The sequence below is a fragment of the Sander lucioperca genome, chromosome 11 (assembly GCF_008315115.2).
Source record: "Sander lucioperca isolate FBNREF2018 chromosome 11, SLUC_FBN_1.2, whole genome shotgun sequence".
In the NCBI taxonomy this organism is placed as follows: domain Eukaryota; kingdom Metazoa; phylum Chordata; class Actinopteri; order Perciformes; family Percidae; genus Sander; species Sander lucioperca.
Genome location: NC_050183.1, coordinates 10,308,490 through 10,424,667, shown reverse-complemented (window position 1 = coordinate 10,424,667; position 116,178 = coordinate 10,308,490). Strand labels below are relative to the sequence as shown.

Here is a 116,178-nt window from a genome sequence, read left to right as displayed (position 1 = left end):
TTTGTGTTGCCTAGACATCTGTGATGGAGAATCTCTAATTTAGAATTAGAAAAGTATTACTATCCTATATATTAATAATATTAACAATAATAATAATGTAAGAAAGATAGGAAAATAAATCCATTACGATAATACAATTCTATAAAAAATAGAAAATGAAATAACAAAATACATTAAATAAATTAATTTGCTCAATAAAAACAATAGTGTGTTATATTTCCTTACTTTAGATGAATGTTATGTTCACTATACTGCAGGACCCCCGATAGAGCCAGTCCTATACTGCGCTGTGATTGGCCAGCTTGCGTCTTCGGGGTAAGCGAAGGGTCAGTTGACAATTGATTATTCTTTTTGCTAGCCCACTAGCATCATTTTGACTAACTAAGAGCTAAACAACTTCTAAACACAAAATGCATCTCTTTTGCTGATTCTGTGAGCGTCCTCAGACTCATTAATCAATAAAACCTGAAATAACCACCTTCAACAAAGAGACAAAGTTAGCACCTAAGTTAGCTGGTGAAGAAAGTCAAGCTACAAGGCAGTTTCCTTGTAGCTTGCTAAAGACACACATTTCACTAAAGAGCTACAAGAAGAAAAGGTGAGTATTGGACTAACATCCATCAGGTTGCCAGAAGCATAACTCCAAATGAATGCTAATGTTGCTCCGTGTCTGCTACATGTGAAAGTAGCCAACTGTTTGTTAACAATTAAATCTGTGGTACGTGGTGGCTGTGTATCTGTCAGTTTGTTTTGTTTGTTTGGATGTTTTTCCGCCACCTAGCGGCCAAAAATTGATGACTGCACCTTTAAGTCACAGAGGCTCTCTCTGACGTAGACTACGATACCACAATCCACATCTGTATTTGATTCTTTATCCTGCTGTCTTTTTGACACGCTATTATGTACTTTTGTATAAAAAAAATCACGCCACCTTTTACACCATTTTACAAATTCATTCAAGCATGACAATGTGGTGATCACCATATTATTTACAACTTTAGCCCTCTAAAAGTAAAATAGTGCTGTTCTTTCTTTCCAACAGTCAGCAACTATTATTATAAAGTATACAATATAATAGTCTGCCATTTCTCTAATGATATAGTGTAATATGTATATTAAACAATCATCAAGTAGCGTATATATATATATATATAATATAAACATAATTATGATATAAATATTAAACAGACACCATGCTGTGCCTTTTTTAGATTCTACCACTAGGAGTCACCAAAGTCAGAACATCCTCAGGGGCTTTAAAGTTTATTGCATGGACTTAAAAGGCACTAATTTGAGACAATGACCCATTGAACCCTTACAAATAAATTCCCAGCAAAACTGGGCGTACACGATAATTCTGTGGGAAGACATTCCAAAATGAAATCGTTGACCAGTGAGCCCTGTGTTACACTGAATGAACATATGACTCAAAGCTCTGAAGTTGTAGTACCTCCAGAGACTGACCGGCCACTTAGCCAGCAGGTTCCCCAGAGGAGATTAATCAAAGGCCTATCCTAGGCCAGTCTACAGCAATTTGCCACAGGGGCATCCAGCTGTTGAGCTAAAAACTAATGACTGATTGTAGGTACACTGTGGCATCTTGGCTTGGAGAACAATTCAATTTCCCCATGATGAATGACTAAAGTAAGGTGGATCTGAGACAACAGGCCGACTCTGGCCTCAAAAAGCCAGCTATTGCACTAAGCAAATAATAACAACAAAACTAAATCAGCTTTCAACTGAAAATAAAATCATCCCATACCTTTGTTCCTTTTTGGAAAATAAGGCTTTGTGTATCATAGGGTCAAACATAACAGAATCTACTTACTGTACATGTAGTCATTATCTGGTCTTACAATAGTGGCAGCCGGGAAAAAAAGATTTTTTATAAGAAGTTTTGGCTCTGGTTTCTACCACAAAATGCAAATTAAGGGTGTTTTATTTTCTTTCTTTTCTCTGCACATACCCTTTTATTGTGTAACAAGACGCAGCTTTATTATATGAATATTAAAAACTCTCTTTGCGTCTCCATGACGACAGGAGATGAAGTGATGAGATGCTGACACTCTTCCATTGCAGTTTTAATAGTCACTCTCCGCCTGTGTTCACTTTGATTTCATCCTGGTGTCCTTCACTGTAACATAAAAATGACATGCGCTCTCCCAGAGTGAACTGACATGCTGCCCTTGGAGAGAAACTCACAGCTCATGGTAGTACTGTATATCATGGATCATGCTTCATTCATTTACTCGCCGTTTTATGGAGGAAATACAGTGAGGCAAAGCTGAGCAGGAAAGACATACTTGCAGTCAAGGGTGTAACTTTGGTTTGAGAAGTGTGTGTGTGTGTGTGTGTGTGTGTGTGTGTGTGTGTGTGTGTGTGTGTGTGTGTGTGGGGGGGGGGGGGGCAGAAAACAGGGGGTCTGGGGGTCCTCTGTCAGAAAAATATTTTGTATTTGAATCCCATTTCCTGCATTTTCTACATAAGTTTAGGGAGTATGGTGATACAAAATCCAGAAAATAATAAAGTTGATCATAATAATACATTCTTCCAGAAAGAACAGTACTAAACTATGTATAAGAAAAAGATGTCTTACTTTCTTTATTGTTTAAAATAGGGGCCGATCACCGAGACTTACAAATATAATAAAATCAAACGAATTTGAACGTGGGGGGGGGGGGTCGGGGGACTCAAACTGGATTTTGAAAAGTTGTAGTACCTCCAGAGACTGACCGGCCACTTAGCCAGCAGGTTCCCCAGAGGAGATTAATCAAAGGCCTATCCTAGGCCAGTCTACAGCAATTTGCCACAGGGGCATCCAGCTGTTGAGCTAAAAACTAATGACTGATTGTAGGTACACTGTGGCATCTTGGCTTGGAGAACAATTCAATTTCCCCATTGACTTAGTATATTACAAGTTTTACATTATTCATGCCTTTGTGCAAACACATCTGTCATATACAGAATATTTATACATAACACAATCTCAGAGGTAAAAATTATCAAATAAATGATTATATGCTTTCAACACAAGACTGTGTACAGTCTTATTAAAACAAACCAGCCAAAAGGGGACGAATTACTTAGGTCCTTAAGTAGTATTTGACCTTTGTAGCAGGTTGAGGTGGAACTAGTTTTAACTATACTTTATATAAAGTTTGGTAGTTTGGTGGTTCCTAGTCTATATCCATAACATTCCACTTTCATTTCGGTCCGATGTCCGTCCCCTTCCTCTTTCTCTGTGTTGACGTTCTAACCTCTGATGGATTTGTGAGGACTATGGTTAACTGCTCCTCAGATCTCTGCAGGGTAAATCCAGACAGCTAGCTAGACTATCTGTCCAATCTGAGTTTTCTGTTGCACGACTAAAACTACTTTTGAACGTACACATGTTCCACCAAAACAAGTTCCTTCCTGAGACTATTTAGCAGAGACACCATGGCTCCGTCCGAGCTTAGCCCCGCCCAAGACGATTGTAATTGGTCTAAAGAAATGCCAATAAACCAGAGCACGTTATTCTCCCATCCCGGAATGCTGTGTGGACTAGCCAGACCTTCCTCCGCAGCGCTGTGGAGGAAGGTCTGGCAATATGGGACTAAGTGGTTCCCAACCAAGGGTCAGGCCCCTTCCAAAGGGTCACAAGATAAATCTGAGGCGTCTTGAGATAATTTTTCACTCTTTTCTGATGTTTTATAGACCAAAAGATTATTAATTGAGAAAACAACTAGCCTTAGAAATTTGTAAAAAACTTTTATTTTCCAATATGAAAATAATAATGAGTTTTACCTCATTGGGCCTCGAAAAGTTATTGAAATGAAACCATCTGAGAATCTTGGAGGGGAAATGTCTTTTTGGTGAATATGCTTTCAGCTCACAGACAATTGAATTGTGACAAGAAACCTCGGGCAGACGGTGCTTTTTTTTGAGGGTTCAATAGCCAAATTGGGAACCACTGGTTTCATATATAGCATTGTATTGTATTTTATTATCATACATAAAATCATAATCAAAAAAGTAACTAGTAAGTTAGTATAGTAAAAAGTACAATGTTTCCCTCTGAAATTAGTGGAGTGGAGTTTATAGGATAAAATGGCAATACCCAAGTAAAGTACAAATTGAACAAAATTAAGTACTGTACTGTACTTGAGTACATTTACTTTACCTCTTATTAACAGTACTGTACAGTAGCCTCAGGTGATAGGTCAGATTGAGGAAAATAAACCTCGCTCATGAACTAAAAACTCCCAATAACACTAAAACCCACAACAAGAAATACACTGAGCAGTTTGGAGGTTAACAGAGACACAGCTGCAGTTCATCCAGACGCAGACAGCAAGCAACCTGAAGAGGGCATGATACTCCAGTCAGTACACACTTGGTGCTTCACTTCTCCCAATCTATGTGTGTGTGTGTGTGTGTGTGTGTGTGTGTGTGTGTGTGTGTGTGTGTGTGTGTGTGTGTGAGTGTGTCTGTGTGTGTGTGTGTGTGTGTGTGTGTGTGTGTGTGTGTGTGTGTGTGTGTGTGTGTGTGTGTGTGAGTGTGTGTGTGTGGGTGTGTGTGTGTGTGGGTGCAGAGAAGGGAATTTTGTAAATGAGCATAGTGTAAGTGTTATATGACAAATGACACATCTTCCATCATAGCTCTTTCTTTATTTTTTGCTGTCACTCCCAAATTGTGTTGTATCAAACATCAATAAACTCAGTTAGAAGTCTATCTGATGGCCACATTGTGAATGTGAACTACAGAGTGAAGAACATTCAGATCACACATGCGAACAGGCTCAGTTAACAGTTTTTCACTCATTGAACATTTAACCTTGACATGTTAAGAGGGTTTTGGACATGAATTGTCTGACTGGAAGGCCTATGAAATCAGACAATGTCTATAATGAGAATAGCACACTCCTGTTGCCTAGAGACACTGCGATGTTTGGCACTTCACTTTGTCTGCAGTGATCTGTAGGTGTTAAGAAACCACGGGGAAGCCATGAATGTAAATGAAAAGAATGATATCAGCTCCAACTTCTCATGTGAAACAACTCTTTTATTTACCATCTGCTGTCCTATTTGGTTACAGAACTCATCCCACTTTCTCAAAAAATTGAAGCAAATATGCAAACAAAATCTCCAATGTTAGTAGAATATTCATTTATATTCAGTGTTTACGTGTCATTTACATGTCAGTGTCTAAAAATATAAAGTTCAGTGTTGCCAGCTATCCAAACCAGGTCAAGTTAGACTAATGATGGTCTGGATCAACGGAAGTACATTTCCAGGATAATTGCCTGACATCCCTTCCGCTCTCTGTGTGTTGCCATTCTCAAACACTGTTTGCTTTCAGGAAACAACGACAAACTTCGAGCTAGCAAGCTATTCACTAAAAAAAGTTTTGAAGAAAATTGGGATGGTGCAACAAGGCAGGCCTGCTTGGTTCTTTCAGGGAATGATTGTAAAGATTTACAAAGAGTATGTTTACGACATTTACTCTCTAACCGTAACGTTGTGGGACTGATTGGTGGGATTGCAATGAATAAAGTACACACAGCGATACACTGGTAAGAGCCAATGAGGTTTAACCATGATCAGCTAATTTAAATAGCTCACCTTCCTGTATTGTGTGAACAGGTAACTTCATTTAATATTATATGTGGTGTTTTCTTTTGCAGGGTGCAAATGTTCGATCAAAACAAGTTCCTTCCCGAGACTATTGTACAGAGCCACCGTCGCTGACGAGTTTTTTTGTCCTATCCCAGAATGTATGTGTGGTGTAGCCAGACCTTACGCCACGAAGGTCTGACTGAGCATCCGTCTCACTGACCGTAGATCACCCTCTTTTCATAATGAATCCATGGAATGGATATTACTTTTTCACACAGATAAGCAATAACTGCCTAGCCCACTAATTTCCAGGTAAGCCAGGAGTAAACCTGCTGATTCTGTTGAAGCTGCAGATCAATCTGTTGGAATGATGTAGAGTGGCTCGAGGTCCTTGTAACAAAGGTGATCAGTTACTGCAGATGGCATCTATAACTCAGGAAAAATTACACTTGTGCTGCAGAAACAGCAGATGGATGATCAAAATCCCTCACGTGTTAAACTTCCTTGTGCAGTGTTGATGCATTGTAGTGTAGGTGCAAATGCATGCTGGCTAATGCATTGTGTAAATTCTGTTAAAACATTTTACAATCTGCATCATACTCTACGCACATTATGGTTTATATCAACAGTAAGTGTAATATGCAGAAGCACATTTCCAATTGTTCATTTCATTCAACAGTGTAGTCATTCAGGGAAGATACATAGTTGCATATAGTCTTAAATGAAACAGAAACTGCACACACATTCTGATGCATTTCTTTCAACTGAAAGGCTAATTTTGCTATTTTTCAACCCAATTTCCCTATGCATTTGTGTCTAAGTGAACAAAAATCTTTGAAATTGGTCCAGTCTTAAGTGAGAACACTGTAAATAGTCTGCAAGGCGCAGTGTATGGGCCAGAGTTGTTAGGATCCTTTTGTAGCTGTAGTACAACTAACGCTAGCCTTCTTTCCAAATCCTCAACACGTATAGAAATTAAAGCAAGCTTTAAAGACCTTTTATTGTCTGTGAAAGTACAAAAATGAGCTCATACTATGGCTTTCATATAGATCAGTCCAGCTGCAGCAGAAAATCTTGGTACCCACCCACACCTTCTTCAGATGCCACTATCACAAACCTACTCCAGCTATGTCACCTAATTGCTCTGGGAAATAGGAGAAGATTGTTTGGAAATTAGTGTTCATAAAGACTCTCAGGCAGTGGCGGAAAAGCCTTAACAGCATGACAGCATGACATTAACTTTAATAAAGTCAGAGACGTTGTCTGAGTTTTTCTGGACGTTAAGGCTGCAGTGCCATGCTTTTATTAGCAAATGTAGCAGCATTAAGTGAAAGCCTGTGTACAAAGAATGTGGGGTCTTATTGGTGTTTAATGAGAAAGCTCATTTAACGAACATTTCTCCTGAGAGTTCATGAAGTGGATTCTGGTCTGATTAATAAAAGAGACATGCTGCAATTTTGATGTAGATGAGTTTAAAATGAGTGTCTCCCTTAGCCCGCGACTGAGGATCCTAATATTAAATTCTGCATCCAGTCCAGTGTGGTCTGATGTGACACAAACAGGCTGGGGAGTAGAGCTGAGAACTGCAGTAACAATTTGTTAAGATAAAATTTAACAAAATCACTTTGATACCTATTGGAGGAGACAGGCTAAGTTTTGTTTGAACATACTAAAGAAAGTTTAATGAATGGCAAGGTTGACACAGTATAGACTGAGGAAATAAACATGACACACTGTTACCTCAATACTTCAAGTTAGTGAAATCACTGATTACAATAAAACAGAAGCTAAAAGAAAGGAAGAAGCTCTTAATTAATCCCTTAATTTTTACACTCTGTTGTTGTTACACACATTACTCACATAGGCCCGAAATACACACACATGCTAAAACAGGACCTACACATGCATTAGGGTAGGGTTGCCACATAGTTGGCGCTCCAAGCAGGTGGGGGTTTGATGCCTTGCTCAAGGGCACTCAAGGGAACCTGCACCTCTCCAGCTACCAGTCCCTAAGCCAACTTTATGGATAGTTTTTGTTTTAGCCATGCTAGCTGCAGGGTGTCAGTGTTGCTCAGTTGGTCCACCACTTTGATGAAATATTTCATGGTCCCCAGAGGATGAAGCCTACTAACTGTGGTGATCCCAGGCCCCCAGAACAAGTGCCCGGCTTTGGGCACAAAAAGACTTTTCCCCATATACTTACATGCCGAAAGAGATGTCTGTATATGTAAATGTAAATGGCCATTTTTTTTATCTAATCTTAACGACTACTCAAAACGCTTTTACACAGTACAGGCACCAGGCACCATTCACCATTCGTACACTGTGGCCGAGGCTGCCGTACAAGGTGTCACCTGCTCATCAGAAAAACATTCACACGGGGCTCCACCTTGATCACTGTGTCCAGTTCTTATAATACATCCATGGGTGATCTTCTTACTCTTCTTTATACCCTTTAGCAGGTTAACATTTTTTGTTGTTTTTTAGTTTCTTGATATGATGATGATTGTGATTGTAGATCACATTAGAAAAAGTGCCCTCTAGGGTGCTCTTCAAATGGAGAAAACAGGATGCAGTGCCATATAGGCTGCCCTTCATTAAAAAACCTTCCACGTGCATGCAGCTGGTGCTTTTTTCATTTATTCCATACCCTTTTAACACCCGCAGCTAAGATGCTGAACATGGTACAAAAATATACCTGTTAAACATCAGCATGTTAGCAATGTCATTGGGAGCATGTTAGCATGTTAATGTTATACCTCAAAGCACCGCCATGCCTAAGTACAGCCTCACAACGCCACTAGCATGGCTGTGGAGTAGGTCTTGTTTTCACAAAAACCTTTACTGGTTAATTATTCACAGCGCTCTGGTTTTGTTATTACTGTTGATCCATAGCACTCGAACAAACAACAGTCACTCTCTGCTGTGCGTGCACAATCTGGTTATCAAAGGATTTAGCTGACTGCCTCTTGAATGTATAATGCATTCAGAAGTTCACTGTGCAGAGGCCCAAATAAATCAAAGTAATTAACTCAATAATTGATTTGATACATTTCCTCACAAAATGGAGACATTTTTGCTAAATCTGCAGATATGTGCAGCTGGTGGGGCCCCGGGAAATCACACAGAGAGAGATCTTGCATAAACAATGGGCAAAGTGTGCCAGAGAGTAAGACACTTTTAATTACAAGACTGTGCAATTTACAGCCACAATATGACCCTTTAATTGATGATTGAGTGGTGGATACATGCCAGTCAGATGTGAAAATTAAAGCAGAGAATGGACGACCCTTCCTGTCAAGCAGATAATGATCATTCTCAAATGGGATTTTCTTAAAATGAGCCTCATCTTCTCATTATTAATGGAAGATCTACACAGCCCTGAGTTGAGTGAGGAAGAACGTTAAGAGAGAGTTGGGGGTGGGGTCTGACAGTTTTACTGAATTTCTTTCCCCTTAATGGTGCTTACACACCAACCAGACAGCCAACCGTTGGCAGAAAAGGCAGTTGGACTGATAAGTCGGGTCCCCAAGGTCCAAAAAAATGCCTCAAAACACACTGAGGCGACGCCGACTTCAGTGTATGCTCTGCGCGTAATACGTCTCCATAGCAGCAGGCGGCGCTTCTCTGTATTGTTTCCCAGAAAATGAAAACCGGCAGCTGATAGGACGAACGCGTGGGTCTTTTTTCTCCGGAAATTCACAGCCAGACTGTCATGGCGACTCGTTCAGAATACGATCTCATATTGTACTAAAATAGTTCACTGAAACGTGTTTCTGAAAACATTTTAAGAGAGAAATAGGCCGTGCAGTTGCTGAATCTGTCTTCATTTCAGATCGACAAAGGTCAGTTTAAAAGATTTTCGTCAGATTTTGAGAGGCTCATCCACTCGCCATTTCCGACTGCCCTGTCTCCGACTGAGCATGTCAGGTCGGCCAAAATGAAGGCCGACAGCTCCTCCAACGGACGAAACCGAACAGACTCGAGTCACTGACCTCGCCAGACTGTCCGACGGCCGATAATTGGCTCTGTGTGTCAGCGCCTTAACACATCATGACATTTATAGGTTTATGGCTGACTAACAACTCACATCCACATGGCGTGAGTTGTCAGTCAGCAATATACCTTCTGTATGAACAAGACAAGAGTCTACAGCCACACTAGCAGCTCCCTGAGCTAAATGCTAACATGCTAGCAAGCTTATAGGTTCACAGTAACAATACTAAGATGCTGATGTTTAACAAGTATATTGTTTACCGCATTCAGTATCTTAATTCTTAATTGTGTGTTAGCAAGCTAGTATTAGCTAATTAGCACTAAACACAAAATACAATGTAGGGTGATGGGAATGTCATTAGTTTTGCAGGTATTTCGTCATGAACCCAAGGATTTGAAACATTTCAATTTTGACCTGATGATGGTGCTAGATAAACCAAAGTCATTATACTTCATCCCGAGGAAAACATAAACATCTGTACCAAATTTGAATGCGATCCATGAGAACGTTATCGAGACATCCACAAATATGAACCTCATGGTGGCGCTAGAGAAAAAGTCAGGGGGTCGCCAAATCATGCAGATTCATCCTCTGGGGACCGTGAATGTCTGCAAAAGATTTCACGGCAATCAATCCAATAGTTATTTGGACTGAAGTGGTGGACCAACATTGCCATCCCGAAAGCCACGGCGTAAGTGTGGGAAAAAAAACAAAGTGAATAGCATCTAGACCCCCCCCATACTACCCACCCATAAGTTAAGTAAATACAGTACATTGCAGTATGATGAATTGAAATGTTACTCTAATGTAAATTGCTGTTTTCAAATGAGAAAAAGTAGCACTGTTGATTCCCATGACATTGCTGAATAATTTGAATCAATATTTAATTCCAAATTAACAGCAGTTTGTTCTTGGGCAGGTATTGATCCTATAGACCTGAAGAAGAGTTATTGCACACAAATCATTAAAAAATATTTTGCTATTCCTGCTCTGCTGGCCCATTGGGAAATAGTACAGGGGACATATTTGACTGTGTAGTGACTTTCCAGGCTGAGGAGAAACAGCAGGAGGATTGTATTTGCATTGTTGATCATGTTTGACCCTAAAGGGAGAAAGGGTGGGAAAAGCCTTCATCACCAACACTGAATTGACACATTGTGAGCCATATTGGAAACCTAAAGTGTCCCTTATTGTGGTACATTTTCTATGGTATACAATGTTATAGAATGTGAGAAGCCTCTGCAGATGAAAGTAAGGCTGGATAATTACTTTGTCTTTCCTGTCATCAGTCTTATCGGCCTCAATGCCACTCTTAATGACACTTCATATGTCATTATGGCTAATGTAACTATTTGTCATGGAGATGATGGAAGCTTTCCATTTTGAATGTCGGTGTAATGAGTGTAAAATCCATGCTTCTAGTCAGGACTACCAACTATGAGAGGCCGTTGAAGCCATAAATCATTGCCCTCGTACACAGCATGGTAATTTAGCACATACGCTGCTGTACTCTCAATCACACTGTTAAATCTCAAATGCGCTCTTTCATACTTACTCTCCTGAATACAATACAGTTATTTCAGTTATAACAAAACTGTCTCAAAGGGTAATTAAAAATAGAACTAGAACCCTCTCTCCCAGCACGTTTAAGTTTTAGTTTTGCATATTTCTCCACAGTTGGGGAGTGGCGACAGAATTCGGCTGAACCAATCTTTGTATTGCATGTGCAAGAGAAGGATAATGTATTATGTGGTCACATTAACACTGGTGCAACCAAGATCATTTGACATATGAACATTTATGCTACAAATGGCAGTCACACGATGCTTTATGCTAGTGTAGCAAACATTTGAACTAAAGTCTTTTTCTTATTTTTATTTTTATTTACTTATTTAAAGTACTCATGTTATGCTTTTTGGCTTTATCCCTTTTCTTTATTGTGTTATATATCTTTTTTGTGCATGTTTACAAAGTGAAAAAGCCAAAAGTCCCCCCCAAAGGGACTTACCATCTCCAACAGAAAACACTGTTCACAAACTGCTCCAAACAGCTCTATTGTAGTCCAGCCTTTACTTCAGAGACAAACGTGGTCACTTTGGAACACACGTTATAATGCTCGCCTAGCTGCTAGCATGGCACACCCTTATACTCTGCTTCTGACTGGCTAGTAGTCCTTACCTAGGTACTGAGCATGTGCGACTCCCAACAAAGATGGAACAGAAGTGTGATGCCTCACTCTGTAGCTAAAACAGAGAGCTCAACACACAGGGTGAAAAGAGGAGCTGCAGCAATGTGTAGGCACATCTTCAACACCGGTGCACCGGTCCCCATTTGTCGCTCCTGTACTGTAGCACATTCAACCATTATTACATTTACAAAATGACATATAGTGTAAAATGTTTAGCAGCTAGCAGCTAACAGGGTATGTGAATTTCAACAATGGCTAAGTTGCTAATCGCATCTTGCTGTCATGTAAGGGCCCTGTTCATGTTGCACAGACATTTTAATAGCATTTTGAGTCTGTTAAGAGGCACAAAGGCACTCTTTAGCTTATGCACCCATAACTGCCGTTTTAGCTAACGGGAGCTCTGGGCATTAGCTACAGAAGCTCCATGTTGCTAGCACCAATTCGGCTCATGGTTTTTGCTATAGACAGTACTCAAAAAAGTATAGCGATCAAGATTAACGTAAAAATTGCCCGGAGTTCTCCTTTAAAGGCTAACTCTGGAATAACCACAAGTTTAACACAAGAAACCAAATCATTCAGCATGTATTTTCTGGCTTCTCTTGTCTAACACAAAAATGGAGATAAAAAAGGTACCTTGTTCTTCAAATCTTTTGTTCTTGCTAGCTATTGTGCCATTGAGCACTTCTATTACTAAAGCTAGCCTATACTTTGGGAAGTTGACCTCTGGTACATAAAACAGAGACAAACATGGATGTGGATACTTCATAATGCATCCTTAATCTGAGGCGAGTGCAACATAAAAGTCTCGTCCAGCAACAATCTCTGAATAACAGTCAGTGAAAGAACAGAAGTTAACCACACATCCAGAATACTGTTTAGAGGAAGCCTATATAATGTAATAAAAATATCATAAAATGAATTTACATTTATTGGCATAAAGTCATCATAATTAATGTTTCATTTATGAGCCAAAGGGCAAATCCTGCATTCATTTTCCTCTTCCCCCATCCCATCCCTGTGCTCTCCTCTCATCTCCTCCATTCCTCTGCTTCTTCTACCAAGTTATTTCCTGTCAGGTGAGGTGAGAGAGTTTAGGAAAAAACAATATTTTATTTTCTGACATACTTCTCAGAAAAATGAACTCTGGGTCACTCAACATAGTATAATCTCTGTGCTGTGTGGGGTCATGGATAGCTTGCACAAGCCAAAGCATGGCTGGATGAATAAGGATATTAAGGGCAAAGTGTCACACTAAGGAGAGTCCTGGCCCTCAGGGTGTCCACATGTAGTAATCCTTATTACTCAGTGCATGCCAGGAGCCGGCTTACATGCAATGGCAGGATAGAGATTGGGCTGCAAATGTTAAATTCAAAGAACTTTAACATTTTTAACAAACACACAAAAGATTCCAGAAGATTCCAGTAGAATAAAAAAAAGTTTTATCTGAAGTATGTTTTTCCTTGGTAAAAAAAAATCCATAGTTATAATCAGGGTGCGATTTATGAAAAAACAGGGGAGGGGCAAAAACAAAATACTTTCACCCAGGAAACGTCCGTTCGTTCCTCAGGAGTGTTTTAATCCAAATCTGATCTTTTTCCTAAACTTAACGAGTTGTTTTGGTGCCTAAACTTAACGGTCATCGCCGCATGACGCTCACTTCTTCTATCTAAACTCCACTACCACCTGTCATCTGGCGGTGTCTGTAGCCGGCTCACAGTCACCTATAAACAACTGCTGCTACAGAGCTCTGGGACGCCAGCTACTGGCGTCCCAGAGCTCTGTATCTACTAAATACAACCAGCAACTCCTGCTCAGATTTTATCCTTCTATGGCACTGTGTTCACGTTACAGCACTTTACTTAGTTTTAAATACTTCTATTTTAGGTATATAATATATGGTCTATTGTTGAAGTAGCATTGATCACTTTGAGGGAGGGATGCATTTCGTCCCCACCGGGGATAAAAATAATTCAGCAGAGGCAGGGATATGTAGACCAGAAAGGGGGAAATCCCATGCATCCCCCCCGGCAAATCGCACCCTAGTTATAATACTCAGCATTCCTGGGGAGGGATGCCAGTGGCCCACCAGTGACATTCTCTACTATTGGGGGATGTGGAGGCTGGGGTTTCGCTTGAGAGAGACATACAGTGGCTGTGCACTGCAAGTCCTTCATGTGAAGAGACATAGAGCAAGTGAGGCAGCATAGGAAAAAAGTGGAAAAGCAGAAAGCACCTCACGCCTCAAGGATCAAGCTTCTGGCTCTGCTGTTTGTGCAGTCTCAGAGGGAGCACTGTGCCACTGATACAGTAACCTCTATAAAGGCTGGCTTTGACTGGGACACATCTCAGAGGAGAGGGAAGGAGAAAAGGAAGCTCTGCCAGTTGCAGAGCTTACAGTTAGTCACTATGAACATTCATTTATTTCATTTCATTTCATAAAGGGTTTTGAGTTTTCAAATTCAGCTGATCAGGCACTTTTTTTTAGCCTAGGGGGCTTTAATGTCTTTCCAAAAAGGAGAAAACCCTGTGTAGGTGCATTGGAGTGTTGATTTGGGGTGACTGTACAGCAGTGATTTTTTAATCTTTTTGGCTTGTGACCTTAAATGAAACTATGTCTACTTGTGACAGGTTGCATGTGTGTACGGGTCACGATCAGCTCTTACTAAAACATCTCACATACTGTTTTAGCCCACTAAATAGCATGTTAATATGGCATTTTGGACGTAGCCCAGCCCTGCTAGCTAGTTGCCAACTTTGTCTGTGTGCTGTTTGATGCTGGGCTGGTAGTGGACAGTGGGTTAGGGTTAGAAAAAACAGCTGTAAACAAAGGTGATGAGAGCCTGTGAGAGTGAACCAAAACAGTACAGCTGAAACCCTCTGTAGAAGAAGAAGAACTGAGGGGAACTATAGAGCTGGGTGATACTTCTCTCACTGTGAGAAACCTTTTTCATGTTACACATAGTCATTTGTTCCATTAATTATATAAAAATATTGATTATAGCAGCCTTAAATAGAGTTAATATGTTCACTCTCGGCTATAACGCAGTCCACATCCTTGTCATTTTTTATTAAAATAAAAATACATCCTCCAAAAGCCATTCTTTCTCTCCTGCATGCCTCAAGTCTCAACCTGATAATTGACATGTAAATTCTCTTTTCAGATTTCACAAATTGATTCCGAAAGGCCAAGTGGTGCTACAGGAGAACTGCGTGCTTGCAGTATCAGCACGGATATGTGCAGTTATCTCATTAATTTAAAGGGTTTCTGGGCGTCCCGCCAGCTCAGATGAAGTATGCCAAGGTAGTGAAGCTTCATAGAGCTAATGTTATTTAGAGATATTACAATGATCTACAGTATGCTCCATTACATGCAGGGTTAAGGGTGAGTGTTGTACGGGACGACTGGTGCTGGTAGGATGGTTGCAGGGCTTTAAATTCATCCTGTTATCTGGTGTCGTAGGACTGTTTACAGACAGGACAACAAATGTGTGACGTGTCGAGTGGTGTTTGCTCTTTCACACCACAGGAAGTAGGAAGCCTTTCAGTGGGATATCCTATCACAAGTCAGGACTACACCAGGATTACATAAATATGGCCGTAGGCAGGGCAAGCCTCAGCTCAGCAGCTGATGTCAGAGCGAGCTGCCTCTGGGCTACGAGACAAACTAGACCAAAGACAAGCTAGATTAAACACTTGAACTATGTTAGTTGTCTGTTGTTCATTACAACACACGACTGCACATATGACAACTATTATGATGTGTTGTACAACAGGCAGCATGCAATTCTGTTAGTGGCAGTCTTCATGCAACATGAGCATGTCCATGCAGAGTGATGCAGCAGTCTGTGTCTGTGTACTTTATGTATGTATGTATTAGAGTATGGATACCCGAACCGAGCCCGTCGGGACCCGACGGTACCCGACGGTACCTGACGGGCCGGGCCGGGTTCGGACAGATATATAGAAATGATGTTGGGGTTCGGGTCGAGCTCGGTCACATCAGCACGATAACAAACGTACATGTGTCATTAGTATGAGAAACAAATTGAGATTTTAACTGTGTCGAGCTCGGGTTGGGCTCGGACATAAATATCTTAATGCCTGTCGGGCTTGGGCCAGGCTCGGTTACTGCTCTGTCGGACGCGGGCCGGGCTCGGACAGAAAAATGCGGCCTGATCCGCACTCTAGTATATATGCACTATGTTGTGTCGAATTCTTTGTACAGCAGATATTGTTTGTACAGGACAATATTCCTTCGGGACAATAAAAATCTATCTTATTTTATCTTATCTTATTACTACATTTTTTCAAGCTTAAATGTATAGTCTTCTCATCATTAATACAGTAAAGTCAGTCAGACAGTAGTCTCGCAGGGCTGTGGAGGAAGGTCTGGCTACACCACACATACATTCTAGGATAGGAGAATAAAAACGCTCTGGGTTGTTTGCTTTTCTTTGAACCAATCACAATTGTTTTGGGAGGAGCTAAGCTCCAGACGCAGCAATGGTGGCTCTGTAAAATAGTCTCGGGAAGGAACTTGTTCTGGTGGAACATTTGCACCCTGCAAAAGAAAAGGCCACATCCAATATTAAATGAAGTTAACTGTTGACACAATACAGTAACATGAGCTATTTAAATTAGCTGATACATGATTAAACCTCATTGGCTCTTACCAGTGTATCTCCGTGTGTACTTGGTCCACAGCAATCCCACCAATCAGTCCCAAAACGTCCCAGTTAGAGAGGGAATGCATAAACATATTATTTGTAAAACTTTACAATAATTCCCTGAAAGAACCAAGCAGGTCTGCCTTGTTGCATGATCCAAATTTTCATAAAAAAATTGTCAGCGTGGGTAGGTTTGGGTACCGTTTGGATTTTTACGATTCCGATGCCAAACCGGTACTTTTAAAACTATTCCGATTCCTAAACCGATTCTTGAAAAACTGAAAAATGACATCAAAGAAAGGCTCTTTTATGGAGTTTTTTTTAAATTGAAAATTATTTAAATTTAACAATTAACGTTTTAAAGTACTTAAATATATAATAAGTAAACCTAAGTCACCTAATAATAATAATACTAATGTATACTTTATTAATCCCGCAAGGGGAAATTACAATACCTAACACATAACTACAATAATTTAACAAATAACATACACTATTAACAAGTAACAACTAAATAAATGTTGAGTTGGTATGCCAACCAGCTTCAAACTTTAGCAGTTCTTTTGCATAAAAATGACCATATTTGCCTTCTCTGGTGAGATACTACACCCCTCCTGACTTATGGCATGTCCTGCACAGGAGAAAACTCTCTCAGGTGGTGTCCAAGAGGCCTGTACACACAGGTATGAGTTTGAAAGGGCAGACAATACCACCAGGCTACAGGGTCTTGCCCTGAACGATAGACTAGCAGAGCGTAATATGTTGTTTACTAGTGATCACATGCAGTGAATGGTTAATATGCCTTTATGTCCGTTTTGGTGAGCCCAGAGGGAAAATATGGCGTTTTAAAAGTAGCCTACATTTACGATAGCTAGCTAACGGTAAACTACAGAGAAAGTGTGATATTTTTACGTCCGTTTCGGAGCGTGTACAAAAAGCCGTCTATCAGCTGTGATTGTAGAGTGCACGTCGGGGGAGTAGCGCGGACACGCGCTTCACACCGCGAGTCGCGAGCGGGCACGTGCGTAAAAGGGAGAAAGAAGAAAGAGTCTGCCGCTGTCTGAAGCGACAGAGGGAAAATATTTCAGTCGGAACCGAAATGAGGAACCGAAATTTGCGTTCTAATCCGGTCCGAATACTACCGTTTGCGTAGGAACCGGTTCCATAGTGGAACCGGGTTTCGGTACCCAACCCTAAGCGTGGGGCTTGCTTGCTCAAAGTTTGTTGTTTTTGTCACATATAGTCTGTTTTAACTGATGGATTAAAAAAAAACAACACACGAACACACACACACACACAGACCATAGACTGTATATAAGAATGGAGCAGCAGGTCCCGTGTCTCTGGACGGAGACCAGTGAAGTCTCTTTCCCGGTGATGGCTGAGCGTTACTGAGCAGCCTCCAACTGAGCTTGAAGACGTAGATGTGACGTGAGCAACCTGTCTGAAAGTTGGAAGTCTTCTGGTAGCTGTGCCAAGAGAAATCTCAATCATTCCCAATCTAGCAGAGACGGAGAGCGTAGGTATATGTAAGGAGATAACATAGACACAGGCTAATTATTGATCACTAAAATGATAGTTAACATTAGTAATTACACTTAAACAGCTAATGGAAGTCCAAACTGCCTGAGAGCTTCTCCTGTACTATACGGTAATTCCTCTACTATGAGACAGTAAGTCTCGTGGTTATGACCCAATCGTTAGCCTATTTTTATAAAAACGTCTGTTACGGAGCCATAACGTGAGGTACAAGGTAATGGAGCCTTTTATACATTGTCGTGTTTCTTTAGAAATAAACAATGGACAAATAGAGTCTTTAAACGCTTCAGATGTAAAGTTATTCGCTGTCAAAGTGACGTCAAAATGAATGGCAGTCAATGGGATGCTAACGGGGGGTGATGGCTTATTAGCATCAAAATGGCGCCCTAGGAGGTTCGCGGTCCGAGGAGAAGCTTACCCCCTTGACAGAGACCTGTGGGCTCCTTCCTGTTGATTGTAATAATGACTGTATCATTAAAAGCAGGAGAGCAGAATAAGATGCATTGAAAAGCTGAGACGTGCTGTTCAAAGACTGCTGACGGTGCGTGGCCAAGTCCAAAAAGGTTCCACTCTGACGTCTAATCAATTGTTAAAGAAAAGTGGGTTGGACATGTAATGGTCTCACCACCACTTTATTCTAATTTATTATAAACCGATTTAAATTCTACAATATATGATTATGTTTCCTCATCACCGAATTCTGCGTGGAATTCATTAAACATATCTGCAATCACATTCCAGTTCCTAGGTTGGTTACTGACCTTGAACTAATGGTGAGCTTTCTGGAGCACACCAACTGCTTACCCAAGCCCTTTCCAACTCCACGCAGGAAATGGACGGCGACTTGAAAACCACAGATGTTTTCTTGTTGTGCTCTGAATGCTCACAGACACGAACCATGCAAAAATAAATAAAAAAAGACACTTTTGCTGCATTGCACAGTTATGTATTTCACTTCAACTTTAATTTTTCACTATAATGAGCATGTTTTTCATGGTGTGCTGATTTAGGCAGGAAATGTTCACCTTTGATACATCATGCGAGTCTGAATCCTAAATTAATAAAAACAAAACACTGCAGCTGGAAATAAAGTCAAATCATTATTTATGTTAATGTTAAAGATATAGAAATATTCTATTCATTGATAATCTATTTCTGTGTGGAGTAAAATGAATGTGACCATGTTTTATTACAATCAATGAATGCAATCATTAGTTTAAAAAGCTATAATAAATGAATTACTTCAAATTAAATTATACATTTCATAAAATTCAGAGTAGCACTCAGTAGCACAGACTAGCAGCTCTGTGAGGCTGCGCTAAGGCACAGTGAAGCTTTAAATGTTTTTTTTGTGATCAAAAGTTTTTATTAAACAAACAACATAACACACTTACACGCCGGCAGCACAACCAGGACATATGCATATTGATATTCATTTTAAACCATTTCAAAACCTCATAGCTATAGAAATTCACACAGAAGCTGGTGCAATATGAGGCAGGTGTAGAAATGTATTTTAGTTCTAATTCATAACTATACGTATTAAATCAGTTGACATACAGATTTCGCTCAGTATGAACCTTGTTAGTCCTAAAAGGAACTTTAACAGCAGTAACGTGAATTAGCTGGACTTGCGTGAATGCTTTTTTGGACAGACCTTTAAAAATAAGATTGCAGTAGTCCAGCCTACTATATACAGTACAGACACATGAATTTGCTTTTAAGGTCAGGAAGTTTTAGAACATCTATTTACTGATACATGAAATGCACATGTTTAAGTAAGTACACTTTTATTTCTATAGCACCTTTCAAAACCTAGGTTACAAAGGGCTTTACAAAAAAGGTTAAAAGAACAAAAGATGAGTAGGCTACACCACAAACATTACAACAAGCACAAAAACATTTAGTAAACAGATAGGTCTTCAGCTGACCTAAAACCCTAGAGATATGCTAACCTAAGCCCCAGGGGGAGACAGCAAATGTACAGTCCCCTAGGGTTTTCAGTCTTGTATGAGGTACAACTAGCAGGCCATGTTCAGAGGACCTGAAGGGCATAGAGGAGGTTTATGGCATTAGTAGTTCACTAATATAGTATGGACTAAGGTTACTCAAAACATTATAGATGAGTAGGATGATCTTGTAAATTGTATTGGAAGCAAGTGAAGAGGCATCAGAACTGGGATGATGTGAGAGCGATAGGAGGTCTAAGTGAGAAGTCTTGCTGCACAAAATCAGAGCTTCAGCTTTACTGGGATTTAATTGAAGGTTTTTTTGACATCCAGATACTAATCTTGGCCAGACACATAAATTGGAGAGGTCCCCAGGCCTATATAAATATAGCTGTGTATCATCAGTGTAGCAATGATACAACCTAGACCCAATTTGACGGATCAGTTGCCCTACATAGTGAAAATAAAATGGGACTGAGAATTGACCCCTGGGGTACCCCACAAGTTAAAGTAGCACAGGTGGATACCTCATCGTCAAAGGATACAAAAAAACAGATATCCCAACCCATTTTTCCAGATTATCAATTAAACTAGCGTGATCCATTGTCTCAAAGGCTGCAGACAAACCTAAAAGAACTCAAATAGAAATGTCTCCGTGGTCAGTTGTATGAGTATATCATTCTGACACTTAGCAGAGCTGTCTGGGTGCTGTGTTTCTAAAGAAATACTTTTTCCTTTTTTATTTTATTTTAATTTTTTTCAACTAGATGCAAAAGTTGCTTGCAGACCAATTCTTCTAAATTCTTAGAAGAAAGGTAGCTTAGAAATAGGTCTGTAGTTTAATGATATGGGATCAAGGTATGGTTTCTTTAGAAGGGGTTGAACTGCAGCTATTTTAAAGGATTCTGGAACATGGCCTGACTAGAGGGGCTGTTTATAGTTCCAAGCTGATTCAATTGGCCTCTACTGACTCTATGGTACCGCTACTTTACCATATGTAAATTTCATCTGCATAATGACAATAAAACATTTTGCTTTGTGGGAGAATGTAGAGATTAAATAGAGGAGGCCTGAGAATCAATCATTTATGAACTGCACTAATTGTATTTGTTATGACAGAAACTTCTTGGTATCGTGTAAATAGGAATTGGTTTTAACACATTGAACTGAGTTTGCTACAGTCTGTATATCAATGTATGTCTTTAAAAAGCCTTAAATCAGAGCAGTCTCATTGATGTGGTATAGTGAAATGAAGAGGTCATTCTTCTTTACATTGTTTTTAGATGCTTCAGAGTACTTTTTTAAAATGTAAAAAGCACATAGAGGAGATTCACTAAAAGGGATGACATGTGATTAGGAACCATCAGTGCAAGGTTCATGTAGTAAGTTTAAATATTAATTATACAATGTTTGTGACCGCATGGATATGTGATCATGTATGATTTAACCCTGATTCATCTCTGTGGTGCTAAAATATTCATGTACACAGACAGTCTATAGATCAAGACTGTTGAAGGGAGGGTTACAGATTGTTTGAGTTCTTGGGTTTGCTTTTCAGAAAAACATACACATACAGAGAGATCCTTCTCTTTACCCAGCCACCACACAGGGGCTAATAGATATCAAATAAAATGTATTGCAGTAAATCACTAATTATATGACACATTTATTAGAATAAAATTAAATCGAAACCATTTTAGCTCTCCATGCATTACGATGGACTGTATATTGGGGTGCAAATGCAGCAGAACCATCTGGACACACGGCGGCCCAGCTGGTGAGCAGCACAGCCAGCTGAGGTGTGCTAATAAAATCATAAAAGTGATGAGTTCAGCTGGTAAGATGTAACCAGTGTGGCAGTGATGCTGTGAACCTGCTGTACATTTGTCTGAATAATTTATTTTCTTGTCATATTAATGGTGTTCTTGGTAATGAGACGGCCGTGCTACACATCTGCATGGTCCTTTGCATAAATCATATAAGGACATAACATATTTCATTAAAGCTGTAATGGAGTAAATGTAAAGTAATAGTGACATTTTAACAGTGACATTTTTTAAGCCTTGCATTTCTTTGCTTTACTGTGCTGTTATTTTGACCACCTGATGATGCTTTAAGGAGCACTCCAGTGATTTAGTGTTGTACTTCCATAAAGTTGGGGGACTAACAACTGAGAGATTAAAAGAAAGAAAGAAAAGAAAGAAAAGGTAAACAGTCTAAACATATACTGGATTTTTAGATTTTAGTCTCTATTGGTTCAAGCTCCAACAATACTGGATCCTATATTTCCCATGATGCAACATGATAGCATCTGTCATCAGACAGGGACAGTAACACTGTAGGCTTTCTAATCTTGTAAGACACGCCTGGTGCTCAACATGAATGGTAATCAGACTGAACTGATACACAATTTGTCTTATATGCATTTCTGAGTCAAATGTGTTTGATTTCATTATTGATTCTTATTATGATTAGATACACATCTTTTTTGTTTTCACATTCATTGACATGTTAAAAAAACACATTAACCATTATTCACTTCACACTTGTTACCACCAAAGTGGGAGTGAAGTGGATATACTCTAGGTATATTTCCACATTCGGTGTTACATTGCTGAGCTGCAGCAGAGGCAAAGTAACACAAAGAGGGAGTTTTTGTTTTCTTATGAAGTCAGTGTGTGGACAGTTGGGAAAAGTACAGCTCAGGTGGTAGAGTGGTCGCCTATCGGAAGGTTGGTGGTTTGATCCCTGGCCCTGCAGTCCCATGTCCAAGTGTCCTTGGGCAAGACACTGAACCCCGAATTGCTCCCGATGCTGTGCCATCGGTGTGTAAATGTGTGTGAGTGTTTATCTGATGAGCAGGTGGCACCTTGTACAGCAGCCTGGGCCACAGTGTATGAATGTGTGTGAAGGATGAATGGCTGTTCTATGTTAAAGCACTTTGAGTAGTCATTAAGACTAGCGACCAAAAAGACTTTGGATATACATCTGAGCATGTGAGTATTGTTCAAAGACAAACTTGAAAAAAATGTGAGCCTATCTACTTTGACCCATTATTCACAAACTCTAATCAAATTAGAAAGGGGCATTTTAATGTTTTTAATATATTTTGATAATGTATTAAATGTCCAATGTGTGGGAATTTCTCCCATCTAGCGTTGAGATCATATATCAATCAACTCTCTCGCACCACGCGGTTCAAAGTACGTATTACAGCTACGGTAGCCTTCACGCTTTTTTCTGATGACGCCAGTCTCTTGCTCTTTTCAATATCCTTTTTCTTTTTCTGGGCGAAGAAGAAGAAGACTCCTGTTCCTGAAATTTGGATTTTGAATACGTGTGGTCCTCCATGTTTCCTTCTTCAAACTTGCCGGGCTGGGAAGCTACAATACCCATTAGCAGCATTAGCACCTGTGAGTTTATCATATGACAGAGAAAACAAGAAAGGCGGAGCAGTATGTCCTGTATGTCCCTTCCACACACACACACACACACGCACACACGCACACACGCGCACATGCACACGCACACACACACACACACACACACACACACACACACATTGACACATAGACACACACACACACACACACACACACACACACACACACACACACACACACACACACACACACACACACACATAGACACACACACACACACACACACACACACACACACAAAAAGGAGGAGCAGTATGTCCTGTATGTCCCTTACCGGCTAATGTATTTCAAGATGGAGCATGAATGTGGAGCGTCTACCCCAGTTCATGAGAACGCAAATGTAAAATTTCAAGCCAGAAAGAATACTTGGAATTGATGGTGGTGGTAAATATTCATGAAAAAGGACAAGTTTGTGAACGGGCAACACAGATTTAGATAATGAACAACTAAAAACGTTACACACTGGACCTTTAATATATCACATTTATAAAAACCAATCCACAAGACAGTTGCATTACAAATTTCCTAGCAACAGTATAGCTGGCATGATGGACATGATATGTCTCACAAATGTCTAAATATACAACAGCCATGTACTAAACCAGCTATCAAAGCTGCTCACTTTGGATATCTCAATTTAATTCAATAGTTTTATTTCTGCCATGCCCAACATTTGGCCCATTAGATTACAAGACACCACTATTTAACATTTGACGTCTTTCCGTCTCGCATACATAAAGTATGTGGAATAATAATCTGTAGATTTTCTCCCAGGCTTTCTCAAGACAACTGGCTAATTTATATGTTTCACATGTGAACAGCCATCTCAGTCTTTGAGCATCATCCATATTTACTAAATCAATATCTATTTTTATATTACTAAACAAAGCTGTTCACAATAAAAGGACACACTCCATGGATGAATTTAAACCATTCTGAGATAACTGAATTGATATTTGTGAAGGTCAAGTAGAAGAAAAAAGTTTCACACCATTTCACACCATAATGTTTTGACACGTGTTTTTTTTCCACAGGCTTTATTATTTCCAACAATGCTCTACAATGTATCACAGCACATGCAGCAAATGGGCTGCTGCTGCTGTCAATGCCATACGTCTTCGTTGAGCGCTCACACTCGGTTGGTGATGAAGAGCTTCTTTGATGAACCTGGAGATCCAATTTATGTTGGCACCCTTGGCTCCTGGCTGTTGGTCCACCTGCTCCCGGGGGGGGGGTTACTCACACGGCAGCTGCTGTTGTTGCTCCCGCCTCCAGTTTTAATATCGCTCATTAGGGTTAATTATCCTGTGTGAATTTACAGATATTCAAACTGTCTGTCTCATTATGCCCAGAAATGTATCTAATTATCTTCCTCATAGGCCCTGGATTCTTTCCTTTATTGCTTTTATTGCACACACATGCCCTGAGGTTCATTAGGAGCCAATCTAAAGACATGGACGTGAGAAACTAACATGAAAAAAAGCTGTTTGCATTCGAACATTAAAGGGTAAATTTGGCTTCTTTTAAACCTGGACCCTATTTTTCTATGTTTTTGTGTCTAAGTGACTGATGGGAAGAAAGATCTTGAAATTGGTCCAAAACAAGCTACAATGTAAGTTAATGGGCAGTTGCGAACCTTCAATTTACGTCCACTAAAAAATTATTATTCTAAGTGTCTGACAACATTATGGGATGGATCCCTACAGAGATAGACCTTTTAGTTAAAGAGTAAAATCCTTTTAGTTTAACATCAAACAGCCCCGAAATTACCATCACCAAACCCACCAGACTCCATTTAAATAACAATTGTATCATTGTAAAATACACTGCATTTAAAAACATTGTAATTTCTCCTTGCGGGATTAATAAAGTATAAATTATTATTATTATTATTTAAAGTGGAATTGAACAAAATCAAACTATCAAAAGCCGTCTTGGTTCATCTTTCCACTGTTCCAACAATCACCACTCTGGTTTGGTTGAAATAAACACATAAATTACTGATGTGAAAATATGCTGGCTCTATACACGCTAAAAGTACTGATTATTTAGAGTATGGTGAGTGTGGCCATAGCGCTTTTGGAGATGTTTCTGGTTAAAGCAACACTAGAGAACTTTTCCTCTTCAGTCCCCCTACAGGTTGGAAGCGGAATTGTCTCATTATGTCTCATTAGAACTACAGATCCGCTACCCGATCTGGCAAACTTGAATAGTGCGGTTATAGCTGATAGAGACCCGCAAAGCGAATGCAGAAGTTACGAGTTGATGAACCACTGAAACGATTTTGGAAACATTATTTTAAGTTAGTAAGTAAGTAAGTTCTAGTGTTGCTTTAAACAAAAAGGATTTTACTCTTTAAAGTGACTATATGTAACTTTCAGTCTGTGTTGATTCTATTCTTTGGACTAAAGCGGTAGTGTTTTTACCACACCTGCTGTTGTAAAAATTTCCAGGATAATCGCCGGCGCCGGATGTCTTTCACCTTCGGCTCTCTGTGTGTTGCCATTGTCTAACTACGTTCTCTTCGGGGAAAAAACAATAACCTTCGAGCTAGCAAGCTACACGTTGAAAATGGCAAGTTTTAAAGAAAAATTTGGATCATGCAACCAGGCAGGTCTGCTTGGTTCTTTTGGGGAATGATTATAAAGATTTACAAAGAATATGTTTACGACATTTCCTCTCTAACCGTAACGTTTTGGGACTGATTGGTTGGATTACTGTGGATGAAGTACACACAGCGATACACTGGTAAGAGCACATTATGTTCAACCATGTATCAGCTAATTTAAATAGCTCACGTTACTGTATTGTGTCAACAGTTAACTTCATTCAATATTGTATGTGGTGGGTTTTTTTTGCGGGGTGCAAATGTTCCACCAGAACAAGTTCCTTCCTGAGGCTATTTAGCAGAGCCAGCATCGCTGTGCAGCCCAAGATGATTCTGATTGGTTTAAAGAAATGCAAACAACCCAGAGTTTTTTTCTCCTATGTGGAGGAGCCAGACCTTTACTTCACAGCGCTGTGGGGATAGGTCTGGCAATGCGAGACTACCCGAAGTACATATTCAGTAACTATTAAAGGATATGTTGACATTTTTCAAGTCTATCTTAAAACAATACTCACATGCCCATATGTACATTAAAACAGATGTTTTTTGCAATTTTTCCATACAGGCCTGAAAAGAGACCCCCCTGCTAGCACCATGCCAGTGTAAGTTATAGGGGACAACATCCACAGTCCTCGTTCTCTCTGTGTGCAAAAAGGCTCATTTTAAAGTTTAACGAGAGTTAATATGAGGTGACATTTACACTACTTTGTTTTCATTTTTAAACGGCATGACACAGGAGTTTAAGCTCCGTAGCAGAACTAATCTCTGTCTATATGAACTTGTCCGACATGACCATTCGCATACACTGGGCATTCGCATGCACACAAAGTCAGAAGCACCTTTTTTTTAATGTAAAATATGATTGTATATTGTAGTATTATGAAATAATGGGGACTGCTACATATACAATACCCCTGTTTCATTCAATCTCTATCAGTCATTACATTGATATCATCATCTCATCTGTCACCAGAACAAAGCCATTCAATCAGAGAGCAGGGTACCGGAGGTCGCAGCATTCAGATTTCATGGTAATGTAAGAGAGAGAGTGAGCGAGAAAGTCCTAAAATGCGGCTTAGCACACAGAGAAACACACACCTGCTCTTCATTTATCTTCATTTAAATGTGCAACTATAAACCAGATGTAATTTGCTAGTTGAATTATCGCAACTCCAGCGTATCACACAGCCGAGTTCTCCAATCCATTCATCCCACACTACAACAGTTCCAACATTAACACGAGCAAGGGGTGGGGATGGGGTGGGGTGGGTACAAATAGGCATAGTGGCAGAAATCAGATTAGAAAGACAGTTTGTTGAAATATAATACAGCAGAGAGAGAATGAATGCAGATGACTGATAAATGATTAATCAATGGTTACTGTTGTGTTGCAGTTTATGAAAATTGCTCATTCGAGAGCGCTGTGCCATGACCCCACTGGTGATGTGTACACATGCACAATAAAACAGGTATCATATTATCTCTGTTATGGTTGTTTCAGTCCTGTTTCTGCTGACACAGTCCCACAAGAAAATTGCCTCTTCTGGCTGGCTCATGATATCCACTGCTGCGGAAGATGTAATTTATGCTTTGATTTTATTTGGCTGTAACAGTAAATACACATGATATACTGTATGAAAGGTGGGAACAAATTCTGGGTTATATATTTGAGTATATGTTTTGGGTTGTAAAGTATATTTGAGATGTTACAGCCTGTTCAAGTGGATTTTAGCCATAGCAATGTTGGTCGGTGCACTTTCGTCCAACTCTTTGATGGATTGTTGGGAATATTTGTACAGACATGTATGGTCCCCTGAGGATGAAATATATAGTTACTTTGGTGATCCCGATTTTTCCTCTAGCGCAGGGCTTCTCAAAGTCCGGACCAAGGTCCATAACTGACCAAACAGAAAGTCAATTGGGACCCAGCCCATACCTTGTGTAATGAATACAATACATTATGAAGTGTAACATTTTCTGTGTATGTTAAAATAAAGTTCTATTGATCAATTAATTGTTAGTGACGTTGGGTCAGTTTTGGCAAGTTACTGCAGGTTCAAAAGAAGGATTTTGTTTGTTAAGGACCCACAGATCATGTCTCTGGGGGCACTTAAAAAAATGTGGTCATGTGTCCCAGTGTGCACAGTATGCCCAATGTGCCCACTGTGGGCTGCCCACTCAGGGCCCATTTTTCTGCCCCCAAATGGGCATGTTTGCTACTTAGGCTTTCCCCAAACGTTCAAAACAAATAACCTTTAGAGAACCTCCAGGGAACATTCTCTGAAGGTTCTGTAAAGTTTCTCTTAATGTCTTTTAAAAAACAGTTCTTTAAAGAGGTTTTTTTAATGTTCCATGAAGGTTAAAAAAAACCCTTTAGGCCTAGAGAACCTTTAGGGAACGTTCTCTGATGGTTTCTTGTTAGCTGGGACCTCACAGAGCTGCTAGTGAGCTGTGGGCTCTTAAAGTACATGTAGTACATGTAGTACACTGTGTACACTATGTAGGGACTTGTGTAGCGTGTAAATTATGACAGGGTAGTGTCGTCAAATTGTGCACGGACGTTACTGCGCACGGACGTTATGCACTGACCGGAAATGACTCTTGTTCTTCTTTTGAATGGTAAATTACAGCTGGGCGCAGCATTACCGCCACCTATTGTCGCCTGACAAAATTAATTAAATTAATTGTCTCACTATCCGACTACAGTATAGTGGTACTTATATGTTACATTTGTATAGTTATGCTTAGATGTTTGTTTTTTCATAAGATGCTTTTTATTAATATTGTGGTATCCACAATGTCACGCCCAGCTCCCGCTCCTTGGTCAGGTTTTTTAGTTTGCTTTCACATTCACCATATTTTGCTCACTCCCTGTTTTATTTTGATACTCACCGTTTGTTTCTGTTGCAGGTAACTTTTCTTTCGGTCCTTGTCTGCCTTCCCGCCTTGTGTGATCACGTGCCCCACCCTAATGTCCTGCACCTGTGTCTAATTGTTTCCCACACATGAGGGAGGAGTACCCTCGTGTCTTGCGTTTTCCCCCGTGTTCCCAGTGTTTGTTCTGACCATTCTGCCTGTTTTTTGACCCAGCCTCTGCTGAGTTTTCTTGGATACTGTTCCCAGATTTACCTTTTCTACGGCTGCCTTACTGTGTGTCTGAGTTCTGCATTCTGAGTCTCCTGTTTGCACCCAGTCTGACATACAGCATTTTTTGGTTAATTCTTTAAAGGTTTGATGTATCCTTATAAGGGGAATCAGATATTTTTGCTAATTTTTGTATTTATGTATCAATATTACTTCTTCCCTCTTCATAAGAAGCCATGGAACTTGAGTTAAGATTTTTAACTATAATATATTTCCAAGGTTAAGAATGAAACTTTCCAGCTCAACATGGCTTTAAGTTTCAAACACATTTATGCACATTGTAAAGTATTTATTTATGTATCATTAAATTATTATAGCTATGCTTTACTGTGTTATTAATCATTATCTGTTTTTATGCCACTCTGATCCGTATAGACAAACTTCAAGTCAAGGAGCGGAGTTCCTGTCCCGGTTAAAACAAAAGACTTTCACCCAGGAAACGCGTGTTCGTGTCACGGGAGTGTTTTAATCCAAACCACAATCTTTATCTTATCTTAACTAGTCGTATTGGTGCCTAAACTTAACTGCCGTCGCTGTATGGCGCTCACTTTTTGTCGGCTAAACTCAACTGCCCCTGACAGGACAGTCACCTCGCGGTACCCTGTACCCGGCTAATAGCCACTTTTGGTCGGCTAAACTCAACTGAAACGGCTGGAATGTCGCGGTGCTCTGTAGCCGGCTCCCAGTAACCGTCGGCTAAAGTTAACTGTAAAGACCCCTAAACTTAACTGTCATGTGCCCGGTTGTCACGTGAACAGCCAGCGGTCGCCTGATTTCGTAGGATATCATATAAACCTGTTCGTGAGAATGTGTTGTACGATTTTATGTGACAAACAAAATTGATTGATTGATGATATCTGCTTACAACTACAATTATAATGTGTCATAAGCAATACTTTAGAGTTAATTCACTGCTTATCAATGCTAAATAGAGGTGGTTGAAGGATTGTCAAGTCCAACCTGTACTCTTTTGTATACGACACACAGCAGACATGTATATCTGCAGAGTAAAGGCAGTTACAAACGTACTAAACAACAATTTTAAAGTAGCCGAGTGGACTTGTGACAGGTGGTGTCACGCCTACGCGCTGCGAGTCGCTCAACCAGGCAGTGCAGATGGTGCGTTGGGAGCTGTGTATGGCAACAGTTGTTGCTAGGGAGATACTACTTACCCCCCCCCCCCAATTAGTTCTTCACTTATATAGAATTTCACATGATTTACTTACTTCTTTAGGGAAAAAAATGGAAATAATCACAAGCTGTGATATTGTGTTTTATATTTACAACACAAATGGGAAACGATAATGTTGTGTAAAGACTAACAAAACAAAACAGCGAGGCCAGAAATCACTGAGCAAAACACTGCTGACAACAGAGGCATGTAATTAATGTACATTAAATGTTTGAGAAATCTGGATGTGAAGGTTGGTCGAAATTTGACATAAGATGTGTGCAAAAATGAGTCTGTGCTCGGTCCCCGGTACAACATGCATTTAAAGAAAAAAAGCAAGTCGCCATGTGAATTATGCTGTATTGAATACGTGTTTCACAAAACCAATAAAAATGTGTGACAGCAGTCCTGACAGCACAGTGACAAAAGAGTGAAATAGTGTAAACTGATCAGATATTGTACATGTTCTCTGTAAAAGTCTGGGAACCTTTTTTTTTTGTCACACATACCCACTTGTTGTTGGCTACATGGCATTCTTTTTGAAAAGTGAAAATCAATAGCAAAGGGGTAACTGTAAATGTTAAAGAAATGGTTCCAAATTTTGAGAAATACTCTCATTCGAGTTCTCGTTGAGCAATATGAGAAGATTGATACCACTGTCATGTCTGGGTGCTAAATATGAAGCTACAACCAGCAGCCAGTTAGCCTAGCTTAGCATAAAGACTGTAAACAAAGGAAAACAGCTAGCCTGGCTCTGTGCAAAGCTATCAGAATTCCCCTACCAGCACCAAAAAGCTCACTATTAAGCATGTAAAGTCAGGTTTGTTTAATCTGTACACATACAGAAATGTTGTGGAAATCAATGTGTGAAGAGAAATAGGAACAGCACATTTTACATTTCTGTTCATGTATGGATTAAACAAATGGGATTAAACGTTTATTAGTGAGCTTTAGATGTGATAGGCGGCTAATTCATCTTTGACTTTCACTCTTTCCCCGTTTCCAGTCTTTATGCTAAGCTAACTGTACTATAGTGGTACTGATCTTGTCATCTAAATCTCGGCAAGAAAGCAAATTAGCAAGCTTTCTAAAATGCCAAAATATGTCAATAATGGCAGTGAATGACATAATGACAATTTTATAAAATGCTGGTATGGATTCCATCAGCCACTCTCTTGTTAATAAAACTGGGCTTTGAAATCTAAGTTATTATTATATTAATTATCTTTAAAACAGTATTAACCCCCTGTTAATCCTACGAGCGAGGTCACAGCAGTTTCACTTCAAAACAACCAGTGAACAGTCGGTGGCATCAACTCTGAGGCAAATTAAAGAAATAGTTTAAGATTTTAGGAAATATGCTTAGTGGTTTTCCCCTGCTTCCAGTCTTCATGCTAAGCTAACTGGCTGCTGGCGATAGCTTCATATTTAGCGTACGTACACGAGAGTGGTATCACTCTTTTCATCTCACTCTCGGCAAGAAAAGGATTTCCCAAAACACTGAACAATTCCTGTAAGTCTGGTTTCATTGCAAATCATTTCCGGATCATAAACTCAGAGTGTGGTCTGTGTTTACATGAGCGTTATTTGTCCATGTGCAGATTGACAAGACAACTGTAATATTATTATGAATCTTTATCAGCTGTCTTGTCATTAGCAATACGTTGTATTACAGCCACCACATTTAATACTGAAATTCTGGGTGCGTTTGTAATAACTGACCTAAAGCAGTGTAAATACACTTTTTGATATACAACACGGCACAGAGTCTGCGCCTCACCCCACGAGATCCAATGTCCCAGCTCTTCACAGGAGTCAGAGCAGAGAGTACTTTACAGTTCATCAAAGTCTTTGTAAAATACAAGTTCTGTAGATAATTCCTTGTGACATATGTGTGCATACACATTCCTGTGTGCATAAACGGATGCACACTCTGAGTCTGCACGCGCTGTGATAAAAAAAAAGAAAAGGTTTTCACCGCATTATGTTCTTCACATAAAGAAGTCAGAAATGACACAGAGACAGACAGTGGTTTAAAAAACATGAGTGCATTAATTGACATAGTAAAGCCAGTAGATTACGTTGAAGAGAGAGAAGCTGAAGGGGAATATTATCCGTGACCATCTGTCGATGGTGTTCACATCGGTGAGGTCTGGGATTTTGATTTTGAGCTGCGAGGATCGCCTCCGCAGACGGCTTTTCTTTCCGTGCGCGTTCCTGTCCGTGCTGAGGCGGCCCGACTCTCGCGGCCCGCTCGGCTTCCTGTACTGGACCCCCGAGTTGTCGAACGCCATGGAGGATGAGTTGCGGGTCTCGCTCACCGTGGTTGTGATCTCATTCCCTCCCACCTCGTTGTGGATCTCCAAGGTTGTCAGCAAAATGTTCCCCTGGGAGTCGACCTAGGCACAGAGAGACAGCAGCGGTGTTAAAAATGGGCTGCAGGGCTGAGGCCTGGGTGACTGATGACACATGTGCAGCATGTGTCAGGCCCCGGGGCCGCCGTCTTCCAGCAGGCTGACAGATTACAGCTGGGGAAACGGAGAGCGGCCTTCAAAAGCAGCTTTCCTGTCCCAAAGTTAAATCACTTCTCTCAAATCAGCTCAAGGTTGGGCTGGATGGCTCTAATATTAATGTCATGACAACTACTGCTCCCCAACATAAAAACATTCATAAATCATTCAGACCTATGTGGCAAAAATAGAGGCACAATATGTACACAGTCATATAACAAAAATGTGGTTACAAGACATGAGAGGAGGTGACAAGGTGAATATTTGTTTTCTTACTCTGTCAACGTCGGTTCAAACAAGTGACAGAAACTGGTCTTATTCCATCAATAGAGCTGCAAAGATTTATCGATTAATCGATCAGTTGTCCACTATGAAATTAATCACCATTAATCACTATTTTGATAAGTCATTTGTTTATGAAAAAAAGTAAAAGATTCTCTGATGTCAGCTTGTTAAATGTGAATATGTTCTAGTTTCTTCTCCCCTCTGTGCCAGTAAACTGAATATCTTTGAGTTGTGGACAGAACAAGACATTTTAGGACGTTTATCTTGGGCCTTGGGAAACGCTGATCGCCATATTTTACCATTTTCTGACAGTATCAACGAAAGAACTAATGGATTAATCGAGAAAATAATCGGCAGATTAATCGACAATGAAAATAATGGTGAGTTGCAGCCCTAATGTTGTGTGTTATATGATTTGTCTATGTTCATCATAGAGTGGCTTGCATTAACTGTACATGATATCAGGGCCACAAACGCAAAGACAATAAAACACAGTAAAACACCACAGAGGAGAAGGGGATGTAATGTTTCAGTTTCAGTGGAGGTTTCACAGATGTGACACAACAGGCAGTGACAGACACTCACCCTCGGTGAGTGACAGCATCCTTGTACCTGATTGGATAGTTTAACAGACGAAGACTTGCAATTGCCTCCTTCCAGAAGGGACTAGCCAGGAGAAACACAAACAGAAACCCCCTTTTGTCTGAGCATTGGTCAGGTGTTAGCTAGCCTCACAATCAGGAGGCTGAGAATCCCAGCGGGCACAAACGCATCAGAGAGGACGATGGGAGACACAGGAAGTTGTTTGACTGTATGGACCGGATAAGTCCAGTGTTGACAATTCATTACATATAATTATACTATGGATATGGACGTAACAACAACAGTTATCTACCAGGGGTGTCACGATTCTCAAAATCCACAATTCGATTTGACTTTCGATTTTAAGGTTCCGATTCAATTTCTGATTTAAACATTTTCTTTTCAGGACTACTAAGGGGACTTTTGGTTTAAACTAACAGTTAGGGTTTTTCAAAATGACTGAAGCGCAATTGAAAGCACCATTAGTTTAACAAGGTGCACATAAACGCACCATGGAGTCCCCTCGGAGCCCACATGCTTTACCTTCATTTTTGTTTCCATAACTCACTCACTGGAAGGCAAAATGTTGCCTTTTTTCAGTTCTGTTGTTTCTCTGTTATCTCCGCCACTGGCAGTGGCCATGGTGTCTGGGAAAGAGCAGCTGCAGGCTACCGCTAAGCTAACGTTACCCTGTGTCTTTAGCTGCATGATACCGGCCGTTAAAGTGACTATATGTAACTTTTCTGAAACTGTGTAATTTTTCATCTGATGATCATAAATGACCTGTAACAGCAAACGAGACCAACAGTGAAAAGAACGCTAGTTTTATATAATTTTTATTAATGCCTTTGCCCAGGTCCAATTTTTCCCGCAAAATCACAGAATGATTTACGGCAGGTAGACGACGCTACAGAGCACACATTCTGAAGGGTCACAGATTTCTTTGTAACACCAGGAAAGCCTGTGTTAGTGTATCCAGCCAGGTAAAAGGTAGCAGGAGATTTCTTTAAATAGGCCTAATTGTATTTTAATGTTATGTTAGAAGTAATCTGTTGTAGTTATGACTGATACTGGGGCAGGACCATCACAGGAAAGAAGGGAATTAAAAGAAGAATAACTGAAAGCTCAAAGGGAAAGTGAAAGATGACGGGTGATAACGCGAGTCACGCTCGGTCGGGCTTTTAACAGATGGAGACAATTACAGGATTGTAAATGATTCAAAAACGTCCCTGAATTGGCCCTCAGGTATGTAATAAATCTATTTCATTCATAAAATAACTTTAGATGGCATGATGTGGTTGTACGTTAGTAGCCAACATTGAATTAAAAAGGCAGCACAGCGGCTCAGTGGTTAGCACTTCTGCCTCACAGCAAGAAGGTTCTGGGTTTGAACCCAGGTAGTCTCAGGCCTTTCTGTGTGGAGTCTGCATGTTCTCCCAGTGTTTGCGTGGGTTTCCTCCGGGTGCTCCGGTTTCTTCCCACCATAAAGACGTGCATGCTAGGCAACTAGGACTACAGTTGAAAATCAGCTGACGGCATTTACAGAAATGTTCATTAATGTGCATTGTCCTAATCTAATAAATAAATTATGCCCCCCTTCCATTTAGCGCAGACGTTTTATTCCTTTTAGTCCGTGTTCGTGTTGGCCTACTATTTTCTTTTCCCTTGTCCCCCTGTACTTGTGTAAAGTGTCCTTGGGTTTCAGGAAATGCGCTGTATAAGTTAATATTACGTTTGTTGCTACAGCAATCACCTAATGCTTTGGCTCGTGACACAGTGACAGTGATACCTGGTTTAGCTCACGAGACATCCAAAGTAGACTAAGTTACCGTAGCAACACTTGAAATGCAGCGATGCATCTGTAACGTATTCTCTTATTGAAAATGAATGATATTCTGTCTAAGCAAAATATTCATTACAACTACTGTATATGACCTCCCCGTAATGCTAACTCTGTAATCTACAGTGGGTAATACGGCACTGTAAAGAAAAAATCTTTAGGACAGCATGTGTGGTAAAAACACTACTGCTTTTGTCCAAAGGGGCCGCTAGAATCAACACAGACTGAAAGTTATATAGCCACTTTAAGCTACGTTGTGTCTGTTTTTTTTTTTCTTTGGACGTGCGCAAGTAACAGAGGTGGAGAGAGAAAACAATATTGAGGGAATCGCGATCCTGCTCTTTATTTTGACAGTTGAAATCGAAAGCTCGTTTCGATCAATGTTCGATTCAGAGATTGTGAACCCCATTATCTTCATACATGCTACTCATCTTGGTTTCTTGGAGTAAGTTAGTAAAGGTTGACATTGCATCATGTCATCCACAGACTTACGCCCAAAACAAAACTCACAACATTTAAAATACAAACACCAAGCCCTACAATTAAAATTTGCTTTGCTCAATTTGGTTAAAAACGTTGCTCACAGCTCTTAAACAGCCGTTGTTCTGAACCTCCCAGCTTATCTACAGGAAATGATGGGTGTAACTTGTATATATGTTTGTACATTCTTTCCTGTGTAATTTTTTTAATAGTGGTTCTTGTATTGTGTTTTATTTATTATTTCTTATATATTCTCTGTGTGTGTTGCGTGTCTTATATTTGCTGCTGTAGCACTGAAATTGCCCAATTTGGGATCAATAAAGTCTATCTAACCTAATCTAATTCTCTGGAATGTTTGGAAATGATTCTCACCTTGGGTCCATCAAATTTATCCCGCTCATTATTTGCCTTCTGTGCCTTCTCAGCCATCTTCTTCTGCATCTGAGGTCCTCTTCCAAAGAAGATGTAGTTGACGAAGGCATACTCCAGCAGAGCCAGGAAGACAAACACAAAGCAGCCCATCAGGTACATGTCTATAGCTTTGACATAGGGGATCTTGGGCAGAGTCTCTCTTAAATGTGTGTTGATGGTTGTCATGGTCAGGACAGTGGTGATCCCTGTAAGTAAAAAAAAGAAATTAAAAATCACCAAGTTGCAAAAAAACAAAAACAAAACACAACTAACCTCAAATACAACCTGCATGGTCATGACAGAATACAGATGCAGTTTTTCAGACAACTTCCTAAACTTCCTTAGACCATAAGACAATTATCCAGACACAGTTTTCTAAAAACACATGGGAACTTGTCGATTGATTTTTTATTTTTTTTATTTTTATGTGTTGATTTTTATTTAAAAGTTACTGTCTCCAGATAAGTACAAATCAGAAAACAGAGTGACTGAAAGAGGATGGGATAATAGACAACAACTTAGAGTTTAGGCAAGAGTGCAGAAAGAAAACACACAAAAATGGCCAAAAGGAAAAAAAAAATTACATTTTGTATATATACACATGATCTAATAAGACATACATAAAATAATTAGGCAAAACACACATAGGCTGTTCATCTACTTTATCACATGACATGTGACCACCTCATGTTTCATGTTGTAAGAAGCCAATTCTCCACCTTTAAACATGACTGGGCCTCTGACATGAAGATCACCGGGAGAGAAGGGGACTTTCAGCATGGAATGACTACACCATAAAAACCTCAGTAGACAAAACATTTCATTAAAACTTGTGTGTGACAAATATATGTCAACATCTAAGCTTTGTCTAGCTGCTTTGTCTAGGAAGTGATTAGCAAACTCTGAGTAGCAAACTCAGATTTATATGTATATTTTTAAAAAATTATGCATGGAAATGTACATAAAAAAATTGTTTCATCGAGATGCATCAATAATCAGTTTAGAATCGAATCGTTGGCCTCTGAATCGGAATCGAATCAAAAGGTGCCAAGAGATTCCCACCCCTAGTCCACACAGCATTCCAGGATGGGAGAGAAACGTGCTCTGGTTTATTGGCATTTCTTTAAACCAATCACAATCGTCATGGGCGGTGCTAAGCGCCGAGCGGAGCCCCGGTGCCACTGCAAAATAGCCTCGGGAAGGAACTTGTGAATATGTGTACGTTCAAAAGTTGTTTTAGTCGTGCAACAGAAAACTCAGATTGGACAGAAAGTCTAGAAGAGATCTGAGGAGCAGTTAACCATAGTCCTCAGAAATCCACCGGAGTTTAGAACGCCAACACAAAGGAAGCAGAAGGTGAGGGACATCCCGCCGAAAAGAAGGATATATAGCGGAATTTCCAGCGGCAACGGAGCAATCCCTCTTATTAAGAGAGAGCATTGTATTTTTCTGTCAAGGTCTCACCTTGAGTCATTTTCATCAGCTGCAGGTACAAACATTTCCATCAAACCTGATTATAACATATGTTAAACCGTTAAAAGCCTTGAAAACCTTGAAGAGGAAAGTTCCTGGATGCCTCTTCTAAACAAGTTTGAATTTCTTTAGTTTGGATAAGCAAAAAACGCTCCACTATATGACCATCATGTAGCATACAACGAGTGAACAGACTCAGCATATACACAACAAACAGCAGTGTAGTAATTCTCTGGATAAGGTGCACCATCAACATTAAATGTGTCTGTGTTGTGTTTGTGTCTCCTGGATGGCTCACCAACCTGGACGCTGTGTCTATTTCTGTCGACTCTGACTTATATAATTAAACCAAAAGTGTTGCACTGTACAGTGCTGGATGTGTGTGGGTGTGAAGAGCACTGTGGGTTTGTGGCATTGATTTCTGCAGAACAAAAAGAAGAGCAAGAATCCAAAGTCTCTCAGAGCTCAGGAGGAGAGGGTTACTCAACAAATCCCCGACATATTTTCAGTGCAGTACTGCAGACTTTACTGCTGCTGTCTTTGACATTACATCAGCTAAAAGTACAGGGAAAGATTACCAAATGATAATCACTGATGACATATTGTAGATGATGAGAACGTCCAATCATAGCTTTAGGAACCGTAACTAGGGAGGTCTGTCGAGCTTTTGATTATTTTTTTTCACTTGTTAAATAAATGTGCGTGGGGCTGTCTTTTAACATTAAAAGTAATAAATATACTATTTGAAAACACAAACAAGTATGTAAACTAAGCAAACAGGGTTATGTTGAAATTAAATAATAGATAGATGGATAGAAAGATGGACTTTATTAATCCCAAACTGCGAAATTACTCTGTTACAGCAGCAAATTACAGACACACACACACACAGACACACACACACAAAATACAAAAAACACAAGAAATATACTAGAAATATTAAATAAACATAAAATAAGATAACAAAAGATCAAAATACCAGAACTACTGAAAAAAATATACTTATAGAGGAATGAAAATAATGTACATACAAGAGTAGAATAAAATGTACAACCTACATACATAGTGTATATAACAAAATAAAATATGTATAGGGTAATATTAAATATAATAATGTGATGTTACATGTTTTCTTATCATACTTATAATACTCGGACTAACTAGCGCTACAGTACACTCCAAGAACAATGCTGTTTCTTGATTTCCACGTCTTCGACATGGATCCACTGGCGAGGATGGAACATGTAGCTTTGGCTTCAGTCTTTAAACATGATATCATAATATGTAGCTGTGAAGTTAACTAAAGACCCCTTTTTACATGATTCTAATTAAAAACGAGTTAGCAAGACACATTTATAAAAGGAACTGAAGACGGTGTTTTCAGTAAACTCATGCAGCTAACATTAGCTTAATTAGCGCGCTAGCTACAGCTGATAAAATCTTCCACTGACAGTTGTTGTTTTTAGCCGGTAAAATCGGTGGTCGCTGCCGGCTAAAAATGAGAAGCCTGCTGATATCTCTGATATCAAGGACGCATTGTTTCAAAATCAAGAATTTTTATGATATATTTGCCACCATAACTTAGCAACCTGTCAATTACCGGATGTACTTAATCTATAAACCATGCAGCTGCAATGAGATTCCAAGTAAAGACTTCTTAATGCCACACTTCATTTCCCCCTGCCAATATATGACGCCTGGTAGGTATCCCTGACAACGTAGTTGTAGCACCATAATGGCAGAGAGAATGGAAACATACATTGAATCATCGCATAGGCAGTGATTGAATTTGGATAGTAGCCTACAGTAAGTGTAAATGCTGCATTGATCTCACAGTGTGTCAGACAGTGGTCTTCTCAATGTGGCAGCGCTACAGCAGGTCTGATCCTGCCGAGGTGCTTCTAACTAAGCTGCTCAAAATGTTCTACATTGTTTCAGTGAATGACTACGCAACTGGGATGTAATGAATGCTGCAATAATGTGCTCTTCCTTACAGCGTAACGCTAGATGCTGAATGAGGATTTCCATTAAGGCAAAGATCAATGCAGTCAGGGATGGTAGGGTGTTTTCCTGTGGTGAACAGAGCCTCGTCTTTGTTTCAGTCCCGGAGGCCAGTGGAAAGTGTGAGTCTTAGATCCAGTCCAGTCTCCTATTACACCATTCATTCTGAATCTGATATTTATCTATTCACATACAGTATGTATGAAATAAGTGTGGGAAGAAGTCACCAATAGTGCTCTGCATGCATTTAAAATGGATGAAAGTCACATAATCCTTTTCTTCTTTTTACGATAACAGTGCTGATACGCGGGGTTCAAAATTAACTTTTTCGTCCACCAGCCGAATGGCTTGTGAATGTTCAAATTTGACCAGCCACTGAATAGATTGCCATTGGTTTTTTGGCTGGTGAGTGAAACAAATCTACCAACCACTTACATATTTTTACTTATTATTTTTTCTTACATTTGGCTAGTAGATGGTGCCAATTTGAACCCTGCTGATACGATACCTTGGTTGTGGTGCCGATATCAAAACAATGACTTTTCTCTTAATTTGAGTAATATAAATGCTTTTCTACAAATCCAGTTTTCCATTTAACAAAGGAGGCTAAACTTCAAACAAGCGGGTGCACACAAACTTTGCCTACATTAAAATGCAGTCATAATGTATGACTCCCTGTTTGGTGCTGAGCTGACAGGAGGAAAATGGCTCCCTAACTAGTCTCTCATTGCCAGACCTTCCTCCACAGCGCTGCAAAGGAAGGTCTGGCTAGTCCACACAGCATTCCAGGATGGAAGAAAAACGTGCTCTGGTTTATTGGCATGTCTTTAAACCAATCACAATCGTCAGCGCTAAACCACAGACACAATGAAGGTGCCTCTGCTAAACAGCCTCGGGAAGGAGATTGTTTTGGTGGAACGTGTACGTTCAAAAATAGTGCAACAGAAAACTCCGATAGGACAGATAGTCTAGCTAGCTGTCTGGATTTACCCTGCAGAGATCTGAGGAGCAGTTAACCATAGTCCTCACAAATCCACCAGAGGTTAGAACGCCAACATAAAGAAAGAGGAAGGTAACGGACATCCGGACGAAAATTCGGGACATCCGGCGGCACCGGAACAATCCCGGAAATGAAACATCGTCGATGTAGACTACTCCCTAGCTAACACCCTCAAAGTACATGTTTAGCTTGCGATATAACATTCATTTTTTATTCTCAAAATGTTGCTGGTGCCTCTCTAGGAAGACTAACAATTTAAAGAACCGACCGGGACACCTAGCAAAGAGAGCCGTGAGACTACACCAAAATATTAAAGTTGCAGGCCATAAAACAAAACAGTTAACTAAAAAGAGACAGCGTTCAGGGGGACTTCAGACTGGGGTGATCATTCTCTGTGGATTTGTCACAAGCAAGACCTTTCACATTACGCGCATCATTTGATTCATTTTTTGTGTGTAATTTTTGAGGGGCTTTTATTACTTTTTAATTTATAGAGCAGCTGAAGGATGACAGGAAAGGAGGGAGAGAGGGGGGGGATGACACGCAGCAAAGGACCATGGGTCGAATTTGACCCTAGCCGCTGCCAAGGACTCTCAGCTTATATGGAGCACACACTCTACTGGGTGAGCTAAAGGTTACCCCATTTGATCCATAGTTCATATAAAAATGTTTATTAGTGCAGCTTTAACTCCAAACACTGAGGCCTAAAATGCATGGTGAACTTTTTTCTAAATCTGGAGTGAAATAATGTAATAATAATGTAATGTTTAAGTTAAACCTAGTCCTCACTTTGCTACAGACCCTTCTGCGAATCCACACTAACTATTGAAAAGGAAAGGAATCACTTCCAGACAGTTTTAGAAACAAATAAAATGGAATTGGAAACGTCAGATCCCCTGTTTATGTCCTCTGCTGGCCGACAACATCCCACCTATTATGCTCTCAGGTCACAGCGCGGTAAATTACATGAACTTGACATGATCTTCTAACAACCGCTCAATCACCTTTACAATCTCTCTGAGACGGAAGAGAGGCCATCACTCATAAATACATCTCACAAAACAACCCAGTTTCTGCTCTGTAGCCATCCATTCAGAACTAATTCATTACCTCCCATTGCATCTCATCTGTTAATCTGTCCATTACTACCTGAGTGAGTGAGATAGTGTAAATTGTTTTTGGAAATAGAGGAAAGTAAAGAGGAGATTTCCGAGTCAAATTCTGAGGAGAAAAATTAGCCTCCTTTGGGGAAAAACTGTGCAACTTTGCAGCAAGTTAAAAATAACAGTAGGAAAAAAGTAAGAGTGTTAAGTGTTCTTCTGAGATCGGCTCTGTGTCGAATTTGTTTTAATGGATTGCACCTGATCCTACCCACCTGTTTTAAATAGGCTGGACTGTGACGATCATTGAGCCTGCACACCGAGGAAGACTATAGCTGAAACATTTGGGGTTGGTACTGTGCATGGTAAATGCAAATAGAGCTACAGATGTGCTAAAATGACACATCACTGGACAAAATGTAAGACCTTGTTTTGGAGAATCTGTAGCATCACATCATACGTGTTTGATTGTTTTAAGGATCCAAATTTGTTTTTGTTTTCTTAATTTCTGAACTTCTGAAGTGTTCCTTGATTCACAGAAACTCCTCCAACAGCCACATTCACCACAATCATTCTCTGTCAAGAGTCAAGTCAAGTCTCCACTTTAATGATGTCATAGTTTAAACGTGTTCTGTCTGTTTTTTAGCTTTGGGGCAGAGGTGGTCACTGCTCACCAGCCTTCAGCCCCACACTATCAAACACAAAAGACATCCGACTGAAGGTTAAGCGACAGAGCTGAGATCAATCTACTGCACAGGACACATCATACCTAATGCAACTCTGGCAGCCGAGGCGTCATAATTTATCCAGAACGACACCCAGGATAGGATGGTGATGAGGATGGAGGGCATGTACGTCTGCAGGATGAAGTATCCGATGTTTCGCTTCAGCTTGAAGCTCAGAGACAGTCGAGGGTAGGCACCTGCAGGGAAACACAGCCAAAAGGAAAAAGCCCTTTTTAATTCAAGAGCAACGAGGGGATGTCTCGCACTTTGTTTTGGTTCCTATGGCAATGGCCTCACAAACTGGTTTCATCACCATGGAAACAAGCAAGCGTGGTGCATATTGCAAAGCATCTTATGACGTTAGCCTTGAGATTATGTGTGTGCAAACACTACAATGCAGAGCAAAATATAAAACTGTTTTCACACACATACACTGTTAAAAGGAACAGTTTGACACAACAGGGAGAAAACAGCTAGCATTTCTGAGATGTTGGGAGGCAGATTTTGTTACCTTTGGACGGAGCCAGACTAGCTGTTTCCCCTGTGTCCAGTCTTTATGCAAAGATAATATTTAAGATAAAGTTAAGCTAATCAGCAGACCCAACAGTTTTCAGTGGTGATCCAGAATGAAAATCCGCACACTGTTTTTCTGCTTAGGGTGGAGATGTTTTAACATTCTTAAGAGTTATTCTTAAGAATTATTATTAAGAGTTTTATTTTAATATTTTTAATTTGTTTAAAGATTTGTGGGAAATCTGCGCAAAATTCTGCGGAATTCTGCATCTGCAGATTCAGTGTGGCCCTGCTAATCAGCTGCTGACTGTAGCTTCAGTTCAGCTTGTATGTATCATACAGAAATGAGGTGCAGGGTTTCCCCCAGAAAAGTTGTTTAGCCCGGTGGCAAGTTAATTTTTTCGAAGAGGACCCGGCTGGGCTGATGGCAGCATTAATGTAGAGCCAAATAGTTTCTGTGATAACAGAATCATGGATGGAATCATGGATGGAATCGCTAAAATATAAAACTTTTAAATTTAAAAAAGCTATAAAACAGATTTCATGGGGCCCTACATTAAGTTAGTGCTAAAAGCTAACTGGAGATTCGAAAATATAACTACGTCTATGTTTCCAGCTGAGCCGCTCTACCTAACTGGAGTTTTAAAACGTCATGGGCCACCAGGCTTGGAATACACTGGGGGAAACCCTGGACTTCAGAAGATTTAAGACTTTTTAAGGTTAAAAAGCATCTTTAGACAGCCCTTAGAGTTTATTAGCATCAAGATTTGACCCTGATTGTAATGAGCTCTAATAGCCCTCTCTGTATTATCTTCTCAGAAATGTTCGGACAATTTCCATCCTACATTAATTCGACTGCGGGAAAAATCACTGTTCTGGTGCCTCTGAGTTTTTTTCTTATTACAAGAGAATAATTCATGCTGTCTCTGCCTCATGAATACATTATATTACTGTAAGTACATCCCCCCTATTCTTTTATCAAGAGCTTGAATCATTATTCCCATATTCTGGTGTTACAGTGAGAGAGGTCACGGTATGATGCAAATCCTCGTAATTAGGAAAGCCTAATGTGCACATGGACTCTCGCAGGAAAACAAAGTACAGGAGATCCACTGATATTTGGGTGCCTCATGTGAAACTTTAAAGTAATAATCCTAAAGATTTTCCTTTAAATGAATGTCTGTTACGTAACTATCTATCGCCAAATGAGATTGAGCCTATGGCCCGCTGATGAAAGCCCTTGCGGTATTACAAACTGAGTGTCTGTGGCGACATTCCCTTGAAAAATCACAAACAGTTATTGGCGCGTTTTCCATCACCCATCAGCGGTCGGTCTGCCAGAGAGGGTAGTGACAAGTTACATTGCATGGTAGCAGTATCACATATAACATGAAAATTCATCTTGTCAGGATTCAAGTAATGCGTTTGTGTCTGAACAGCAGCGGATCGAACCAATCAGCGTCCGGTGAGAAGCTCCTGGCAGCTACGGGCGTGGCTTATGGGTGTATGTGACGGCCGCGACTGTTCGTTCAAAACAACAATGGCGGACGTGATAGACAGATGGTTCATCCAATCACCTGCCAGATATTTTTTGAAAGTGCCTGCCCTTTATTAAACAGTTTCCAATGATGGCTTCTCAGATGGTTCTGTGTAACAAACCATTTGGCGTGTCAGGTTAAGTGAGATCCAATGTTGGATTACTTTTTCTTATTGCATGGGCGATTTTTGGGGTAATGCATATGTAATAACTTATTTTAAACAAGGTCAGCCCTAGATTGTCTCTTTTCTCACTGGTTTAAAGTGGGTGTGGCCCAGCTGGAAGAAGATGATGTCAAGTACCTCTGTGCACCAATCAGGATTCAGAATTAAAATGTTTCGTTATTTGGTCAATCCAGTCTGACAAAACCACAGCGACACAGTCCTGATAAAGCAGATTAGCTGAGTGTTTGAAACTTTTCATAAATAATACCTAAATGTTTTTAACTTGATGTGGCGTATTTAGTCATGACGTCAAGAAGTACTTCAGAGCTCCTTTAAAAGCATGAAATTGACCATGAATTATACCGCATGTGGACAGAATTACTGTGAACTCACCTGTGGAAAAGACCACGTTCCTGGAAACCAGTTTGTAGTCGACGATGGAGAACTGAGGGAGCTCGATGCGTGTCACCCCGGTCACAGCAGTGTCTCCTCCTTTCCAATAGAACTCTATATCATCTGTTGTGTAACCATCTGCAAACAGGGACACAGGAAACATGCAAGGTGTGACTCGAGTTGAAAAACACCAAAAAGTGCAGCCGTCTCATTTTGTATGAAGGCTAAAATTAATTATGTATTTTTATTTGCTTAAGTGAAATCTGGGGGCCTAATAGCTACAGTTGATTTACAGTAAGTGCTATGAATCACATGGACTCGGCTGGCTGCAAGTGCTGATTGCATGAGATGTAAATCTTCATGGGAGTGTGTGTCACTGCAGGCAGACACACGCATGGGATCCATAACTGTCGTAGTTTTATGGCAGCACAGACAGCCAAACATGTCATCAAGACTGATGAAGTTGGAGTAATTATTACTGTGCTCTACTTTGGAAATCACTGTCTGGTTCAAACCCTTCTGGATGGACACAGTAGCTCTAACCGCAGAGGGTGAAGCAAGCAATCTCATTGAGATACGACAGCTTAATAAATCGAAAGCAATTCCGCAGTCGGTGCAGTTTCTGTCTCCATGAGATGAGGAGTGTGAGAACTTTTTTTTATGGGAATCACAGTGCTGTTCATATTTTCAAGGGGTGAAAAAGTAGAGGTGTCCACTGTATTTCTTTACCAAGAACAAGATGTGAGCCTTAAACTTACAACTCTCAATTTCCAGAGTGCAATTCTGTTCGTCCAGCGGGTACCTCCTCAGATCCATCATGCAGGCTGCAGTCGTGGTGATTCTGAATCAAAACAAAACCATACATTACTTTGGTGACCTTTTTTTTTAATAGTGTGTCATGTATGAAGACACATTATCAAAACATACTGTCAAAGAGAGGAGATACAATTCATAGAAATGTGCTCCCTTACAGTCTGTGTAGAGACGAGATAAAAAGTCATTTCAAATAGAACACATCCTTAAAGCAAGAGACAAACATCCTGGCAAGGCAGTAATATTCATTATTATTTGTTTGAAAGTCAGACTCTCTGTCAATTACTGCAAACGGCACTTCCAGGCTTTACAGAGCGGCAGTGTTATATTAAGAATCCAGAGTCCTACTAAATATGAGAGACAACTTATGTGATATGAGCTGATGGGAGACCCGCTGTATTAGCGTTAAGTTGTGAGAATTGCAGCTTGAATGGCTTCAGCAAAACAAATAAAACATTTAGCCACTGTATGCATCTTGGGCAGCTATGTGATAGCCTAAAAGCCAAGAGTAAATACAACCAATAAACATTAGTGATGGATTGTGGACCAAAGTTTGAAACCACTACAGGAGGCGATGTGAGATGTTAAAAAATGTGTGAATGCATAGGCGTAATTTACACTGGGGGTGGGGGGGTAAACTGGCCAGTGCAAACCCCCCCCACCCCCCAAAAAAAAAACTATTATAATTTCCTTTACATAAATAAAGACATTTGCACCATAACTTCATGCAGAAAAGGCAAAAATTGTTGCAGAGATCTCACCCCCCCACCAGTGTTGAACCCAAAGTTAAGCCCTTGTGTGAATGCATCCCGTTCTCCAAGAGGCATATGTAATCTTCACTGGATCAGACTGGAGTGTGTGAAGGCAAGGAAGTGATCCAATCAGATGTACTATCTATCTGGCTAATTGGATGCATGTACACTATGTGTAAGTGTAATTGTTAATAAAAGTGTATCATATGTTGATTTTATCAGGATATGAGACACATTAAGTGTTAATAGGCCTTCAGCTCTGCAATCAATGCTTCAATCTGTCTTCAAGTAGCTGTTCCATTTTTTCTTGCATAATGCCCTACTGGAATGGGAATTAATGAAGATAACATCAGTCATATATAGCCATTTCTTATATAAAAGCTGTTATTCAAATAATGTAAATATTATTAATGTTATTTAAATGTAAATAATATATATATATATATATATATATATATTTTTTTTTTTTTTTTTAAAGATTATTTTTTGGGCATTTTTAGACCTTATTTTCACAGGACAGCTGAAGACATGAAAGGGGAGAGGAGGGGGGAATGACATGCAGCAAAGGGCCGCAGGTCGGAGTCAAACCCGCGGCCGCTGTGTTGAGGAGTAAACCTCTATATATGTGCACCTGCTCTACCAACTGAGCTAACCCGGCCACAAATGTAAATAATATTTAATATTTAATAAGTGGCTACTACTATATGAAAAAATAAAGACTGGTTGCTAAAAAAAAAAAAAAAGGCTGGGTAAAAGAAAACACACCAAAGGGAAAATGACCTGTATTCGACTTGGTAAATTCAGCATAATGTCCACATATTTGCATGAAAGGTGCTATAAAAATGAATTATTATCATTATTATTACAGTTTATATCACTGTTATAATGTAACATTCTGGGAAAAAAGAAATGGACAGTGAATTTATCAAGACAACAGGTAAATATGGAGGAGGTTTTGAGGAGGAGCTAACACACTGAGGTGAATAAAGGTCCTGCCCACTATAAGAGCAGCTCCGGTAACAGCAGTGCTCACCTGAGGCCGTAGAGAACAGTGCCGTCTGGGTGTAGCCGAATCATACGGTTCTTAACAGTGACGCCGTGAACAAAGGACTTCTTGTCGTTGAGGAAGTAGGTGTCTGGGACCCAGAGCTGGTCTGCGACTCTGTTGTCTAGTGTCAGGTTGAGAGGGATCCCTGCATAGGCCAGTCTCTTATCTCTCCAATACTGCTGGAAGTACATCGTCAACGTGTAGTCCTGTGGGGAGTTAAAACAGCATCATGTAGTTATACTCAAAAATAAACATGAGCCAGAGAGATGCAATCATACTATATAGCAGATTAGGGCTGCTTGATTATGAAGAAAAAAGAAATCACAATTATTTCGGTCAATATTGAAATCACGATTATTTAACACGATTACTTTACATTACATTACATTACATTACTCATTGACTTTTGGAAAGATGTAGTGTTTATTGTACTTAAAAAACAGTGAAACAGTTAAACAAAAGAACAGTGAAATTTCCCTTAATACTTTTCCTGTTGAACTTCTTAAATTTCCTTTAAAATAAATGATATAAATAATATATTTAAATGTTGGCTGAGTGAGTTTAGCGTTCGGCAGGGGTGAAAGTGCACGTGTCATTCAGAACACAAGACAGAATAAGAGTTTACTTGCAAAAACGTAATGTCCAAAATAACTCATTTTCTCATACATTGTTTTTGTGATCGTTAGGAGCCACAGTCGAAATAGCGATCGAAATTCAGTTAATTGCACAGCCCTATGGCAGACACAGTATAAATAAAGTCATTTTGTTCCAGACGTTTGCAATTTCCTCAGGTCAGTGTTGCCAACATTGTCCAAAACTAAAGCCCGACTTTTTTTTTTACAAGGTTATCAAATTCAGCGCTGAATGTCTTCAGCCCAGAGCTCGGGACGGATTTTTTCGTAACAAAGGTGATATTTATAGAATTGTCAAACAAGTCTAAATCTCATCAGTCTGCCCTGTGTGACCATAAGTCAAGACCTGTCTCAATGAGAGAAACCTCTCTCAGCTGTTCTGTGCACAAGACTGGCAGTAGCCCTCAGACTATAGATTTCCATTACTGCAGGCACAGCACCAACGCTAGGTTTCAGTTTAGTGACTTACCACACTGCATAGATAGATAGATAGAGAGATAGATAGATATATAGATAGATATAGAGAGATAGATAGATAGAGAGAGAGAGATAGATAGATAGATAGATAGATATAGAGATATATATATATATATATAGAGAGCGAGAGATAGATAGAGAGATAGATAAGATAGATAGATATATATATAGATTTCATTACATATTAGCAGCCGTACATGCAATGACATGAGGCTATTTCAATAATTTATTGGGCGTTCATTCGCAGCTAGCTCCACAAGTGGATCCATCAAACACAAAAGCTTTTCGAGGCCTTTAATGGCGCTCTTTACTAGCTCGCTTTGGCTTTGTTCTGCTGACTAATGCTCTCTTAAATAAATAAGCAGGTTTCAGGAAATAAACAAAAACTTGGCAGTGCAGTAAAAATGCCTACATTTCAATCCTCTGGTGCAATCACGTATTCAAAATAAAGTGTTCAAAAATGTCTAGATTTCATTTGGATATGAAAATCAATACCAGCAATTTTTATTATTATTATTATTATTACTACGAGTTTAGTCTGAGTGGTTCCTCACCTCGGAAACTGCTGACCTCATTTTGACAAAATAAAGAATTGCATTATTTTTGTTGATTCTCTTTTTACTCTGTACACAACACACATTGGTGCAAAGGGGCAGCTGCATCATGCATGGCTGACAAACTGTAGGCTTGTTTTGTGTTTGGAATGAATTACACTGTGCGATTTGAGTGACAGTACAATATAATATAATATTGATTCCTATGAATAATTCAGTGTATATGTACAGTCAGAAGACGTTCTATTCTCCTACCATATTTTAAAAAGTTGCATGTAGTTACTGAAACATAATGTCTTTTCATGCATTCAATGTCCTTTTGGTTATATAGAGTAGGGAGCCTGGCCGATTATCAGGGCCGATATTTGGCACTTGCAGACTATCTGTATCGTCTTTTATTTTACGATAACCGATAAAGTTAATTAATTAAAAAGTGCACTGCTTTGGCTGCGCTACAGCTCTGTCAGCAGTCTGCAACACAAACTGTTAGCATACAAAAAACTTCAGGAAGCTATTTTTGAGTTTATTTATTATTTATTTTACTGTGTATTGTGTTTCAAGTTTGAGTTTTATTAAATAATAGCTCAAAAGCATTTAAACAAACTTTTGTGTTGGAGTTTGTAACATTCCAAAATGTTAATTTTGACTAAAAGATTTTCATTTTTACTCTAAATGCAAATCGGTTCCAAATATTGTTTCATTCACTACTAATAATCGGAGAGGGCCATGAAAAACCAGTATCGGTCGTCCAGTCATAGAATGAAATTAATGACACTCGTGACTACATTTCTATTACATCTGCATGTAAAAGAATGCCTAAGACATTTCTTCCCGTTGTCAGAGTGGGTGTAGGTTCTGTAGTAATCAATGTGATGCAGTATGTTTCCAGAAACAATCCCTGGCTTGAGACTTGGCTGTTTCATTTATTTTTTAGAGTCTTTTTAGCCTTCGCCCTCCCAATTCTCTGTCCCCCCCGTGTGAACAGAAGATGCCCTCATTACGCTCTCTCCCACATGAAGCTGAGGTGTGGGCTGGGTGAATCAGCTTTACACAACAGCTCCTATACTACAGAGATGGAGCCCATCTACCAAGCCTCTCACTCAGCGTCTGGACCACGACTATTTCAGTCAGTGTCTTCAACAGTGCTTTAGCATCTCAGAACAAATCTATTCCACACCATGCTCACTGTACACAGTGTACAGTACGCCCTCCTGCTCCCAGTGCCCTGTGGAGGGGTTTTAGTTTTTGTGTACAGGTAGAAGCCCTCTGGCAGCCACACTGCATGGAGGCTCTCTGTTTTCTAAAGCACTTAGATTTGTTTTAAGATTATTACTGCTAGCAATGTCATAATATAATGGATTTGATAATACAAATGAGGAAATGCAATTGTGATTCCCTAAATATTCCCACTAAATTACCAAAAATATATATAGTAGAGCTCGAAATATCAGCCAATACTAGCTTAGCGTCAATGTTCCAACATAGTTTTTTCAGTTTTTCGACCCTTGCCTGTTATGACTCTGCTTCTAGCCCTAGTGATTTAGGTGCCTCTGACTTGTATTTTTTGACCTCACCCTTTAACTGTGATTTGGACACTGCTACCTGGTTTGTAATAAACCTTCTTGTGAACTGATCCTCTGCCTTGAGTCGTGCAATTGAGTCCATACCTGGTTTAGATCTGATAAAGTCAATGGGTTATACAGTTGGATTTGTCTGAAAACACTCTGCTCTTTGATGAAGCTCTCAAAGTATTTTAGAGCGACACATATTCTGCTGAGGAAACAAATCCCCCACACACATGACATTTTTGTTAAATCAACACAACCAAACCATATAAGGATGAGGCTGGGGTGGTGGAGGGAGCTGTGGTAGCAAACGGTGTAGGCATAAGCATTTCAGCAGAGTCACAGTGAGAAGTGTCAGGTTATAATGGCCGCACATGAATATGATAGGACATTCCTTGTCAGCCAGTCTAGAGCCACACAGCCAGGGATTGTGATGCATGAATGAAACAGCTGATGCCAATCAGCTAATGCAGACGAGACATCAGTACACTGCCTGAACTAATGCTCCATTTATGATTACAATTAGCTCCTGCTTTCTATAGAATGTTGCAAAACGCTTTTGAGTTCCTATCCACGATTCCACTGAAAGTCATTAATGATGATATTGAATTATGTTCCAGCACTATTGAAAATGAACCTTCAGTGAAGACAGAGTTTGAGTGTAATAGTCCATTGTATGGCTAATTGCCATATCTGATAACCAAAAAGCTTTCCAAGAGGAAAGGACTGTGGAGGATTTCAAAACTGTTAACTAATGACAACATTTTGAAAATACATACTCCTTACTCTGATTTGTGGTGGTGCTGTTTGTTGTCAGATATGTAGACCACAAGAGACAGAAAGAGGTTTGTTCTCAACACCAGTGAGTAAATGAGGCCCAGTGGGAGGATGAGACTGTCGTGTCATCTTCGGCTCGGAGAGTTCACAGTCTCGTGCTCAGACATGGTTACTGTGTGCCAGTCAAACATTGTCTATGTCAACTTAACACCAGGATGTCTGCTGGGAATACAGGAATAGCACTCAGAGATTGGGGGGCTTTTCATCACTCCATAAGACAGCTAAGCGTTCCCAGTAGAATTCAAAAGTGTACTATATATGTTTTACAAACCGTGTCTGTGCATCCTCCCACACGACATTGTACAAGCCTTTCATTAAATAATTCCATTCCTTTCACCACCTTATAACAGTATAAGTGCTATTGTATAATGAGAGCAAAGTTGCAGGTGATCTATTTTTGTGGAGTGTGGCGATGGAGGCTTTGAGCAGTGTTATTCTCCACAGAACCGTCACTGGTTCTGACAAACACTAGATCTTAGACAAGCTGAAAGAAAGGGTCTTTTTAGTTCCAATATTCATTCTTGAGATAAAAAAGGCATATCATTTTAGTATTTAATGACCTTTATACTTCAATGCATCTTGCTTTATTTTAGGCCAGGTGTCAGGTTAGATACTAGTTGTAAGAACAACAGTGACAGTCTTTATTTTAATTTAGCATGAAGTGACGAATTATGAAGCTGTCCTTTAAGAATAACCATACATTGACCATTAACAGTATTTATATGGTGCATGATTAGATACATTAAGATACAAGCTTATACTTTAGCCATGACAGATCATCATAACATATCTCATCAATATATTAATAACTGTAGAAACAAAAAATATTTAACAATTAAAGCCAAGGCAAGACTTAACTTACAAACGCTTACTCATCTCTAAAAGCCTTAGCAGGGTTCGACAATGGTCCAGGGCCAGTGTTGGACAAGTTGATAAACGGGCCATTGACAGGGCGTTTTGGCAATCACAGTCACGAGTCAGTTCACCTGTGAAGCTAACTGGCTGAAGCTAACCCTTAATTACCTGACAAGATTTGTTCTTGCAGTCAGTATTTTCACCTAGTAAAAGTTTCACCTCAGCCAGTAGCTTCAAAAACGATATCAAATGAAGCGTATGGGGCTACTGAAAGCAAAAAGGGGGTTCATAGTTTCATGCAAAACACAGTACACCTGGGTGGAGGAGGACAATGGTGGTATGTACTGCTCAGTTTCAATCCCCTGCCAAGGCCGACCGAGAGGGGTTGTTTTTCAAGGGGACCAATAACAGTTTTATAGAAAAGTGTCTTTTTTCCGGGCCAGTAAAAATATACAAGGGGCCAGTAACTCTGATCTACAGGCCCGTGGGGGGGAGGAAATGTTAAGTTGAACATTGCTCAGTTTTTAACCTAGGTTAATGACATTTGTGAGTTTGGTGGAAAAGCATAACATTGGAATAAGTAATAGTATTTTTTTCAATCCACTAGTTTGATCAGATCAATTTCAATTACACACATGGCAGATTATTATTATTATTATTATTATATGTAAATCTGATAAAAACAAGATGTGCAGTCATTCAGCACCATTATGGCCTCTCGATTCCTACTTAAAGCTGTGATAATTATCTTTTTAAACACAACATGGACATGCTGTTGCTTTATAACGTTGCGAACATGTGGTCAAACATTTGCTTGTTTACACATCCAGCAGACATGTAGATGCAATATATTATGAGGGAAAATGGCATGATTAGAACATCTTGATGTCCTAAAACCATGCAGGAATTGTATGCCAATTGTGGGTTATCTCAGCTTACTTGAGGCACTCATAGCATTTCCTCACATTGTACCCCCCTCAAAAGTAACTGATTGTATAAATCAAAAGTTCTTCAGCCACAAATAGTTTCACCTGAATCAGGTGTATTAACTCAGTAAAAGCATGTTAAGTTCCATCTTTATTTCAAGCACCCTGTAAGAGTGACGAGTAGAATGATAATGCTGCATGAAGGGTTTATAATCCTGTAGGGTCACATCCCACTAATGTAGCTCAGCGTAAATTCTGTCAGGGAGACTTCAATTACGTTATCTCTCTTCTCTTTAACTGATCAGCTGGGCAGTGGGTGTTTCGGTTCTGTATACCAATTAGAATCGGGCACGTATGTTCTAACCAATCACAGCATGATTACCATGTTTTAAATCTGTTCTCTCTCCTGCTTCTGTCAGTTGTATTTTCAGACGAGAGTGCGACCCGCCTCCTCCCCTTCTACCTCCAGGCATTTTCGACGGTGTATCGGTCTTCTCCCGGCTGACGGCTCGTTTTACTTCTACGGATTTTCTCACCACCACCACCAGTGTCTAGATTCCATTGGGGGATGTGTTTGGTTTTCCTAAACATTAGAATTGTATAGATACCCCTTTACAATGGAGTCTAATCTCCAAAAAAATATTATGTTTGTACTTACTTGGTTATAGCTTATTAATAAATGTTTGCATATCTGCAACGGAGTTTCTCCTGGTTGAATAACACTAAGTGCAGCAATGTCCCTGCACAGTAGAAAAGTCAGCATGTTGTGTACAGTATAGAGACTACACTAGTGTTTTTGGCTGAGTTCTCCTTACCTTGTGCGTAGCTGAAGCCTGCGGCTATCTGATGTGTTATGTGGCTGACTTATTAACTAAGCCCTTCAATATAAATCTGGGAGAACATCTTTAGTATGACTTTTTTAAGGGTAACACTTCCTCCAGGCAGAAGGTGGATAATGTTAAAATGTCAAAATTGATGGGGGTTTTAGCACATGATGGATTTGTCTTCCAGCTGACTCATGAATAAACGTGTAACGCCGCTGGGAGGATCTGCTTTACAGCTTAAGGACGTTTTTTTTTGTGCCTGGACAGGTGTTTCTTCGCAAAGTATAGAAACCCTGGTGGGACATACCTAAAGGAGTGATGTCCCCAATAAATACACAAATACTGCAATTTGTTTCTGCAGTTCACTTGTGTAACATGAACGCCTGGTTAAGTGGGAGTTTTAAAAATATCAACAGAATGGAAAAAGGACACAGAGCAATCTTAATTTCCAAGCTAAAAATGAAGGAGTGCAGTGAGTTAAATGAGAAATATATTAATAAACTCATTTCCTAGACAACAAGCTCTGCAGCTCGCCCACACAGGCTATAATGGGCCAATACCTTGTGTGACTCTGGCTGTTTGAAAGCACGCCGCCAACACCTTTATGCTCTCCACTTCTCGGAGGAAGAGAGAGCCAGTTCTGCTTTGGTCTGTTCAAAGACTTAGACTGAGCAATCACACAAGTCTTTTACATTGATTTACCATTCAGAACAGCTCTGAATCCTGCATTTTAGATATTTAAAATGAATGATAGAAATGATAGAAGTTTGCTTACAGTATGTGATGGTAAAAATGTATGTGGTGACTGTTAACCATCTTGTCATTATGTTTGTGCTGATCGTTCTATTAATAGTAATATGAAGACAATATTCCAAACAATGTACAAAAATACACAATATAACAAAAAAATTAAAATCAAAATCAATGAGCTTGTTAAAACTACACACAAACCAGAACAATATATCAACATTGGAGCTCAGCCAGACTGATATATCGTCCGATATTATCTGCTTATTGCAGATATATCATATCGGTGTATATGTCAGCAGATAAGTGACAATAAATTGCAGTAAAGAAATATAGCGTTGAAGTAATTTAGGCCTAGTCCACACATACACAGGTATTTTTTAAAAACTTAGCTTTTTCTATTCGTTTTGGCCTTTTCTCCACCCACAAACTGAGTTTTAGGTCACTGTAAACTGAGTTTTGGCCATGGTGAAGACTTACAGAAATGCTGTTTGTGTTTGTTAAAAACCAAAAACAGACTTTTTGGTTTGATATGTCAGTGTGTGTGCCGTTATCTCACTTTGTGAGGCGTCAGAAAATGAGGTGACAATTCTTGCATGGCCAAAATAGTGCTGGTAACAGGCTTACTAGCAGGACTTGCTACGTTTTACATTTTACACATACATGTACAGTTACTCTTCCATTGTATTGAGGAACGGAGGCGTCAGAATGCGTTACGGAGTTCACTGCTAATACAACACTGCCACTGCCCGCCTCAAACATCTCCGGTCTTGGATGAGACCGTCGGACTACTAGTTGGCAGGAAGTCTCCTGGTCACAGCTTTTTCTTCAGGCTTCTGATTGGGCAACATCTTCTTCTTCTTCTTCTTCTTTGTGCGACTGGGGTTATATGTTGGCTTGGTATGCTCTTGACAACTCTTCAATTGTGTGTTTTTGCGTTTGCATGTGGACGGAGATTTTTATCAACAGTGCATGTGTGGACGGAATTTCTTTTGAGAACGAACGGGGGAAAACTTTATACATTTTTAAAAATACCCGTGTTCCTCGCCACTGTTGCACCAAATGCTTGTTTATGGGAAATTGTTGGGTCTTTGTAAATTATAGAGTGTGGTCTAGACCTACTTTATCTGTAAAGTGTCTTGAGATAACTGTTATAATTTGATACTAGAATTCTAAATTGAACTGAACTGAATTTGTGTGGACTAGGCCTTAGAAAAAGTGCACCACCAGAGAGTGCTGACAAGATGACTTTTACACTTCAAAATGTCCCACTTGATATCTTGGTCATAATAAAAAAAATTATTCATTGTTTTTAATGTGAGGGATTCATATCAAGATTGTTTGTGTAGGTTTTGTGTGTGTGTGTGTTTTTTTTTTTTAAAGGATTTGGGTAAATAAACTTAATTGCCGGAAGTTAGAAGTTAGAAAACGACTGATACCACTCTCATACCTGTCCATTAGACACTAGCAACAGATCACTTCAATCACTGGCCGGGTTAACATAAGGTGTCATTTTAAAAGTTACCGCCCCCCTCAAAAAAATGACTTGGGTTTTGCTTTAAAACTACTTTTGGTAAAGTCACACAATTCCCAATGGGTGAAAACTTCAACTAAGTCATGCATAGTCTGGTTCAGTGTGAGGTATGTGGAACAGAGTTGTGTATTACATCGAAAAGCATCCAGCTATTTCTAAAAAGTCAGGGAGATGAACTTGATCTTGAGCCAAGTTTTCTCCTTTACAACCTGCCTGTGTCAGTGAACAGATACTGCAGCATAGATCACAAACACTCGCTTTACTCAAGAGCCCCTGAACCAACTCACTTGTTGGGTCTTACCCAGCGCCAGAAAGCACACACACTAAAGACACATCTTTAAGTTTTCATTTGTTTATTTTGTAAGTTGTTTAAGACTACTTCATGAATTGGCATTTCTTTAAACCAATCACAATCATAGCTGTCTGGATTTACCCTGCAGAGATCTGAGGAGCAGTTAACCGTAGTCCTCAGAAATCCACTAGAGGTTAGAACGCCAACACAAAGAAAGAGGAACATTTCTTCTGGCCAAAAATGAGGGACATTCGGCAGGACTTCCGGCAGCACCGGAACTATCCCGTAAATGAATCGTCTTCGATATAGACTAACTTTTTATTGACGCAGAAACAGCCTAAGATAATGTCACATTTCAAAATAAGAGAGGGTCCAGTATAATGGCTATGAACATCACTGATCATCACTCAATAATCACAGCAGGTTGTGAGAAGTGCGACTGCAGATAATTCAGAAAGACAACTTTCCTGCTCCTCGTCACACTATTAACAGGGCCGTGTTGAAGTATATGAAAACAGACAAGACATGCACTGCATTGCAGATCTACTCTGTCTGTTCCCCACTTCTCTTAAAGCACGACTCTAAACGGAGCACCGACAAACTGACACTGATTTACTAAATATAGTCTCTTACCCTATTAACAGATTAAAAGTTACTGCAAATAACACACACAATCATGCATGTGCACAAATAAACTTTGCAAGCAACCAGTCAGCAGCTCTGGCATTTTAAAGGCGAGTGAAAGGCATTTAATGGCAGACTGATTAGTGTTTTTTTCCTAGGTTTGTGGAAGACTTAGGTGCACGTATTTGGCAGGGGGTTTAGAGGTCCTCCCTTAAAAAAATGTGACAATGATTTTTAATAAAAAACATATGCAATTTCACATCATTTTGGACCATTATTATTACCATACGGTATCTGTGTCTAAAACGTTAGAAAAGCTAGAGCAGTAGGGCTGCACGATATGAGGAAAATATCTAATTGCGATTATTTTGACTAATTTTACTATTGCGATATGATTCACAATATTGGAGGTAATGATAATTTTTGTATCATTGTCATTTTCATTGAAAACTATTAATATTAAAAAAGTTAAAATTATTATAGTGCGATTTTTGCGAGGATCTGTACCAAACATAGATGTTTTCTTTAGTCTGTCGACTGGGACGTCTCTGCAGCACCACAATACTTGAATGGTTTGGTAACAAATATTGCACCCCCCCCCTTGCGATTTGGATATTGCACCAGTCCATATTGCGATATCAATTAACGTGCGATTGATTGTGCAGCCCTATAGAGCAGATGATAAATAAATAACACTCAAAAAGATTAAAACCAAAATTTGCTAAAGAAGTCCACAGGGACCAACTACAATCATTAGATCTGAGAAAATTCACGTACTTCGTTTTGATGCTAATATTGACTTTACATTCTTTCGGTTTAGGTTGTGCCCAAAATGGCTCGGGTGCTGCGCCAAGTCTTATAACTCCGGATTTCCACTGGATGCGGAATGGCTGCGTGCTCCGCCGTCCGTCAACACCCACCAGGTCCGGATTTGTTGCGGAACGGCTGCGGCCATGACTGACAGCTGAAGTCACGAGGACCCACGAGATCTCGCAAATTCACGTAGAATAGAACCACAAAACCAACACCAGTTAGTTTCCATCCAGAGGAGTAGAGAGGAAACAACTCTGTGCTGTGTTTTCAAGGTGTAGTGCAGGGAAATATGATCCGCCGTGAGCACGGTGTATTTTATTTAGAAAATTAACCGGATGTTTTATTTTGTTTCTGTGCTCAACTTCCTGTCCCGCACAGTCTGAATTGTGCTGAATTGCTGCGGAGCTCTCCGGCGTCCGGCAACAATAAAAGCTCTGGTATCTGCTCCGGAGGGCTGGGACCGCCGGAGCTGGGACGGAGTCAGAACGCAGCCGTTCTGCAGTCAGTGGAAATACATGGAAACCTATTGACTCCGCCGCCGTTTCGGAGCGGATCCGCAGCTGTTACGCATCCAGTGGAAATTGCCGGTAATGGTAGGGAAAACTCTGCTGGTAATTTAAGATCCACCTTCAGGTACTGTAGAGTAGTTAGTGTTCAGCAGTAAGTTACCAATTCCTATAAACTAAAAAATACAAAAAATGATATCTATATATTTCAACACAATGAATGTTTTTAGTTTAGCTTTGTTTTTTCTCAGTGTCTGCACAGAGTTGTGGCTTCTCTCATTGTGGTATGGTGAGGCTCAGCTTTTGCCCAGGACAGATGTCTTTTCAATCAAGCTGTACAACAGATGACTGACAGCTCTCATCTTCGCTTAGACATCCATATGAAGCCTTCAATGATCTGACTGAACAGTGGAGACGCCACTCACTGGGCTGTCATTAGTGTTTTCAGATTTCAAACTGGAATGACGTGGCAGCTGTTCTCCAAATGTCAAATTTCTACCACCAAATATTCATCACGAAAGGTTTCTTAATACGTCTCAGAGACAAAAAAAAATATGCCATGCAGTTGCAGAACTGTCCTTCATATAAGCTGGAGTATTTGCTCACAAGTTTCAAGAATTTCATCACCTAAACACTCTCCATACGTCAGTGATTGGCTGGAAATGTATCTACTGGGCAAACTGAGCTAGTAAAATATGGTCTGGCTTTGTGAGGCTTCATACTTATGTTTATTAAATTGTTCAGAGAACATCTCAGAGGGCTGTTCAGAGCCATGACAAAGAAGGCAATGAAAGAAACTAAAAGAAACCCCAAAATCAAGGTTTTAAGAGTGTAAGAAGTAAGAAAAAGCAGCAGTGAGGCTGACTTGAGCTAGAGCGGCTACAGGTTCAGTAAATCAGACGGAATGAGGTCATCATCTCCAACTATTCAAACCAATGCAAGAAAAGACAAACATCCTGCTCATCTTCTCTAACCTTACTTGATTTTTATAACTTCATAATAAGTAAAGGTAACAAACTGCATTTTTGTCCTACTTCCATTTATGTGCCTCTCAAAGTCTCTTATTGGCTTCAAATATGGATGTTTTGCTTATTTTCTCTTTCAGGATAACAGGACTGCAGTATTTGAAAATGAGGAAACGTCTTATGTGAGTAATTGCATTGATTATGTTCAACTTACTTATTTTTTGCCTAAGATTTTACAAAATGTTACAAAATGTATTTTATTACAATTCTGAAGATGTGAAATATGAAAGCTTGTTACAGATCAGTAACGCAACTAATCAACACATCTGTGAGGTTTTTGGTCCACACCTAAGAGGTAATTTGTTTGCTAATGCACCATAAACCATAAATAACATAAACTACTATTTACTAGGGCTGGGCGATATGACCTAAAAATAAAATCCCCGATTTTTTCCAAAAAAATCCGATTTAAGATTTAAATCGATTTTTTCTCCCCCTACTTAAAATCAATCTGCAGATGACAAAGAAATTGTTCAAAACAAGTTTTAACTTTATTTTGTTTTGACGCACACACACGCGCACACACACACATGGGGCATGTATACCATTATGATTATTCATGCCAATTTTGTGGAAATATAAATTGGTTTGAGTGTTTTCCCTTTTTTTGATGGGGGGGGGGCTATATATTCAACAACAAACAAACGGATGCGTGAGATAAAGCTGTTTTCACACATACAGGTAATTCACTTCTCGTTCCTCGCTAAAAGTTCAAATCATTTTAACGTTATTGCGCAACCTTGCCCCTATTTTCACCTGATGCTGAGTAACGTACATTAACACCCCATGGTCTCTTGAATGTAGCATACCTGTAGCAAGCTCCTTTGTAGTAACTAGCGGTAGAAACAAACGTCGAAGAGGAGCTCCGTGCTACAGAGCGGCGACTGCTAGTTGTTTAAGCCGCTACAGACCTCCATCACAGCTCGGTCGTATCAGCGACATTTAGTAGATGTGTTGAGCCGCAAAAGAGTTCCTCAACACCGCCTCTGGTGGCCCGCATGGTGGTCCTTTAGGTCAGCGGTAGCTGGTGGTTCAGTTATCCGAGAATAGGTGACTCTCAGCCGGGGACAGAGCACCGCGAGCTGCCGATCATTTCGGCGGAGATTACGGATAAGTAAGTAATGAAACTACTAGTTAAGAAAAGAATTAATGTTAGTCCCTGTCGCTGCCATGTTGTTTGTGTATCTCTATGGCAAACGCGCGGGGCGAGGGCTGAGCCCGTTCGGAGCTACGGGAGCCCAGAGGGGAGCGTCGGCGGATGTTAAGGAGAAAATCGATTTTCATTTAAACAAATCGACGTTAACTACACATTCGAGTTAATCGATAAAATCAATTTATCGCCCAGCCTTACTATTTACTGAACTATTTACAGCCTCTTCTTTCGTATGCAAGCTTCACTTAAACAGTACGATAATAATGTTAACTAGAATTACCGCCTTGCAGTTGTATGCTTCCGCCAACAAGGCAAGTTGCAGTTAACATCCACGTCTGTCTTGTCCAGACTTAGATATTATATGTAGTGAAGACTTTGAAGCTATTTAATAAAAAAAGGTACAGGATGTGTATTTTTCGGCGAAATGTGGATGCTTCACACACACATCTTCAACCAGGCAGCAAAGAAGATCTATTCAATCAGCCCAATTTTAAGATTAGTGTCACCAATTCAGTATCCAACCAAATGTCTCCCCTTCTGTTCTTTATATATAGTTATAGCGTTGAATAATGGGCAGAAAAGCATTTTTTTGCAGAACATCATGATGTCACAGAGAAGTTGACCTTTGACCTTTAGGAAATAAAATGTCATCATTTTATCCTATTAGACATTTGTGTAAAATCTTGTCATAATTAGCATATTCATTCTTGAGTTATGGTCAAACAAGTGGTGTGTGAGGTCCCAGTTCATCCGTGAGTCCAAGTGGACGTTTGTGCCAAATGTGAAGAGATTCCCTTAAAGCATTCCTGAGATATCGCGGTCATGAGAATGGGACAGACGTGAGCTCACAGTGACCATGGCCTTTGAACTTTGACCTCCCACGGACGGACAACCCGAAAACATGAGCGGCCACGGCTATCGCCGGCGTGGAGGCATAGTTAAAGATAAATTCTAGGTCATTTCCAGGTTCCAAGCAATTGACATACTGTACATTTGAAACACTTACTTGGGCAGATTTAAATTGACTTCAGTGGATATTTCCAAAAATAATCAATATATGGAAGTCCTGTAACAATTTAGGTGTAACCTCCCAAAGCAATATACCATATCTAGTCACAGAACCATATATTGTACAATGTGCAAAGAGTTGTGATAAATGTGAGGCTTTTTAATTTAAGTTTTTATAATACTGTATTTCACTCACTGTAGTCTTTATCGACAACGTTTCATTTATGGATTAGTTCAGGTGCAGCCGAAAATTCCACCCGATGTCCCTCATTTTTCAGCCAGATGTCCCTTACCACTTGCTTCCTTTGTGTTGTAATTTTAAACTCTGGTGGATTTGTGAGGACTATGGTTAACTGCTCCTCAGATCTCTGCAGGGTAAATCCAGACAGCTAGCTAGACTATCTGTCCAATCTGAGTTTTCTGTTGCACGACTAAAACTACTTTTGAACGTACACATGTTCCACCAAAACAAGTTCCTTCCTGAGGCTAGTTTGCAGAGGCGCCGTTGCTTCCCATGGGAGGCTTTAGCACCGCCCAAGACGACTGTGATTGGTTTAAAGAAATGCCAATTAACCAGAGCACATTATTCTCCCATCCAGGAATGCTGTGTGGACTAGACAGACCCTCCTCCGCAGTGCTGTGGAGGAAGGTCTGGCAAAGAGAGACTACACTCACTGTAATCCATAAACACACAGGTTCATTGGAAGCCTTAAGATGATCTGGTGAGCAAAATATGATAAGAAGCTACAAAATATCAAAGTGCTCGGGTGGGGGGACTGGACTGCAGCTTAGACAGAAAGGAACAAAATAATGTTGTCCAGGACCACAGATAAATTATCATAGTGTTTGGTGTGGCTGCTCAGAATACCCTGATAAAATTGATCTATAGCTCCAGGCATAAAAAAAGTAGTAGTGCTGATATGAGGTCACTTTCCTTCCTCCTGAGTCATTGCAAAGTGCAATATGTTCAAGCAGCCTGACCAGTGATCAGTGATCCTGTTGGGTCCCGTGTGTTTGATACTGTGTACTCCATCAGGATGGTGTGGATATCTTCGGATATCTGGCAAATCACACAAGACACTCATTCTATAATGCCTCATGGGCAGGATGCAAACAGCTCCTGGTGTCCTATCGTTCGTACCATGAGTGAATCATTTTTAGCACATGCTTAAGTGCCACTGGGAGTGTTTATTTTCTAGATGTGTATTCCTCCAGCGACGAGGAGGAGATGTATTTTCCTCTGTCCCATCTGCGTGCCTAGAACCATTAATACCCACAGTGTGATGAGATCGCCACTGAGGAGGCCAAATGCTTTTATACAGTATGGCTACGCAGAAAGCTACTCTCAAGTTAAAAGCGGGTGTGGTCTCGACTACGGAAATTAGGTTTGGTCCATTAAGTGCTGGAACTTAGTTAGCTGATTATAGATTTTCAAAGCTAATGAGATATAAACAAATATGTGTTTGCCTTTATTTACTTGCAATCAAAGGCTTACATCCATATATATATACTATATATATATAAAATTGTATAAAATAGTGTTGAGTTAAGAAATCACATTTTTTACTTATGTGATATGCCTATTATAACAGTTGCATAGAATATGAGGCTGGTGCATTATTCATGTTTGGTATTAGAACAGTGAAGCTGTATGTAGTACTGTATTTCAGGTGTTTTCAAAGTCTGACCCTGTAGGCCTCCCCTCAGACAAAACTGAGACAACTGGGCCACCCCCAACATTTTGGAAAATTTAAAATAATGCCGAATTCGCTATTATCACTTTCATTTTGCAATGTTCCCATGGATGTACAGACAGCTATCACTAAAGTACTATGATACTGAAGAAAACTTAAAAATGGGACAATTCTCAGGCATTCTCAGATATGACTGATTTATGACTTTGAAAAGGATTTTGACGGATTCTGACAAATATCGCAAATTTTGATGCAATTTGACCTAAAGCCTAAAGCCACCCCTCCCATAGGGTGACCAGACATCCTGTAAATTTCGGGACAGTCCTGAAATCCAAGCAGTTGTCCCGAATTCTGCCCTAATTGTCCCGAAAATTAGAGCAAAGTCTCAAGAGCAGACTCTCGACTAGTTATATTCTGATAGAACATTAAAAACTGTTCACGTGATTGAGTCGTCCTGCAGCCAGCTCCCGTCGGCTGCTCATTGGCTGCAACAGCACGTAGGCCCTAACACGCATTGCTATTTTTCATTCATTCATTGTTGAAATGGAGGCTCAGGCTGGTGTCCCGGGACCCGACGAACACGTAGCTAAAAAGCAAAAACGTCTCTGCAGGTACCGGGAGGACTGTTTAGGGAAATACCCCTGGATTACTGCAGTTTTACGTAATGCAAACAAAGCGTTTTGCAATGTATGGAAGTAGGAAGGAGTTTGCTATTTCACACGGGGGGGGAGTCAGACGTCAGGCTGCATGCTAGCAGCAAACTACATATAACTATAACAGCACAACTGTACAGACCAACATTTTGTGTTTGTTTTATTTGTTTCACAGTGACACTTGAGTTCATGATTTTAATGATTTTTTATTTGTATTTTTGGGTTTACATGACATACAGTTGAATTCCTGAATAAAAATAAAAAATCATTTTGGTGCGGAGCATGTTACCCCAACTCTCAACTCAACTCTCCTGCGCCCCCCTGGGGAGTCACAACTGACAGTTTGAAAACCTCTGGTGGATTTCATTTGTTTTACTAACTTCATATTTTGTTATTTTAGAAATGCAAATCCAAGATTAAAAATGAATTGCACAGAAAATAATAACTTTCCATCCATATAGGAACTCTGGTAACACAAAAAAAACCTGATCCCATTATCTATAGCAATAAAATAATCTTGATCTGTATTGTCTTAATACGACGGCACTATTTAACATGACAAACAAAATGTACTCAACCATCTAACCATTTACAAGATCTGAATCTCCGTTGTCACTGGTAGTGAGTGTTTAGCTTCACTAAGCCACACTGTGCCGCTCTGTAGAGATGCATTAAAATGCACCACGGGTACATTTCATCACACATACTTGTCAGGACAGCATGTCAGGGGCTATTTCCTCTTGGTAGCATGTGATGGGGCATCAAGCTCTGTCAGCAGTTAAGACCAATGTTAGATGGCATACAGGCATTAGCTCATAGTGTGCCAACCGCAACACACATGCACATACAGACTCACTTCTGAGGGTTTAGCTTGTTTGTTTTTTATATTTGAAAGGAGAAGACATAGCACTGAACTTACTGGCCTATCTTGTCACGGAACCATTAGGGCATCACTGCTGGAGCCACACAGCCAGTGAACCAGGATGGGAAACCATACGACTAGCCATAATCTGATACAGCAGATGACCAAACCACTCTGACAATACAAGACAGCCTCTATAAACTATTCTGTGTACATACTAAACTGGAGCAATTCAGGATGTTGTATAGATTATTGTATGTTGTCATTTTTGTTCTAGATTTTATACCACCTTCAAAAAAGTCAACTTTTTATAAAGTGTTTATAACTCTAAACTAACTACTGGCTTTACTGAAGGCAAATATTTAATTTACTAATGCTTTATAGAGTTAGTTAAAATTCAGTATAGTTTAGTTATATCCATTAACATGGTTTTGGGTTGCCAAGTTGTGAAAATTCATTTTGTCATGGTTGCTAAGTTAGTTTACAGAGCATCTGGAGCAAAAGGCATTTATTAACTTCTCGACATCTGACTGCAGACTGGATGGATTTTTGTCAAACCTCTATTGGCTTGGTATCATATACAACTGCTGACATGATGGCTTATAGGGAAGTGAGAACCCCATGATTAATATTAATGGACAAGTACAAATGCTTTTTTACCGAATTGGGTAAACGCCAGCCAAAGGGATTTTTCAAAAACTTTCAACCTGAAACTTCTTTATAATAGCTTATAAATGGGCTATAAAGCAAATATGATTAGTTAATCATAAATAATGCCATTAGTTACAACGTATTAATTCATTATAAAGGGTACCTTAGAATAAAATAGTCCCCAGATTATAATGAACTTAACCCTTTAGTATAAGACAACACTTTTCATTACTAGTGAAAATACTTTTTCATCTATTTTGGGTATAGTACTGGTAAAAGCAGTCCACAGAGGTCCACCAAAACTACATATGATTAAAAAAAAAAAAGGAAATGAGGATTTTTATACTACTTACCATGTTGACTTCTGACACCATGTCTATACTTGCCACGTCTATGCTCATGCCAACAGCAACCGGTGCACCTTAAAATACATAAAAGAAAGTTAACTATATATTATAATTAGCCTATAATAACTTTATTTATGTAGCACATTTAAAAGTAGAGTTTACAAAGTGCTTCGACGGACAAGCAAGGCACTATATGGGCGACTATAGAGTCATACAATGGGCAGGTAAAGAAACATCTCGGGGAGCCATGAGGATGAAACACACCAAATAAGGGACATACCTCCAAAGTCTGGCCGAAGACGAATATCATATCCTTTCAACAGTTTATCCACAGTCTCTTTGACGAAAGACATGTTCCCCGGTTCATTGACGCTGAAAGAGAAACGACAACAAGGATGGTAACTCTTTCGGAGGACGGACACCCACACCTGTGTCCGGTTTTAACCCCCCAGACACTCACCTCTGGGCACAGCACATCACTGCCACGACTAGCGGCAATGAAAGAATGTCAAAGAGCCCTGTTTTCTGGGGTCCCCACATCCCTTATGTGGTGTCTGGATGGATGGGTGCCGTCCAGCGTTCAACAAATGACTAAATGAAGGAGCCACGGTGCTCCCACTCCCGCCGAGCTCCGCTAAATCAGGTGAGACTCCTGCGTTAACATGCTTCATGAGGCAGAGATGTCAGACGTGCTCATTGCTGCCTGTGTTACGGCAGCGGAGCCGTAAAGCCTCAAACAGGCGGCTCCGTGTCTCCATCCTCCGGTTAGCAGCTCTCAGCTTCTCGCGGGTTAGCTCACTGTCACACTTGTAAAGATTGTTTGCCAAATATCCATTAACGCACTTGTTGCCAGGTATGATGATATAAATCCACCAGTCCTCTGTCCAAGGGAGCCGCATGCGTAAAATGCAGTATGTTGTCGCCCATGGTTCAAAACAATCCCTGACAGAGCCGGTTCATACCTTGTAGCTATCTCTGAGTTTGCAATATGACTCTTCATGTCAGTGTGCGCGGGGCTCTTGGTAATCATTAAAGCCCACGTGACAGACTGCATAAGCTTATTTTAAACGGTTGTGAACTATAAGTTCAGTCTCAGACAGAGCTCGGGAGTTTAATATATATATATACATATACATATATGTGCAGAGCCGAGGGGCGGGTAAGGTAGGAGGGCTGACACCTTGACAAAAATGCTATGTGTGTGCCATAATGAGATCTCCGTGTTTTATTTTGATGTCCCACCAGGGGGGCACTCAAGCGGCCCAAGTGTCTCTGTCAACCCAAGAAGCTCTCTGGTTGTCTGACAGGCGCCGCACATGCCACGTGGTGGTTGGCTCAGACATCCCTTTGAGCTCAAGTCCCACTCAGGTGTGACAAAAAGTAGTCAAAAATGAAGCATGCTTTTTTATTTAGCCTACTGCTTATAGGAAAACTACTGCTAATACTGGAATGCAACATACAATGAATTTCTTAAAATGAGACTATTTAGGCTACAGATGTAGGCTACAACTAAATCTTCCTCTAAATAAAAAGTTCAATTAGGTAAGGTTAGCTAAATGTTGGCTAACGTTAGCTAACTATTGCTCTTTTGTACAGTATAAAGGACATTATTGAGCCCTTTTCCTCTTCCCCACTGCCATACTACTGTTGGGCTACACAACGTTTTAGCAACACTTAACCTTACAGAGGCTCACTTTAAATCCAGATCAAGAAATTGTACATATTTTCTTTGGTCTAGAAGAGCCCAGGTGTGATGTAGGCTATAGTGATATAGAGAAGTCATCTGGCTACTATTGAAATGTTTTCAGATTTAAGAAATGGCAAAGATCAGTGGAAGATAGGCAAAAGGGGTTTTAAGGATACATGCATAATACCTGTTTTGCTATAGCATAGCATAGTATAATGTAGTATTGTATAGTAGCCTATTCATTTTTCATTTTGGTATAAAAACATTGTTGGGCCCACAGAAGACTCCTATTGGCTATAGATTTGCTCAAATCTACTCCTGATAAAATGTGCAAGTTGTTCTCATCATGTTGTAGTTTATTAATGGCAGCAGAAGTGAGAATGAATCTTTAGATCAGGTGTGAAATACTTTTGTTACATTCAATTTAAGTTGTTCCTGTGCAGAGAATGCTGGTATACTTTTTCTCAGTCTGAGCACTTTTTTTCAGTTTGCTACAGTATTCGCCATAGTGAAAGAAGTTCAATATCACTGCAGGGAATGAGTGTGTGTTTGACTCTTCCCAACAACATTATCCCATAGAGATAGACTCTAGTCTTTTGCTGCATTTCAGAATTAACACTCTTTCTACTCTTTTCTAGTACTTTTCACATAACTTCTTAGGGAGTGATTCTTACCTCGTATCATAGACGGTGTACAGCTTTTTGTTCCCATCGACAGCGTTCCTGTAAATACAAAAGAAGAAAGAATTACTTTCTGTGTCAAAACAGTGCTGACTTTGCCTGACTCGGGCTTTTTCCATGTACCATCTAAAGATTTGTTTCTGAACCCAGTTTTGAAACCACGCTGTCAGGAAACAGAAGCAGCAGAAGGCTTTCACATTGAGTCCAAATTTATAAAGATACTGCACTTTCACAAATAACTCTTTGCATTTGTTCTTATCTTTAAGATTTTAAAACAAATCCACCTCTATAACTGACTCAGTTGTGAGTGAGTTGACCCTAATCCCAGTGGAGACAAATGTAGAATGATAAAATATATTGTGGAGTTCTATCTGTGCTGCTGGGAGACGTGTGTGACATATTGTCTCCTCCTGCAATCTGGACCATTAACCAAAATAAAAAAGAAATCAGGACTTGTGTCCCACATAAGTCAGGCCTACAATAGGCTGCACTATGACACGTGAAAAAAAATAGATGGAGTGTATAAAAAGTAAGTTTACAAAAGGAAACACTACAAGGGATTTAAACCTTTTCTCTCACAATACCAATTCCTGTACCTAAAATCTGGATATCTGCCGTAAACAATCTGATCCCAGTCTCCTCTTTGTTGCAAATTCAAAATCCATAACACTACTTACTGCATGGGACTTATTGGAATCAATGTGATGTAATTTACTATCAGGGTGTAGCTGTAACACATCATTTCTTAAGTGGAGACTTTCAAAGATAATCTTTTTTTTTTTTTTTTTAGGTTTATGCCTGTTTTATTACTATTGTTTTGTCAGTTGTCAGTTACATTTTCACCATATTGTGACCTCAGGGCTGACATCACGCTCAACTCAGATGTACATGTAACAAAGACAGTTCATGCAGTAGGAGCTCAGCACGGCAAATACATGGAGCATGTATTACAGTACAGAAACCTGTATACTGTATACTGTAATGGGGATTGGTCACATACCTGAATCCCCTTAAAAAAGGACCAGCATCGGGGCCGAAACCAATCTGACATATTGGATCAGTGCATACCTACTCTCTACACATTTGTAAAATGGCTCAATTCCACCGTCCTTACTAGGGCTGCACAATATATCGGGTTTTTTAATCGTCATCGCGATATCAACTTGGGCAATAGGAAAGGCGACATATCGCTAAAGACAGTTTTTTTTTGTGATAGTTGAAAGTAAACTGCACTTTAAAATGTAACTGCGTCATTCTTTTTTGTAGCGCTGCCTTTTATATTCAATTCAATGTTCAATTTGTTCAACAAAAGAAAGTTGGAAATGTTTTCCTTTCATTTTTTTTTAATTTTGTTTTATTTTAACAGAATACTGACAGCAGCAGAAATGCAGAACTGAGTACACTTTAATTTCTGTATATTTATCACAAGTAATATCAGTATCGTGATGTTTTTATATATATATATATATATATATATATATATATATAGTCTTGACTGTACATTTTGGCAGAACAAGTTTTATACAGCACCATCGCATGCCATTTATAACCCTAAAACACAGTTAAAATAAAAAGTAAGAAGCCCACTGCATAACTGTAGTGGCTATTGTTTCTGTTGAACTCAAGCTTGTCGCAACATTACCCATCAAATACAGACTGGGAATATTTTGGCGCTATAGTTTGCTGATAAAGTATCATGAGAAGATCAAGCTTTTACGACGTTTATATTGTTGTAGAGATGTCTCATGGTTTGTCATTGATATTTTATCCTTTTATTCTTTCCTTTTCTCTCTCTCCTTGTGCCATGTCTCCCCCTCCCCTATCTGTCTCTCCATCTCTCTAGTCTACAGCATCTCTCCTCCACTCACTGGCCATACATCCTCCTGCTTTTCTGGCCGCACTGCACACTGCTCGTCTCTTTAATTCGCACCAAAGTCTATTTGCATTGTACTTTGCCTTTGGATACAGTATTGGATTTTTTCGCAGAGCTTGCTGTGTGCTCGCGGCTCCTCGGAGACCAAAACTAAAAAAGGATGGTCAGTCAGCAGAAGTGTTGGGAAGCCTTTACATTTTCGCTGCCAACCTTTTAATCGCCGTGGGGCGAAAATAAAACCTCGCTGACAGTGGAATTAGTCCACATCTTTCTTTCTTTTCCCCCACCTCTTTCTTCTCTGTCTCCCTCTCCGATATGCAATTATTGTGCGCCGATGGAGGTGACGTTCATCGGAATTGATGCCAAATACTAAACAGTGCGATCTGCGTGTGAGATATAGGCGATATCTACGGAGCTGGGAGAAGTTTGACTGCGCATCGTCTTGTGTGGTAAGCGTTGGCAACTGCGGCTCAGCGCCGGTGCAGCAGAGCGTTGTTATAGGCCAGCGTACAGTACGAGATGTAGCGGGACGTGTGGGCATGGGAGAAGAATAGGCTACAGTATAGTAGGGGTATGCCGCTGCAGCTGGAAGGGGACCTGCACCGGGTTAGGCTGATAGAGAACCGCGGACGGGGGTGATGAAAGCCGGAGAAAGAGAGGTATTGACACTTTCCCTCCCACTGAAGGGAATTCAGACGGCGTGTAGGGATGTGAGTCGTGAATGAAGGGGATGCAGTAGAAGGTGCGTACAGTCACAGCAACACTGAGGGGATTCATACTGTATGTGAAGAGTCCAGCTGCGGTGCAGAAAGGATTGCGGGATTACAGATGTGCGTGTGTAGATCCAGGTAGAGGCGTTTCAAACCTTTAGCTATGACTGGATATCCAGTGGTGGGGCATAATAAAGCACAGCTCAGCCTGTGTCCTTTCACAAGTCATCAACTTATAGAATGAATTAGTGAAATTGAACCGAGGCTCCTGCATTGAGGTGGTGGGCTATAGGACAAGGGTCCAACAAAGAAAGAACATGCAGATCTAAGAAACAGGAACTTTGCATCATCACCTTTTCTTTTTATTATTATTATTATTATTATTTAGACATCAACTAACAGCTGTACAGATGTTGTCCTGTAGTGTTTAGAAAAGCCAGATTGCAACTATATGTAAACATTTGGGTGCATGGAGATTGCTGCATTGGGTGTTGTGAAACTGTCAGCACATTGCTGTGCTTGTGTGATGTAGTAGTGAAAAAATGTGAGCACCTGATAAACATTTACGGGTCACTTTACACCCACATGCATGCACTGAGGGTCAAATACTAGCTGCCAGTTAATGCCTGCAAGAAAATGTGATCCGGCTACAATACTGTACTGTTTTATAATGAAAGATATATATGGTTTGATATGTATTATTTAATTTGTTTTCACAGTCAAACTACTAGAAGGGAGGCTGTACAATTAATCATTCTGGAATTAAATTCTGTTAATACTGCTTTAATTTGAGTTAAAAGCAGCCAGTCAACAGAGCTGGCCAGGTATTGTAGTTTTAAACAAGTGAGGATGTCTCGTTTCAGGAATGGGCGATGGAATGTGCTACAGCTTTGCAATGAGACGTCTGTGGGTCTGTGTCTTGCTTGTGAGCATCACCTGCCGTCCAAGGTAAGGAACTGACATGAAAGCACATTTTGAGGAATTCACCTCTTAGTGAATACACATTGCGTCTGTATTTGCAAGTTTTAAGTGACTTTTTTTGAAAGTAAGATAGAGTAAGATTGTCTTAAGTCATCTCTGATTTGAAGAGTTGTGTCTTTTTCTAATTAGTTTCTCTTATGCGCTTCCATCCAGCCTCTCCCAGGATGTAACTGGAACTCCCAAAGAGGCAGAATTAAATGACAATATTACCATCTTCACACGCATCCTGGACGGACTGCTGGATGGCTATGACAACAGACTCCGCCCTGGACTAGGAGGTAGGTAGCCAACACCTCTGCCATTTTTGGTAATTAAAACAGTCACACATTTGCTAGGTGAGAACTAGGGCTGCACGATGTGAGGAAAGCATGCGATAACGTTGTTGAATATCGTGATAACGGTATTACTTGTGATAAATCAACACCTATCAGACATACTCAGTTCTGCATTTCTGCTGGTTCAATATTCTGCTAAAATACAACAAATGGCTTGTTGAATTTAAAACAAATAAAAGGAAAACATTTCCAATGTTCTTTTATTGACCACATTGAACATTGGATTGAATATGTAAGGCACTACTAAAAAAAGAATGATAATTACATTTTAAAGTGCAGTTTTCTCCTTTGATTTTCTTTCTACTAACACAAAAACATCTCTGAGTGTCTTTCGCGATGCGTTTATTGCGCAAGTTGATATTTTGATGACAATAAGAAAACGATATATTGTGCAGCACTAATGAAAACTGAGTATATCATAATGAAATAGTATTGAGGGGGTCTCTCTTTATAATAACACCCAATACAGAAAGCTCTGTACTTCTGGATACAGATGAAAGAAAAACGTGTTGTTCAGCCTCTGCATCGATAGCTCTGCATGAAAGATTACAGCCCTTCAGTCCACACAGAGAACTATGCTCTGCGCTGCAACATCTGTCTTCTGCTCATTCCAGACATGGAAAATGTGTCTGTATTCATGAAGTCTTTGACAAAGAGGCATGATCAGCTGTTAACGTCTCCTCTAAGTATGATTTAATGGCACTGGAAACACGCCGAAGCAGATAGTACGTTGGTGTGACCTTGAGAAAGCCAATATTCCTGGCATAAAACAGCAGCTCCGTTGTTCTCAGTGCATGCAGGCCAAAGTAGGCAACAACTGAAAAGTTATTATCAGAAAAGAGGAATGAAAAGACACAGAATCTGGTCTAATGAGAACAGTGGTGGAATGTAACTATGTACATTTACTCAAGTACAAATGTTGAAGTACTTGTATTTTACTTGAGTCTTTTCTTTTCATGCCACTTTCTACTTCTACTCCACTACATTTCAGAGAGAAATATTGTACCTTTTACTCCACTACATCAATCTGACAGCTTTAGCTTTTAGTTTTTTTATTAAAAATGAAACTTTCCATTAATATAAAAGCCTACAAATACAGCTGAAATGACGAATCCACTTAGTTGAGTGACAGAACTGTTTGGATCATTTCCACATTCTAAAATGGGAGGATTTTTCTGCATTGAGTACTTTTATTTTTAATACTTTAAGTACATTTTCCTGGTGATACTTTCAACGCAGGACCTTTACTTGTAACAAAGTATTTTTACAGTGTATTATTCATACTTTTACTTAAATAAAGGACCTGAACACTTCTTCCACCACTGAATGCTATGTGATTTCAGTGTTACATTGTTTTATGAAACAGTACAGTGTTTATATCATTACAGATCAACACTATTAAATATATGTCTGTCATGAACAATATTTGGCCCTATATTAGTACAAGTGTTGTACTTTAAGGTTGTGCTTACACATACAAAATAAGGTTACAGTAAAATCAGGATTCTCTTAAATAGCTACCAACACATGCCTAATCCTAAAATTAGGTTGTTAAGTTACGGTACCTTAAAAAGTTCCAATATGTACTTCGTACTTTTTTAAACTGAATAAAAAAAGACCTGTAGTTTTATATTGATTCACTCAAAACACAAGGAATGCCACAGTGTCTTTATAATATGAGACCACTAGGAGTCGCCAAAGTCAAAACATTTCAAACCTTACATACAGGGGCTTTAATAACAATGTAAGGATTGATGCCATGCGTGTGCAACTTCTACCTCCGACAAAATGTTGTGAGGTAGTGCTCTTTCTCGCTCTCTGTAACTGCTGGACCAGAAGTGATGGTTTCTTTCGAATAAGTGATTCTTTTGTTCTCAAACCAACACGGGTCCACACATCCAGCCATCTTTGTTATTGGTGGAAGGAGTGATAATCACTCTGTAGAAGGTCAATGGTTGCAGAGGACAGCAATCCTTGTATATCTGTAACTGAACCTACCATTAGTCTCATTGAATTTATCACACAGTACAATCGAAAGTGGCAGAGTGTTATTCCCTTTTTCACACTGCTAAGTTCTACTTTGCTTGGGACATAAAGTGACTAAATATTAAAGTATAATAAAATCTGAGCATTGAAGTTGCAATGAGTTAAACACTTTTTTAACTAACACAACCTTGTGATCCCCAGCCCCTATTACCAACTAGTACACATTATTTTGAGATATTTTTGAAGGATGGAACCAACAGTTGAGTAGCTGTCATCACTTCCAACCTTCACCAAACAACCCAAAGTTTGACATTTTTGGGGGCAAACCCAACATTGTAGAACTGCATTTGCTAGTAAAAGTATCTATTTGAATGATGCTGCATATACAGTAGATACTGCAACAACCTATACCAAGTTCAGAGTTAGGGAAGTTGGTTTATTATTCTCATTTAATGTCTGTAATGTCACAGAAAACAAAAACCTGCCTTAGGCCTTCATATCTATCTATCTATTCTTACAGAGAAGGTGACAGAGATCAAGACCAACATCTTTGTCACAAGCTTTGGTCCAGTCTCTGACACTGAAATGGTAAGCTCCTTTTATTAAGTTACATTCTAAACGTATACTAAATATAATAATACAACGCTATGGAAGCAAAAAAGAGTTTTGAAAACCATGTATCTGAATTTTTCTGAATTCACCTCTTTTAAATTAAAATATGACATTCCTTGATTTGCAATTTCAAAAACGGAATTTGAATATATTTTTTTCAATGGTCACAAATTCAGATCCAAAAATTCAAGTTTCAGAATAAAAAATAAATAGATTCAGGTTGCACAAATTCAATTAGTCAAATTCAGATCCAAAAACTCAAGTTGAAATAATTCATATAGCAACATCCGGGCTACCCAGGACCCAGGTTCTCAAAGTAGACTATTTCAAGATTAAGTATTCAGTGGCTGGTAACATTCAAATACCTAAGTTTCTCTTTTGCTTCCATACAACCCTTTCTGCATCTATAAATATATTCTTAAAATCCCATTGAAATATACTAGATTTTCTTTTACATGGCCTTATGTCAACCACAATACAATTATATTAAAAAAGGATGTAAACTTATTAAAACAAGAACTTGCACAAAACAACTTAAAAATACATCCACATTCAATGCAGTTGATGCAATCATGGCTTATTCTTTCTAATTGGCACCCTGATCTTTCATAATGTACCATTAACTAAAAAAACGTGTGTTTAAAATAACTCCACATCAGTAGTGTGTAACACCTGGAAGGTGCAGTCATATACAGTATGTACTGAATACATTCATAATGATAGTTCTTTTATCTTTAAATGAGGCTCCATGTATACACACAGCTTTGTACCTTCATGACATTACTCCCCATATACATGCACAGTATTTATTTGGCTAATCAATTGATGTGTGTTTTAATTTTAACCTGTGTTAATTGTGTTATTTCGTTCTGTAGGAATACACTATTGACGTGTTCTTCCGTCAAAGCTGGAAAGATGAAAGACTTTGCTTCAAAGGCCCAATGGAGATGCTTCCCCTGAATAATCTCCTGGCCAGTAACATCTGGACTCCCGACACCTTCTTCCTCAACGGGAAGAAATCCATCGCACATAATATGACCACACCTAACAAGCTACTGCGGCTGAAAGATGATGGGACACTGCTCTACACCATGAGGTAAACTCTCCCACGGTTAAACTTTAATCCTGCTTTGGACCACAGTAGTATTAAGATTTATTTTCCAATCAGTCAAACAACTAATGCCGCCCTTACACCAAATTACTTTTCAAGTGATTCTTCGACGATCTTGCTAGATTTGGTACGCGCTTCCCTCGTCTCAAGGTGTAAGGTGGTCAAAAAACTCAGTCCCAGCTGTATTAAGTCAGTCTTTTTCTCCGTCTTGACCAGTGACGTTCCGACAAAATCAAACGTGTTTGACATTATCGTAACTCGTAAGTCTTGGTGGTGAAATCTTATAGTCTGTGACTAAAACTCTGTGACATTATGTCAGATTGTCTTTAGATGTGAGCTGGTGTTGGACTAGTCTTTTCAAAGTCTTTTCAGAGTCTTCTAGTGTATGGTAGGCATAAAACATTGAACCATAAGAGCTGACGATTGCGGTTCAGAAATGTTGTGTAATACTTGTTTGGTAATGGTTTTTAAGACCCCTGCTGCACTAATACAGCCCACACACTCATACTACATGTCTCAGTGGTGCATCGATGCATCATCATGTTGTCCTCATACTGGATACTGGAGGTCAGAGGAACTTGAAATGTTTGCATTGACCCAGTGCTCTGACACAGGGAACTGGGTCTTCCACTCCTAACTATGTCTTCACATCACAGAAACCTTTACTTTCACAGGAAACCAGCATGGGCTATTCTGCTTATTACTGCTCTAACACAATTCATATGTGGTAGCCATGACTGAACTCATGTGTATGAGCTGCTATGGACAGGTGTAAAGTACATACTGTTTGCATTTTATGTTATTTAAAAGTCACTTAAGAGCTGACCCATTCATTATTAGTTGATTGATTAGCGGATTTACGGGTGAGAGCAACACATTACTGTCCATACTTTAGAAAGAAATATTATATCCGAGATAGAAACATCTCGTTTACATCCACTTTCATGCCTGTGCTGTGTCATTGTCTTATCAGGACAATAAATCCTCCGAATCAAATATTAACAAAGGAAATTGGAGGAAATGGACGTGGAGGGCATGTCAAAAATGACTATTGATCCACTGACTTTAAAATTGCTTGAAATCTACAACACAATTGCTAACACTACAAGCCATTAGTAACGGCTTCACGATGGCCCATTAATGTGTCGGTGTTCTGGGAACAAGATTATTAGAGAAACATTTTACGCCTGCATTACTCTCCTACATTGGTTGTTCACAGAACAAGCAGTGTGCAGTGCCCTAGCTAGTGTACTGTGAAAATATCTCTCGGACAGAAGACAGAGTTTCGATCCAGGCAGTGCATGCCTTACAGTACAGTACATATTTGTTATAGATCACATACACTTCCTATTAATCTAAAACATAATCTGTACCTGTGTGAAATAACAGTGATGGTAGCGATTTAGATTTTCTGTTTCATTTGGTAATTCATCTGCACTGTTGGCCATTATGATTTATTAAGGAGCCAGTACCCCATATATTTGTTTTCACTAATTAGAAGTCCCTTCTTGGATATTAGTCATGCTCAGAAAAATGTCAGCTATCCAAAGCTAGGCTGACCTATCCATCTTGTAGTTCTCCACTTTGATAATACACACTTTATGTTAGTGATTCATCTCAAATAAATATATATTTTTTTTAAAAACACTCAACTCTACCACCGAAACTACTGACAACTCCACAGAAGCAGAGAATAGCAGTGGCTTTTGTTGTTACTAAAATAAAGAGACTTTCTTGCAAACTTTTTTCTATAAAATGTCAGAAAACAGTGAGAAATGCCTGCTTGTTATTTAACCAACAGTCCAAAAACCAAAGACATTTAGCAAAAGCAGCAACTCCTCACAACTGATAAACTGGAACCAGAGAATCTTTCTTTCTCAGAGAAAAGCTTTTTTACTTGAAAAATGAAAAAAGATCGATTATCAAAATAGTTGGCAATTATTTTCTGTCGATTAATCAAATACTGTCTCTGATACTTTCTGATTGCATTATGTTATTTAATGGGGAATTAAGATAAATCACAGAGGGACACTACATTCAATTCAGTGCATCCTCCTTGATTATACAGTATACTATTATTTTTTTTATAATATACGATGTTCAGTATAATGCAATGAATTCCAGACTCATCAGTACTTCTATTCCCTTTCTCACTACTACTACATATGGAGAGTGGTGTATGGTGTGTACTGTATGTTGATGTGGGTTATATTTTTACTAAGAGAGCAGACAACCTTTTATATACTGAAATCCCTCTGTGGTCAATTCTGATTGTATGTATGTATTGTATCATTATAATATAGTGTGAGGTATTATCAGTAGTATTAGATGTACTCAGATCCTACTTAAGTACACTAAGTGAAAGTCCTTCATTCAAAATATGAAGTATCAAAAGTGAAAGAAGACATTAGGCAAAATGCTCCTAAGTGGTACCTAATAAAAGTGGTATATTGTTATATAATATTATATTATTTGATAATCATATTATCGTATTATACACTACTGTAGCTAAACCCCTTACCATAAAGTCCCCCTTTAGTTCCACCTTGCTAAACATGCACACTGCCCGACAGTGTGATAAATAAGCTTGGTCCAACTCTACTCTGAAGCTATAGAATGTTTACACTAAGTACAATATTAAAACACGACTTGTTCATGGATGCACCATTCCATCACATAGAAATATTATAGATGACATCATGGGTGCATCATTTCATACCAATTTTCATAAAATCCAGCCAGACATATTTGGTATCGTGGGAAATCTTCAGATCCTAACTAGAATTTGAAATATGTGTTGTTTTAGTTTGAACAATATTTGGCTGCACAGCTAGAGTCTGTATGTCTGATGGTGATTACAGCAGCTCTGACTATCACAAGTCTGGCCAGCAGAGGGCAGCATTAGATAAGGCTGTGCGGTTCACTGTCTGTGAATTCAGGTAGTGTTCATGCATTATACTCACTAGATGAGCTCATTTGTTTTGTGTTGTTTCCAATGATGTGATGTTTTTTTGGCAATTCCACAGACAGGTGGCAGCCTTACTCCATGAAATAACCCTCAATTGCTCTCAAATAATCCTCAAGCTCATTTTTGCACACACAGTTGCATCATTTTTCCTAGATAGATATGATCACGGGTCCCTCTGGTGGCTCAGTTGCCTATTGCTCCGTGCTGGGAAAATTACATTTTACTCTGCTGTTAACTATCTGAGATGCACTAATGAAGACAGACTATGATTTTCATTGGGTAATGGCTGTATACACAATTAAGCACAGCCTAAATTAAACAAATTATTCATAATAAGAGAGTATGTTCATTTGTGAAAATGATGATCATTGTGATGATGATGATGTCGTTGTTTCATTTCACACACTGTCAATTTGCTCTCTGACTTTGCACGCATGACTTCTTCTTTCAGACTGACTATATCAGCAGAATGCCCCATGCAACTGGAGGATTTCCCGATGGACGCCCATGCTTGTCCCCTTAAATTTGGAAGCTGTGAGTAAACACGCCTTTAAGCAAATGCACACAGTGAGTAACAGCATTAAATAATGCAGGAAAATGTACAGTTGAAATGTTTCATGATCACAACCTAGACATCGGTGACACACTAAAAGTGTTACACCAAACCTTTCCTAAAATACACGAGGTCACTAGTGTGCTGTCGTATGGACATGCCATCAGTTTCAGTGTCTTTATCCATGCAGGGGATATAGGGATGGATGTGCCGGGCTGTGTTTGACAGCCCGTGTCCCTCAGGTGGAAAGCTATTGTTGTGGCGATGCAGGATATAGTTATGTAGACACTGACACACTTGTCCAGATTAAGCCATTAATCAACATGTCAGGGCTGCTCTCCTGCATCTTTCACTGCCTCAGCTACTTTTAATGGGAAATATTTGAACCACACAAAGTGGGAAAAGCTAGAGGCGCACGCACGCACACACACACACACACACACACACACACACACACACACACACACACACACACACACACAGGGGCGTAGCACAAAATTATGGGCCCTGTAGAAAGAAAGGCAGGATTGGTACAATGTGCAATAGTAATACATTAAAAAGACAGACTGTCGCACTGGCCACACACACACACACACACACACACACACACACACACACACACACACACACCACACACACAAATTTACCAAGGTAATCTTTAAAAAGCCAATCCCACACCTTGCAAACGCACAGCTAAATCACACTTGTGGCTTGTGTCCCATGGCTTCTAAGCTAGTTAGGTTTCCTTACATAGCTCCAGTGGTACAAAAATAACTGGGGATCTCCTGTCATGTAAGCTTAAGATTAGCATTTGAGGTCTTCCCTACCACTAATGTGTGGAGGGTAATCTCGAGCCTCAACACTCTCTGGGCTCAGAGGCAGAGCCACAGGATGCTGCATGCTTGCCTCAGTGTCATTTAGCTACTCCTACGCCTGCTTTGGTCACCTCAACCCCCAGATGAGACAATCAGAGCAACTAACTGAGACTGCATTGGCCTGTGTACTTGAATTGCAAGCCATCTGATGTCGATTAACTTCTCAGTGAACCCAGAACGTCAAAACCTGATTTAATTAATTATATGAGGTTTAAACACAGATGTTTTTATCTGCGGCCCTGTAGATTCAGTGTAACTGTGATTAAATTGACTTCAGTTCACTTTATTTGTCTCTGCAAGGGCAATTGTATGCAGCAGCTCACCACCCAGCTCAACACATACTGTACACACACAATTACCAGGAGAAGAAAAAAAGCACGCAAAGTGTGTTTCCATCGACCTGTTATTATATATATACGGTATATAAATGTGCGCACAAAAGAAACAACAAAAAAGAAAACAGTTTTTACACTTGGCTGAGGTGGAACAGTTGGTCTATTGATAAAAGCAAAACCTGGCAAAGTGCAATAGAAATAGAACTTAACATGATCATTATCAAACGTCATGGATGGAAACGCCCATGAATTTACATTTTTGTTTTGGAAATTTAAAATGTGTGCTACATTTAGATGGAAACCTGGATACTGTTCATCACAAAGCCAAAAACCATTAAAGGCAATAAACCTAAAATGTGATTGCTAATGGATACACGAATAAATGAATAAATGTAAATATTCAAAAATAAGTAACACAACATTTTTAAGCCGTACAAAAGGACTGATATGATGGAATGTTCTCAGCATTTTTCACTATCACATGTCACTATTATGTTTTAGAGGTTTGTGCTGTATTTTCATCTTGAGCTTTGCAAGATTATTATCTATTAAAACAGAGGTGGCAAAGTGGACTATACCCATAGACTGTATAAAACTAACTTGAGAATAACAAGTATTTTGTTGCCCATAAAATGATTTTCAAAAGCTAATGTTACAGCAAAAATACAGCCTATGCGAGGTTATAAACTGTAAAAGTTACCGTGGTGCAGTCTATCCGGTTTTCTCTGACTCCATTAACCCTAGCTAATCCTTTGACCTAATGGACAGCACTCACCCATGAGCTAAAGGCTTTCAAAGCTACAGTAGACCTGTCCTTTTCCGTTGTGTTAATCACTTCTCGTGGACTGAACTTACTGTCAGTCTCATCCTCTGCCTCATGTTCCTTTCATTGTAGCTTGAAACTGTCGCTGACGCTATACAGTTGTACTGATGTAACAATTTAAAGGAAGTGTAAATTGGATAGAAAATGTTTGGATGATGTAAACACACTGAAACAAAATATATATTTGCTGCTATTAGCTGTGTTGGCGTGAAGCTAAAGCCACATACAGTACTCCAGCTAGGTCTGAGTAATAGTGTTTTACAATTGTTTAAATCGCTTGTTTCTATTTTATCTCTGGCAGTAGCTCTTTGGTTGGCAAAAAACGTCACTGAGGTGCCATGTTGGTATATAGTACATTCCCATTTACTCAAAGTCTTTTCAGTTGTCTATCTCTGCTTTACTAATCTAATGTTGTCACTTGCCCCCATTTAATTTCTGTAAACCTCTCTACTGTGAATTTCTGTATAGTTCTCTCTCTTTCTCCACCTTCTCTCTTATTTTTCTGGCTGAGAGTTAAACAAAAAAATCAATACCACTCTCATATCAGTCTGTTAAAAGTATAATATGCAGTATTTTACTAAAAAACAATGCAAAAGCACTCCCTCTCAATCAAGTGTGTGGCGGTTTCTGTATCTGCAGAGACCCTGCCCTCTGCCGGTATTTTCTCTTTTCTTTTTCTGTGTGTGGGACGTTTATGGATGTCAGCAAAAAAACGTTGGGCCCCATGTGGGTGTGTAACCCCCAGCCAATAACAGCGTGCAGCCCGTTCTTAGTCCCAATACCGCTGCTTTTATTACCCCTCAGCCAGGGGCGCAACTACCCACTGCCAGAGGGGTATGCAGCACCAATTTTGGCGCCCCCCCCCCAAAAAAAAACAACAACAACAAATAAATAAATAAGTGTGCCGGACATCATCATGTATGGGGTTTAAATAATAAAGGTTTATTTTAAAGTATATCAGTCCTTGTAGGCCTACCATAATTATATGGTATATATATACATATATAAATGTACTTTATTTTCATTACGATAAATAAATCATCATTGATGGCATTCGAGCATATGTGTTGCGGATGTTTAAATTTGCGTTCTGATTTGTTTACTACGTCCCCGCTGTCAGACGTAGGCTAATTTTTATATTTCCCACATGCGCCGGGTTTTGATACAGAAATGCATTTTTCATTCGCAATGGCAAGATTAGCCTAATAGCCTATAACAAAACATGTTAAATTACTTTGATTTGGCATTAGAAGTAATCAGACTTCATCTGTAAGCAACACTAACGTTAAAGTGCAAAATGAAACGAATGTGAGGAGGACTCGGAGCTTGAACTGGACATTTAGTTTTGTGTGGTCTAATAGAACTCCTAGGTGATGTCATCACTGGTCTCATCTCTACGTGATGTCATCACTGGTCTCATCTCTACGTGATGCCATCGCCGACCTTAAGTCTGTCTCATTCACTCCTTGCCTGTGTTGTTCTCCACTAAGAGTCAAGTTTGTCTGCTTGACAATTCCATTTTGCAGCGATAAAATTGAAGTGAGATGAACAAACAGAGAAATGTACCTTTTTAGATAAAACAGATGTTGACAAAGTTTTCTTTTGGGGACATAATTTGAAATTGGGAAAAATTTGAAGTTGGAAAAAAGGTAATAAATTGCAATATATGGCAGAATATTGCAATATGTTTTAAATCGCAATAATATTGTATCGTGACTTAAGTATTGTGATGATATTGTATCGTGAGGCCTCTGGTGATTGCCACCCCTAATATAAAGATGTAGCGATAGACGCTCACCAGATCTGCTGTCATGCTTGAATTGGAGGACAGAAGTTGATCCACGTTTCCCCACTTTTTGCCACAGCTGATAAATTATCTTTCTTTCAGCGGATTGATTGATAGCTGTCCTCCAGCGTGAACAGAACTGTGTCCATGGCAACGGTGTGTTATACTTAGCAACGGTCTGTAATAACAGACCGCATTTCTACATTAGAATTCAACCAAGCCATGTAATAATATGCAGTAAGGTTGTGCTGCTGTTGAAATTACATTCACATTTTGGATTTTAAAAAGTACAAATATGGAGAGCCATTTAGCACAGACCTGTAAAGAGAGAGAGAGATGTGACCCTGTAATTACAGCGTCCATGTCACCCAACAGATGTAACTATAGCCTGTATGTCTGACAGCACAGCTAACATGAACAGCTAATGGTAAAACTAAATCTATTAATGATTCCATGGTAAACCAGAGTTATTGCATAAGTTATGTTTCCAGCTTTGTGTCATTTATTGTGCATGCTACCTTATATTTACCAGTTGATATTTTACCTTAATAAAATTAAGATATGGCATGCATGGGATTGGTACCATAGGGTTTAACCAAAATCTAAATGTAGCTATCAGCAACACTGGTTTGCATTAAGCTAGCTGTAAACCCCACTTTAGCTGCTAGTGTAAGCAAACACTAGCTAGTCTGAGAACAGTCTGTTAACATGAATATTTGCAAGCCTCCAAGTTTGGTAGCAAATCTATGCATGATTCCATGGTAAACCCCCATTTGGCTGCTACATTCCCAGTGTTAGCAAACGCTAGCTGTTAACATGAATATTTGCAAGCCTCCAAGCACAGACGTCACACTTTAAATCCTACCTGTTGCCTCTCACCATCCACTTATTTAACTGCTGTCACATCCCTGGCCATGCCATCTCCTTTTCCCTCTTTCTTTTTCTATTTTTAGCCCCTGACAGCTTTTTTGCTTTATCCATCTTTTTCCATAGACGACAACTCACTACTCGTACGCTCGTACCTGCTTGCTCGGCGCTCACAGCGCCCCCCCCTTTCTATGTCGACATTCTATGATGTACTCTTATGAGATAGGGCGCCTACTCTAGCCTGTTAGTCCTCTCAAATGTTTTTCTCAAAAAAAATTTTTTACCATCGCTTTGGCGCCCCCATGGTGCTGCGCCCCTATGTGCCGCATATAACGCATACCCACTTTTTGCGCCACTGCCCTCAGCATCTGATACTGAGGCACAAGTTTAACCGATACACACACAGACAGGATGAAGCTCTGCATTCGCATAAAAATTGGCAATGCGGCACATTCCTGAGAAAGTGTGTTTGTTTTATTTGTGCTTTAGAATGGAACTGATGTGAAACAATCAGAAAATAACGTGTCATTCCTCTGATTCCACTGCTTTGTTCGGTGCTCCCTCTCTTCATTCACTCTCTAGCTCGCTTGACCACAGCTGCTCTCTCTCTCTCTCTCTCTCTCTCTCTCTCTCTCTCTCTCTCTCTCTCTCTCTCTCTCTCTCTCTCTCTCTCTTAGGGCTGTCTGTCCAGTTAAAAACCAACCATTTTATCCAGAAAGCAGCGTGCCACACATACCCAAACTATATAACCCGGATTACACAGGATTTTTAGGATGTCATACCTTTCTTTTAAAGCAATAAATGTACCTTTTATCTTTACTGTATATGTACAAATTGTAGTCTCGACCTACAGACAAAACTCTCTTGACTGTTCAAATTTGGACAAAATAATTATGAGCAGAAGAGAATTAATAGTCAGTGATATTTTCTTTTGCCATACTTCGCTCAAAGTAATATGTGTTTCTTGGAGAATATAAATTCAACTGCTCACATAACGCAGTTCTACAAAGACTTTTTTGAGACAATGCAGTGTCTTTGAGATGATAATCCACAGACTGGTTTACTGGGGTCATTCTAAATTGCTGTCTTCTAACACCACATTGCTGGATTAATGCAATACTGTTAGATTGGACACTGCACTGCATTACGATTGAGAGTAAGAGAGAGACACACACACAGATTTAGTGCATCTACAGTATGTGTGTGGTTTGTAGTACAGTACAGTATGAGCGAATGAGAGGGTTTTTGCATTTTCCAGAGCTTGTTTTCAAGTTGAACTTATGTATGAATGACAGAATTTGTGTTTTTGAAATTGCAATTCAAGGCTTACCATTAGCTGTGCTTCACACACAACAGCAAACAAGCAACTAAAATACTAATTCCAGAGCTAAAAGGTCAAACCCTGTGAAGGCATTCTCTCAAACTGTGGCAACATTCACACATAACATCATGCCATTAGTAACATCTGCCTATTGTGATACACTCAAACTGATTACATCAGCTCCAAACACGAGGCTCTTAATAGTGACACCAAGTTAATCTCTGTGTAATAAAGCAAAGTGGGTGAAAGTTCATGTGTTGTATTACAGCCACGCTACATTTCTTAGCTAGTAACATCTAACGCCTCCTTCACACATGCAGTCTAAAAAGTTCTGGAACATTTTCTGCGCGGGGTCGTGTGAATGAAAGCAGGGACACATATTCAGAGAAATCTGTACTACCAATTTCCCACATCAAGATCTAGTGACATTTCGAGGTAAATGCTGGTGCGGATGTGTTGTGAATGACAGCAGTAACATTGCAGGGAGGGGCATTTAAAGAGTGACGTCTGTCTGACAAAAGACGCTTTCACATGGAGCGAGGGAACCCATCACAAGACTGCGCTGACGTTGAATCCGCGACTTTTTTATAGTTTAAAATTAAAATGCTTTTGCATTTCTGCGCCAATGTTTTTCGCGGGTGATTTGATAACTAACAAGCAAACTTGTTGAATATTAAAAAACATCACAGAACATAGGCACCGGAACAAAAACAGCTCGTCGCCCACCATGTTCCTGAAAATAATAAGAGACGTCTTTCACCACGTACACGTACATTCGGCCTTGCTCCATCTTCTTCCTTCTGTTGAGTTTTATGGCTGCTGGACTATCCCTGACAACGCATGTGTTTAAAGGCGCTAGATGGTAATGTTCCAGAATGTAGTCCAGGTGTGAATAGTGGAAATCACTAGCTGTGCCTGAATAGGTATTCCAGAAATTTACCAGGAACTGTGTGTGAAAGAGGCTCAGAAGCCGAGGAACCAATGTGTAAACAGTTTACAGTATTTGACTGATGTTTCTGAAGATCCATAAGCAAATCCTGCTACCACTGCAAGGTATATACGAGGTCTGTAAGACACATTTCTGCACTCCTTCTGTATATACTGTGTTGACACCACTGAAAAACACTGCCTGTAGTTTTTTGGTCATCAAATCCCATAAAAAGACCAAAACCAACATTGAATTCATCCTACTAACAAGTATTGTCTGTGTAACCAAAACCTGATACAGCATATTCCTACCAAAGGACTCCAACAATGTTTTGTTGTCATACAAACTACATAAAAACATGTTTAACCTTGTGTTGTCTTCCCGTCAACTCGCTTTTTTCTGAGCTTTTTTTATACATAGTCAATAAACCTAATTTATATGACATGTTACCTATTTGTGAGTTAAAAAAGCAGAAATTATGAATTATTTTGACTAATAGTTAAGGTCAAAGGATGTTGAGTGAATCACAAACGTCAGGACAGTGTTTAGAAACCATTAAACATTTTTTTTCAAATGCTATAAAATTGAATAGAACACCCAAAATTCAATGAAAGTAATCATTATTTTTTTCTGCGAAGATCTTTCATGCATCCAACTTATTTTTGGGAATTTTGGTTCAAAGAAACCCATATTTCTGATATAAAAATAATTTGACCAATTTTGACAAATTTGACCTGAGGACAACACAAGGGTTAAAAAAAGCTACAGTTGCATTGATTGACATTATTAAACTGTGATCATCATTAAAAACGTAGTTTATTTAGAAACTAGGACTTTAATCTTTGTCTGTACTATGTGTGGTCACTGAGCGTGCTAAGGAATATGGTTCCTTGGTTAGATTTTTCTAGTTTGATGAGTCGAGAGTAGTGACATGTTAGTGGCAAAGTGGCAAATTTGGAAGGACTACAGGATGTCAAAATAATAAATAACAGGGCCATGCGGAATCTGCGGATGCAGAATTTCTCACCGATTTTACGCATATTTTAAACAAATAAAACTCTGAATGTTAACACATCCCAAGCAGAAAAACTGTCCGCAAATTAGGCAGAATTTCATTCTGCATCACCACTAAAAACTGTAAAAAATAATATGCAGATTCCGTTTTGGTCTGATAATAACTGAACTATGTGAATTTACCTGCTTAACAGTGAGTCTGTGTTAGGAGGAGTACCTGTACCTGAAAACATGACTTAAAACGTAACTCTTACATAATTGTATTCATGTAACCTGTCATTTACCAAACTCATCTTTGCTTGAGAGGAAGTAACAAAAAAATTAAAATACCAAATTGTGGCTAATTCGGGAACAATCTTGCTCTCATATTTAGTTGTTTACACTGCTCTCATTGTATACATTTTCATTTAATTTCATCTTTATTGTATTTTTAATAATAATGTAAATCTGTATTTTTATTTGTAACCAAAAGCCCTACTAGGGACAAGTGTCGAGAATTAGCTTCGGCTAAAACCACTATGATACATACATCAGATGACTGTTGAAGTTTATCTATGTTTTTTTTTGTATCTGTCCCTATCTAAATAAACCTTTAAAAAAAAAAAAAAAAAAGCTGATAGAGAATATGAAAATAATAGACAGAACATGCACATTTCCGGGCTGATGGGAAGTTCTCCTTTTTTAGCTTCAGCCACTGTGTACTGTGTACAGGCTTGTGTGTATGCACATATTGTTCAGTTTGTGTTGGGAATCAGGAAATGATTTTGTTTTGATCCACCACATAACATAACATTACGTTACATTGGCAGAAGCTTTTATCTAAAGTGACTTTGAATTTCACCCTACACACACCAGGAGCTATTTGGGGATCAGCATCTTGGATAGGCTGTTCTTTCAGAATGAACTCTTTTTGCTTTAGGAATAGTTAAAGATTGTGATTAATGTCCATATTTCATTTAGGTGATATTTGATGAACAACGTAATGATCTTCTGATCTGATATGTACACTGGATCAGTATCTGAATAACCTTATGAAACAGATCATGTATCGGCAAGACATGCAATTTTATAAACCTTCTAGAAGAATGTAATTCATAATAACATCAGATGTAAAAATTCAAAATGGAAGGTGCTCTTACTCAGCAGGTACGGTCAAAAGTAGAGCTCTATACCGATATAATATCAATATATTGGCCAGTCCTAGTCAAAAGCTCGGGGAATAGCTAAGTAACTGGAATTTGCTTTCAGGATATTTGCCACAGATGTATAGGTCAAACATAATCATTTTAATAATTTGCACAAGCCTACAAAGAATGTTGGTGTATAAACATCATTACACAGAGTGACATAGACACATTTTATACAGAAAAACAAAAAGCACTGGTATCTAATTGGTTTTGCTTATAACAATTATTTTCATTATTAATTAATCTGAAGATTATTTTCTTCTCTCTCTCTCTCTCTCTCTCTCTCTCTCTCTCTCTATATATATATATATATATATATATATATATATATATGTGTGTGTGTGCCATATAAATAAAGTATTGCTAGCTTTCTTGCTCTAAAATGTCAGAAAATAGAGAAAAAGTCAAAAAACCTGAAAATATTTAGATCTCCATCATATATGATAAAGAAAAGCATCAAACATTAAACCCTCCCATTTGACATGTTGGACCCAGTGAATGTTTGCCTTTTTAGCTTCAAAAAACGACGTTGTGCATATCAACAATATTCAATTTGTTGAATATTCAACAGTTTGTACTGTGTCTGTCTGTCTTGTTTTCATAGATGCGTATCCAGTCTCGGAGGTGGTGTACACGTGGACGCAGGAAGCAGCCAAGTCAGTGGTGGTGGCAGAGGAAGGCTCCCGGCTCAACCAGTACCATCTGATTGGTCAGACTGCAGGGACTGAGGACATCTACACCAGTCGAGGTACAGTGAAGCCAGCTCTCTGATTAAACATGCCCTATTCAAGGCTCCCTGGTAGCTCACCTGGTTGAGCATGCGCCCTATATACTAAGGCTCAGTCCTTACTGCAGTGGCCCGGGTTTGAGTCCGACCCGCGGCCCATTGCTGCGAGAGAGTGGGGGCTCTCCCTCCCCCTTTCCTTTCTTCAGCTATTCTATCAAATAAAGGCCAAAAAAGCCCAAAATCAATCAATCAATAAAAAGATGATCTGTTCTATTATACACACCAGAATCTATACCTTTGCTAGAATTCATGTGGCTACATGCCTCCATTATCTTTTATCACTAAATTATTTCCTCCCTTACAACAGCATTCATCCAGTAGCTTCAGGCAGGAGCGGGCATGTTAAGCCCCCGCTTCAACCCTATTATTCAGCTCTGTGTTATTACAGCGGTGCCATCCAAAGATGTTGTGAGAAGAATTTTGTTTCCTTTTTTTTCAAATCAAGCTGGATAGAGACAATGAATGAATCACAAGGATTTGAGAATGCCTCCCACACATAGCCAGCTGTCTCTGAGGCTGCCAAGAGAAGAGAGAAAAAAAGGTGGGGGGGGGGGGGGGGGGGCAAAAAAATCACTTATCCGTGGTCTGAGCCATTGGGTCTCTAGGGTTAATCCGTATGCAGGCCCATCAGCAGTTGTGCTTTTACCGAGTGATGTCACAGCTCAGGGATTGGCTGCTGCGGCGGAGACACGTGGGGGGGTGGCGGGCGAGCGGCATCTGCTTAATTCTGTTATGTAAAGAAGTATGATAATACATTTCTGCTGCTTGTTTCTGGTGGGGTTATTACAGGGGAGGTGTTCCTATAGCCGTAATGTATACAGAGGTAGTTGCCTAATCGCATATCTGCCGGGGAAAGACCCTGTTTACTCTGGAGAATGTACTCAACGTGTACCGTTAAGTATGCCGCAGAGCTTTTAAGCAGCAGGAGAAGAAACCCAGACTGAGTTGAGATTAGCACACAGGTTGCTATATTTCTCTGTGTGTAACTCTGTCCCCACCCACACTGCTCAGACACACAGAGCCAGCATGGTCTTAATTAGCATTGCTAATCTGAGGTACAAACCCTCTTTAAATAGCCAAGAATAGCTCAGCAAAGCGCTCACACTGGGCAGAGGCAACCTTTGACCTCACAGGTTAAGCCGAAGAGGATGAAAATGTAGACACAGGAATTTAATTGATAACCCTCGGCAAACCTTGTAATTTTATTACATTACACACATCAGTGCTTTCAGATCAAAATAGAAAGCGGCAAAGCTCAACAGATGGTTTAGATCCGTACTCACCAGTTGACCAACATAACTGCATTGTTCTCCGCTATGAATGGCAGTTCTCCGCAGACACTCCAAAAACCAAACGGTAAAATCCACCACAACCACATTTTCACGCCTTGGAGATTTCCATCCACTTCCAAGCCCAGCAGGCGGTCAGATCAGAGTGGGCTTCGCCCAGTCGTGCCACCACAGAGCAGGGCTGCTGGCTAGTAGTCCTCGGAGAGAAGGCAACACAGGTGCCCTTTTCATTAAGGACATGATGCTTTTCACATTGCACAGACCATCCAAACTTTTCTCCCAGTCCCTCTCAACCGCCCTCTGCTTCATTCATCTGTGCACCTGCTCGTAATCACTGCTGATCCAGGTCCGTTTTAGTGTTCGAGCTCAGCCAGGCAAGGATGTATGTCCCCAATCAAGAGTGGCCTGGCCTGACAGAATGGGATGGACTGTCTGCTGCGCACACACACACACACACACACACACACATACACACTCACACACATAGAAAGAGAGCGAGAGAGAGACAGAGAGAGAGAGAGATATACAGGGTGCAGATTGTGACAAGGGATTAGTGAGACAGAAAAAATCCGATTTTGCCAGGAGAAAGCAGCAGTCATCTGTGGATTTTCTATAGTTTATCAGACTCCATGGCCCGACAGGATTTTTGAGAAAGAAAAATCCTTCAAATGAAATCTTCAGTTGATTAACAGGATATGATGATTTCCCCCACAAACCTGTTTTTCAGTGATTTAATTCACACTTTCATATTTAGAGTAGTAGTCCTTCCTAGAGGTTGTTAAGTAAAGTTTATTTGTACAGCCCTTAATCACAGCCTCTGAGGACTACACAACACCCAATGATTAAAGGGAATTAAAACAGCAAAACAGATTTCTAATGACTGCATGCACAAAAAACATACTGGAATGACTTTTAGAAGAGTGTCAGAGAGGCATCCCCATCCAAAGCAGGTCAGATATAAACAAAATGATCATAAAAGCTCACAAACACCAAATAGGTTACCCTAATCATCATGGTCATCATAGAGAAGACACTCAGTGTAGGGACATCAGCCCTGTCTCAGTCACCATGAACATCTACCAGCAGTGTTCCACTGTGGTAATACCAGCAACAGTTGCAACTAAATCTGGATCGCCGTTCTAAACTCCCTTCGCTTCAGGAAACAACAACCAGAACCTCCGAGCTAGCAAACTACACGCGAAAAATGTCAAGTTTTGCTGTGGTCAAAATACGCATGGTGATATCCAGCTAATTTAAATAGCTCACGTTACTGTATTGTGTCAACAGTTAACTTCATTTAATATTGGATGTGGCGTTTTCTTTCGTGGGGTGCAAATGTTCCACCAGAACAAGTTCCTTCCTGAGACTATTCAGAGCCACCGTCTTTGCGACCGGAGCTTAGCGCCGCCCAAGACGATTGTGATTGGTTTAAAGAAATGCCAATAAACCAGAGCTTTTTTTTCCCTATCCAGGAGTGTATGTGTGGAGGGACAGCGCTGTGGAGATAGGTCTGGCAATGCAAGACTAGTCACAACCTAAAATGAGAAAACATTGAAAACAAAATGACACGTGGCATTACTACTACTACTACTACTACTACTACCACACACAGTGATCTTATGGGTGAAAAATAGTCTGTTTGGCAGAGAATAGAGAGCTTGCCGCCCACATTGTCAGATAGAAACTCAGCAGTATTGTTTTCAAGTGAAATGATAATCCAGATAGACTATATATTTTACTGAATTATAAGTCTTGTGTACTGAGTTAACATACAGTAAAAGTCAATGTCCTGGGTTAAACTTGTTCTAGTAAAAAACAAAGCTGGTCAAATGCCAATGGTCAATTTTACAGTGTTAGTGGTAGACTGTAACAGCTCATTTATATTCCAGCTGTGTGTTAGTCCATCTCCTAATACTTTCCTATTCCCCTTATCTGTCTGGGCACTGTAGTTCTTTTAGCAAACATCACTCAAACAGGCGTAAATAGTGCTGTTGTTGGGGACTATTGTAAGCTGTGGATTATTACACATTGGGTGCTCTAGTGAGGGTTTACAGCAGCAGGACGGTGTATGTGGGATTGACTCCAAATAAACAGTTCTTGTGTTCATGGTAATGAAGGTGAATGATGAATACTGCTGTAGTCTATTAATAGCTTTAAGTCTGTTCATTCTCAGAGTTCCCAGGTCAGATTTTTTGGGGTTCTGCTGTGCTGTCTGTGATTTCATAATACCACAAGGAAGTAGTCAATATACAAATAGGTTGTCTTCTGATACACATAGTTGTTGTTTTGTTGATTTTGTATCACATCACATACTCCATCCACTGTTACATCCAATACCATTTCCTTCAGTATTACTGTATACTATCTTCTTCATTATCCTGAGTAGGGATTATAGTTTTTCCCGAAAACTAAAATGGCAACACTTTGAGCATTTCCTCCTCCTTTGTCCTGCTGTTTCCTACAGGTCAATACACCGTGATGATGGCTCACTTTTACCTGAAGAGGAAGATCGGCTACTTTGTCATCCAGACCTACATGCCTTGCTTCATGACTGTAATCCTGTCACAGGTTTCCTTTTGGCTCAACCGGGAGTCTGTGCCAGCACGGACTGTCTTTGGTGAGTTTGAAACACACAGACGGACACATCAGCCAGTAACAACTGTGGAAATTACCAATTTTACACCATATTAGTACAGCCATAGGACTGCATATATATACGGTATGAATATACCTGTAAAATTACTGCAGAGTTTTTAATCTGAAGTATTAATTTTGTGCTTAATACATAAAATGTAAGGTGAATGAAACCATGCATGCATACTGTAACCTGGTGTTGCTGCTGCATGATTTGTCTATAATGCTCTGAAATATGTCCCTCCTTTTACTACGACTTCATCTGTTGGAATAGAAACAGAATAGTAAGTCTGGTTAGTCAAAGTGACCCAGTTCTCTCCGCCACCAGGTGTGACCACAGTGCTCACCATGACCACTCTCAGCATCAGCGCTCGAAACTCGCTGCCTAAAGTGGCTTACGCTACTGCCATGGACTGGTTCATAGCAGTGTGTTACGCCTTTGTCTTCTCCGCACTCATTGAGTTTGCCACAGTTAACTACTTCACCAAGAGGAGCTGGGCCTGGGATGGAAAAAAGGCAATGGAGGCCCAACAGCCCAAGGTATGTACTGTGTGTGTGTGTGTGTGTGTGTGTGTGTGTGTGAATACTTGTTGATTACACATTGTGAAGACCCAAACCTGGCTGACTCACATTGTCAGGAGCAAAAGTCTCACAACGTTAACAGTTTATTCTGGGGCTAAGACTTGGTTAGCATTGGAGGCTAAAGAATGAATGCAATCCCACAACAATGATGTGTCTGTTTGTGTGAATGTCTGGCTGTATTTTTCACCACAGTTGATGGTGTCTCTCAGCTTAGTTGTGAATGCAGATTGTTGTGTTTCTATTTGGCAGTCTCAGTATTGCCCCTTGGTTGGTAATAGGGGATTTGCAGATGCCAGCAATGCCTAGAAAAACGAAAAGGCAGTTGTCGGAAGATGCCATATTTGGAGAAAGAACTTCAATTTGTAGACCGAATGATGGCTAAATATTGGTATGGGAAACATACTAGATGGGGTGGGATAGGGGGACAATAATGTCTGTAGATTTTTATGACTTTATGTATCTGTATTGTATACAGTAAATACTTTGTCTGTATTTTATTGCGCCATCTACCTGCCCAGGGACTACGGGCGGAAACTAGCAATTTGCTACAACCTGGCACAAGACATCTATTAATGTTTTTTGTGCACTGTCCCTGTTCAAATAAATAAATTATATTATATATATTACAATGCACACTGATATTCCACTATCATTCAGAATATGACAATATTCTGAATTTGATGCGGAGTCATGTAAACAGCATATTCCGTTTGGAAACTCCGAATTAGGCCTTGTTTTAAATGTTAAATTTTCCATTTTAGATGGTTTAAAAAACCCTGTTTTTGACGGCTGCATGTAAACGGGATATGAGTGGAATATAATAATTTTCATTAACCATGTAAACAACTTAGTAGGAATCTAATGCACTGCTCCAATATTGGTCTTTATTTATATTGGTCTTTTCAAGAACATATAATCGGAAAAAACAAGACAACCAGTGGATATTACAAGCCGTGCTGTTTTCTATCTTGTTAAATAATTACTATTATTATTTACTAGTACGTCAGAGCAGCTTTAAACCCTACTGTGAGATCGGGATATCAATAGCTGTTCAAAATCGACTCCCCTTTTCTCTTCCTTTTCTTCTCTACTCTATTCATTCTCTCTTCTCTGTGTTACTTCAAGAGTGGTAGTGTGGAGTAGTGGACTTGATGTCGCACATGATAATAAAATAAGAGATGAAGTTCAGAAATGGCGGATCAATACATTTGCAGTTCAGTGGGCCAGTGTTGTGGCACAGCGGCAGTTCATTACTGCCCAAGGACATCGATCCCCACATTTAGCCTTCCTTGGACATCTGTTATTCCTCTCTCTGTGTATGTGTGTGAGTGCCTGTGTTATCAACTAGCTGTTTTATTGTGTTTGACGAATTTGCAGCACCTGTTTTTGGACAGAATTGTGTGTAGGCTCAATCAATGCGTTTTCTTTGTCCCCCACAGAAGAAAGACCCTTTGGCTCTGTCTAAAAAGCCCAACAACACCTGTTCGGCCGGTGTGAATTATACAACCAACCTTACGAAGGACACATCCATCTCTACCATTTCAAATAGCACAGCTGTTCAGCTCAAACCCTCTGAAACCAAGGCCCCGGACCCCAAAAAGACTTACAACAGCGTGAGCAAGATTGACAAGATGTCCAGAATAGTGTTCCCGGTGCTGTTTGGGACCTTCAACCTGGTGTACTGGGCCACGTATCTCAATAGGGAAGCAGTGATCAAAGGAGCAGTTTAAGCTCTGCGATCAGGATCATTCATCGTCCTGACAACCAATTCAGGTCATCATAACTGGATCGCAATACTAATCAATGCCACTTAGTCCTTGTATCATAGATGTGTGTGTTTTTTTAGGTCATTGGATAACATTGCATGTCTGTCGCTTCAGGAAAACGTTGCCTTGAGTTTGTACATGTACGATATACGACTTTTCCTAACAGACAGTTTCTCATTTGAAATCTCCAGTCACTGATTAGTTTCTGCCAAATTCAGATGTTTCACAATGTTAGCATTTGGTATTTATATTTTCTCCTTGCGTCTACAGTAGATGATGGTACAGCAAGGCCAAATGCTATGCAAAACAAAATTTTTACCGTGTCATTACTCGAAAGCAGCTTTGACTTTTGTGACTCTTACTTTGTACAAATGGGCTGGAGGTCCAGGTATGTGAGGCTGGGCCCAGGCCCATGGGACTTTGCTTCCTTGTTGAAAGCAGATGAATAGCCATGCTAAATGTGTTGCCTTCAGAGTGTGATAGCTCATTATGAATGCACTGAAATTCCTGTTACTTCTTCAGAAGCCAGATTTAAAACTTTCATTAAATCATGTTGTGTTTCTTTTTTGCTGCTTTTCTCACAGTTTTGAATGGCCAGTTTTTTCATAAATGTAATTTTCAAACGGGGACAGATTTCAAGCTAAAGTGATACAGTGGCAGCTTCTGTTTCCAGGTCCCCATGTTGAGAATCCTGTATGTGTGTACGTATGGTCGTAGTTTAAGAAACATGTATATATGCCCTGCTTTTAAAAAAGAAGTACCACTTAAGCCAGTAAGGTTAGCTTCTATGTTATGCGTATACAGCAACACAGTGTTGCTCTAGTCTAGTGCTGCATTGACTGGATATTGAGAAATGAGCAGAATAGCTTGAGCTTTAGCAATGTTGACAGAATATACAATGCTTTTTCAAAACATTTTGTTTTTTAGATCAGTTTCTCGTTTCTATAAGCTTTGATGATAACTCGCAAATATTCTTGATCAATATTTGGATGCTTTGAGCAGGATCACTTTTTGTCATAATTTAGAGTAACTGCTGTAGTTAGGAGACTGACTTGAGACAGAAAGTCACAATGACCAGGTTATTCCATTTTTACCAATATCGTTTTTAAATCACAATGTTACTTTTTAGGGCAAGTTGTCATTAAATGAGTGTTAAATTAAAGGAATAATTTGACATATTGGGAAATTCGCTTTTTCTTTTTCTTGCCAAGAGTCAGATGACAAGATTGAGGCCACTCTCATGTGTCTACACAGCAAATATGAAGCTACTACCAGAAACGGATTAGCTTAGCTCTTAGCACAAGACTGAACACAGATAATTCACTTAAAGGAATTCACTTAAAGGAATTTTTTTTTTTTTTTTTTATCTTATTTGCTTCTTTGTCGAGATTTAAATTATTCTGTACCCTCAATATGAAGCTACAGCCAGACGCCAGTTAGCTTAGCTTAGCATAAAAACAGAAACAGAAATGTGCCTAGCAAGACCTCTGAAGGTCACTCGTAAACACGTTTCATCTCGTTTGTTTAATATAAATATATAAAGAGCCAGTGAAAAGACTCCAGCATGTTGTTGCACCAGCTATGTGTAAGTTAAAACATAGCTTTAGTTTGAATGTCAACATGACATCATGACTCCACGTAAACATACACGCCACTTTGGCGCCAAGTGGCGTGTTATCTGTACGCATTTTGAGCTATCCACGTGTATGTCTACACTGTATACAGCGGACGGCAGTCTGCAACGTCACAGCGTAAACATACACGCCACTTTCTAAAGCCACGTGGCGTGTTATCGCGAGTCTACATGTTATCGCGAGGCTACGGTTGGGTTTAGGAAACGTGACACGCGGGTTGGGTTTAGGAAAAGAACAAACGTGGAAAGGAAACAAAGTCGGTCTCCTGGGTAAAAGTCCTGTGTTTGACCCGTCCACCCCCCCGACCAACCTCCCTACGCTGATTTTCTCCCTTTCATACTACTCACTACGGCGTCAATTCACACGCAATCGCAAGGTAATGTAAGTCAATGGAGGCCAAACGGCGTTGATAAACACGCTAAAAAGCGAGTATGCGTCTTGATAACACGCCAATAATGGCATACGAATTGGCGTGTCATACATATGCCACTTCATGAGATCAGTCTGCTGAATGTAGTGAAGGAGTTATGCTATAACATTGTAAAAACGTACGAGTAGGGCTGGGTTTCGTTAAAAAGATTACGATATCAGTAATGATACCAATACCGTGACTTCGATACCGGTTCCTAAACGATACTTTTTTCGATACCAATTTTATAAAGAAAAAAGAAATGACAACATTATTAACGTTATTTTTCAGCTCCTACTATGTGAGCCGTGTCTCTGCGTGAGTTTTTCCTGCGTGTCTCTACGATGTTAGACAGCCAATCACAGACATTATTAGATCTTGGTGGAAGCATGCTGCATGCTTATTGGCTCACTGACACTGATGAGATGTACTCCTTGGGGCAGTGTTGCTCATTGCGCGGCACACGAGTCTCCTGTGGCTCGCAAAGCTTTAATTTGTGGCTCACATGGCAGTAAATAATACGTTGATACGATGAACAAGCAGGACTATAACATAACCATATTTCAGGGGGGCCCCGTGCCCCCCTTCTAGCTCCGCCCCTGCTCAGTTTCAAAGCTTTATGCTAAGCTAACCGTCTACTGACTCTAGCTTCATATTAGCGCACAGATATAAGTGGTATCAATCTTCTCATCTAACTCTCAGCAAGAAAGCAAAGAATCATATTCAATGTAATAACTCCTAAGTCAAACTTTTTACAGGATACTGTGAAAGCTGCATGCGCTACACTCACTTCAGCAGAGTGAGTTTTGCAGTCTTCACAGTCTAACACTTACAGTACAGTTTGTGTTTGTTTGGGTAAAGGATTGGAATATGAATGTGATCTACTCATGTGACTTTATGCCTTCTGGGTGGCCTGCCTCTATTTAATAAGTTTATGGAGCACACCAGTTGTATTGTATTATTACATTTAAGTACATTTTAGGTACAGGCTATTTTAAATGCAAATATCTGAAGCAATAATGCTCAAATAATTAATGACTTCTGTTTATAGTAAAGTGTGATCATTTGACTTTCATTCTGTCGATGTCTTTTTATCCAGATTTCATCCTTTTGGCAATAGTCTTTTTCTATATATGAATATACTCTGATTCATTTTAGCTCCGCCCCTCCCTCTTTGGAAGCAGAGTGCTCTCTGACCATGTTTAATGTAATTATTTCATTTTAAATAACAATGGAAACCTTCACTTTTTCTTAATTGTTATGCATACCTGATTCCCAATAAAGCTTTACTGACTCCTTCAGTCTGCTGTTATTGGTCCCAAAGCGTAGTCATAATGAAACGTGAAGTCTCCATGTCAGTTCATGTCAGAGATTTTCATGTTTCCTCAGCTTTTCTCTCCTGTGAGATTCCAGATAAATACACACAGAAACATGCAGTATTATGCAGTAGATAGTGTATAAATGTACAGTACATACAGTATTTAGCTACAGTTATGCAGCCGATGTGATAAAACGCTGCCTTAATCTTGCTTAATGGAACAACGGTCTGCACGTGCTGCATCTCCTTTGATTATATGCATGCATCCAGATCATGCAGCCTCTGCAGTTGGTGGACTGGTAAATCCATCTTGGGGGTCTCTGTAGTGGCAACATCTGGCTCACATCTGTTTGTCAAGGATTTAGCTCCTTTTAAGTTGCTTTTTCCATTCAGTTGACCCATACTCTACACCAAATTAAGCTGTCACCGATGACACCAAATTACATCAATCATAGTATATAGCTTGAGAAGCAAAGACGGGCCACAGTAAATGCTGGTGGGGAGGATAGTAAACATAAAACACTAAACATACTCGGGGCTATAAGAGCTTCTCGCTTCTCTTGCTTGCTGACCCTTATACACACATTTTACATGAAATCATTTTTTATTATATATAATTATTTTTGAGATAGGCTGATGCTGTAAAATGCTAAATCAAACGACATAAATAGATGCATATACAATGTTATGCATATTTTATATATATATATATATATATATATATATATATAGTTTTTAGGGCTGGGCAGTATATTAATATTATATCGATATATGAGGCTAGATATCATTTTTTTGGATAATTTGGAAATTTTTGATATCGTGACATCGTAATATAGCATAAGTGTTGTCTTTTCCTGGTTTTAAAGGCTGCATTACAGTAAAGTGATGTCATTTTCTGAACCTACCAGACTGTTCCAGCTGTTCTATTATTATTTGCCTTCACTTAGTCATGATTGCATCCACATTATTGGTGATTATTTATTAAAAATCTCATTGTGTAAATATTTTATAAAAGCACCAATGGTCAACCTTACAATATTGCTATGTATATATGTATATATATATATATATATATATATATATATATATATATGAAATACGTTCCAGGATAATTGGAGCAATGATACATTCTCCGTCTTCTCATCTTACTCTAAGCAAGACATTTATCCTTAGAGAGCAAATACACCACAAACAGGTATCAGTAAGGTGTCTATGAGGCTGCGGCTCAGGGCCAACTGCAAGGGGGTAGAAGTGTAGAAAACGTGTGGGGGATGTATAGGCAATTCTAATAGAAGACACTATTCATTATGGGTATGACATGGCTGCAAAACTGCTTAGTCAGTAGTGGAGAGAGGACACACATACAGTATACTGCAGCTACTTCATCAGCATATAAAATATCTGTAGCTCATGCATGCAGCCCACTGATGTCATTTGATTTCTGGATTGCTGACCAAGCACTCTCTACTGTTACTACAGAGTGGGAGTATAGCTTGCTAACATGCAGTGGCACAAAGTTGTAACTGATCTTAACTTTCCATGAACCCTCTACAACAGAGATCTTCAACCGGGGGACCAGCAAATTATAAATGTTTTGATTATTACGTTTTTTCGAAAAATTTAAATGTCTTAACATGAATCCAACATATCATTAGCAAATATAAATAGCCTATTTGTGAAAAAAAAAAAACACATTGCTGATAGGCTTACTGGCCGATAGCTAAGGTAGTCACTAAGGTAGCCATCCACAGATATAGTTCATCCTAAGGATTCACTGGGCCACATCTATGTTTAACATTGTTAACAACAGTGATTTATAAAATAATATTAACAATTATTATTTTAATAGCTTAGTACTCTATGCACAAAACAGGTACGTATAAAGGCTTCAGGCTGCCCACACGTTATTGTAGGCCCAGTTTAATATGCAACTTCATTTAATAGAATATACAGTATGTAGTAAAGGAGTCCCTGATCTGTCCGTCTTCCAGTAAAGGGGTCCTTGACCTAAAAAACATTGAAGACCCCTGCTCTACAACACACTCAGTCAGTTGTGCTGCTTCAACATACAAGGATCAAACAGACTGATCTCATGAAGTGGCGTATGTATGACACGCCAATTGGTATGCCGTTATTGGCATGTTATGAAGACGCACACTCGCTTTTCAGCGTGTTTATCAACGCCGTTTGGCCTCCATTGACTTACATTACCTTGTGTTTACGTGTGAATTGACGCCGTAGCGAGTAGTATGAAAGGGTGAAAATCCGCGTAGGGAGGTTGGTCGGGTAAAACACAGGACTTTCACCCAGGAGAGTGGGGATCGCGTCCCGCATGTGAGGTTTCCTTACCACGTTTTTCTTTTCCTAATCCCAACCGTTTTTTCTTTTCTCCCGCGTGTGACGCTAAAACCAACCGTAGCCTCGCGATAACACGCCACGTGTGTTTACGCTGTGACGTTGCAGACTGCCGTCCGCTGTATACAGCGTAGACATACACTCAGATAGCTCAAAATGCGTACAGATAACGTACGTGACGGAAAGTGGCATGTACGTTTACGCGGTCATGATGTCACGTTGGATCAAATATTTTTGTTTATTTTATCACTGTATTGATTACCCCTCCCTCAAACATCAAATCACATTTCCCTACTAGTGTCATTTGCACAAAAAAAGAAAGTATAAAAAGATTATTGCACTATTACACGAGTGAATTATATTTTTTCTAAAATTCATTAGGTTGGGGCGCCTGAGTAGCTCACCTGTTTGAGCCTTGTACAAAGGCTCAGTTCTTACCGGCGCGGCCGTGGGTTCAATTCTGACCTGCAACCCCTTGCTGCATGTCGTTCACCCTCTCTCTCTCCCCCCTTTCCTGTCTCAAGCTGTCCTGTCTTATTAAGGCCTAAAAATGCCCCAAAAAGTAATCTTAAAAATAAAAATAAAAAATCATTAGGTCACCTTGATTCAAGCCCTGCAGTTGCATGCGGGTAATAAATGCCTTTTTAAATTATAGCACTTTTAAACAACAGGAACAAAGTGCCAGACGAAGGATGAAAACACAAATTTGAAAGCAAAGTAATAAAACAGGAAGTTAATATATAAATACTAAATAAACGCAAGCATCTTAAAAAGGGAAGGTCAAAAAGAAGAAAGGACATTACACCAAAACAAGACTATAACAATTTGGAAGTTAAAGCAAATCATTCAACATGGGCTTGTTTTTATTGTACAAAACCTGACATTTCATGTGAAGGAAAAAAAAGGTCATTATGCGTGTGACCTTTAATCTAATCCGCACACTATTCTGGTCCCTTCAGAGTCAATGCACACTGTGCAGAAAGATTTCAATTATGTGTACTTTAAATTGGTGTTTGGATGAATGCTCACACAATGTTCATGTCATGTGTATGTAGAGATTGCAACGACTTCAAAACGTGTCGCTGTAAATGATTGATGAGATATGTACTGTGCAGATGTGTAGTCTCTGTGCACTGATGCATAGTTCATAAAAAGGCCCTTTGAAAGGTCAGAGGGAAACTATTAGTCGCTAAAAAACTATTAGTTGTAGCTCTCTATGTATTCTAAATGATGCATGACAACAAATGTTCTAAGTAGAAACATTATTTTTCAATAGTTTTATCTCAGTCTTCGCAACAGTCTTAATTTGCAAAACTCTAACAAAAAGTCCTATTCTTCTAACTTTAGTCTCCAAAGCTCACATAACACATCCAATGAGAACACATCACAACATTGTACTGTATATGTTTGTCAGTTTGTTTAATCATTGTTGCATTTTAAAATAATATATTGTTAATAAGTGACTGAGTTCTTAATGATCATTTCTTCACTAATACAAATTATACTTTAATTGTACAAATATTTAATGTGCAATGTATGCTGAAATCTGCATTTTGAAGGATTTAAAGAATGGGAATTACTTTTGCCAACTTTCATTTTATTTATTGAATATGCTGAATTACTGTACATGTAGATAATGAAGTCTGACATTACACAAGGCAAAATGACTGCGACTGTCCTTCCCTGTCAGTTTAATGTTGTATACTCGACCACAAACGTCTTATTCAAGACACCAACTAAAAAGATATTTACATCACTTGTAAACTGAATAATTTACAGCAAGCTACGATAAAACTGTAATGCTAAAAAGCATAAGATGTTTTACACTAGTGTAACAGATTTACAGTAATACATACATGTAGTAACATTTTGACTCAATAATCAAAGGGGAACAAAGTTGGGTTTCTCTTTCCTTGTTTTTCTTTACCACTATTGCCACACATGGTCAGGTAATGAGCATTATGTTGCAGCGCTGCTCACATGAGTGAAATAGTTGCTGTAAACTACGGAGCGTTGCATTGAGCCTGTTATCTGTTTCTCAATGTCTCTCTGAGGAATGAAAATGGGATGGATTATCATTCCCACTTCACTAAACCTGTTCACTGCTGGGGTTAATCTCAAAGCCCTTAAATTGCATCCTCGTCTCCTCCACTTGCCCCCCTTCCTCGCGTCTTAGTCCCTCCCACGAGGAGGCACGGGAGAGACGCGAGGAAATCACAGGAGGAGAGAGGCAACGAGCAGATGTGTTTTAGAGGGAGGAGACGTCCTTTCCTCTGAAGCGTCACATAAATACGTCAGCTGTTTGGGTGGAGTTAGCAACTCCTTCAGCTGCACGGCTGAAGGGGAAGGCTCCGGGAAGGCTGCTCTCGTGTATCCTCGCCTATAGCTCCTCGATGATCCCTCCTCGCTCATCGGGGATGAAATAAGAGCTTTGAGACGACCGAGGAGTCGAGGAGTTATCAGATAAGGGGGATGAGATTCAGCCCAAGTCCACCAGGGGCACGTTCAATCTCAACACGGTGTGCACTGTTTTGCTACGATTTCCTGGTTGAACAACTTGTTTCTTCGGAACGGTCTGAAACAGTGTGCAACTGCTTTGAGATATGTTTACTCTCATTTGGTGGGTGGCTGTGTCACAGGTGATAAAAAGGCAGACCGCTTGCGCACACAACAGGGTGTTCAACGCACCCCCGTTTCAGTTTAAAATAACGCGTTGCTACATTTTGTCGGGGCTGAACGTGGCCCAGTTGCCCTCAGACTTTTCCACCTGGTCCAATCACAAGACTCCCTCATCCACTTGCTCACCTGTTTCCACTTTCCCTCGTCAGCCCTGCAGTATGTACACACTCTTTCCCTGTCAGATTGTCCAAGTTGGCATGTGCGTTGTACCTTTGCTTTCTAGACACCAGAAGCTGAACCCCTACTGTGTCGGAGCCTTTATATTCCTTCATTGAGATAACCAATCACTGAACGGTATCAGTGTCTGCATCATCTGCATTCGTCCTATCCCTGTTGAGTGATTCATTAGTTAACAATTAGTTAGTTTTTGCCACTGTTGTTCTTTCACATTTCAACCAAGTCTGTTACTTTATTGGTTTTGAGCTAGAAAATGGGGAAATCAATAAATAAAAAGATACAATATATCTATATTCTAAAGAGTCATTATTTATATTGATTTCGTTATTAACTTGACAGCATTTAAATGTGTATTCTTAACAAGTTCAAGAACGATGTGAAATGTTTTTCATTTTGCTCTGGTGAGAATTAACATGCATAACATAACACAGTCTAAATATGTAGATGTAGTAATGGCATGGACAAAACAGATACTTTCCTCTTTCTACTTACTTGTGATACTTTCACTTTAAGTGCCCAAAATGCCTGATTTCGCAATGAAATGATGATTTGTTGCAATGAAGTTGCGGGAGACAGTGAAAGATTTCCTATGTAACCTTACCAAAAAGGATCTGGATACTGCAAATGTTGGTATAATGTGAAAATGGCTGGTGGATTTAAGACAAAAAATAATTCATTGAATGAATCAAATCTGAACATATGTGTCAGTGGCTTGTTGATCTTTACAGTTAGTTAATTTCCTATCCTGGCCTGGGACACCCATTCATACGGTTTGATAAAGTAACGATAAGTTACTTATTGGACTTTAACTTATCATTGCACTTACAATAACGAGCGTAGCTGTCCTCAATTTAGGTCATCGTGTCGTCTCATCTCCGGTTTTTCCTGCATCCACCGTGTGTGTTGTTGGTGTGTGTGTGTGTGTGTGTGTGTGTGTGTGTGTGTGCGCGCGTCAGCAGCGGGGGGAACTGAGCAGCAGCCCCGCCCACTGCAGAGAGCTGACAGGATTGAAACAGCAGCTGCTATCGGAGACTTTAGTGAAAAAGTGTGAAAAAACGTTACAGCGTACATTTATGTTAAAATGTATACAGGTTGGCAGGACGGTCTGAAATGTCTTTCGCTGTACGTTTCGTTGGTAAATGTGAGATGTTCGAGTCAGTCACACACATCTCGTCTTCATCAGAAACAAGGAAATGATCAACCCGTGGCCGTTCTCACTCCCGCTTAGTCATTGGCTCTCAGAGTCACATACTGACGGCACGTGGGACTGCTGGGATTGGTTGAAGTCGCGGGAAACTTCAGGTTATTGGTCAAATTTGCGGAAAAGTTGCGTTGATTGATCAAAATTGCGAATTCGGGGTGATTGGTTGAATTTGCATGAATTGGTGCGATCGCAACATCGCAAAAACCTGGAGGGACTGGTTAATACATTTTTCCTTTATACTTACATGTTTGGATGCATGAATTAAAGGAGAATTCCGATCAATTTCAACCCGTAGCTCTGTTGTCTGTAAATGTGGAGTGCTGTCAGTAGCGAGAAAAATGAAACCAATCTGTGCTGCCTACACAATGTTATCCTCCTGCTAGCGTTAGCACCCAACAAGCTTTAACAGGGCAAGTTTTAAACATGTTTTTAGCCTCTTAACATGTTCGAGATGTCATTAAAAGTGCCTACCCATGTGAAGTGATTCCTTCAGAGTGAACACAGTGAATCTGACTGCAGTAGATGTGAAAGAAATGCATAACAGTTTTGGTAATTCAGCTCTAGTTCCTGTGTTGAGACGGCAAGACGAGGACGGCTTCGGGACCGTCTACAAACTACAACACCGAAAAGAGATACAACAAAAATATTTATTAATTTAATAATTATATAAGGTAGTGTCTCCATAACTTACCTCAATTATAACTTGTCTCCTGCTAGTTGTACTACAGCACTTACTTTTAAAAAATAAGCATATGCCTATTTTTGAAAATATTTTTGTATCTCTTTTCGGTGTTGTAGTTTGTAGATGGTCCCTAAGCACTCGTCTTGCCGTCTCAACACCGGAACTAGAGCTGAATTACCAACACTTTTTTTTTTCTGTCACATCTACTGCAGTCAGATTCACTGTGTTCACTCGGAAGTAATCACTTCACATGGGTAGGCACTTTTAATGACATTTTGAACACGTTAAGAGGCTAAAAACACGTTTAAAACCTGCCCTGTTTCAGCCTCCTGGGTGCTAACGCTAGCAGGAGGATAACACGGTGTAGGCAGCACCGATTGGTTTCGTTTTTCTCGCTACTGACCAAGGTTATAATCGTTAACAAAAACGAACAAAATAACGAAAACTAGGTGGGAAAAAACATTGTCGTTAACTGAAATAAAAATGAAAACGAGGCATTACAAATAAAAGATAACTAAACTAAAACGGTAATGTCTGTTTGCAAAACCAACTAAAATAAAATTATCGAGTAAATGTCCTCGTCTTTGTCGATGTCTTTCATAGAGCAAATACCTTATATCTTTCCGACCATGACATTTCCCACTTTACTCGAACCAAAGTTGAAAACACCTGTTCATGTCTTCTTTAGTCTGTTGGCTATTTAGGTTTTTTCCTGGAACACGTCACTTAAACATTTTGCACATACTGCGGCGTCTTGTGTAGACTGTTTACATATTTATGACCATATGTAGGCTACATTTTATGTACTGGTGTTATTGTTGAATACATTGTGAATACATATTTCTAAAATTGTTTGATGTTTTTTTTGAGTTATTATTACACAATACTTTTTCTGATCTTTTTGAATCCCCCAACAAATAACCCATATTACAAAAAAAGACTAAAACTAATAAAAAAATTAAACTAAAACTAAGCATTTTCAAAAAATAAAAACTAAACTAGCAAACCCGCTTTAAAAACTAAGTAAAACTAAACTGAATTTGAAAACAAAAAGTCAAAACAAAATAAAAATAAAAACTAATGAAAAATGCAAAACTATAATAACCTTGCTACTGACAGCACTCCAAATTTACAGACAACAGAGCTACGTGTTGGAATCCACCGGAATTCTCCTTTAACTTGAAACAAAGTAATTCACTCTACACTCTATTATTGCTTTTACTTAGGTAAAGTGAGTTAAAGTGAGTAAAGTTTCTTTTTTTGGTCAATTTATTGAAAATGTTTAAAAAAAAATACAAACACAAAGTAAAACTTATAAGCAATGAAAAAGAGAACGGGATCCTCAGAAACATATAAGCAACTCAAATATTATTGTTCATGTTCAAAAGGGGTAGGTAGATGTTGAGAACTTTTCTGGTCCTACCCCTCTTAATGTTATACATTATTCATACATATTAGAAATTTAGTGTCCAACTTCTTCCTGCACTGTTAAACACCACTGTTCACTCTCTCAGCGCATGCATTTCTCTTTTGAACCAGCAGAGGCTGACAGCAGGCAGCTACGCCAGCAGCACTGCAGACCGCATCGGTGTCAGAGATCACACACACACACACACACACACACACACACACACACACACACACACACACACACACAGCCATTCCACACACTGTCTGTTACACAGCACACACACACACACACACACACACACACACACACACACACACACACACACACACACACACACACACACACATTCCACACACTGTCTGTTACACATCGCACGCACACACACACACACACACACACACACACACACACACACTGTCTGCTACACAGCACACACACAGCCATGCCACACACACACACACACACACACACACACACACACTGTCTGTTAAACAGCACACACACAGCCATGCAAATCTCCTGATGCTACTGTGGCTGTGCTGTTGTTCTCCAGCAGGGAGAGGTTTCTGTTTTTGTCAGGGTGAAAGAGAATCTGCTATTAGTCTTACTCTAATGTAATGCTGTGAACTGTGAAGACAGGATTCACAGTATTTGGTACCATCAAAACCAAAGGAAACTAATATTTATGAGATCCTGTGGTATCTGACTGTCATCAGGGGATTATTTATCTCAGCACTTAATGTCTACCCTTCAAGAATCTTTTGTGTGTCAGGGAAAACACAAGAGGCAGGCAGAGGGAGTAATTGTTTGTCTTTCTTTCTTGGTGCACAAGTTTCACTGAGGATTAGCCCGAGATTCATCTGAAATGATAGTCCTGAAGGGCCGGGGGCAGCCCCATTATTCTCTCAAGAAAACCTCAGACTGGCCCTTTTTAAAGGGACTGCTGAGAGAGGAGTTACCCTTATATCAGTCCTTCCAGAGAAATGCAGAGTTTTTTTGTGATTGTTGCGGGCAAAAATCATTGATTATGCGGCACATTTTCTTGCGATGGAATATGCGGGATATTTATGCAATTTTATGCGATGAAATTGCGGGAACTTGCAAAAATTGCGGGAACTTGCAAAAACTATGGTTTCATCATGGCTTCATCGCGGGGTTTGCAGCTTTTCGATGATGTTCACGTCGCGTAATTACGTCACTTCATAACGTTCCCATGGCAACAGGGGAAAATGGCTGCTCTTGTGTGAAGTAAACGCAACATTTTTCAACTTTCTGCTTAGATATATGTGACTTTTTTGCAACGAAAATGCAGGGATTATGAAATCATGCAAGCCCCGCATATTTTGTGCGGAAATCAATTCAATTCAATTTTATTTATAGTATCAAATCATAACAAGAGTTATCTCGAGACACTTTACAGATAGAGTAGGTCTAGACCACACTCTGTAGTTTACGAAGCCCCAACTATTACAGTGGTTGCCTCAATATGTGGCAAGACAGTGGCAAGGAAAAACTCCCTTTTTTGTTAGGAAGAAACCTCGGACAGACCCAGACTCTTGGTAGGCGGTGTCTGACGGCGTGTGTCCTTGGAAGGAAGGAAGTTCCTCAGCAGCGGTCAGGAGTTATAATAGCATAACTAAGAGAGGCAGGCTAAAGAGAGGGGCCGGACCGGGCTCGTACTCTCCCCTGCCGGAACGGGCTGTACTTCCTGCCTCCCTCTACTCTACTACGCTGCAACTCCTCACTCCCTAACTATAAGCTTTATCAAAAATGATGGTTTTCAGTTTATTCTTAAATGTGGCGACAGTGTCAGCCCCCCAAACCCAAATTGGGAGCTGGTTCCACAGGAGAGGAGCCTGGTAGCTGAAGGCTCTGGCTCCCATTCTACTTTTAGAGACTCTAGGAACCACAAGTAGCTCTGAGTTCTGGGAGCGCAGTGCTCTAGTGGGACAATAAGGTACTAAGAGGTCCTCAAGATATGATGGTGCCTGACCATTTAGAGCTTTGTAGGTCAGGAGAAGGATTTTAAATTCAATCCTGGATTTTACAGGAAGCCAATGGAGAGAAGCTAATACAGGAGAAATATGATCTCTTTTCTTAGTTCTTGTCAGAACACGTGCTGCAGCATTCTGGATCAGCTGGAGGGTCTTAAGGGACTTATTTGAGCAGCCTGATAGTAAAGAATTACAGTAGTCCAGCCTGGAAGTAACGAATGCATGGACTAGTTTTTCAGCATCGTTTTGAGACAGGATGTTCCTGATTTTGGCAATGTTACGAAGATGGAAAAAGGCTGTTCTTGAGGTTTGTTTTAAGTGGGCGTTAAAGGATAGATCCTGATCAAAAATAACTCCTAAATTTCTGACAGTAGTGCTGGAGGCCAGGGCAATGCCATCTAGGGTAGCTATATCTTTAGATAGCGAAGTTCGGAGGTGCTTGGGTCCCAGCACAATAACTTCAATAACTTGTTTGAGTTTAACATCAGAAAATTGTGGGTCATCCAGGATTTTATATCTTTAATGCACGTTTGAAGTTTAGCTAACTGACCGCTTTCGTCTGGCTTAATTGACAGGTATAGTTGGGTGTCATCTGCGTAACAGTGAAAGTTTCCTAATAATATTGCCTAGAGGAAGCATATACAAGGAGAATAGGATTGGTCCAAGCACTGAGCCTTGAGGAACGCCATGGCTAACTTTGGCGTATTTGGAGGATTCATCGTTAATATTAACAAATTGGGATCGCTCAGAGAAGTAGGACTTAAACCAGTTTAGTGCGATTCCTTTGATACCAATTAAGTGTTCCCGTCTCTGTAACAGGATGGTATGGTCAATAGTGTCGAATGCAGCACTAAGATCTAATAAGACAAGTATGGAGACAAGTCCTTTGTCAGCAGCAGTTAGAAGGTCGTTAGTGATTTTCACCAGTGCTGTCTCTGTGCTATGATGGATAGACTATTACTATGTAGGAAGTCACACAGTTGATTAGCGACTACCTTCTCAAGTATTTTGGAGAGAAAGGGAAGGTTAGATATAGGTCTATAGTTGGCTAGGACCTCAGGATCGAGGGTGGGTTTTTTCAGAATAGGATTTATCACAGCTACTTTAAATGACTGTGGCACATAACCTGTTAATAAAGGCATATTGATTGTGTCTAGTAATGTGGTGTTGACCACGGGTAGTGCTTCTTTAAGTAGCCTCGTTGGAATGGGGTCCAAGAGACAGGTAGTTGGCTTAGCTGAAGAGGTCCTTAACATTAGTTGTTGAAGGTCTATAGGTAAAAAGCAGTCTAACTATGTATCAGGTCTTATCGTTCTCTCCAGCCCCCCTACGCCCAATAGTGAGTCGTTCGAAGCTGTGGGCAGAAGGTGATGAATTGTATCTCTAATTGTTATAATTTTATCATTAAAGATGGTCATGAAGTCATCACTACTCAGAGCTATACTAGACTATGCTAGACTATCTTGCCAGTCTACTCGAGATTCTTCCAGTTTGGTGGAGCGCCATTTACTTTCAAGTTTTTGTGAGATTTGTTTTAATTTGCGAGTTTGGGAGTTATACCAAGGTGCTAGTTTCCTTTCCTTCATCATCTTCTTTTTGATAGAAGCAACCGAGTCTAAAGTAGTCCGTAGGCAGGCCGTAGCAGCGTCTACAAAGTTATCAATTAGGGAGGGACTAATCTGCAATTTATGCGGCGAAAGTGCAGCGTATTTGAAAAAATGCGGCCCCCGAATAAATATACGGACTTTGGCTGATTATGCATTGATTTATGCGATCGCATAATCACGTTTGTCTGTTGGAACTGTTATATACAGCATGTGTTATTTGTGATATTTCTTGTCATTTTCACCAGACAACATAATGGTGCTGCTCTCTGGAGCATGTCTCTTAACATGGCACAGCTTTTATTGAAAGGGGACCTCCACAGATTTGACACATCAAGTTCAGTTTAAAGGCTCCGAAGAGAGCTTCGAAAAAGAGACCCTGACAATGTCATAGTGCAGAAAAAAGTTAAGCACTGTAATTCGTAAGCATTCCACGTTTTGTTTTTGCTGTATGACCCACATTGACGGCCGATGTATAAGAGCGCGGCTGGCCGCGTACGGAGGTGGTCGCAGAGGAAGGGTGGACGTTAAAACAGGACTTTCAAGCCAGAGAGCTGAGTTCGCTTCCCCGGGGGAAACTAAAGACTTTCACCCAGGAAATCCGTGTTCTTTGGAGTGTTTTAATCCAAACCACAATCTTTTTCCTAATCTTAACTTCTGTCGCGGCCAATAATCACTTATATAATTACAATTTGGAATATCTAAACCAAATTAACAATTACCAGCCATACTCCTTACCTTAGCTAATGTTAGCAATTAATTGCGGTTAAACAAAGAAACCACAAATATGTAAAAAAGACCTATTATTATATATAAAAAAAAGCCTACTGAATGATTCTACCTGCCACTCCTAATTACCTGATGGGTTCACCTGGCAACCCCATATTAAAGACTGCACTCGGTCACTCTTCACATGGGGTGGCAGCTGGTGAGATGAGTTACTCCGATTCTCCACTGGGCACATCTGTGCTGCGTTCCCGCTTTGTTCTGTCTTCCGCCACGAGCGGAGCTGATGGTACATGTCCACATACGCATTGTTTTCACGGATGGGATCGCCCCGCTTCCCAGCACTGCACACTAGTGGGCTCGCCACCAGTTGCTCTTTAATGACCGCTGACAAGCAAAGAAAACAGTCTCCGCCCTCCTATGACGACGATGGCTGCAGCTGATTGAACGAGCGTGTCACGTGGGTGTGGCTGCTCCCGAATTTTATAACAGACCATAATGGTGGCTCGTTTGGAATACGATCTTGTATTTCACGAAAACAGTTCACCGAAACGTGTTTCTGAAAACATTTGAAGCGAGAAATAGGCCGTGCAGTTGCTGAATCTGTCCTTATTTCAGATCAACAAAGGTCAGTGTTCAATCAAAAGATTTCCATCAGATTTTGAGAGGCGGTAAGCTGACCCAGCCGCTCCTCATTTGCATAAAGTTGGTTGGATTCAACTTCATGCAAATGAGGAGCGGCTGACTCGATGCCCCGCTTCGCCAAAGTCCCCGAGACGCTACCAGAATGCATTGCATGGCTGCTCCCACCAAAATGAATGGGAAGCGGGGAAATTACGCTGACAATGGACACATGGCATTACAAGCAGAGCGTCTTGCTGCCCCACTCGCAGATTTTATTGTCTCTACAAGTACTTGAAAGAACAATGGCGTGTTTATTAGTTAGTATCTACCTTCCACTCCAAGCACTCCTGTAATTAAACTCCATGCCTTCTCTTTTCTGGCGTTGTCCTGATAAAAAAGGATCTGTGATGTCGTATAATGTTAATATCTTGGTTTTTCCACCTCTAAGATGAATCTCTCGTTGTCCGTGGTGCTGTAGAGGAGACATAAACGATATTGGGGGGGCGGGGGGGTCTTTTGGTAAATTGACTGGATAGTCTCGCTGTTGCACTTCTCCGGCTGTCTGAACGCCCCGCGGCTTTAGCGGAGCGGAGAGCCACTTCACCCGCGCTGCTGGTGGAATATCAAACATTGACTTGAATGGCAGTGATTGCTCGCGGGGGGTCGCGGCGCCTCCGGAACGCAGCGCAGAAGTGCCCGGTGGAAAATAGGGGTTACGTTTTGCACTTTGATTCTAAATAACATTAAGTAGTTTAACTGAGAGCTTTATTTATCCTTGTTTCTTGAAGATGGACTTGTGAGAATATTTTGTTAAGTTCTTATTTGTTTTCTTTCAGATTCACCAGCCCATGTGTCTTATTGTCATTACTAATTTAAATTCACAATCCCTAGATTGTTGAACAGTTTTTATCCAAAGGCCATCACTACACTGAACACTACCATGAAATCATCCAGCTAACTGGGATTGTGCAATAAATTGTATCTATTTATGTTTACAGAGTATGTTGGCCGTGTACCTGCTGATAGTGTGAGTGTTGGTGTGTGTGGAAGTGGAATGTACAAATGTTATTTATATAGTTGTATTGTTTTATTATTTTACTTATTTATTGCTTGAGATCCGTCCTCACTTGGTGCAATGACATTTCGTTGTATTCTCTTACAATGACAATAAAAGGAATCTGAATCTGAATTTGCACCATCATTTGGAAATAACCCTTTGTTAAGTGGACTGACGTCTCCTGGCTGATACATTCTAACCGACGCTCCGTGCTAATAGAACTCCAATCTCAGAAATTCAACCCTCCTGAAGAGTAATGACACAATTTTTCAAAACAAATTGAAGAAGAAAATTTAAAGTGCCCATATTATGAAAAAATCACTTTTTCTGGGATTTGGGGTGTTATGTTGTGTCTCTGGTGCTTCCACACACATACAAACTTTGAAAAAAACCATCCATGGTGTTTAGAGTGAGATACGGTTTCTGAATGTGTCCTGCCTTCAGTCTCTGGGTGAGCTGTTCAAAATCCAAGTATATCTCGCTGCAGTCTGCGGGAAGGCGGGGCTTGACATCAAGCCCTGCCCACATCCAAGTCAGCCATTTTTTTTTTGCTTACGTCATTCCCCATACGCTCGAACGGACCAAGACAGCCTGGTAGAATTTTTTTACTATGAAGAAAATTATTTGGATTGTTTTTTATTTTGAATCTTTTAATTTTATTTGAAAATTTTATATCTATAAATGTAAATGATCTGAAAGAAAACCGAATAGGCTAGTCACCAATTTAAAAATGACATGAAATTATATTTTAAAACTTTAAAAAAGGACTGACAAATAAGACAGCCATCCGGACTCTGAACATTTACAATGCCTTACAACCTCTTTAATGTAAATTTCATGCGCCCCTTTTTCGTGTATGTATGTATGCATTTAATGTTTTCAATGTGTTTATGGATCTGTACTTGAATAATAAAGGTTTTTGAAGACAAAAAAAAAAAAAAAAAAAAAAGACAGCCTGGTAGAAGCTGATAGAGCCTCTTGATTCACATTAGATAGAAACTGATGATGTAGGCTAAACACAAACGATATTTCATGCAACAATGAAGTTTTCACGTAGTTACTACTGATTTCTGATTTTGAAATGATATCCAAATTTGAAAAATGGGTCATTTTAAACCTTGTTAATATTGATGACAATGTGTTCAAACGGAAAACGAGCCATATTTCATTTAATTTAGCCCTCAAAAGTAGAATGGTGTGTTGTTTCGTTATGGACTTTCATATTAACAGCAAGAATTCAGTCACAACCAAATGTACAAAGGGGCAATTTTACTTTAACAATTAACAGGTGAACCAGAAGCATACAGGTGAAACTCCAAAAATTAGAATATTGTGCAAAAGTTCATTTATTTCAGTAATTCAACTTAAAAGGTAAAACTAATTATATAGACTTATTACATGCAAAGCGAGATATTTCAAGCCTGTATTTGTTATAATTTTGATGACTATGGCTTACAGTTTATGAAAACCCTCAGAAAATTAGAATATTGTGAAAAGGTTCAATATTTTAGGCTCAAAGTGTCCCACTCTAATCAGCTAATTAATCCAAAACACCTGCAAAGGGTTCCTGAGTCTTTAAATGGTCTCTCAGTCTGGTTCAGGAGAACTCACAATCATGCCAGATGCTCCTCGGATATTACCTGCATAGTAACACACCTAATCTAGATACAGTAAAATCGCTACGTGATTACCGTTATATCCGAGGGTTGAAGTTGCATTTTAACGGGGCAGTGCAAGTTGCGGCTGTGGTTTAGCTGAAGCTAACGCAGCCTGAGCTTTCACGTTACAATATAAAAGGTGTTGACCGTTGACTTAGCTAGCACGCAAACAGTTCATTTACATGTCTACGAGCATGTTAGCAAACTACACCAAAAGACAAATACTGAGGAATATTGATAGAAAGCAGGGGGAACGAGTAGGCTACTTCCATACTTTTTAGCATTGGCTAATTAGCAACCTGCCTGCCATGATCAGATGTAGCTTCCGAGCTAGCTAGCAGCTAGCCCCAGAAGCTCATGAAAACAAGGCTTTCACCGGAGCAGTCTTACGCTATTTCCGAACCACCCTTTTCGTTTCAAAGTCGGAAATCAAATAAATGAAAAAGT

The 116,178-nt window shown here is 39.7% G+C and overlaps 2 protein-coding genes and 2 long non-coding RNA genes across 11 annotated transcripts; 3 read left to right on the top strand and 1 right to left on the bottom strand.

Annotated features, from left to right (window-relative positions):
• Window positions 1–11,231: 11,231 nt before the first annotated feature.
• On the top strand, window positions 11,232–34,255 carry LOC116057021. The gene is made up of 3 exons (XR_004106714.2): window positions 11,232–11,244; window positions 15,198–15,201; window positions 34,146–34,255. It is a non-coding gene; the product is annotated as an uncharacterized LOC116057021 (long non-coding RNA).
• gabrb3 (gamma-aminobutyric acid type A receptor subunit beta3) lies at window positions 24,146–91,655 on the bottom strand. 3 transcript variants are annotated; one of them, XM_036006940.1, is made up of 11 exons: window positions 91,212–91,655; window positions 68,871–68,918; window positions 66,790–66,881; window positions 66,516–66,583; window positions 47,916–48,136; window positions 46,076–46,158; window positions 45,318–45,455; window positions 42,755–42,907; window positions 36,373–36,617; window positions 33,684–33,764; window positions 32,227–32,702 (listed from the first exon to the last, which is right to left on the bottom strand). In XM_036006940.1, exons 1-11 carry the CDS (start codon window positions 91,304–91,306, stop codon window positions 32,355–32,357), a joined length of 1,572 nt encoding a protein of 523 aa, XP_035862833.1. In that variant the 5' UTR covers window positions 91,307–91,655; the 3' UTR covers window positions 32,227–32,354. The 3 variants fall into 3 exon arrangements, with proteins under 3 accessions (XP_035862835.1, XP_035862833.1, XP_031165303.1); XM_036006942.1 differs by lacking the exons at window positions 32,227–32,702; window positions 33,684–33,764 and adding an exon at window positions 24,146–24,685; XM_031309443.2 differs by lacking the exons at window positions 68,871–68,918; window positions 91,212–91,655 and adding an exon at window positions 66,970–67,592 and having other exon boundaries at window positions 32,355–32,702.
• Window positions 42,169–43,301, top strand: LOC116057020. Of its 2 annotated transcripts, none has more exons than XR_004898712.1 (2): window positions 42,169–42,350; window positions 42,632–43,301. It is a non-coding gene; the product is annotated as an uncharacterized LOC116057020 (long non-coding RNA). The 2 variants fall into 2 exon arrangements; XR_004106713.2 differs by having other exon boundaries at window positions 42,180–42,343.
• Window positions 70,738–97,645, top strand: gabra5 (gamma-aminobutyric acid type A receptor subunit alpha5). 5 transcript variants are annotated; one of them, XM_031309444.2, is made up of 10 exons: window positions 70,738–71,198; window positions 72,323–72,407; window positions 72,594–72,718; window positions 75,282–75,349; window positions 76,249–76,469; window positions 79,904–79,986; window positions 89,746–89,889; window positions 93,682–93,834; window positions 94,180–94,391; window positions 95,873–96,163. In XM_031309444.2, the coding sequence occupies exons 2-10, from the start codon at window positions 72,325–72,327 to the stop codon at window positions 96,161–96,163; spliced, it is 1,380 nt and encodes a 459-aa protein (XP_031165304.1). In that variant the 5' UTR covers window positions 70,738–71,198; window positions 72,323–72,324. The 5 variants fall into 5 exon arrangements, 4 of the variants coding, with proteins under 4 accessions (XP_031165304.1, XP_031165305.1, XP_035862838.1 ...); XM_031309445.2 differs by lacking the exon at window positions 70,738–71,198 and adding an exon at window positions 71,212–71,491; XM_036006945.1 differs by lacking the exon at window positions 70,738–71,198 and adding an exon at window positions 71,212–71,597.
• The last annotated feature ends 18,533 nt before the right edge of the window (window positions 97,646–116,178 follow it).

Coding starts and splice junctions, on each gene's coding strand:
- gabrb3 (XM_036006940.1), bottom strand. CDS start 91,306: ATGTGGTTGTGGTGGATTTTACCGTTTGGTTTTTGGAGTGTCTGCGGA. Junction 68,919..91,211: donor GCAGTTATGTTGGTCAACTG/GTGAGTACGGAT, acceptor TTGTATTTACAG/GAACGCTGTCGATGGGAACA. Junction 66,584..66,789: donor TCTTCGGCCAGACTTTGGAG/GTATGTCCCTTA, acceptor ATGTATTTTAAG/GTGCACCGGTTGCTGTTGGC.
- gabra5 (XM_036006943.1), top strand. CDS start 72,325: ATGGGCGATGGAATGTGCTACAGCTTTGCAATGAGACGTCTGTGGGTC. Junction 72,719..75,281: donor ACTCCGCCCTGGACTAGGAG/GTAGGTAGCCAA, acceptor CTATTCTTACAG/AGAAGGTGACAGAGATCAAG. Junction 76,470..79,903: donor ACACTGCTCTACACCATGAG/GTAAACTCTCCC, acceptor TTCTTCTTTCAG/ACTGACTATATCAGCAGAAT.